Source organism: Ictalurus furcatus, chromosome 5 (genome assembly GCF_023375685.1).
Source record: "Ictalurus furcatus strain D&B chromosome 5, Billie_1.0, whole genome shotgun sequence".
Taxonomy (NCBI): Eukaryota; Metazoa; Chordata; class Actinopteri; order Siluriformes; family Ictaluridae; genus Ictalurus; species Ictalurus furcatus.
Window position 1 is genome coordinate 8,441,824 of NC_071259.1, and position 142,540 is coordinate 8,584,363.

General features: G+C 39.2%; 3 protein-coding genes and 8 non-coding genes across 13 annotated transcripts; all 11 read right to left on the reverse strand.

Moving 5' to 3' along the window:
• Positions 1-12,239: 12,239 nt before the first annotated feature.
• Positions 12,240-45,035, reverse strand: brpf1 (bromodomain and PHD finger containing, 1). Of its 2 annotated transcripts, none has more exons than XM_053624617.1 (16): positions 44,763-45,035; positions 36,387-37,138; positions 33,446-33,635; positions 30,476-30,763; positions 29,287-29,774; positions 27,890-28,064; positions 25,725-25,856; positions 25,501-25,629; positions 22,899-23,298; positions 22,504-22,794; positions 22,017-22,295; positions 20,452-20,599; positions 20,003-20,136; positions 19,813-19,928; positions 17,759-17,913; positions 12,240-14,140 (listed from the first exon to the last, which is right to left on the reverse strand). In XM_053624617.1, exons 2-16 carry the CDS (start codon positions 37,106-37,108, stop codon positions 13,957-13,959), a joined length of 3,831 nt encoding a protein of 1,276 aa, XP_053480592.1. In that variant the 5' UTR covers positions 37,109-37,138; positions 44,763-45,035; the 3' UTR covers positions 12,240-13,956. The 2 variants fall into 2 exon arrangements, with proteins under 2 accessions (XP_053480592.1, XP_053480593.1); XM_053624618.1 differs by having other exon boundaries at positions 44,498-45,035.
• A 4,351-nt stretch (positions 45,036-49,386) lies between these two features.
• LOC128607556 (serine/threonine-protein kinase WNK2-like) lies at positions 49,387-106,145 on the reverse strand. The gene is made up of 30 exons (XM_053624507.1): positions 104,479-106,145; positions 89,836-90,008; positions 88,672-88,892; positions 87,840-87,997; positions 86,454-86,542; positions 84,370-84,589; positions 80,987-81,251; positions 80,762-80,868; positions 79,646-80,422; positions 78,194-79,018; positions 74,989-75,087; positions 74,295-74,666; positions 73,523-73,924; positions 73,276-73,319; positions 72,720-72,879; positions 69,239-69,355; positions 68,048-68,215; positions 64,376-64,427; positions 63,926-64,009; positions 62,022-62,659; positions 61,435-61,492; positions 61,187-61,260; positions 60,390-60,596; positions 59,596-59,990; positions 57,849-58,066; positions 57,528-57,731; positions 56,783-56,881; positions 54,166-54,204; positions 53,339-53,616; positions 49,387-50,306 (listed from the first exon to the last, which is right to left on the reverse strand). The coding sequence occupies exons 1-30, from the start codon at positions 105,136-105,138 to the stop codon at positions 49,947-49,949; spliced, it is 7,563 nt and encodes a 2,520-aa protein (XP_053480482.1). The 5' UTR covers positions 105,139-106,145; the 3' UTR covers positions 49,387-49,946.
• An 8,102-nt stretch (positions 106,146-114,247) lies between these two features.
• trnaa-cgc (transfer RNA alanine (anticodon CGC)) lies at positions 114,248-114,319 on the reverse strand. The gene has a single exon. It is a non-coding gene; the product is annotated as a tRNA-Ala (tRNA).
• Positions 114,320-116,689: 2,370 nt separating this feature from the next.
• Positions 116,690-116,761, reverse strand: trnaa-ugc (transfer RNA alanine (anticodon UGC)). The gene has a single exon. It is a non-coding gene; the product is annotated as a tRNA-Ala (tRNA).
• Positions 116,762-119,626: 2,865 nt separating this feature from the next.
• trnaa-ugc (transfer RNA alanine (anticodon UGC)) lies at positions 119,627-119,698 on the reverse strand. The gene has a single exon. It is a non-coding gene; the product is annotated as a tRNA-Ala (tRNA).
• Positions 119,699-120,199: 501 nt separating this feature from the next.
• On the reverse strand, positions 120,200-120,271 carry trnaa-cgc (transfer RNA alanine (anticodon CGC)). Its single transcript has one exon. It is a non-coding gene; the product is annotated as a tRNA-Ala (tRNA).
• Positions 120,272-122,292: 2,021 nt separating this feature from the next.
• Positions 122,293-122,364, reverse strand: trnaa-ugc (transfer RNA alanine (anticodon UGC)). The gene has a single exon. It is a non-coding gene; the product is annotated as a tRNA-Ala (tRNA).
• Positions 122,365-122,872: 508 nt separating this feature from the next.
• Positions 122,873-122,944, reverse strand: trnaa-cgc (transfer RNA alanine (anticodon CGC)). The gene has a single exon. It is a non-coding gene; the product is annotated as a tRNA-Ala (tRNA).
• Positions 122,945-125,606: 2,662 nt separating this feature from the next.
• trnaa-ugc (transfer RNA alanine (anticodon UGC)) lies at positions 125,607-125,678 on the reverse strand. The gene has a single exon. It is a non-coding gene; the product is annotated as a tRNA-Ala (tRNA).
• A 500-nt stretch (positions 125,679-126,178) lies between these two features.
• On the reverse strand, positions 126,179-126,250 carry trnaa-cgc (transfer RNA alanine (anticodon CGC)). Its single transcript has one exon. It is a non-coding gene; the product is annotated as a tRNA-Ala (tRNA).
• Positions 126,251-129,091: 2,841 nt separating this feature from the next.
• LOC128607618 (sushi domain-containing protein 3) lies at positions 129,092-142,421 on the reverse strand. 2 transcript variants are annotated; one of them, XM_053624621.1, is made up of 6 exons: positions 142,287-142,421; positions 141,866-142,039; positions 136,989-137,177; positions 133,201-133,345; positions 131,641-131,784; positions 129,092-131,452 (listed from the first exon to the last, which is right to left on the reverse strand). In XM_053624621.1, exons 2-6 carry the CDS (start codon positions 141,903-141,905, stop codon positions 131,395-131,397), a joined length of 576 nt encoding a protein of 191 aa, XP_053480596.1. In that variant the 5' UTR covers positions 141,906-142,039; positions 142,287-142,421; the 3' UTR covers positions 129,092-131,394. The 2 variants fall into 2 exon arrangements, with proteins under 2 accessions (XP_053480596.1, XP_053480594.1); XM_053624619.1 differs by lacking the exon at positions 142,287-142,421 and having other exon boundaries at positions 141,866-142,270.
• Between the last annotated feature and the right edge of the window lie 119 nt (positions 142,422-142,540).

Here is a 142,540-nt window from a genome sequence, read left to right on the forward strand (position 1 = left end):
TTTTTAAGTTTGCTTATGAATTTGGAAAATATTGATAATTTTCTAATCCTGTTATTACTGTTATGGAAAACACAGCAGACTGTGTTTGTGGATGTGATATTTTCAACCCACACTTCAAGAATACAAAGACATCTACACGGAGGCAGAAAATTAAAGATGACTTACCTCCAGATGTCCCACTTACTGACACCAGGAAACTGTTAAGATTTTGCTGATACCCGCCTCAGAATTAAATTCTTGGCCCCACACTGCTGTTACTTTCTCAGTACTGAGCTCGGGAAGAAGTCACATAGACACAGAGTTCAGTGAAAGGTTCTTAGTTTAATGATGAAATTGTCAGTATATATACAGAGAAGGATGAAGGACGAGGGTGGAGGTCTGACAGTTAGATCATTGCTTGACTTAACTAGGAACAGTTTTTTTTGTGTCAGAACAGGGACAGGGACTTCTGTGTACTCACATAAGAACATGTACAGGCTATCAGAGGAGAGAGAGAGAGAGAGAGAGATCGAATGGAGAGAGCAGAGAGATCAGACATGCCTAAGTTATGTGGAACTTATCACTGTAAGAAATGAAGTCTACTTAATCTTCTCCGTTCTGTATTAGAAAATGTTCTTGATGTATTTAGAGAAGTCTGTTGTATTTATTGAAACTGACCCAAATTACCAAACATGCTATCCCAAATTACCAGTCATTAAAAAATTGTTTTCAGTCTGTCTTGACAAAAAGGGTAAGCCTTGCTACTTTCTTCGCATATGTATAGTCAACACCTTGAGGATTTCAGAAATGTATCATGTATTGGGGTATTTGTTATATTAATGGCAAGAAAGCTTAGACAATTTGAAAATCAAAAACCTGTCTCAATACGTCTGAATTTGCAACATTGAATGTTTTGTATACAGTAGATGTAAAAGACTTAATAAAGGCTGTTCATATCTACCAATATTCATATGAATTGTGCATATCTGCAAGGTGCAATATTTGAACAATATACATGTACAGCAGACTGAGAACTGTAGTTCAAAGGTTTTAGGTTACAAGTGTCCACAGTGTATAGTTGCAAATGCATGAGAGATATTAGTGGTATATGGTAGTGCACACTTACATTGCATATGAAGTTATAACGTTACCGGTATTTATTATTTATGATGATAGTTTCTGGGTTGTTTCTGGAAGTCCAGTTCAGAAATGTAATGCCCCAGGAGAGGAAACTGGTCTTCACTTATGCCTGTTGATAGCAGCAGGACAAACAAATGGTGACAGGAATGAATGGGGTTCTTGCAGATGCTTAAAGTTTCCAAATACTTTTTGTTTTATGAATACTTGTGTACATAACCAAAAAAAAAAGCCATATTAGTGTAATATGTGGAAAATGAGAGAGAAATGTTCAGTAAAAGACCATATACAAATTTGTCAGTGTATGGGTATAAAATCCAGTGCTTCTGAAGATCCTCTGGTTGCTATGTTCGAAATTGCCACAACAAAAAAAAAGTGGTGTAAAGGGATGTATGGATCAATTTGGGCTTGGATAACATTATGGTAACTACATACTGGCAGTGTTTATCACAACCATTATACCATAATGTTATAGTGACTGCCTACTGTATGCTAGATAGTTTGTTCTTAGCACTAAGAGCAATACAGTTCTATCGGCAGATATTTCCTTAAAGAAGTTGGACGACAGCATTGACAAGCCTTTTCCTCCCTCCTTACCACTCCAACTCCTGGGTTAAAACAAATGCCTTGTGATTAGCCTTTTGGGAAAAAGGGGAAGCTCTGAGCACAGAGCAGTGGCTAGTGGGAGAGGTCATTTCTGGGCTGGGAAAATGTAAACAATAACCTAAACATACAACAAAAATGGACATTTTAAAGTTACAAACTGCATCTTTAAATACGAGTCTCAAACACTTGGTGCAACCATTCACTGTGCAATTGCTGCCGGTCCACCCAAAATGAGCACGTCTAGTTAATGATTATGTTTCTACTAGTTAATAAAAGATCAGATATAACTAACTTATTATAGACCCTAACAGCCTTATTCTTCAGATTTTACATTAAAATTCCTGTGACAGGACGTGATCTTTAAAAAAAATATTTGTATCTAAAGCAGACAGGGTTAACAAACATATCTTCATGTGCCAAAATGTCACTGTGAAAAACGTGACTGGAAACATACCCACCTACACAGGTACCACATACATTAAAGACATGTTCAGGAATGTGTACTCTCAAAGCAAAGGGCATAAAAAAGGGTAATGCTTTCTTAGTGAATTCATAGAACCTGTTGTGCATAGCAGTTCAAGAAACGTGATTTCCTGCTCTGATAGGTGAGCACACACACACACACACACACACACACACACACATGTTCTTTCATGGTTCTTAATGTCTCAGAAGGGCACCACAAAAATAGCAAGAAATAGGTCAGGGTGGTCATCACCACAAAATAAACTCTCACTGGGTCACTGGATCTGATGAAAATCCCAGAAAGGATTTATTTTGAGATAATCAGCTACATTAGCTCACTTACACAGCTAGGCAACCTTAGAAATTAAGTATCATTAAACTGCCTCCCATAAGAAAAACAGTCCATAATAACTTCCCCAAAAAAAAATCAACCGACAGAACTTCACAGCAAAACAAACACTAGCGGACTAACCTATTCAGTACTACATTAGAAACAAATATCAAGAAACTGTGTAAGGCGTGAATAAAGTAGCGCTAGGCAGTCTATGTCACCTTTTAAACATCTAACTATTAATGGCTAATTCAGTATCACAATATTACACTCAACATTTCCATTTTGAGAATATCAATATGAAAGGGCAATGTTGAGTGACAGTGAGTTATAAAAATTCACAACTGGGCAATGCTAGAGGGCAAGCTTTTTAACTTAGTTCACTTGTTATTCTTGTGTCCATTGATCAGTAGCATCGGATCAGACTACATATAAACAAATTACTTTTATTTTCGTGTTGGAAACAGGGGAGTTTCTGAAAGTTTGCATATTTAGAAGATAACGAGGCCTACCTCAGAGGGCCTACCCCGACAACAGTGACGCTTAATCCTTTAGCAAAGATTAAGGACATTGATTCCCAGACACATTTTCAGGTTGTTATTGACAGACCTGGGGTCCCAAGCAATAGCTTATCCCAAAGCCAATATCCCTTGTATTGATATTTTGGCCAAAATTTACAGTCAGCCTTGACTTGTCAAGACAGTGTTCTACTTGCATGGCAGTATGATTCATTTTTGTCTCCAGTCAAATTCAACTAGGAGACAGCAATGTCCTGATAATGCAGTGGCAGTGTAGTCTACTATGTGGCTAAACTTGCACGTCAAGATCCAAGCAGCAGCTGTGAAGGAAACTTTTTGTTTGCATTATGTTTAACTCTGACGAGACGCTAAGCTTCCAGACTTTAACTTCTTGTTGAGAGACCTGCAGCACCCATTACGATAATAGTCATGACATGTGAGTTTATGCTAGAATGCAGGATATCAGTGTGAGTGTTTGTAAAATGCCACCAATTAGTTAAAAACTACTTGTAATGTTGCTAAGCAAGACAGCTTACAAGTTGCATCATGTTAACTGATGTACCCAGTGTTGGCATTTTTAATGTATGCTTTTTCAGTAATCAGGGAGTAGAAGCAAGAAAGAAAAGGAGGACTAGCACATGCACAGATAACATAGGGTTTAGAACAGAGTTTCGAATTTCAAGTTCAGCATTGTGGTTTATTAAATATGAAGTGCATCACATTTGTGCACATTTTATCATGGTTACAACACTGTCTACATGGTGCATATGGTTATATACCATGTGTTAGCATTTAAACTGGAATTATTATCTGTGGAATTATTATCACAAAAAAGGAAGTCCTATACGGTACCATACAGACAAAGTAAATTGCTTTATTACAAATAGTAAAACAAGTCGAGAGAACTGACTCACTAATATCTGTTATAATGGCCATAGCTAGTGTCTGAGACAACGGCCTCAAGGAAGCATTTGAACTTTATGCTAAATATCATGAAGGCGTTATACTAAAAACTCAGAAAAAGTTGTTTTATGCAGCTAATATTTTCACACCTACACCCATTTCTTTTTTGTTTACGTTTGCAACATGTACAGCAAGCTTGCTGTGAAACTTTGCAAATTCAGTGACATCAAAGTTTATAACTAGAACAAACAACAGCAAAACAAGAGCGCATGAGCCGTGCACTGATCTTATCGCACAACATATGTCTTTGAACTTCTTCGCCACTGTCCCACAGCGGTACCATACTTCGTCAGCTGTGATCTACTTCTATACCTAGAAAAACGCTTTTTTACATATTGCTTTTACATATACTTTTAATAAGGGAAGTTTGTTGGTTATGGCACTGTAAGACCAGAAGAGTTCAAGAGTTCAAACCTCAGGACAGCCAACAAGCCACTCTTTACCTCTGACTCCTTAACGAAATTCTTGGATTGTATCTGGTCTCATTTTTAAGTGTCTTTAGATAAAAGTATGTGGATTCTTTCATGGTAGATAGCTATAAATATGCCACTAAGACACTGGTTTTCTTTTTGGATCAAACTACTTTTTTTTTATGGCTGAAAGAAAATTTCCTTTGAAAATGTCGATCTGTAAAAGAGATTGCATTTCAGACCTGCCTTGTTAAATACATGGCCTGATGTATGGTGATGTGGTTAGAGTGATTCTACCAAATTTGTAGCTTTGTACATTGCATTTGACTTACTTCTGTTTTAATATATTTATGTAGTTGTGTTTACAGAGTAATGTTGCATCATGGTCCTAGAAGCATAATATCTCTTCCCACATCATACATGTGTATGGATGGTATGAGAACAAAAATGCACTTGACTTAATTAGGCTATACATAACTGGCTTATTTAGGACTTAGCTAATAGTAATCAATCAGTCACTGGTGATGTGTCTCTAAAGGCCCAATCATTCTTACACATGCAGATTAATTATTTGAGTTCGAGCTCAAAATGTCATGCATCACTTGTGTTATACTTTTTATATATTATATAAAAAATATAACAGATATTAGAATTATTGTTGGGTGCCAATAATTCTGGAGAGGACTCTAGTTGATTTTCACTTCATAATGAATTTCTGATCGACCTTTGTATCCTAGCATCAAAGAAACCTCTCAGATATGGAATCAACGGCTTCATCCTGCCACAAAATTGTGATTGCTGTAACAAATATTGTTTTTGCTAAACCACTAGATACTATCAATGAAATAGTGCAGTTATCTCAGAGTACATTCTCCTTAACCACATAAATTACAATGACTGTTGTTTCTGTAGATTTACATTTGACACATTATTAGAATTATTAGGTAGAGCCCAACTGAAACATTTTGTTATTAAAGAACCAACAGTGATCATTTCCACCAGAAGTGTATGTTTACAGTATATCTGATCGATTTTCCCTTTTCTCAGCTTCAAAATGGTTTCTCTTCTCCCATAGACAGTGAGAGACAGTGGGACTCCCAATAACAAATGCAGTCTTCACAGGTCTGACCAATTCAATCTTTTGAATGTAATATTCTTGGCAGTAGAATATTATATATATATACATCGTCAATACTGCTTATCCTACACAGTGGACTCAGGGCAGAAGGTGGGGGACACCTTGGACTGGGTGCCAATCCATCGCAGGGCACAATAACACACACATTCACACACTACAGAAAATTTGGAAATGGCAATCAGCCTACATTACATGTCTTTGGAGTGGGAGAGGAAACCGGAGTACCCAGAGGAAACCCCAAAGCATGGCGAGAACATGCAAAATCCATGCACACAGGGCGGAGGCAGGAATCAAACCCCCAACCACGGAGGTGCGAGGCAAACGTGTAAAACCTGCTAAACACTAAGCCAACGTGCTTTGTGGCAGTTATGATGAGCCTATGCACACAAGACTGAAACTCTGTGTATGTGTATATTCAAACATTTTTAGAGGGGAACCTGTCTTATTTATTCCCCTCTCATATCTAATGTCTGGTGTTCCCTTTGCTATTGAGGTGTGTGGTGTCATCATGCCAAGATCTAAAGAGAACTTCAGAAAAAAAGTTGTGGATGCCTATGAGTCTATCAAGGGATTTAAATTTTTTAAAAATTTTTTAATTTCAAATTTTTTTTTTATTAACACATCATTCCACTGTAAGAAAAATCATCTACAAATGGCACAGATTTCAAGGACTGGCTGTCCCAGCAAATTCAGCCCAAGACCAGACCATCTGAGGCAAAATGAAGTCTCCAAGAACCACAAAATTTCATCACAGGTGCTGCTAGTAAGTCTTGCAACTCTGCATGCTTCTACAATCAGAAAGAGATTGCACAAATATGACCTGCATGGGAGGCGTGCCAAGAAAAAGCATTTGCAAGACTATAGTTTGCTAATGAGCATTTAGGCAAAGACCAGGCCTTTTGGAATAATGTGCACTGGATAGACGAATCAAAGACAGAGTTGTTTGGCCACAGTAACAGCAGACATGTTTGGTGCAGACCAAAGACAGCTTTTCTCAAGAAGCACCTTATACCAACTGTGAAGCACGGTGGTGGAAATGTTATAATTCCCTGGCTCAGGGAAAAGTCAGCTTGCATTTATTGATTCAACTATGAATTCTGCATCATATCACAGAGTGCTTGAAGATAATGTGATGCCATCTGTCCAAAAGTTGAAGTTGAAACGAAAGTGGACCTTTCCAAAAGATAATGATCCTAAGCACACTAACAAATCCACCAAGGCTCAAAAAGAAGAAATGGAGGGTTATGGAATGGCATACTCAAAGCCCGGATTTGAATCCCATTGAAATGTTGTAGAGGGATTTGAAACGGGCAGTACATGCAAGAAAACCCTCAAACTGAAACTGAAAGAATAAATGTATGGAACAGTAGTCAAAAATTCCAGCAAGCCTGCTGGACAATTATGCAAAACGCCTACAAGAAGTTATTTCTGCAAAAGGGGGCAATACTAGCTTCTGAGGCCAAGGGTGTACTTACTTTTTCTACAGAGGAATGGCACATTTATTGATATTTCTGTTGAATAATTCATTGAAAAAGTTAATTTTCCTTGTGGTTTAGATCAAGTATATCAACTTCAGTAATAGGCACTGTTTCAAAGATGATCAAATGTTTGCTTGGATTCGCTTATTATTGCATATTGTGGACTGTATATAAACATCTGTTATGTGAAATAGTTTATTCAGGACAGTACTAAATAAAAAACAAGATGCAAAAACAAAATTTTTATGATCCCTAATTAAAAAAAAAAAACTATCAACATTTTGCAGATTCTGCAAGGCATATGTAAACTTATTACCTCAACTGAAAATGCTTTTAAAGATAATTCTGTAGCATAGCAGTTGCATCTTCAACATTACAAGCAAACTGTAATGGAAAATGGATTTTTTTTACTTTGCTAGTCAGACGTTGTAACTCAAAGGTCTTCATAAGAAGTAACGTTAATGAAACTAGTCTAAAATCGTTTACATATGAGATGACTAGATCACTATCTCAACTATCCTTTAAGATCTTTTTACTGTAACTGAAAATCCAAAACATTCTTCATTTTTATCTTCGAAAAATCAACATCATATTGTGTCCTTAAAGAAAATATTGAGAAAATAGAAAATTTGTGTCTGCTGGCAATAGTTTTTCAGTTCAGACAGGACAGCACTGAATAATAATATGTACTGCAATAAGCAAACAGATGTTGTAAATAGTCTCAACTTATATAGTGCTTTTTAACCTTAGTAGTTCTACAAAGCGGTTTACACTGTGTCTCATTCACCCATTCACACACACACACACACACACACACACACACACACCAATGACAGCAGAGCTGCCATGCAAGGCGCTAGCTTGCCATCGGGAACAACTTGGGGTTTAGTGTCTTGCCCAAGGACACTTCGGAATGTGGAGACAAGTGGGCCAGAAATCGAACCGCCAACCCTGCATTATTACAACCCTGATTAGTGGACAACCCACTCTATTATGCATACTCACACTCCTACAGATTTGTTCCAAAATCTAATATGGAAATAGAGAATGTGTCATTGCTGACACATGACCACGGAGAATGGTCTATCACCCAAACAACATTTGGTCAACAGTCTAATAGTGAGCCCTTCATGTGGTTGTGAATGTGAATAATACAAACATCAGAATATGGAGACATGTGATCTTAGTGACTTTGATAGTTCATGGTTGTCATGGGTGCCAGATGGGCTGGGTTTGAGTGTTTGAGAAACCGCTGATCTGATCGGATTTTCACACAAGAATATAAACAACATAGATCGAAAAACAAAAACATCAAGTGAGCGGCAGTTCTGTGGGTGGAGATACTGTACCTTGTTTAAGAAAGAGATCAGAGGCGTATATCAACTGGTTCAAGCAGACAGGACAGCTACGATCACTCAAATAAGCACTTTTTTACATTCGTGATGAGCAGAAAAGCATCTTAGAATTCAAGTCAAACCTCTAGGTAGTGTTCTTAATATAGTGGCCAGAGTGTATAGTGTGGTGGCATGTTACTTTATTAAAGTGAGTATATAATATTCCTGACTAATATTCTAGATATATCTACTATAATAGATTATATAGTATTATATAGATAAATCTTGTACTATTTATGTGTAGTATTACTCAGTGTCAGTAAAGCACCATACATAACCCAAAGGCTGCTTTGCCTACTATTCCTTTACACACATTTCTCAACTTGCAATTTCCTCTTGTGAGATTTGTTGGGGTTTTTCTTAAAATCCTAAAGCGCAATTTGCTAGGCGACTCCTTGAAGAGCTGAAGAATACCATCGATACTACAGACTCCAAGAGGAGAACATTACCAGTAGAAAGCACTGCAATCTGCTGAAATATTCTTTTTTAAAACACTGAATGAATACATATGGTGCTACTTCTCTGGATATAAAGCATACACAAAAATACATTAGAACAGTGTTGAGTTGGCATGTGTGGGTGAGGCAAACATAATCTGTATCGTTTTGTATCAGCCGTAACCTGGTGAAGAAAAACATACAGGAGTGGCAAAAACAGTCTGGTTTATGAGAAAGGGGGCAATACTTTTAAATCTTTGGTTTAAACCAGAATAAATGTCTTGAGTCTTGTGTTAAGATGATGTCTCAAGAGGTAGTAATGAAAGTGTAATTTTGGGACAAATTCATTTCAACAATACTGACAGCATTTATAGCACAAAACAGAGCACTCAGTGTTTAAAAATGACTGTCTACAATACAAAGTGGGTATCGTGTAGCCATCTATGTCATTTATATCTGTCATTATATCAAAACTGCACGGTCCTGTAGGTTTATTCTGTATAACGTCAAAAAATCAGACTGTATCTCACTGACCACGCCACACAGCTACTAATCCAGGCGCTTGTAATCGCAAAACTGGACTACTGCAACGCGCTGCTCTTGGGCCTCACAGCCAGCTCAATCAAAACCCTTCAGATGATTCAGAATGCAGTAGCATACCTTGTTTTCAACCAGCCCCAAAGGACCCACATTACACCCCTCCTCATCTCCCTCCACTGCCTTCCTGTAGCCACCCACATCAAATTAAAGGCCTTGATGCTCACGTACAAGACCTTGTCTGGAACAGCACACACCTACCTCAACACTCTCCTTAAGTTTATGTTCCCTCCAGCAACCTGCGATCTGTTAACAACTGATGCCTGATAGTGCCTACACTCGACGAGGCACGAGGTCCCTTTCCACAACCTTCAAACTGATTGCCCCTCAGTGGTGGAACAAACTTCCAACCTCAATCCAGACACCAGAATCAGTCACTGTCTTCAAAAAATGGCTAAAGACCCACCTCTCTGCTTGATATATCACTTTACACTTGGATACACTTGGACATCTGCTAAGTGAATAAAATGTAAATGTCACAGTCATGGTGGCTTAGCGGTTAGCACATAGCCTCACAACTCCAGGGCTGGGGGTTCGACTCCTGCCTCTGCCCTTTGTGCATGTTCTCCTTGTGCTTTGAGGGTTTCCTCCCCCAGTCCAAAGACATACACTGTAGGCTGATTGGCATCTCAAAATTGTCCGTAGTGCGTGAATGTGCCTTGCGATGGGTGTGCAGAAGGTCCAGGATGTCCCCCACCTTGTGCCCCGAGTTCCCTGGGATAGGCTCCAGGCTCCCTGTGACCCTGTGTAGGATGAGTGGTACAGAAAATGGATGGATGTAAATGTAAAAATATCTAACTAATTAGCCAACCAGTACTATATCACACTAGCTAGCCAGTAAAAGTTTATATTACTGAAAAGAAATAAACTGTATCAAATCCAAAATCTACTAGCCATGGAATCCTCCTCTTGTGCTGAAGTAGTAAAAGCTGATGGCAGTCATGTGACCATGTTAAAATAGTATTGCGACACAGAGTACATTTTGTCCAATCCTTATAAAAGCTCATTTCTCCCTCAGGCTGAATGAGAGATCGGGGTAATAAATGTGTTTGCACAATTCTGATAGTGTGTATGTCAGTGTCAGGGCTGTCAGAGAACCTGCTACACAGGTTTGTGCTGTAGCATTCAATATATAGTTGCAATTAAAATAATTCAACTCTCATTACAAATCAGGTTTATTTTCAAAATTTACAGACTTTCAGCTGTTTGCGATGAACAACTCAAACAAAAGCAATTGAAATAGTTCAACACAACGAATGCTTCAAGTGGTTTCCCCGAATTCAACTGAAAATGCAACTTATAATGACTTCTCCAGTTTCAAAATGATTCAACCCTCTGACTAGAATCCCTCACAACAGCACAAATATGCAAAACAAATGTTGTTTCAAGCACACCTGATGCAATGAAGACTTCATTAGTCGCACCAGGTGTGTTTGAGCTGGAACACATGAAATACCTGAAATGGCTAGGGGCAGAAAATTTATGAAATACCTGGACGGGGCAGAAAAAGAAAGCTATCAACAGCTGCAACCAGATTTCTGAGAAGGCAGGTTGTGAAAAACCTTCGAGTGACTACAAAAGACCTGCAGCAAGACTTGGTTGCAACAGGTACTGAGGTTTCAGTGAGCACAGTATGGTGCGTACAGATGGTTTATATGCCAAAACTCCAAGACGTACAACACTACTGACCCAAAAGCACAAGAAAAGTCAGCTCAAAATCATATAAATAAGCCACAGAAGTTTTGGGATTCGGCTCTGTGGAACAATGAAATGAAACTTTTCAGCACGATGGATCAGCGGTATGTCTGGAGGAAGCAGAATGAAGAAAGAACACTCTGTCCACAGTCAAGCATGGTGGTGGCTCGGTGATGCTCTGGGGCTGCTTTGCATCCTCTGGCCCTGGAAACCTGCAGCGTGTAGAAGGCAAAATGGATTCATTGAAGTATCAGGAAATCCTAGGAGAAAACGTCATGCCGTCTGTGAGGAAGCTGAAGCTTGGCCGTCAAACAGCTGAAAGTCTGTAAATTTTGACAATAACCCTGATTTGCAATGGGGATTGAATAATTTTGATTGCAACTGTATGCAAGGATTTTTGGATGTCAGCGCTTTGTGATGGTCAAGAAGTTTTCCACTATGGGAAAATCTTTGGGACAGAGGTGTTTACACTTTTGGGTTTCTCTGTAACATGACTACAAGCTGTATTTTTTTTTGTCTCATTAAATTCAACAGGGAGAATGAGAGAGAGGCTGCAGAGAGAACAACTGTTTAAAGCTATTATGATATATGGGATAACAAACAGTTTAAAAAAGTATGATGTGTTGATCATTAATAAATTAAAAATTGTAAGAAGAAAAAACCTTTACAGTGGTAACAGTACCTCCACTTTGCGTCAGGGCAAATCCTACCACCCCCATCCATCCATTTTCCATACTGCTTATCCTACACAGGATTGCGGGGGAGCCTGGAGCCTATCCCGGGGAGCTTGGGGCACAAGGTGGGGGACATCCTAGACAGGAAGCCAGGCATTCACGCACACATTTTCACACAATTTAGCCTATAACGCATGTCTTTAGGCTGGGGGAGGATACCAGAGTACCCAGAGGAAACCCCTGAATCAAGGGGAGAAAGTACAAACTCGATTCAAACCCCTAACCCCAGCGGCACTAGGCAAACATGCTAACCACTAAGCCACTGTGCACTCTAACTCACACCACCATCTAGTAGATTATTTTATTTTATAACATTATATCATTGTTCTATAAAAAAATTAAAATAATTTTTCGTACTGTATTAGGTGTCAGAGTATTGTGCAACTGGCCAGAAGATCCAGAATTTAAAACCTAGGACGGTCAGGATGCCACTATTCAGGGCTTACTTTCCCACAGGCATCACATCACAGCTATTATCTCTAATTAACTGGTAGAGAGAACACTGCATTGAACAGTCTCTTTATCAGTTAAGATACTCATAAAACGATGCTTTTGAAAAGCTAGGCCCTGATCTGTGAAATGAACGAGTGCAAAATGAATCAAGTTCCTTTCAGGTATTCGAGTGAATTGACATGGTTGACGCAGTCAAACTGTAACATAAATAACGTAGCCTGTGACACGGCTTCACACCACATTCTGTGTCACCTTACCCAATGATAAACCCTTGTACACCTCCTGCATTAAAGAACAAAACAAAACAAAAAGCCACACACATACCCCATATTGTAAGATAAGATTTCACTTTCACCCAAGATCATGCCCAAAAGAAAAAAGAAAGAAAGAAAGAAAAAAAATCATTACAGACGGTTGTACAAAACTCAATTTTTTTATTAAATTCTATCTTAAGTTTTCTTTTAATATATAAAAGTTCTACAGTGACAGGATTGGCATATAACCAGAAAAGTGAATACACCATTTAGTCCTTCTCAATACATAATACCAAGAGCACGAGAAAAGTACAAAACAGAATGAACAACAACAACAGGTACACTGTGACACAAGACATGTGTGAGTGTATTTGTGTTGTAGTGTGCGCGAGTGCACATAAGGATGGGGGGTTGCTTGTGTGATCAAATAAATAAACAATGATTCTTCAGTCTGGAATTAGTTGCATCCTCTGTTTAAAGTGAGGACAGCACATTGTGCATTAACTTACATCTCAATTTTATCCACAACCATTCACTCACACTTCGTGTCTCGCACTCACCTTTCACACATGCACACACACACACCCTCAACCTCTCTCTTACACACACAACTGCAGATAGTATTTCTATCTTACAATTTGCAACATAAGCCTGCATATGTGGACATTCACATGCACGCGCACACACACACTCACTCTCTTTCTCCCTCTTCACAGACACAGTTCCCACATATAGCTCATATTTATCTGTATTGGCTGGTTTCACTTGAACTACTTTCTGTTGTGTACTGTGTTGATCAGCTTCTTTCAAAGGTGTGACCATGAAAGTTGTGCTATGTTTGTAGGTTCTGTTGGAGTCGGGTTGGTGATTGTTGATACAAACTCACATGACTCATGAGCTCGATAACTCTTATTTCCATCATTAAACTGTCCATTTCCAGACATGTTCACCAATTTCCATTGAACAATGTAGTGTGAGGTGAGGTGTGTGACTGCGAGTGTGTTTCCGTTCGCTTTTATTTCCGGCATGGAGAAGAGACTCTACACAATCTACCAGTTTATATATTTAAACACATACAGACTAGAGACTTGACAAAACACAATACACACCGAACACCATGCCCAAAGATATTTAGCACCAGAGAGATGGATTACTGTGTTGGAATTTGTGTGTGTGTGTGTGTGTGTCTATGACATCCATCAATGTAAACCTAGGTACACATACCATCTTTGTTTGTGAATCAGTGATGCATGTCACATCTGTGTGAATAGTTAATCATATCAGGTGTTCATGCATGCTTTCTCAGCATTATTTATGTATGCTTGTGTGTGTGTGTGTGTGTGTGTGTGTGTGTGTGTGTGTGTGTTTCAGTCACTATCGCTCGTGTCGCTGCTGGGATCACCCTGCACTTTGTTACGATGCTGCATGGCGCGGTGATACGCCACCTGCACCGACTTCCTGATGTTGGATTTCCTGCCTTCCAGCATCTTCTCCTTATCCAGCTCCTGATCCACACCCAGAGGTACGAGCTTTGAGCGCGGCAACCATTGCCTTCACACAAAAGGATAAAACAGTTAAAACACACACACACACACACACAATTTCTCAACACTTGCACAGTTTATGACAGTTTAGGCACGTTTTCAAACCACACTGTTCCATTTCATTTGATACTTTTCAGCACTTTGTGTCACACTTGTTTCCTCTGCCCTATTTACTGCTCTTTTTTTTGACTACTTCACATCCTGTGTCAAAGAACCATGTCTTACAAAAGTTGAAATGGCGGCAACACCTAAAAGACTTCGTAAATCATGAAAAACAAACAAAACAGATGAAAAAATACTTTATGTCACTCAAAGAATTAGTCATGCAAGCAACAGTGGAAATTACTATTTACTTCCCTATTATCTCTGGGTATGATCCGTCGGTTTTGTTAGCGTTTATTTATGGACTTCTCGGTTATTTAAGTATTAGTTAAATTTACACCTGTACTCCGAGTTCTGTGCTTGAAAATGCATAAACTTGCGAGTAATCATTTCCTGTAATCAGTATTCTGTTATATAACAATAAGACAATTCAACAAGTATATATGATGAAAATACAGTAAATGGACAGTTAGTTTGTTCTGATTCTGGTTACAGTTAACCGAGATACTGTGGTATGAGGGTAAAACCAATTAACCACTGATTTAAAAAATAAAAAAAAATAAAAAATAATAATAATAAAAAAAAGCAGTCATGAAGACCAAACAAGGTCAGGGGCTTATCAAAGAAAGTGAATTCTCAGAATTTAGAAAACATGTCCCTTTGGCGTCATGTGTAGGCAATCCTAGTCATAAACGGTACAACACTACAGATGATTCAAAGGCAGTCATTTGGAAAATACTGCATTAAGCTTCCTGGAAACACGATCAAGAAACCACAATAAAAAGTGAAGTGGAGGGCAAGGGGGGGAAGAGATTGGGGGGTAGTTGGAGCTGAGATTACATAACATTTTTTGGAAACTCAAAATAACGTCAGCATGACTGTGAATTTGATTTCTGTGGTTCTTTTTCAGCAATATTATTATTATTTATTATTAATAAGTGGTCAAATATACTGAGTTAATCACTAATCAGAGTTGAAAGGATAGAAAGTTTGGCTCCTACGTCATGTTGTAGAGCTTGATCAGCATTTCCCTTCTGGCTTGCTGAAGAGCAAGCTGGTTAGTTTGACATTTTAAAATACCAGGATTTAAGAATTCTTATGCTTTAACCCACTGTGTTATTCCATATTTGTTTACTTAGTAGTCACTATTACAGTTGAGTTAAACTGATATCAAATGTGCAAAACAGATGCAAATTTTTTAACATTTTTTTGGTACATTTGTTATAGTCAATCATTCCCCAGCACTGTTGAATTCTTGATTCTGATTGGTCAGATGTTGATTCATTTTATATAAAAACAGTTCTGAAGGTTGTTCTGTTGGCTGTAATTCAAATCCCAGGTTTATATTAATGCGCTCATTCTAATACAATACTGTATCTATAATAACAACTCACACAGGAACAGTACGAAGGACATGCCACATAATTTAAGGCTAATAATAAATTGACTGTTGACATCCGTTGCTTTGAAGCATTTTTGCAAGGAGATGTTTATTTAACATTTGTGGCAGGAGTTTTGTGACAGTCAGAGGTAAAGCAGGGTGGAAGGAAATCTTCAAGGCAGAGGTCTTATGTTACTGAGAAACCACAAAGCACAACAAGCATTTTTGTCTTAGAAATGTTGAGAGAGAGAGAGAGAGAGTGAAAGAGAAAATAGAGGCCAGAAACAACTGCCTACATGTGTCAATGCAGAGCACCACAACACCCAATCATTCGTTATTTTTCTTACAATGGGATTTTTCCCCTCTGCTCCTTCTGAAATGATTCTGCAGGAATGAAATAATAAAATTATTAAGATGTCCTCAGAATCATTTAAAAATTAAAAATCTGCTCGAGTCAGGGGTGCCCAATCATGTCCAGAAAGGGCCAATGAGGAAGCAGAAGCCACACGTGATAGTCTTTTGAAAGCCAAGAGCAACTAATTAAACAGGTCGAATCAGGTGTGGCTCCTGCCTGACTGGATCGAAATCCTGCACCCACAACGGCCCTTTGTGGATACGCCCCTGCCTTAAGTGAGAAGCTGATAAGCAATTGTCAGAGAAGTGTGTTAGACACCAGCTACAACAATGAAGGGGTTTACAGAGCTCACTGGCTGTAATAGGTGAACCTGTGCAAGATTAGAACAATATCATCAGCTCTTCAAAGATCTGGCGTCTATGGGAGTGTAGCCAAGAAGCTACTTCTGAGATAGACTAACGTAAAGGCATGCCTGGAGTTTGCTATAAGGCATGTGACAAAATCTGACTTCGATTTTTTTTTACCAGCATCAGTTCTGATCACAATTATCAAACATTCATTCATTTTCAGATTTCAACCTTTTAAATGCCGGTTTCTTTACATAATGCAAAAATATTCAAAGCGCAGTAACCTTTGACTCATATACATGGGGTGGGATTTGTGATTTCCAGAACAACGTAATCTCTTTCTGTAAACTGTTCACACACACACACATCATTTTCAGTACACACATACAAACCACAACTCTGATATTCATACAAACATACCCACACAATTATAGCTGCATCATTTATTCAGTTGGTCTGCAGTGCTCTATAATACAGCAGAATCAGAAAAAAGGAAAAGCATGGATTTTCCCCCGAGGCTAAACCTGAGAAAATACTACACAATTCAGATTCTTTTTCAAAATTCAATGTTTTGAAACCTTTTCAACAAAATAAAAGCCTATTAACACAGAATGCATGATGTTATGCATAAACGTCACGGGGATTAAATATTGCAGTTTGAATGGGTTTCAGTGGGGACATTTTTGTCCTTCAGGTCCTGAGCTTAACTATTTTGTTATTTGTTATTTACCTAGTTTAAAATAGTTTTATAAAAGCAAATGAGGGTGAAATATTAAAATTCCAATAAAAATACACACCTTTTGCAAAAGTTATGCTGTTTGCATTAACACAGACAAAATGATAAAAAAATAAATGAAGAAAAAAAACCTGAAAAAGACAAAAATGTCCATAAGGATGCCAAGGATTAAATAATTTTGAGGACATCTAAATCCATCCATCCATTTTCCATACCACTTATTCTACACAAGTTCATGGGGGGCACAAAACAGGGGAACACACTGGACAGGGTGCCAACCCACCGCAGGGTACAATCACACAAAACCACACACACACTACAGACAATTTGGAAATGCCAATCAGCCTACAAAGTATGTCTTTGGACTGGGAGGAGGAAACCGGAGTACCCAGAGGAAACCTCCGAAGCACATGGCAGTGGTGGGTTTCAATCCCCCAACCCCAACGGTGCAAGGCAAATGCATATATAATTTTATTTCTTTAGAGAGTCACTTCAAAAGGAACAGAAAAAGATCACATTTTTAAATTGGATGTTGCAATACTGCAAAAAGAGAAATAATCATTAGGGGGGTGAATACTTTCTGGAGGGACTGTAGTTGTTCTGTTTATGGTGTATGCTTATGTTGTATTGGTTGCTCTAGTGAGCAACTGTGAAAGATCACATACACACACACAGTGTTAAAATATGACTATGATTTAACTCACCAAGTCCTCTTGTTGTCAAAGAACAGCACTAGGAATAGATGCTCCCGTGCTTCCTGGGTCATCTGCTCCCCCAGCTTGAGCACCTCCAGAGGGGGAACAGGGATCGGCACACCTCTATGGAACATGCCCTCCCGCGGCATTTTGGGATCAATAATCTGAGAGATAGAGGAGATTGACAGACATGTTTTTAAATCTTCAACTGCATCTTAAATATAGTAATCAACCCAACTGTAATTAATCTTGTGGTTGGACTTCTTTCGTTTTACATAGTTCGGCTGTGATTGTTTGATGCATCTGAGCTGACATACGTGTACAAATTTCCTGCCATTTCCTGACACAGCACTGATTCTGACTTACTGTTAGAGAAGTGTCAGGGTGAGTCAGAACAGCTCTTAGAAACTTGAGATTATAGCAATGTATTTTTTCGTATGACTCAAGTGATTTTTTTTTTCCATTAATTTTTTTAAAAAAAACTATTGGAACTGCAGAGCCAGTTCATTTGTTTGTGCTATACAAAAAAGACATTTGGGTTGGAGATCAAAAGATACAAGATGTAGGATTTCAGGTTCTGGTATTTTCTTGTATTTACATCTAGATGTGTTAAACATCAGAAAACATAGAACCTTTTGTACCAGGCCACCCAATTTTTAGATTAGCAAAAATAAAGTAACAAGTCCTGAAGTAAATGAAAGTAAATAACACTTAATTTTTTGTTTCTTATCCCTTGCTTGCAATAACTACAACAAAGCTTGTGTCTCACTGAACTATGTTCACAGACAATGAGTTCTGGAGGTGTTTCTGCGCCCATGCAGTGATCATGCCTGTTTTTAATGCAGTGGCGAATGAGGGCTCGGAGATCATGGGCATGCGATATTGATTTTCACCCTTGTCCCTTGCGCACAGATTTCTCCAAATTCTCTGAATCTTTTAATGATATTATGTACTGTAGATGATGAGATATTCGTAGTCTTCGCAATTTTATGTTGAGGAATGTTATTCTGAAATTGTTCCACAAATTGTAGATGCAGTTTTTTGCAGATTGGTGAACCTCTGCCAATCTTTACTTCTGAAAGACTCTGTCTCTCTAAGATACTCTTTTTACACCCAATTATCTTACTGACCCGTCGCCAATTAACCTCCAGCTGTTTCTTTTTAGTAACACTTACTTTTCCAGCATTTTATTGAATTTAGTGTTGCGGCCATCAAATTCAAAATTACCTTATTTGTTTATGTTCTATTGTGAATAACATATGGGTTTATGATATTTGCAAATCTTTGCGTTCTGTTTTTATTTACATTTTACATAGTGTCCCAACTCTTTTGGAATTGGGGTTGTAATTATTGTTTAAATAATCAATCTAACAGGACACACCTGGGTAACCAGAAACACTGGTCAGTCACATGTTCCAATATTTTTGCTCACCTAAAAAGTGGGTGGTCTCTGTGTTTTATGCTGTTTAACACATCTAGATGTAAATACCAGGAAATAAAAGCTGAAATACTAAACTTTCATCCCATATTCTTCTTTTGATATCAAACTCAAATGTCTTCAATCTACAGCAAAAAAAAAAAGAAGGAGAAGAAGAAGAAAAAAGACGGCCTTGCCGTTCCAACAGTTTTAGAGGGGACTATATTGTAGCTTTAGGGCATTTTGATATTTAATGTATACTAGTCTACTGGAGTGTGTGTCTGTTCAAATTGGTGTAACTGATTGTTAGGTCACAGACAAACTGCAACCCATGTCCAAACCTGATGTTACAGCGACACTCAGTGGCTTAGAGGTGATTTTGAATATCTGAACACATCTCAATATCCTGATCACACATGACTTGTTTATTTATTTATGCTTGTTTATTTTTCTGTGGACTTCTGAATTCATTCTGCTGCTACCGTCATTAGGTACATCATCAATAAATATTAGTCTGTTCCAGAAGCAGACAAGCCTGCCCAAGCCATGACAATGAACAATGAGCTTGTATATTTTGGATCATGAGCAGATCCTTTCTTTCCATTACGCGAGTCAGTAAGTCTATGTGCTTATGTGTGAGACATACCAGAGCAGGATAAGAGGGGTATCCTCGACACTTGGCCCATACGAGATCGAGGGCATCTAGGGTGGTGTAGTCCGTTGGGCCCATCCAGCAACCTGACCTACTCCGGCTTCGCACCACTGAAGACGCAAACACATATTAATGAGCACAGTTCTGTGACCATCAGTGTGTGTGGGCGTGTAGCTATACTCACAGTGTGAAACTCCTCTGGTCCCTCCCACTGAATAGGAGTCATTCTCTGTTCCAGAGGTTTCCTCACTGCTGTCCTCCTGAAAGGTCGAGCGCGAGAATGCAGTCTTCCCACGGCCCTGCTTTGAAGGAGTGGTACTAATGTGGGGAGACAGACAGAGATAGAGAGAAGGCTCAGAATTAGATATATCTATTAGCAGAGACTATGCTTTTCCCCCCCATCAATACAAATATATGTTGACAGTATTTTGGGCTCTACAACTCTTCATCACATGACTAGCCAATACGCTGAAGAATACATTGTTTAATCCAGTAAAATGTTTAATACCAGTATAACAGTATGGATAAAATCCATACCTTAAGAAGGATTACAACCAGTACACCAGATCAACTGTCAAACCTCCCACTACAAGGTTATAGATTATATACACACTAGCTGTGGTGTGTGTATACCTTGTTCTGTCAGAGGCGGCACTGCTGCTACTGCTGGTTGTAGACTCTGAGTCAGAGCTGGAGCGGGGATAACGTGGCTCATTCCTATACACCAGGAAACTCTCAGTCACAGGCTTACTGCCACCATCGAAACCATTGCTAGGCAGACCTGAGAGATAATGTGAAGATAACCTTGTCAAACCACTTCTACAGAGATTATTCACAACTGTGTCTATGTGGCTTTCCTCTGGGTTCTCCAATTTCCTCTCCCAAAAACATGAAGGTAGACAGATTGGATTGCTAAATTGCCCCTAAATCTGAATGAGCATGTGAATATGTGTGCATGCTGCCCACTCAAATTAGTAAAGGATAATGTGATCACCAGGTGAGCATTAGCATAAAATAAACCTTGACATATTGATCAGGGACCAATGCAGTACTGTGTAGTAAGATTAATTATGCTGGCCAAATTTAAATATACCGTCACATATTTCGGGTAAACAATTATTTTTTTACAAAAAAGAAAAGAAATATTATATCATTAGCCATGACAGGAATTATGTAGCATTGAAAAAAGATTAGACAGTATTGGGGAGCAAAGCTTAACAAAATCATTTTAAATCATTACAAAGCTTACAATTAGTAGCAAGACATAAGAGTGCTATAATGAAATGAATACATTTTGTCCAAGAATGCATCCACATTAGCCACTACCGGTCAAAAGTTTGGAGACCCTTGACTGAAATGTTTCTCATGATTTTAAAAACCTTTTGATCTCAAGGTGTATGATTAAATGTAAATCGGTGATGTAGACAAAAATATATATTGTGCCTACATATTCATTTCTTTCATTAGAAAACTATTTACAAAAAAAAATGTTTTTTAATTATTTTTTTTAAAAGGATGACTTGGAGCGAAATATTCCAAAAAGCAGCTGGTAAGTGTCCCGCGTAGGTGGGAACTCCTTTAATACTGTTTAAAAAGCATCTCAGTGGGATTCCTCAAGAAATCGGTTGAGAAAATGCCAAAAATACATTTCTGGAAAGTCTAGGCAAAAATTCAGTTTACTTTGAAGATGCTAAAATATTAAATTATTTTGGATTTTTTAATCACAACATAATTCCCATAGTTCCATTTGTGTTATTCCACAGTTCTGATGACTTTAGTATTATTCTACATTGTGTGTGTGTTTATTATTTATAAAATAAAGAATGAGTGTGTCTAAACTTTTGACTGGTAATGTAGATGACATCAAACTTTCAATATCTTATGCTTAATTTAAAACTATGTGATTTCATATATACATACCATTAAAACTGAACCTAATGAGAAACCATCAAACACTTCACCCTTAAAGAGTTAAATTGTAACATATGGACATTTCTGTTTAATTTAAAATCTAAAGAACATGTGCATTTTGCTTTAATCTGACAGGAACATTTAATAAAGCAATGTTTCCCAAGTTTTATGAAAACTGGAAAAAGCCTCTTTTTTTTTTAGAAAAATAAAAAAGTTAGGATTTAGGGACTTCACAGACGCAGTAACAATGACAGTTTGTTGTATTAGTTTTGTATGTGCGTGCATACCGAGGCCCACATGATCATTGTCACTCTCACTCTCGGAGCTGGAACTGGAGCGAGGGCTTCGTGGTCTCTTGCGCTGACGTGCTGTGGTCATCAGAGGGAGCTGTGGAGGTCCTACAGGACTGGAGCCCATTGCGCCAGAGTTGTGTATTGCATCACGTCTTTTAGGGGGGCGGCCCGGACGCTTCGGAGGTCCTGTGGCTTTTGGGTTCTTTTTGGAGAAGAGGATCGAGGTTCGGCGGCCCACTTCAGATGCCAGTGTAGAGGCAGCAGCTGTGATATCTAGTGTGAGCGAAAGTCATAAAGGGAGACAGAGAAGAGTAGTTTTAAAACTTTTAGCATGCATTTCCCAAAATGGGGTAAAAAATTTTGTTCACAGACTATTAACTTAAGTGCATGTCAAAAATTACAGAGTCGAGAAAGGAATCAGTCAAACGGAACACTTATAAAACTGCATACTGCTATACTGTGTGCACAGATTTGGTCCCACCTTTTCCACTAATCTCCTGGCTGCTGCTCTCTCCTCCCTCGTCATGACATGTGGCTCCTGAAGCATGGTGTGCAAGGTTAGAGCCACGCTCTCCGGATGCTCCTGATTCTCGGTTGCCCCCACTGGACCCACCATCTCGCTGATGCGCTAGCTTGCGCTTAATGACTGTCATCTCCTTCCTCAGGGCTTTGGCTCGACGCGAGCGGCCGATGCTGTGCTTCCCCGAGCTGACATCATCGAAACGTGCCTGCAAGACCCGTAACTGTTCCTCCAGCGGCAAACGCCGCAGGTCTGAGATACAGGGAGACAGAAGAAACAGTAGATCATCAGTCAGAATCTAAAAAAATACTACTAAAAATTGTACGTTTCCAAGATCACCATAAGGCACAACTTACCATCTTCATTAACAGAAGGGGACCTCTCTCTTTCCCTGTCCTGCTCTCTTTCTCTCTCCTTCTCCCGCTGCCTTTCTCTTTCTCTCTCCCTCTCTCTCTCTCGCTCACGTGGAGATTCGGGGCTGGGCTCTCGGGGCAGGTGCATGCCTGTGTCAAAGTCATAGCCAACTCGCTCGGCCTGTCTCCGAGCCTGTCGCAGGATGCCACTGCCTGCCTCCCGCAGCCTCAATGCTGCCCGGTAGAACACAGTGTCCTTGGCATTGTATTTGAGGCAGTTGTTGACGATAAGCAGGAAGTCAGCCTCGAACGTATCGAAGCTAAGATAGTGATGAGACTCCAGACTTGTCCACATGGTCTGGAAATCCATGGGCCGCTCAATATGATCCAGGTAGTCAGGGACCTGAGACACACACACATTTGTATACATGTGAATTTATGTGTCAGATACACAACATGCGCAATTAAAAAGGTGGAACATTACAAATAACTGTACATCCATTTTCACTGTTTTGTTCTATCATGGTATCTGCGTACAACTTTTTGCTTTTAGCAGCTATTCACTTATTTGCTGAGAGGAAAATGCTAGAATATGTTTTTTAAATGGACTTGTTGTGAACCTGTTGTTCTAAAAAATACTGGTAAATGATAAAACTCCTATTGCATACACTCAGAATTAAGGCATTGAATTTAGTAAGCTGCAGGCAGACTTTATCATTACCCATAAAACCACATTCTTTCTGTCTATTGAAAGTCTATATTCTAAATATATGGTGGACACAGTCATTAGAATATTTGAGGCACCAGTATTTGATAATTGAAATTATTATCCTGGTATTAGTTATACTCTACATCCAAATAAAATCAGTAAAAAAAAAATAAAATAAAATAAAATAAAATATATATATATATATATATATATATATATATATATATATATATATATATATATATATATATATATATATATACACACACATATAAGTACACCCAATGGAAACTGTTCATTGCTTTTTTGACATATTTGGACAAGCAAACATTTGATCATGTTTGAAACAGTGCCTATTAATGAGGTTGATATACTTGAACAAAACCACAAGGAGCATTTTCAATCATTTATTCATCAGAAATATCAATGAATGTGACATTCCTCTGTGGAAAAAGTAAGTACACTCTTGGCCTCAGAAGCTAGTATTGTCCCCTTTAGCAGAAATAACTTCTTTTAGGCGTTTTGCATAATTGTCCACCAGGCTTGCTGGAATTTTTGACCACTCTTCCATGCATTTATTCTTTCAGTTTCAGTTTGAGGGTTTTCTTGCATGTACTGCCCGTTTCAAATCCCTCTACAACATTTCAATGGGATTCAAATCCGGGCTTTGACTACGCCATTCCATAACCCTCCATTTCTTCTTTTTGAGCCATTCCTTGGTGGATTTGCTAGTGTGCTTAGGATCATTATCCTTTGGAAAGGTCCACTTTCGGTTCAACTTCAACTTTTGGACAGATGACCTCACATTATGTTCAAGCACTCTTTGAAATTCGTAGTTGAATCAGTGAATGTAAGCTGTCCAGTCCCTGAGGAAGTGAAGCAACCCCAAACTATAACATTTGCACCACCGTGCTTCACAGTTGGTATGAGGTGCTTCTCCTGAAAAGCTGTCTTTGGTCTGGACCAAACATGTCTGCTGTTACTGTGGCCAAGCAACTCTATTTTTGATTTGTCTGTCCAGAGCACATTATTCCAAAAGGCCTGGTCTTTGCCTATATGCTCATTAGCAAACTGTAGTCTTGCAAAGGCTTTTTCCTGGTACGCCTCCCATGCAGGTCAAATTTGTGCAATCTATTTCTGATTGTAGAAGCATGCACTTTAACACCAACAGTTGCAAGACTTACTAGTAGATCCTGTGATGAAGTTTTGGGGTTCTTGGAGACTTCATTTTGCCTCAGACGGTCTGCTCTTTGGCTGAACTTGCTGGAACGGCCAGTCCTGGACAAATTGTTGTTTGAAATCTGCGCCATTTGTAGATTATTTTCCTTACAGTGGAATGATGTATTTCAAATAATTTGGTGGTCTTTTTAAATCCCTTGCCAGACTCATAGGCATCCACAACTTTTTTTCTGAAGTCTTTACAGAACTCTTTAGATCTTGGCATGATGACATCACACACCTCAATTACAAAGGGACACCAGACACTAGATATGAGAGGGGTATAAATAAGACTGGTTCCACTTGCACTCCCTAAGCAGGTTCTAATTACTGGCACCCAATCTTGAGCACCTGATTCTAATTTTATGGAATTAGTTCATTTAAATTGTGAAAATTACTACAAAATGTTGTGTTGTTTGATATAGTGTATCATTTATTAATAGGCACTGTTTCAAAGAGGATCAAATGTTTGCTAGTCCAAATATGTAATAAAAAATAAATTCCATGGGGTGTACTTAATATTTTTTTCTTATTTTTTCAAGACCGTATACACTCCCTACTGGCAGGATGTCTGGCCTTATGATGGTGAATAATAAAATCCTTTATGTCTATTCCTAAAGATGAAACAGTATAAATAATCAAGTTAAGCTGACTAGTAATATTTTTGTATGTGTGTACCTCATTCAGTGGCACAGGCTCAGTGAAGAAATTGCTGGTGTCTCGCTCTTGCAGCTGTTCCAGTGTGCTCCTCAACAATGCCAGGAATGGAGTAAGTTGCATCTCCAAGGCTAACTGCTGAATCTTCAGCTACAAAAAGTACAAAACGGTGGGGTTTTTTTTTTTACATACAAAAATTCAGAATCACAAAAGCTAACTGCAGGATTTTAGAAACGGTCTCTCACCGCCTCCCTCTTGAGTTTTTCTCGCTTGCGGATGAGCTCCACCAGAAGTCTGGCTCTTTCCAGGTCATGCCTGAGTCTCTGCCATGCTTTCAGCTGTTCTTTCAGCGCTGTATGCTTCTCCTCGCCATCTTTCTGCACCACATGCAGGTTTCAACACAACACACAAGTAAACATTCAGTTGATTCATACTTCTTTTAAAGTAAAGGTTTTCGTGACTTATCACTGCAGTGACTTAAATAGAGCTTATGTTTGCTTACAGTTTACATTTACTGCATTTAGCATGCATCCTTATCCAGTACATTGTCTTCTCATTTTAAAAAAAACAACACAAAAACCCCTTATCTTCATGTTAGAAGAAATAGGTCAGCATCTAACAATACCATTAAAGGAGTCATATGATGATTTTTAATGTTTTCCTTTTCTTTGGGTGTGTAAGGTATCGGTTTGTGCATGAATAAGATCTGCAAAGTCACAAAGCTCAGTCTCCCATAAAGGGATTTATTTTCCAGATATTACTTCCGTAACACGTCTACGTCACAGCATGCACTATTAGCATAATCGTGGAGACGCTGTGTGTTTCGCGGAGGTGCTGTGTGTTTCAGTGCGAAAGCAAAACCCCGTCGTTTAGCCTGCCGAAAACGGACGAAATTAGCAATCAGTGGTTACTGTTTATTTATAACTCTGTTCCTGAGCAGTACAACCCATATGTTTACTTGTGCACAGCACATTTTACAGAGGACAGCTTCTTGAACCTGGGAGAACATAGGCTACACATAAAGTCTACTCTTGAAAAGTGCGGCAATTCCCACTTTGCTCGGACAATCTTGTGCTTCTGATTCAGAACATGTAAACATGAAGTATCTGCTACTGACTGTTCAAATGCAGAGTTTTTGTTGTGGCTCAGTTGTAGACCTCTGCTAACGTGCTAGCTAAAGTTTGCCAAGTTGCCTCAGTATTGTAAATGTTTGTTTGTATGTCGGTGGTCTGACAGAGATGTTGATTGTAGCTACTGTTGTGATTGTATCTTGAAATGGTTTATATAATTTGAATCACAAGAATCTTAGCTTTCCTAAGATATATCACATGAAGATATATCACAGAAGCTGTGTACACAGCATACTTAGGCCTGACGGTGGGGCGTCGGAATTTACATCGTATCTGAAAGGTGAGAGTTACAAAAGTATTATTTTTTTTAAACACTTACCACTGTGAAACTTTCTGATCAAGTCGTGTTTGTAAAGTTGGTTCCGCTTGATCATCCGCATTTTCTGAATCTGACTCGGGCTCGAACTGATAAGGTAAACCGACGACATGTTGCTTAGGAGCTTAGAATTGCTTTAGAAGCCATGGAGGCTGAAGCTAACCCAAGTGGCGTTACATTTCCGACTCGCGCTTGAGGTTTTTGGCCAATCACAACGCAACGGGTCAGCTGGCCAATCAGAGCACTCTGGGTTTTTCGGAAGGAGGGGCTTTGGAGAAATCGGTGCATTTCAGGCAGCCTGGGAATAGAGGTACTGCAATAATGTACAGTATGTGACAAACGATGCGTTTTTTAAACATGCTAATCTATTCTATTTCCCCCAATAAACAAAATAATGAACGTTTAAAAATCATATTATGACCCCTTTAAGTTAAAACCATGCTAAAGAGGAATTTGGGTTAAAGGTTCCCTCCCTAAATTTAGTACTCGTTTGAGTGTTTATTGAAGAAGTAGTTGTTCAGTCTTTGTCCTCAGCTGATTGTACAGCCTGGGGAAGCTACATTAGACCGCCTGGGTGCCAGGATAGAAAAGCTTGCTTGATGCATGACTTCCTTGTGTCTTGAGGGATGGCTCATTAAATCGAGCCAGCGGTTGGCACCGAACGTGGTTTGATAACGGTCTTCAGCTAGACAGGGACTGTTTTTGGCTTTGCAAGCATGCATCAGTGTTGTAAACAAGATACAGGAAACCAGTGGAGCGAAATGCAGCAATGAACAAACTGACAGCAGTGAGTTGCTGTAGTCCAACCTCAAACTATCAACGGACTGAACAGGTAGCTTGGAAATAGCACAGCTCGTCGGAATGAAAAGACCTGCAAATGTAGGGCATGCTTTTGCATTTCTCTACTGACTATTATCACAGTACAAACAGTTTTAGGCTTGTATAAGTGTGTGTGTTTACAAACCGTGGTTATAGAAGGAACAGGCTCGACATTGCGTTGGGACTGTAGGTGTGTCTGGAGGCGCCGCAGCAGAGGGACACCGTTGCGACTCTGTCTCTTTAGGGTCCAATAGGCATGCAGCCTCTGCATGAACTGACTCTTCCTCGGTACTGTCAGATTGGACGTGATCTTGCTTAGCCTACAGAGATGGAATGAGGGAGAGAGTCGGGGATGAGGAGAGATAAAGAACAATGCAGAGGAACAAAAAAATGGGACTTTGGAAAATCAGCAACAGGTGAATTAGTCATGCAGTGACGACAAAAATGCTTCCTAGAAGTGACCGTATATAAAAGCGGTTAATAATTTCCAACAAGCTTTCATTAGAGACAGTCTTTTCTGTGCATTTTCTATTATTTTATCCCATATTTAGTGTTCCTATTAAATAGGAAGCTATTTGAGGTTTGGCCTAACTCTGTGTTTCAAAAGACTTTAAAAAAAAACCCAAAAAAAAATCCCCACAACTACTAAATACCTACATGAACCCAAGCTAAAGCTAAGTTGTTTTTTTTTTAGTTGTTTTTTTTTTGTAGGTCTTGAATCTTGTAAGAAATGCTGAACTGAGGTAATGGTAACAAAAAATAAATATGAATCTTAAACATTAAAGTTTATGATTATAATTTACTTTTTTGTTTGTTACAAAGCAAACATTCCACCCTACTTGGTTTATCTGATAGAAATACATAAGTAGCACTACTGAAAATGCTCTGCCTGCGGTATACTAAATCAGAGGTCGGCCGATTGATCTGTTTTGCCGATTAATTGGCACTGAAAACCGTTTGCTGGAACATAAGTTATCGGCAGAAATCCACACGGATAACTTTTCCCGGTTGCGTCCGTTGTCCGCCGTCATTATACAGTACGAGAGCGGTCTCTAGAGGCAAAATAAAAACTACCTCTGACAAATTTTGCTGTGCTATTTGTTTAAGCGTTTTTTGATTCATTTTGGATGGCTTTATTTTTATTTGGAGTGTTACTTTTTGGTTCAGTTTGGATGTATATCTTATTTTTTTAAATATTTATTAATAGATAATATATATTTCATTTAAAAAATAACAGTACATTTTCATGGTGCAGTCAGTACTGTTTATTTTTGTAATAAAGTTCAGCAATATTTCATTTTGCGTGTTATGTTTTCATTCCATATCGATTTTAAAAGCTATCTGTTGATTAATCGGTTGTCGGCAGATACTGCCCAGCTTTTTCTTTTTTTTTTTTTACCAATATTGGTAAAATCCACTATCGGTCAACCTCTATACCTCTTCAAGAAAAAAGTGGAATGCCATTTTTGAAGCAATGACAGCACATTGTACATTGTATATACATACATTGTATATAGTGAATCACACAAACATTAAGCACACCTGTGTGGTGGTATGCATGGCACAGACACCACAGGCGCAGCCGCCCTCTTCTCTGCTAGGATCTTCCTTGCCCTCTTTAGCTTCCGCCTCGATTTGGCCTTTGCCCTTTTGGCCCGCTCCTCTCCGACTCCACCACCGTCCTCCTCGTCTTCGTCCTCTGCCTCACTGAGAGAGGAGCCACTCCCGGTTCCACCCCCCAGCGGACGGGCCGTGCCGGGTGGAGTGTGAACGTCACAGTAAGCCGTCTTGCGCACACTGAACGAGGTGCCGTTGGCGCCAGTCTCGCGCACAGGCTCCATCTTCATGTAGAGCCCGGCTTGCTGTGCACACGTCACATGGAAAGCTGTGTAACAGTTGGCCTTGTGACACTGGATACATGCGCCAGCGCCTCGCTGCTTACATATGTAGCATGTCAGCTTCCAGCGCGCCGCCGGGATGTGTTCAATGCTGTCGATTGGCTCCAGGAAGACCGTGTTGGCAAAGCACACCTGCAGTAAAAGAAGAACAGACAGATGGGAAATGGTTCAAATTTGCCAAAACAGAGATGTCTGACTGTCACTACAACAGGATAACTGTGCTTCTTCATCTTACTGTAATTGCAAAAAATATTGCATACTATAAAACACCCAGCTTTTTTGTTGTGCTGGCTTGGCATGCAAAATATCATGCAACAGGCCATAATGTATATAAGAATGGCAGATAAGTAAACCCATTATTCTGTATGGGTAATTGTTTTTAATGAATTTACCAAACAAAATATTTAAGCAATACTGTGAACTATGCTGTCTTGAGTGTGACAGTCATCTTGAAAAGGCCAACTGCTTCTAAGCAGTCTGGTCAAACTTTGTATTAATCTTTGTAAATGAAAATATTTCCTGACCACCAGTAAAGTGAATTTATATTCAAAGACAAAAATGGTAATCATTGCACAGCATGTTCATGCAAGACAGGAAGTGGGGGTATAATGCATTCAATTCATCATATATCTTAGCTGCCAGCTTCCTCAGACTCACACATTTTGCACACCGACAAACTGTGCACTGCTGCATGCTTTTAGACAGCGTTACAAAGTAGGAGTAAGCGATGCAACAAAAATGTGTCAGTCCGACGTTTTCATAATCAAAAGTGCATCATTATTCCACTTAGCTAAACACATGAGCCAGAGTATGCCTACACACCACACACTCACCTCGGGTATCCACAATGCACACACGACGTGTGCCCAGCGAGCATCATCAGTCTGCTTGAAGGCTCCACCCTTGTTAGGGCATAGAGCACAGTCGACGGCACGTGAGGGTGACTGCAGGCAGCGACGGCAAAGCCACTGGCCCTCTGGGATGTAAGGCACGCCGTAGCACTCCTGGTGCACGGCCAGGTTACACATGTCGCAGAACAGGATAACGTTGCTGTTCTGGCATTCGCCGTCATTGCAAATGCAGCACACAGCGTCCTCGTCAATCAGTGCATTCGGCTCGCCCTGATCCGGTGATAGGAGAGAGCAGAGAGAGACAGAGACAGAGAGAGAGAGAGAGAGCGAGAGAGCGAGAGAGAGAGAGAGAGAGAGAGAGAGAGAGAGAGAGAGCGAGAGAGAGAGAGAGAGAGAGAGACAGAGAGAGAGGGACTGAAAGGTTAAGAAATTGTACTTACACTATGATTATTTTCCAATAACAGCACATTGTTATTCCACTTATACCACATCAATTTGCCAACAGTAACAAATTTCCATTTATTAAAGAATGATTAGTCAATTATAGTGGATTTACATGGTTTCGTGGAATGTTGCGAACTGTTAATTCCAGTCATTGCCCTCGTTCTAGCATCTATAAACTGTCATTCCCTCAACAGGCTCTCAAAGTTAATAAGACAAATAAAAGGCACCTTCAGTCCTGTGTCCTGAAGACCGTCCTGTTTGGGTTAAACTTAAACAGTTACAGCTTTACCTCTGATTGTCACAAAGAGCTGACACTGGAGAATCTTTCCAAAAATGCTAAATAAATAAATAAATAGATAGATAGATAGATAGACAGACAGACTTCACACATAACATAACCATATAAATTACACACCATAAACAATTACGCAACTATATGTATACACAAAATCCTTTCATTTTGAGCATCTACCCAAGTCACCGTGTAAATCGAAATGACAAAGCGTTGGAATTAGAGATGCACCGATGTATTGGCCAATAACGTAAAAAACTGCCTTTATTGACCAATACATCAGTGCATCTCTAATTCCAATGCTTTGTCATTTCGATTTAAAAAATTTAAAAACATCCCATGATCAGGGCTGATTATATCCTGCCAATCAAATGAGGGCGGGAAAACACATCGATTTTGTGCTGTGTGTAAAGAAGGTGTCTCTTGTCTGGAATGACGACAAAACTGCAGTTTGTAATCTCTGTAAGCTCTGCACCGCCAAAATTTTACACCGGACGCTGCAGCAGTGAAGCAGGAGTTTCAGCGTCGAGTCTAATTTTGATTTTTTTACCGCGCTACTCGCGCCGAATTAAAGCGCCAGTACACCAGTGAAAAATTTAAATGAAAATGAGTGGACAAAAAAGTATATTTTGCACAGAAAAACATATTTGTACAGTAGTATATTTCATATCAAGTTAATATTAATGAGTTAATATATTTAAAAAGTTGATATTATATATTACCAGATTGAAGTTCAGTGATGAAGTAGAAATGCTTTTGTTTGTGGTGAGTGAATGTGAGTCTAACAGGAGGTTTTTTAGAATTTAGTCAATTAATTTTGTTAATATGAATTAATAACATTCAATAAGTTAAGAAATCTTACTTTAATCTTCAGAATTGAGTTCATGTGTTAATGTTAATTTGAGTAATGTGTTTTCTGTTTATGAGACCAGTTACTGTGAAACAACTTGTTGAAATGGAGAGAATAAAGTTTTCATTAGCATTTTTTTCAGAATTGTGGAATTAATTATGATTAATTTAAAAGAAGGCATAAAAGGCAGAACTAAAACGAAACCTAAATGAAAGCAAATAACACTTAATATTTGGTTGCATATCCCTTGTGCAATAACTGCATCAAGTTGGTGAACCACTGACATTACCAAACGGTTGCAATCTTCTTTTGTGTTCCTTTTCCAGACTTATACCATAGCTTCTTTCAGTTGTTATTTGTTTTGGGGTGTTTTCCCCATCAGTCTTCAGGGGGTGAAATGCATGCTCTATTGAGTTAAGGTCTGGTGATTGACTTGGCCAGTCTAAAACCTTCCACTTTTCCCCCTGATAAAGACCTTTGTTGAGTTGGCAGAGTGTTTTGGGTCACTGCCTTGCTGTATGAAGTTCCTCCCAATTAGCTTGGATGCGCATCTCTGTAAATTGGCAGACAGAAGGTTCCTGTAAACTTCTGAATTAATTCTGCTGCTACCTTCACGAGTTACATCATCAATAAAGATTAGTGAACCTGTTCCAGAAGCAGCCATGCAAGCCCAAGCCATGACACTACCTCCACCATGTTTCACAGATGAGCTCATATGTTTTGGATCATGAACGGATCCTCTTTGTTCTCTATACTTTGGCAGAGGTTAAACTTCATTCCAGAACTTTTGTGCCTCATCTCTGTATTTCTTTCCGATTCATACAGATGAGTGGTTTGCGTGTTGTGGTATGGTCTCTATGTATCTGCTCTTGAAATTTTCTTGAACAGTGGATTGTGATACCATCACCCCTGCCCTGTGAGGTTGTTGGTGATTGTTTTGGAGGTTGGTTTGGGGCTTTTCTTCTTAACTCTCACAATGTTTGTGCAATGGCTCTGATTGATTTTCCCTTTTTCTCCCATAGATAGCTCTCTGATCTTCATCTTGGTTTATCTTTTTGAACAAAAAATGTAGTCTTTACAGGTGAAACCCAGGGCTCAGACCAAGAGCAGACAGTCAGAGCTATTAATTGTTAAAGCAATCAGGAAGAATTGGCTCTCGGAGTCAGTGCTACAAAATTAACCCTTATGTTCTGTTCAGGTCTAAATGTCCAATCAGACATTTTCAAAGTAGAAAATGTGTTTTCCAAAATGTAGGCCTAACTTAATTTCCTTGGCTCACATCAAATATATTGGTGGCTTCAGTTGCCATCACTTATCTTCCTGTGTGTACATATGGCAAAACAATCATACAATAAGGTTGTCAAACCTTGTTGTGGCTCTCAAAGTAGGACTCCTTTTCTAACCGATCCATCAGGTATTCAAACACCTCCTGAGGGATCGGCGTCACTCCATCACTACGCCGTTTGTCATTCATAATGTCCAACCAGATGTAGTCTTCCTCATCAATGTCATACTCCACCTCCTCGTCCAGCTCCTCCACAGATTTATCTATGTACCTGTGAGAGGGTGAAAAGCCACCACAACATGACTCGACCATTTACAACCTAATAAAAAAAGGAGGGTTTTAAAAATTTTAATACAATATCATATAATACAATCATTAATTAATATGATTGATCTATGGATGAAACAGTTGCTTTATCAGGAATTGTAACTAAATAAATAGCTGCTGTAGTGTTAATAACAACTAAATTTCCTGGCAGCCAAAACACATTTAGGACAATTATATTATTGCCCCAAAAAATACTGTTTCTGGCTGGCTGGCAGGTGTGCATTATATCAGGATATATAATTAGAAGTACATACAGTGCTATAAAAAAGTATTTGCCCCATCTTGATTTCTTCTGTTTTTGTGTATATCTCATACTAAATAGTTTTAGAGCTTCAAACAAAACACAACATAAAACAAAGGCAAACACACAATACGGTTTTGCTTTAGTTATCCAACACCCATGGGAAAAACTAATTGCTCCCTCAAACTTAAAATCTGGTTATGCCAACTTTAGAAGCAATAACTGTAACCAAACACTTCTGAGAGACTGGAGATCGTTCTCTCGCTTACTTCTAGGACTAGGATTTACTCCTATGCTTTGGATCATTGTGTTGCTGCATAATCCAGTTGGGCTTGCATTCAACTTATGGACTGAAGACTGGACATTCGCATTTAGGATTTTCTGCTGAAGAGCAGAATTTGTGTTTCCCTCAATGATTGCAAGTTGACCAGGCCCTGAAGCAGCAAAGCATCACACTGCCACCACCATGCTTCACCGTAGGTATGATGATCTTTTTGTGGAATTCTGTGTTTGGTTTACACCAGATGTAACGGGACCGCTGTCTTCCAAACAGTTCCATTTTTGACTCATCAGCCCACAGAACACTCTCCCAGAAGGTTTGCGGATCATCAAGGTGTGTTTGCCCAGTGTCTTTCTGATAGTGGAGTCATGAACAGTGACCTTTACTGATGCAAGAGAAGCCTGTGTGTCCTTTAAAGTTGTCTTTGGCTCTTTTGTGCCTTGCTGGATGAGTAGTTGCGGAGCTCTTGGAGGAATTGTGGAATGTCGGCCACTTCTGGGAAGGTTCACTACTTGCCAAATTTTTCTATTTGGAGATAATGGCTCTTGCTGTGATCCTTTGGAGTCCCAGAGCCTTTGAAATAGCTTGTAACTCTTCATAGTGTGTTACTGGGTAAGACCTTTTAACCAACTTCATTCTGTTGAAAAAGTCCTATTTAAGTGTTGATTTGATTGAACAGGGTTTGCAGTAATCAGGCCAGGTTGTGTCTAGTCCAGCTAAACCCCATTATTCATGCAGTTTCATAGATTTGGGGAATTATGGGGAACTACGGGGGCAAATACATTTTCACACAGGCCCGGTTGGTATTGGATAACATTTTTGTTTCAATAAATAAAATTATCATTTAAAAACTGTATTTTCTCAGACTGCCTTTGTTTGATCTTAGATTTTGTTTTAATTTCTGAAATTTTTTTTGCATGAGAAATACACAAAAACAGAAGAAATCAGGATGGAGGAAAATACTTTTTCACAGCATTGTATAAGAATATACAAGTGCTTATATCAGAACTTCTAAAGCAGCTTCTGGCAAAAACGTAATCAATAGAAATCAAAGTATAAACCAGTGCTCCTTAACAGTTTAAGCTAGATTGCTTTTGCTCCCCGTGTGGAAAATAAGACAAAAGATTGACAAGGATTTTAACATCACTGTTAATCGTTAGATTACCAAATGTGTGAGCGATGGGAAGCAGCAGGAATCCAGTCATCCACACCACATCAGACCTGATCTGCAATGACACTCCTTTCTCTGTCCTGATGCTGACATCGCCGACTTGCTTGCCAACATAAAAACATGCCTTGTCTATTTCACTATCAAATTTCAACCTCAGTGGAAATGCTGAATGCAGATATCATTCATTCATCGCAGTGGATCCGGAGCCTATCCCAGGAACATTGTGCGCTAGGCAGGAGCCATGAATGGGATGACACTGCACAAGGCCCCATGCACACAGACAGTGACACACTTTTTCACATGTAAGGGCAAATTTAATGTTGCCAATTCACCTACCTGCATTTTGGGAGGTGGCAGGAACCTGGAGCAAAATAACATTGACAAAGGGAGAACATGCAAAATTCTACACAGGTAGTAACCTGAGACGGCAACCCTGGAGCTGTGAGGCACTATGTGCTATACCACCAAGCTGCTCAATGTTTTGCTGAAAGAATGACTTTTAGGTTGAAAGGGCATGAAAGTAACTTTATAGTCTTCCCTCTCACAACATAGCGTAATTAGTATAATTTCTGTTAAGATGAAGCAATGAGTTCACCGTTTCTTTATGTGCATTTCCCCCCAACTTTCTCCCCAATTTTGTCAATTTGACAATTCCCACCCACCAGCCAGCTCTTCCTGATCATAAAACATGTACAAAATGTTGAGGCTGAGGGCTAGCACTGATATCAGCCAACTTTGTGTGTCAAGCACAGTTACATGGCCATGATATAGGCCAGAAGACTTTGAATTCAGAAGTCTACAGAAACACAGGCCTACTGCTTTGTGTCATGATTTTCATTAACTCTGCTTCATCCATTGTTTTCTTATATCTGGGCAATTTGATACATTTAGCTCTTGAATCAATACAAGCACATGTACTGATGTTAACATATTAAAGATGTTAACTGGCTCTCTGAAACAGCATCATCTTTGTGACAGTGGAAACAAGATTGCACAAGTTTACCTGTAATAAGATGTCGGTCTTGGTGGTGCATCAGGCCTATCTTGATCCAGCTCTCGAAACACAGCCTCAGGCAACTTGACAGCTGGCCCTGGTGGATTTCCATGATGATGCATGCCATCCTTCTTCTTTTCTTTACTCTTGTGCTTACCCGCTTTGGGTGTTGCCCCCGCTCCTTTACCCCCATTGGCTGCAGCAGGGGTGTCGGGTCTGTCCTTTCCATTGGTCCCACCTTCACTGACACCATTCTCACCATTGCATGTTGTGGACCCGCCTACTCCATCATCAGCCTCACTGTCCTCCTCAGACACCACATCGAGGTCCTCAAAGATGCTGAGTCGGTGCACTTTGCCGTGGATCTCCAGCTCCACCATGCGCTGAGCCTGAGCGTAGGTCATCGTATCTCTCCCAGGGGAATGTGAGTGGTCAGAGTTATCTGCTGGGCTACCTGGCATTCCACCATGCCCAGGCATAGTGTGGGCGTTACCAAGTTCAGAGCCATCTCCAGAGGTGGGCAGCGAGGAACGAGCTGGGCGACCTTTGCGCTTCTTCTGTGGCGTTCCTTGAGCAGAAGGTGGGTTGTCGTGGTCATAGTGGTACAGGTGGTACTCGATACCACTGTAGCTCTTATAGACCTTACGGCAGGTCTCAACCGGGCATTCGTACGGTGGCTTGGTGGCACGCAAGTTGTGGCAGAATGTTTTCACATCAAAGTCCAGCCCCATGCTGTTGGCGCACGTTATTTCAGCTTACATCTAAAAGATGAATAAAAGGAAGAATGTTTTGTTCCAGGCTGATTCTCATTAAAATGAAACCATCATCGATAGCTAAAAACTGACCGCTACATAACAGTCCTGTTTACAGATGAAAGAAGAGAAAGACAAAAGGTGGGAGACAATACTAATCTCGTTCCGGTCTTCTTCTCATTAAATAAAAAATAATAATTTATATCAATAACTAACCATTATAAGTAGGGATGCATCAATGCCATTTTTTTTTTGCAGACCATGTACATGTTTGTGGTACTCGTCAATACTGATATCAAAATGAGTAACTGACTTAATCAATAAGTACTAAGTACTACAATAAGGAGGTGTCATGAAAGTTTAGCTATGCTTACTTTCTTTGCTGCCATGTACTGCTAGCAATGAACTCCACATGTTGAGTTTTACGTTTAAGATGTTATGTCATTTAAACTCTACGTTTAATAGAGAGAACAAGGGTGGCAAAATTGACCGAACAGAGCAGTATCACAGCGAAGGTAGATCATTAAAAATGTGTGCAAGGCACCTTGACATGCAAGCGATGTATGTGTCTCAGTGCTTGCAACATTGAAGTGCTCTTACACAAAACACTTTGGCACGTATGCTCACTTCACTGCTCCATGCTTCAGAAATATCTTTCCCTCACTGATACTGCTTTGTGTGCTCAGATGTGCACCTTCATGCTCCATATTAAAGATACTGCTTGAATGGCATAAGATATTTTATCAGGTTATATGCATTACAGCAAGATGCTGTAGACGTGCTGTGATATTTTCACAAAGCACAATTTGCAGTCTGCTTTGCTTTTATTGCCATCATTAATTGTGAAATACATCCAGATGTGTCATTTTGTGTCGTCTGTTCATTAGCATGACAACATACTCTAGGCTTACTCCACACACACTATAGGGCCAAAAGTATGTACAGTACTGTGCAAAAGTTTTAGGCAAACTATTTTTTTTTTTTAGTGCAAAGTTTGTTATAGAATTCTTTTATTTTATGACTTCTACATTATCATCAAGTCAGTACAAAAAACATTATAGATTCCCAAACATTACTTTTCTAGCACAAAATTAAATGTTACAGAAAAATGTTTGTATGCCAGTAAAGAAAGAGCATATTACATAAGAGACCACTTTTCAGATAAAAAAAAAACACAACGAAGATGCTCAATGATGCTCGATGCTGCAAGATGCGCAATAAAACTTACCAGCTAATTTCCGCATAAAACTGCACAAATTGTACCGGAGACTACTATTTTTATATCACACCAAATACTGACTTTGTTTCATTTACTACTGTTTACTGCTCTTAACTGTATTTTGTTAAAAAGTAGAAACATTCAATTTCATTATTTTGAAGGCATCTTTGCTCTACAGCATTTCTTTGCATGTGCCTAAAACTTTTGCACAGTATTGGATATGTGTGGGCCATATATAATATGTGGGCCTTCCCTAAACTTTTGCCACAAAGTTGGAGGCACATGACTGTCAAGAATGCCTTCGTATGCTGTAGCATTATAATTTCCTTTCACTGGAACTAAGGGGCCCAAACCTGTTCCAGCATGACTATGCCCTTGTGTACAAAGCAAGGACCATAAAGATGCTGGGTTGGAAGCACTGAAGTGGCCTGCACAGAACCCCGACCTTGAACACTGAACACCTTTTGGGATAAAGTAGGACACCGTATGTACCCGGTCTCCTCCCCGGACATCAGTGCCTGACCTCGTTAATGCTCTAGTGACTGAATGAGCAGAAATCCCACTGCCACATTAAAAAATCTAGTGTAAAGCCTTCCCAGAGAAGTGGATGCATATTAATGCCATGCCTTTGGAATAGAATGCTTAACAAGCACATCTGGATATCATGTAGTGTGACCATACATCCCGCTTTTTGTTGTAATTCACAGAATTTTAGTCCATTGTCCCGCACCTTGAGATGATGTTTTGATTGGAAATAAAGAGTTAACTCAAATTCAAACAGACTAACTGTGGAAGCGTGGGCGTGCTCGAGCACCGGTTTGTGAATGGAGGGCAGAGCCGGAGAAGGAGAGTGGTAAGGACTGAACAAAGGCGAGGAATTATACTAATTAATATTCTGTGTTGCAGTGAGCCAAGGTGAGAATTAAACTGCTGAAAAGTGAAAGATAAACAATATAGCTCCTTTTGAGTTGTTCCAAGCTTCCTCATTCCCTACCCGAATCTGGGAAAGTGTTACACTAAGGTTTTAGTCATTCTTTTCTCATGTTTCTATAATAATATTTCAGTAAGTTATAAACTGAAATAGATGGAAACGTCTGGGTTACGCATGTAACCCTGTTCCCTGAGAGCTTCACGCTGTGGGAAGCGCCCTCTCGCACGACCGGTATCTGAAGTCTGTGTAAAATCAGGCCTATTTATAGACCTGCCGTGGTCAGGTGATGTGGCATTTCGGGTGTTGCGTGACTATAAAACACCACCTGTAAACCACGTCATCAACTTCTTTTTGTCTGAAGAGCAGATGCAATTTACAGGCATACCCCAATATGACAAAGCTACCCAATGTCTCGTTCCCTTTCTCAATTATCAGGGTTACATGCCTTCATAGGGAACTCAGCGTTACGTTGGGAATGAGTATACCCACTCCGTCATGCTGAGGGTATGGCCTGCCACAGAGGCTCCATCAATAGGGGCGTGGCTGGCCAAAATGGAGGCAACCTTGCTGAGAAACGTTCCTGTAAGAACTCCAGGACTGTAGCCATTGCGCAGTTTAGCGTCTATCAACCTCGGTTGAGAGACCGAAATCTATGAGCTGGTGCCCCTCAGGGGCCAGACTCACAATTTCCATAGTTCCGGCCGAGGGTAATAATTTAAACCCTCTGGCTTGAGACAATAGATCCCTGCGAACAGGAATCCCCCAGGGAGTGCCGTCCATTAGAGATGATATCTCCGAGAACCAAATTCAAGCTGGCCAATCCAGTGTTACTAGCAGCAGATGTAGCATGATCTTGGTGAATTCTCACTACAGCCTGTGGGAGCAGAGTAATCAGGAGAAAGGTGTACAGACATGGCCTCGGCCACGTATGTACCATGGCAACCAGCCCTGGCCTTTTTTTTCTTTGGTGCGGGAGGAGTGAGGGCGAACCACAGCAGGCAGCGTCTTTTCTCCTCGGAGGCGAACACGTCCACTTCTGCTTGGCCGAACCTCTGCCATATGGACTCACCCACTTGTGGATGGAGCCTCCAATCCCCAAGCCTCAGCCCCTGCCTCAACAGGATGTCTTCCCCCACATTCCCGTTATTCCAGAATGTACATTGCACTCACTAAAAAAACTTCCCCTGTGTCAGAGGAGAAGTACTTGAGCCTGCCTGAACAAGGGGTGCAAACGTAATCCTCCCTGGTGGTTGATATATGAGACCACCACTGTATTTTCTAACATAACTAACACATGGTGAGCTCTCAGCTGAGGAAAAGAATTTCATTGCAAGGAGTATGACCCTCATTTCTAGGTGATTTATATACCACACTAGATGAGGGCTAGAAACCAGGGACACCTCCAAGTTCTCAGAGCATGTAGGCATCACCGCATGACACTGATTACTCTCAGTGGTTTTGTCTGAGGACAAAACCCCCGACTTTCAGACACCACTGAACAGTCTCATGTGCAATGATCTCAATGGTATGACGTTGGCTGCTGCTGCCATAAGCTCCAACAATCTCTGTAGAGACTGGAGGAGATGCCCAGACCTAAGTTTATCTTGCTCAATGCTGATAGGATTGCCCTAGGCCTGTTAGGAATAGACACGCCCTCATCGTATTTGAATCCAATACAACCCCTAGATAACAACCTGAGCCCCAAGTTCCTCACGTGGGTCGAGAACAACATCTTGATGTTGAACTGCCAAGTTCCTGGACCGTGCTAGAATTAACCAGTCGTCCAGGCAGTTTAGCACACGGATGCTCTGGAGTCGCAAACGAGTCAGTGCAGCACCCATGCAATTCATGAAGTTGCAAGGGGATACAGCTAGCGAAAGGAATAACCGATATTGATACGCGATGCGTCCAAACCTGAACCTCAGGAACTTCCTGTGACTGGACAATGGAATATGCGGCTTCTTTTAGGTCTATCGTCAGAAACCAATCCTCAAACTGAGTATGTGGAATGATAAGTTTGAGCGTCAACATCTTGAACCTGTATGTCCTGTGAAGGAAATTACTAATTTTTACTTTGTAATAATTTTGTTCTTGCTCTGTTCATGTTCATCTGAGGATAACGCCTAAGAAGGCCATGTCATTTCACTGAGATCAGTACAGAATGTTTATCTGCTTACAGAGACACAAACATGTTCTTCTGTTCAAGGTTCGTCTGCACATCTTCTAAGACCCTAAAACAAAGCCTGTCTGAACTGCCTTAAACTGCTTCTTATCGGTACACAGAAGTGTGTCATGCTCTGCGTTTCATATATATAGTAGTGGTTCAGCACAAGCACTTTAGAGCGCTCTCATTATTCTATCCTGCTTTATTCTATTCTGTATTAACCATCTTTCTGTAATAAACCTTTTTTTTTTTTTTACCTTCAGAGGACGAGTCTGCAAGTGTTGTCTAATTTCCACGACAGTCCGAAGAGTAAGGACAACATACTCAGATGACACAGATCTAAAATTGGCCGCATACCCAGTCTTTTCTGTGAACCAGGAAATAACGGCTGCAAAACCTCTCGCCTTCAGAGAAACGGTACATGTTCTATATCCCCTTTGTCAAAGAGACATCATTGACATTCATGCAATGGCTGTGAAGAAAGTATTGCAGCCTGTCATCAGCTTTCACTCAAACTGGGCACATGTGACATCAAGCCATAGAAATCCTTTTTTTTGCCCCTCTTCACTTTATTTTTTTATGGAGTAATGTTTCTCTTTGTTGCATTGTTTGATACAAAAGATAAAAATATAAATGGGCTGAGTGTACATGTTTCTTATTCATTTAGATAAATATCAAAATGGTTGGCCTTTGGGTGTCAGAAATATGTCCCGCATTGTCCCACAAAATCTTACTACTTGTCCCACATTTGGTCTGTTTGCACCCAAGTGTCATGGTCAGGTTTCCACATACTTTCAGCCATACAGTGTAGTAGGGCTGCAACTAAAGTTTATTTTCATAATCGATTAGTTGGCCGATTATTATTTCGATTAATCGGATGGGCCGGGGCAAACGTTCAGTACCTTTTTTTTGTTTATTTAAAATAAAATCCACAAACTGAGTGTTACAAATATAAACTTCAGACTAAAACTTAACACAACGGTTTGTCCAAAACAGAAAAGAACCCAATACACACACACACACACACACACAGGAATATATATTATTGATTTAAGACTGTAGTTTAATTCGGTGCTTTATGTGAATCCATAAAAAAAAGCATAAGTACGTATATATATATATATATATATATATATATATATATATATATATATATATATAATATAAACTAAATAAATAAGATTATATACACACATACATACATTATATATATATATATATATATATATATATATATATATATATATATATATATATATATATATATATACACACACACACACACACACACACACACATACATTTTATATATATATATATATATATATATAAAAAGTATTTATGCATTATTTTTATGGATGCACAAAAAGCACAGAATTAAACTACAGTCCTAAATTAATCATAAAAACTCACTTTCACTGCAACTTGTGGTTTCTGTTACTCGCTATCTTTAGGAATATTATTTTACTTGTGTTTACTGTTGATCATAATATTTTAATTAGACATTACAGATCTTACTCGCGCTACACTATCACCGCGGCCTCGTTACTAACACATCACTTCCATTATAATAAACGACAAGTTACACTGCAAGCGTGCAAATACAGCATATAATGACAATAAACTGAAATTAAACTAAACCTTTTAAGCAACTCGCAACCACATCACTGTCATGCTCGTGCTACACAAACACCGCTTTATAAAGTTTGATCTTCTCTGCGGTGTTTAATATAAAATGCTCCCCTGCCTTACAAGACTTAGAGGTCGCACACTTTCTTCCTCAGTCACGTGACGATTTCCCCTCCGTCTTTTGGAGACTGAGGTCATGTTGGGAATAAAATATCCACACACTAGACGGTACGCTGTGCATAGTGTAAGTGTACAGTACTTCATTTGAGACACAACTTTAGTATTTACTCTCCGAAGTGTGTTTTCGGAACCGAAGTAACGTAGCGAGTAAATCTCCCTGGTGCTGCACGCAGACCATCTAATCGATAAATAGATTCGTTGACAACGATTTTCATAATCGATTTTATCAATTAGTTGTTGCAGCTCTACAGTGCATCACGTGGTATTTGAGCTTCTTTTATTTATTTATTTTTACAAATATTAGCAAATAACCACTATATACGTCTGATACCAATATCAGGACTGACAAATCCCTATGTACAAGTGTGCTAGTGGAGTCAATTATTGTTTGTTGTCAATAATAAATAATTCATGGGACTGGATCCAGAGGGGTGAAAGTGACATTTTAAGGAAACAAAAAGGCATAAAAGGTTTTAATGAGATCCAGCAATATGCATTACCAAAACAAATATGAAATGATCAGTGAGTTTTAAATAAATGATCAAATCTTAAAACCAAAGTCTTCCTAACTAAGGAAAATTTCCTTTGTCCTCTCTGGTTCAACAACAAATACCGAAGTGTCTAGCAAGCTACTAGGGAAGTAATAAAACACGGATGAACAAATTAACTTGACTGAAATTATTTTCTAGAAATAATCCCTTATACATTTTTACCTCAGACTGAAGCAACCATGGGATACCATTCAGGGAAGAAAGCTAAACGTACTCGAATAACGTTACTCCAACAGACATTTCGAAACGTCAAAAACAATTCAGACATAAATACAAAAGATATCACGGGGGTGAAAGAGGCCTCTTATAGGGTTCAAATGTTCGGAAAGGATTTCCGAGGCGGTTTTAGTGGGACCCTAACCCTGACACTATTCCTTCAGTTGAATGAAGTTAAACAGGTGATCTGTCTGGCGTGCCACGAGCTCCATGTAAACAAACAGTAAGCCAAGTTTTGAAAATCACTCGGTTAATTTTTTCAGCTTGTGTACACTTCTAGCATAAAAATGAAAACAGTTCGCGCTTAAACAGAATGGTAACCATCAACATAGTAATTAATCTAACAGTATACTGTAACTACAAGTGACTACAAAGCAGCAGACCGACATCTCGTAATAATGTTGCCCCTCGGCTGCTGCTTGAATTAGCGCGCGCGTGCGTGAGTGAGTGAGTGAGTGAAATGCTTTAGTATCCTAACCTGGAATTTTCCCACAATATTGTCCTGGAAACAGACTGCAACTCCAAACATGCTTTTGCTGCATCAACCCGCATTACTATATAGAGTGGCTAACAGTCAGGCTAACTGCTTTCCTTCGCGGCAAAATCTACCATTTGCATTTGATGCCCGTGCGTCCCACATACACCGAGGTTAAACTGCGCATGCATAATGGTTACATTAAATATTTGCTCTTTAACCGAATAATTCTCCCAACAGATACAGGTATGAACGGAACAACACTCACTACTCCAGGCGCTTGTCACCGAGCGCAGCGCGAGCTCCAGTCGCCACTTCCGATCAAGGATAATCACAAAGAAATTTACATTCAGGTCGCTTCCGTGTATATCTATGAATCTGGTCAAGGGTGGCTGAAATAACTGTTATTTAAATTAAAAAAAGGATAAAGTAAAATAAAACAACGCGTTTGATTTAACTGTAAAGAAAATAATACAGGAACTGGCTATGACGAACAAAAGGGGGTATAGGAGCCATGAGCGCGTGTTGACACATTCGCCATTACAACACGATGGCCTCTGGCGAATTAGCGAGAAAACTCTCTCTAATGATATTCAATTCACTGTTTTTTTTTAGTATAGAAAGATAATATTTATAAAGGATGAAACGCTGTAACGTAAATTTGGGTGGATATCGGTTCATGTATTTCGCAATAAAATGGATATAGTTAAAATAAAACAATTTCGTCGTGCCTACCTAGTTCCTTTTATTTATGAACATGGCAAACGAATCTGCCAACGCGGATCAGTAGATTGTACAGATGCCTTGCGTTACATATTTAACACCAGGACATTTCGAGCCGGGCCGCAAGGGGGCGTGGTTTATATAATACAAGCCACCAAAATACAGTATAATATAATGCACAAAAGAATTAAGTCAAATTGATGTAGCTTTAAAGCTTATTTTGGCATTGTGGTAACATTTGATAAATGGATCTACGGCTGTCAATGCACATTATCATTTTATACTAATGGGTCAAATAAAGAGTAATGCATGTTTAACATTGCATTAAGATGGGAAAATATCACTGCTTTTAAAGTATGCAATCGAGTTACACAGAGTCTATTATCATTACTTTTATACACATCCCTACATCATCCACACTTACCACCACAATGTGTTACATGCTTAAGGACTCCATTCAGCAGCAAAATTAATTGTGCTTCATTAGTCTATAGTATTAAGTATGTGTTCTGTATATAGTTATGTAATACTGTTCACTCAAGTCTGTACATTTAGTAGTTTTTGTAAAAATAAATAAATAAATAAATAAATAAATAAAACCCCAAAAAACTGCTAAACCAAACCATCAATATATTCTCATCTTTTGTAACAATGTATATTAAGTAATAAGTAATCTTGGTCAGTAAACCTACTTAATATTTTAAATGTGCTGGTTTTGCTGCTTGAAGGCTCATCAAAAATATACAGTCAACTTCAGAATTATGGGGACCTTTCATGAAAATGAGAATCTAAATATTAATAAATTAATTTAAAAAAAAACAACATTCAGAAACTTTGTTTATTTGGGTAACTTTATTTAAGTTTTCTTAAGTAGTACTTTTTTTTTCTGCAGAATGCTGGTTGCAAAAGCATCAGCAGCTGCAATAATATTTGGTGAAGCTTTCCTAGAAAGAATAGGCTCTTCCCAGGGGTTGTCAAGCACTTGTAGGTGGATTGCCTTCATCTAGATCTCTTTATATTCTTAGGTTTCTTTAGAACTTCCCTTTTCCATTCAGACCACAGGTTTTATATATATTCGGTCAGATGCAGGTTTGGTCTTTATGCTATTGAAAACTCCATCTATGGCCAAGTCCTAGCCCAAATACTTGTTGCCTCTGCCAGGAGGGTAAAATATCCTGGTACTTGGTGAAATTCATCCATCCGTCTTCTGTATGGCTTATCCTACACAGGGTCAAGGGGAGCCAGGAGCCTATCCCAGGGAACTTGGGGCACAATCGTACACATCCATTCACACCCTTAAAATTTAGAGCAGTGGTTCTCAAACTGGGTGCTGTGGCCCGCAGGGGGTCTGCCAGATGGTACCAGGAAGGCCACACAGAAATCCTACAACATTTTTTAAAAATAAATTTAACCTGTATGTAAGTCAGGATTGTGAACCTATACACTATGATGTACATAAAAATGAGATAATGATTAACACATGAAATCAATTATACACAGCACACTAAGACACACCAAACAGAGACAGCTGTTGATATACTAGTGTACAGTACTGTTAACCACACACTGATAAAACCTAAGACTATGTAAAACAGAATTTTTAGATAGAGGACAGTCTCTTATCTGAGAAAGTTCATACAGAAGAGCCTAGTGTTAATAAAAAAATAAAATAAAATAAAAAATTTTAAAAAACTGCAAAAATGTGAAGACTCTAGGGGGTCACAAAGGGATGCACCCTACTCAAGGGGGGCCTCCTGCTGAAAAAGTCTGAGAACCACTGATTTAGAGATGCCAATTGTGTTGACTACAGTTCAACCGATCTAGCATTATGCAGGGCTAAACTAAATTACTAAGGTAAGACTTAGCACACGCATAAGAAATGCTATTATCAAGCACAAAATAATGTTTATTTATTTCTTTCATTAAACATATACAGTCTTTGTGATCAGAGTGCAGCTTTTTTTAGGCTGGGTTAAAGAAAGTAATGAACTGCATGGACAATTCGAAGCAGAAGCAATGAAACATGGCTTTCATGTAGAAAATGGTAACAACAAATAATCCAGTTCCACATCTGCTAAATACTTATACAGACATGGCAACTGGATCAAAAATACAAGTAACAGAGGACAGAAATCTCGTTCTATAAAAAGTATTTCATCCACAGCAGAATATTCTGCATAACAGCCGACATAAAAAAAAAAAATTCCAATTCACACAGAATTGATGGAAGAATAACATGTTAGGGAAAAAAAAAGAATACAAAGCAAAATAACTGTACATACATTAATTACAAGCATCCTGTATAATTCACAGCTTGACAGAACCACGGCTCACAACCTCTTCGAATGCAGGGTAAAAAATGTGGCTCGATTTTGAAGGGTGTAGTGTAGAGCCTAAACATGCTGGTCCAAGTGACGAACTTGAAATTACAAAAGAGGGCAAGTGCAAAAGTTCCAGTGTAGCAAAGAGTCTAGGCCATCCCTATCACAATTCGATATTCTAATTTAAAATACTTGAAAAAACAAAAAAATTCTGACTACTGAGTGTCACAAATGGATGCACTTGTGTGGTTTAATTCCTCATACCCCAGCATAACGATAAAGTGGCATCACAGTATCAAGATTGCGGGCTTGGAGTAGGGTTGGATTTTATACCTTTGGGTAGTTTGCTGGATTTCGACTAAGTGTATTGCTGTTTAAATGCAGTGTAGAAAAAAAAAAGTGACTCCATCTAGGACGTGTGCAGGGCCAAAGCCAATTATGCTGGTCCGAAAACAAATCAGATTAAGGAAGAGGGAAGTGCAAGAACAGGAAAGTCACCAGTATGCTTGGCCAAATCCCTCAAAAATGTGAACCCCTTATTGAAAATTAACATTAGCTAAACAAGAAAACCCAGACAAACACCTTAATGAGTAATTTAATGTCTAATACTCAATAATATATCACTCTCATCCAGCAGCAGAGAATATAGTTTTTTGTTTTTTTATAGATTTTGATTGGGGCTGAATTTTGTACCTTGGGTGGTTGGTACAGTCAGTGCTGCTCACCTTAGTTTTTCATATACTGGACCACCTGTGTCATTCTGGCAGCATTAAAAAAAAAAAAAAAAAAAAAAAAAAAAAAAAAAAAGAGGAAAAAGCGCTAAAAAATTATATTAACAAGTGTAAACTAAATATTGCACCACCCTCCTACCTCAAAATATACAATACATACAATTCATACACCATTAAAAGAACTCACAATGGGGAAAAATGAAAATAACTTAACAAAACTCACTCTTAATAGTGTATGGCTCGCTACAGAGTTCTGTGGCATGCTAAAGTCACCACAGGTCCTCCTCTTTCACCTGGTTAGTGTATAAGGCTCATGACAAGGCTATCCTCAGCCCCTTCCTTTTCTTGGGATTTAGAGTTAAATTGCACTCAAGTACGTGAAGCCAAACTCCCCGTCCCATCTTACATATTCACTGCTACTTTGAGTAGTGTGTTCCTCTGTGAGCGCCGCTTTTCAACCCCCCCCCCCCTTTTACAAACAAAGCTAAACCTGGCCTGAATTTTGTAAACTTTACAGTGACCATGCAAAAAGTTTACTTGCCCTCCTATGGACAACATTCTCAAGCACTGCATCAAATGAAATTTTGCAGTAACAGAGCCTTGTCCAATATTAAGATATCAAAGACATGCAAGTGGCCAGTGTTTGAGGTCACAGTTGTGGAATAAAGATCTGTGAATACTTGTACTGTGCTTGTAATGAGAGGACTGTAACACCAAAAGAGCTTTTCAGACATTTTTTGGCGACTATGAGTCTTGTGTTGTACTTTGTCTGAAAAGCCTTAAATTGTAAACAAAAAAAAAAAAATGAAAAAAGGTTGAAACAAAAATAGTTATTACAATAAACAACAGTTTTCTACTGACTCAAAAGGATGCACCATCTTGATTGAAGGCTAACTTGCAGATTTTCATGGGGAAATTGTTAAACTCTCAAGGCACTACATTCCCCTTAATGCTTTTTCTTTTTCTGTGTCTTCAGTGTGGTCTGACACAGCACTCAGTGTATGCGTGCAAACAATTTCATCAGCCGACAGTTAAAAAGTAGAACTGTAACTACCAGTCATAGATTTGTCATTTCAAGTACGGATTATTTCCTATTACAAATAGGCACGTAATCAAATTTCATTTTATTTCTGATTTGCTCTTTGAAGTGTGTGTCATTTTTGTGCATGTACACTCTTGCAGCCATTGGTAAATGTGTTTCTGTCCATCTTAACCTTAGCAAACGGTGATTGCTGAGATGTGAAAAAGACTGACAGATAGAGACCATAAAATTATGACTCACTATGGCTGTAGAATTCATAAAGGCCAGACAAATGCAGACTTACTTGCACTTGTTCAAGCACACACACACACACAAACATACACACTATTTACAAGCTCTGAGGCTATGTACTGATGTGTCTGCTGTCAAATTCAGACTGTTGCTGACATCAATAACACTGGACCAATGCAACAGGACTATGGGTACTGCAGTTTCAGAGTGAGGCCTGGGGAACCTGCACACCATAGCATGTCTATGACAGACACTGATCATTTACCAGCCAACAAAACCAGCTAAGAAGGAAGTTACTGATATAACCAGGGAGTCACTGAATGATCGGCATAGTTCTAACTTATATAGCATAGTAGAAAGCTTTGCATTACAGAGGAACACCAGTTATGGTAACGATGGTATGGTTATACAGTTCTGGCACTGCCTCTGCATGTGGGGTTTTGCGAGCCATTCAATGCCATGGGAAAGGTTTGCACTGCAGGGTTAACCAAAGGAGGGAGGGGTGCACCAATACCCGATGCACCAATCATGTTCACTGGCCCCATTGTGCCAACTGGACAGGGGACCTGAGGCCACTGGGTTTGGTACCCAGAAGCTGGCATCGCCCCTCCAAAAGGGCCAGTGGGGAGCATATATGATGGACGGAGAATGGGTGAGGGGGTTTTACTGAGGGTAGGGGGCACGCTGGGACCTGGAGCAGCTGAGAGAGGGCACGGGAGAGGCAGCTGGAATGGCAGCAAATTTGGGGGCACAGAAGCCCTCATCTGAATGCACAGAAATGAGAAAGATGAGAGGGAGAGAAATAAAGGTACAGTTAATATAAGGCTTATATAATAAGAGAGAGAAAAAAAAAAGTAAAAAGCTACAGATATCTTTTTAGCACATATAAATTAGGAAAGCATACACGGTGATATTCTGAAATAGTTCTACCATTAACATTATATACTATATGGCCAAAAGGATGTGAGCACTTGACCATCAAATTCATATGTACTGTGAACATCCTACTCCAGATTTAGTCTCCCTTTTGCTGTTATAATAACCCCCACTCTTCTGGGAAGGCTATCCAGTAGATTTGAGTGTGGCTGTGGGAATTTGCCCATTCAGCCACAAGAGCATTAGGGAGGTCAGGCACTGATACTGGACATAGAGGTCTGGGATGCAGTCCGCATTCATCCTGAAGATGTTCAGTGGGGATGAGGGCTCGATGCAGGCCACTCAAATTCTTCAATGACAAACTTGGAAAACCATGTCTTTATGGTGCTCACTTTGTGCGCAGGGGCATTGTCATGCCAGAATACGTTCAGGCCCCTTAAGTCCAGTGAAAAGAAATTGTAAAGCTACAATATTCAAAGACATTCTATACAACTGTGTGCTTCCAACTTTGTGGGAGACCTACATATGGGTGTGATGGTCAGGTGTTCACAAACCTTTGGCAATATAGTGTACCAATAGAGATAAGGTGACCACTAATTTCCTATAAATTTGAGTGATGAGAAACTTTAATCGTGGCAAAAGTATCAAGCCCGTTAAAACACGTGACATTTAGTGTTTTAAAATGGTCAGCGATTATACACCAAAGTAAGAAGCAAGTAAGCAATTTCTTATCAAGACTCAGGTTTTTAGAGTAGAAACTATGACTTCTCAAACCTAGACCTACTTAAAGTGAGGTATAGGGCTGACATTCATGATTGAAATTTGTTATAATAAAGAGTCATGCGTTAATGTCACACTTAGACATACAGTATAATACTTGTGCCATTTATTTAATGTATGCACACCTGAATAAGAATCTTTGAAACATCCTGTTTCTCTTGAATACATACAACCCCAATTCCAAAAAAAGTTGGGACATTATTGCAAATGCAAAAAAAAAAAAAAAAGTCATTTGAAAATTCAATTCACCCTGTACTACAATGAAAACACATTATTAACACATTATTTGATGTTTTACTTTGTGAATTAAATTATTTTTTTGTTGTAAATATACACATTTAAAATCTGATCACTGCAACACACTCCAAAAAAAGTTAGGACAGTCGACTGTTTACGACTGTGTAATAAGTGTAAACAAGTGTAAAGAAGTGTAAATATGTGCTTTAATAACACTTAAGCATTTGGGCACTGAAGATACCAGTTGGTTAAGTTTAGCAAGTGGAATTTTCCCCCATTCATCCATTTCCCGCATTCCATTATGCATTTCTTCAGCTGCACAACTGTACGGGGCCTTCGTTGCCTTATTTCACACTTCATAATGCACCACACAATGGGAGACAAGTCAGGACTGCAGGCAGGCCATGTTAGCACCCACACTCTCTGCTTACGCAACCATGCGCATGTAATCCATGCAGAATGTGGTTTGGCGTTGTCCTGCTCTGGATGGCAGAATTTGTTGCTCCAAAATGTGTACATATCTTTCTGCATTAATGGTGCCCTCACAGATGTGCAAGTTACCCATGCCATGGGCACTGACACAACCCCATACCATGACAGACGCTGGCTTTTGGACCTGACGCTGATATCAGCTTGGATGGTCCTTTTCCTCTTTGGCCCGGGGAACACGACGGCTGTTTAGTCCAAAAACTATTTGAAATGTTGCCTCGTCGGACCACAAAACACGGTTCCACTGTGCTACTGTCCATCTCAGATGACACCAAGCCCAGAGAAGTCGACGCCGCTTCTGGACAGTGTTGATGTACGGCTTCTGCTTTGCACAGTAAAGCCTTAACTTGCATCTGTGGATGCAGCAGCGAATGGTGTCAACTAACAAAGATTTACCAAAGCATTCCCGAGCCCATGTCAGGATATCCATTACAGACTCATGACGGATCACACGCATTCAGAAGTGGTTTCGGCCTTGCCCAATACGCACCGAGATTTGACCAGATTCCTTGAATCTTTTAATTATATTGTGCACTGTAGAAGGTGAAATGCCCAAAATCCTACCGATTTGTCTTTGATAACAACATTCCCTAAAGTGTTGGATTATTCACTGATGCATCTGTTGGCAGATTGGTGAGCCCCGACCCATCCTTGCTCCTGAGGGACTAGGCCTTTTTTGGAGGCTCCTTATATACTATGATTAGACGATTGCCTCACCTGTTTCACATCGCCTTCTTATTTCAACTTGTCACATCGCTATTAGTCCTAAACTGCCTAAACTGACCTAAACTTTTTTGGAACGTATTGCATGCATCAATTTCAGAATAAACATTTATTTTCAAAAAAACTATGCAGTTGATTATGTAAAACATCAAAGACCTTGTCTTTATGTAGTTTTTTTTTTGTTTAAATACAAAGTATCTTTACAAATCACTCCTCTTTATTTTTATTAGCATTCTACATACTGTCCCAACTTCTTCACAATTGCAAGTCAAACACAAGATGACAACTATAACGCCCTCTTTTGCGAAGTTAAGTGCCCTTTGTTTATAAATCATCTCACAGCTTTTCATTTCTTTTAAGAGTAAGGACCAAAATTGTGTCATACTTTTGTAATTCTTGAAAATCTGTCATGTGCCTAGCAGTGGTAAATTAAAACTAACATGTATTTTTAAAAATCCCTCAATGCAACTGCTATAGTACGAGTAATGCATAATATAATAAACTTGCCCAATTAACACTGCAGCTTTTTTTTTTATAAACACATTAGCTCTTTTTTTTTTTTTTTCCTTTTTCTTTAATCTATTTATGGTAAGATTTTACTGTTTGATAATAAAAATATCTAAATCTGAAAAGAACACTGATTTTGGACCATCAAAGGACCACCATTCAGGAGAAAAATTGCAGGATGTACCTGAACTGTGGCTCCACTCATATGCGTAGGCATGCCCTTCAAGTCCTGATGCCGTTGCTGCTGCTTGATTTGGTTAAGGGAAGGGCGGGACTGATGGCCAGCAGCGAGCGTCTCTTTTGCCCAATCATCAACCAGCTTGTGCAAGTCTTCAGTGAATGTTCGCTTTTTGTTATTGCTGTTGTTAGTCTGAGCCTGAGCTAGTGTTGTAAACGGCTGAGGATCAGGTACAGGCATGGCCACAGGAGAGAGGGCTGATTGTTGATAGGATGCTGAGCTTGCTGAAGTTGTGCCACTGCAATGCGATGACCCTATAAAAAAAGAGAGAGAGAGAGAGAGAGAGAAAGAAACAGGACACCTTAAACATGAAGAAAACACAAAGAAAAGGATATGACTTATGAGTAATCGGTTGGCTGCTTATTGATGTGAATCTGTCCATCTTTCTACTAGTGCACACATGCCTGTTATTGTCACTTTACCTAGCTATTTAGTTTTTCCCCAGACAACAAGCAGCCAAAAGATTAAACTCCCCCATATAACTGCTGATTCACAACCTATAATCAAACATGCAGACAAAAATAACAGAAGCAGCACTTCATTGGAAGTGACACCATCCATTGCCATGCACTAGGGGGGGGGGGGGTTAAATCAATGAAGTGACAACACACTTCATTGTTGCATTTTTACACTCTTCTGCAAACAAAGGAAGAGGACAACGCTCACTCTTGTGATCATGCCAAGAGACAACAAAAAAAAAGGGATAAAAGGGATAACTAACGAAAAGGAAGGAGGAGCTACAGAGTAAGAGTAAATGGGATAGTTACTACTACAGCGCTCTTTGCCTAGACATAGTCGTTTCAGAGTAGACCCTATAAAGAGGCAGAACAATACAGACACAGGGTTAGGGGCAAGGAGGGAGACGCTGCACACCTTTGCTCACTGGACAAACTGGTGGACAGCCACAGGCAGCAACCAATCAGTTAATAAATACAGGATCAGAAGGCGGTGAGGGGAAATTTATTTAGGCTGTATGCTTGGGAGCATGTGAATTATTGGTGAAAAGGATGGGCCCAAAATTATTTCAAACTGGAATGTAAAATGGATAACAGAAAATGGAAAACAGAAAAATCATTAACCAATTTCCTTTTAAAAATTTTTTACTTAAAATGTTTTTTTTTTACTTAAATGTTTTTTTTTTTAACTTAAAATTTATTTATTTATTTATTTATTATTATACAGAACACTGGTAAACGCAATACTGGAAACAATGTGTGTTTACTTTCTGCATTTTTCTGCTTTACTATGCACTCTGGAAGATATTTTATCCAAATGGGCATCTAGCGAATACAGGGAAACACCCCTTCTAAAACTGCACATCCAGGATAAGTGTAGCAAAATTTATTAATTAAATTCCTTCTATGTTTTTAAGACAGAATTACGTCAAAACTCAAAGTGCCCTGTCTAGACATTGTGACAATGCCCAGTGTTAAAATCACTATAAAAATAAAACAATTGAATTGAACGTGTATTTCAACACATTTGTTTACTCACACCTGATGAAGGAGCTTTGACCTCTACAATTCAAGAGAAACAGGACAAAGAAAAAATGCATCAACTCCAACTCCCTACCACAGACTAGATTTTCAGAAAGGTATGAGCAGGGGTATGCAATCTCTTAGAAGTTGCTCACGGATTTTTATTTTTGTAAGAGTCAGATCAAAATTGTGTCTCACACAATTACTCTGAGAGGCTTTATAAATACTGTCCCTGATCTGTATCATAAGAAAAACCAGCTTAATTAATGCTCAATATTATATTGAGCACACGATTCTCTTACAACAGAATGGTGTTTTTTTTTGTTTTTGTTTTTTTGTTCTTACAACAATTTGTGCCTTTGATATCGTTGTGTTATATGCTTCCACCTTATGAGGCCCAGCACCACTTACACTCACTTAATTTCCTGATTTCCATTTTCGAAAAAAGAAACATATCACATCACACTGTATTTTCGATTTCTGTTTCTCTATTGCGACTCAGCAAATTATGTTGAAAACATACTTTTAGCCATTTATTTAGGAACTAAATTTATTTATTTATGGCTGTCCATGTTTAGTAGCATCCAGGGCACAGTTTTAGCAGAAAATCACACTAAAATGTTGTTCTCCAAGACCAGGACTGGGATTGGTAACTTTAAAGAGGGACCCACGCGTTTTTATAATTAAATCAATGAAAAAAAAATTAAGAAAAATTTAACATGTCCATTAGACATCGTTTATATATATATATATATATATATATATATATATATATATATATATATATATATATATATATATATATATATTTTTTTTTTAAGATTATATATAATCGTTAAGATTATATATAAAAATAAAAACAAAAAAGGGGGGGAGAAAAGAAAAGAATGAATTTTTTCCCTTAAACAGGTCAAAACAGGACAGAGGTTGCATTTTTGCAATGCATCTAAACCTCTTTCCTCTAGTGGGAACATGACTTCTGTATAATACTAGGCCAATCACTTAACTAAGCGTTACAATACAACTAAGAATGAACACAACTTGAATATGCCAAGGGCATGGGAGTGTAAAGATATATTTATATATTCTCCACATTGAATACACTTGTGTATACTCGTGGGACTGCACGTCAGTCATCATAGCTGGAGGTGTTCAAGAAAAACAAATAGAGAAACAGTTTAAATTAAGTTCTACTTAAAACCACATTAAAGCACAAACTGTTTGGGAGGGAAAAACTGTCCTACAAGAGTAGCAGAGGCAGCTTTTAATTTAAAAAAAAATATATATATATATTATATATATAAAGTCATGCAGTGTAGAGCCAAAGATGAGGAAGTAAGGTAAGAATTTGAAATACGGCCCTGACGGTCTCCAAAGTGAGCCTGGCTTGTGCCTCTGGCATGCACGTCTTCCGATTCCAAACATGAGACAGCGTGCCCATCGTCCTCTTATGCCGGTATGGGGCTTTTTACATACGTGAGGACAATCAGTGAAAAGAAAGAAACTACATGTACAGAAGATACAAAGGCTTTGGCAAGACACACATATTTAATTGTTCTTTCGTGTTCTCAAAAGATTCAAGGTTTTGGAAAGCCCATGTTTGGGGGAAGACACAGTTAATGTTATTTGATACGCAGAAGCAGCGCAAAGCGTTTGTATGAATGAAGTGATTGAAAAAAATAGGTGCAGGAATGACCAAGGAAACATGATGGACAAATGAGAATGGATGAAAATCTCTGCAATGAAAAAGCTGGTTTGTGTACAGGGGAAAAATTAAGACAAGTTACACATTGGGAAAGAAATAGAAAGAGAGAGAGAGCGAGCGAGAGAGAGAGAAAAAGAGAGAAACAAAAAGGGACTGTAAAGACAGATGGGATGAGTGAAGTAAAGTAGGAAAAAAACAAATACAAACAGATGGACAGAGACACAGGTCCACTGAGGAATCTAGTGCGTGGTTTGCTACTAGATTTATAGGTGACTCTCTCGGATGTTTGGTGGTAAACGGTCCAGCCTGTGAAGAACGAATATAAGAGGTAGAGAAAAAAGAAAGGAAAAAAAGAGAGAGAGAGAGAGAGAGGGAGAGTGGTGTAACAGCGAATACATCAGATTTTAGAGACCCGCATCATCTCAGCATAGACAGTAAGGCACAGCCAAATATTATAGGAATAATGGTCATGTTCATGGTGTGTCTTGGTTTGCGTGTTTGGGGCTGTTGCTCACCACGTGGCAACACTGAACTTCTTAAGCTGGCCAACAGCACCTCCTTGTTCTTAAATTATACATAACTGTCAGCAGAATTATAATACTTGTATGCAAGTTATGAAAATTGCCGTGTGTTGTGTGACCGCGTTCGTGTAATATAGATGCAGTAACTGATAATGCATCTAAACTCCTAATGCATCTAATACATTGCAGCCTTCTTACAGGGCTGTGTGAATGTACATGTGTGTTTAAGATGTGTGTGACACACAGATGAAGGGAGCCCTTAAGAATGCTGCGTAATATGTGATCATGCAAATTCATGTATTAAGCACTTTGACAAAGACTTGTATATGAGCATGTGTGTGAGTGAGTATGAGACACACAAATGTAGATTATACACAGACACAGCAAGGGCCTATATATGGGCAGAGTATGTGTACGCATGTGTATGTTACCTTGCCCTTGGAGCGCATGTGGGGCTGAGTCATAGATGTTATCAGAGGACAGTGAGACTTTGAGCGAGCATGGCTGCTGTGTTTGGACTGGTTGCAGAGGTTCAGACACTGGACTCTGCAGTGCGGCCATGCTGGAAGCCACAGAGCTGTTACCTAGAACTGAGCTTTTAGCTGGAGATCCTGATATGCTGGAACAGGTCTCTGCTAGAGAGAGAGAGAGAGAGAGAGAGAGAGGGAGAGAGGGAGAGAGAGAGCAAGAGATTTAGCTTTAGAAAAATAAAATGAACAATACAGTCTACATAAGCATGCACTTAGACTTGCCTGGGCTGCAGGCATGGTTAGATTTGAGCTGTTGCACGGTTGGATTAAGAAGTTTGCACGCTTTCAGCTTGTGTTTGGAGGTTCGGCGGCGGCGGCCAGTGGGAGGTACTGCATGCAGGAATCCCACACTAGGAGGTACGGGTCGTCCAAGCCGTGAATAAAGCTGCTCGAGCTCACTTCTCTGATGGGCTTGCAGCTCAGAGATTTCCTTCATATGCCTGAGGAAGAGAAGAAGATATGGACCCATGTTTCTATCATGAAGTGTATAGGGTTTTAAGTTTAATTGCCATTGTAGAGTGCGCACTGATCAGGAACAATGTGGCTTAAATGATTAACAGAACCACATAAGTTCGTTTGAAAATATCGCAGGTACAAGTAGAACTTATAATTGCAGGAGCAAGAGGGATTTCGTCAAACTTTTTATGAGAGTAGGATGTTCTGGAGGAGCAAGTGGGATTGGTCAGAATTCCTTCAGGAGTGAAACTCAAACAGTCCCACACACACCTCTACAGTGCACCCTGTAGCCCAAATTACATACAGACACATGTACATAACTACCTGGTTAACGAATGTTATACTAGCTGTCAGACTGTAATTTTTTAATGCTCAAAAAGTAAACGTCGTCCAATTGATCAGTTTTGCCGATTAATTGACACCAATAACCGATTGCTAAAAATATTGGTTATTGGCAAAAATTCACATCGGGTGCGTCTCTTGCGAGAGCGGTTCAAAAGGGTTTGCTGTCATGATACGATACGAGAGTGGCGTCTAGAGGCCACTGAAAAATTTTCGTGTTATTTGAAGTGTTTTTTATTGTTGTTTTTGTAAAATTCATTTTGGATGTCTATGTTTATTTGTTATTTGGAGTGTTAAGGTTAAGTTGGTTAAGTTTGGATGGATATCTGTTAATTACTTTAATGTTTACTAATATATATTTATTTCATTTAAGAAAATTACAGTACATTTTCATGGTACAGTCAGTACTGTTTATTTTTGTAACAAAGTTGAACAATATTTTACTTCGAGTGTTATGTTCTTGTTCAGTATCAATTTTCAGTTAATTAAATCGGTTATCAGAAGGTACTGCCCAGCTTGGTTATTGGTATCGTTAAAATCCGGTATCGGTTGACAGTTATTTATTCCATTTTGCCCTGAAGATAATGTGTTTCTTGTCTGAAGAACGTGCCTCGCTTTTAATATGGCCTGCAACTAATTTTTAGGCACTGGCAGCCAAATATAATTGTACAATGTCAGCAATTAGGTAATCATACTTGATGATGCCATCTGTCACTATGCTTTATGTCTAGTGCTTTTAATAAACACTTTAAAGGGGCTAACAGCTGGCATTACAGCTGGCTCCACTGACAACATATTTTGCACTGCAGGCTCACTAAGCACAAACCTTTATTAAGGGTTTCCTTGTTTGCATTATCATCAGTGGAAAATTACAAATTATGACAGCATTATAACATGATGCTCTGCTGAACATAATTTACTTGACTGGAGGTGTTTAGGCATATTGGCACATTTCAAACTGAAATAAATCAATTTTAGAAATCAAACTCTTTTTAGACATTCAAGTATCTGTTTGAACAACGTGCATTCTCTGTGTTCAGAAAAAAAGCATAATGGCAATAAATGCATCTGAGATTTTTAAATTATGTAAACAAGTACAAGTTGGAGGTTGTGCCTATCAATTTCTGAGCTGGTGAAGAAACAGGAGCATGTATATTAACGCTTTATTTACTTTTCTCGGAGTTTCTGCAGCTCCTTTTTCATGTCGGCGTCCTCAAACTCAGAATCGTTATCACTGCTGACATATGCAGAGTGAGCATGGCTTGAAACACGTGGAGCATGGCCATTAAGAACTGGTGGACGACTGGGCGAATCAGAGCTCTGCACGCTGCTGCTGCGGCCAGAGCGTCGAAAGAAAGCCACGGCACGCTTTACAAGATCACTTCCACTGTGCTCTGATTGGCTGGTAATGGCCTGGGCAGGTTTATGGGGCAGGTTGTCCTCTTCACCCGAATCTGTGGAGAAGTGGAGGCCATGCTGTGCTGCTGCATCCATAGACAGGGAGGTCTGAGCATGAGGCATTGAGGTCAAGGCCTCCACGCTGGAAGGACACGCTCCACGCATGTCCTACCAAGGAAAAAAGAAGCAATAATTGAACTACAGAAGTGAAAGCCTATGTTATATACAAAAAACAAAAAAAGAGAACAGAAGTGCCACCCAGAGGACAAATGTTCAAACCAGGAATATAATGGTATGCTGGTTATATTTAGAATAGGATCATATACGTCGGGCATATCTAGAACAGGATTATTTACACCGGACATATCTAGAATAGGATTATATGGACTGGTTCTATCTAGAATAGGATTATTTACACTGGTCATATCTAGAATAAGACTATATAGTTTAGAGTCCAAGGAAACGCATCAATTTGAAAACCTCAGCATTCAGCAGAAACACTTTCCCCAACCGACGCAATAAGAACACAGTGAAGCGTATGTTTCATTAGAAAACTCTCATTCACACCTGATAGAGGTTTGGAGGAGCTGAATAACGATTTCTATGGCACATTTGCATGGTTCGGCCTCCATTCTCATTTACAGTGGAAACTCCAACATTTGTGGTCACTGCAGCCTCTTCTTCTGTGTGGCCAGGTGCTGCAGAACTGCAGGAAGTTCTGCTCTTTCTGCCACACTCCAAACTCTGGACAATATCCGGTGCCGTTGGAACAACCTAGAGATAATGACTCCAGTAAATGCAAATGCAATAGATTAGAGGTCAACAGATTTATCGGCAAAAATTCACACCAACTTTTTCCCGGTTGCGTTAGTTGTGGGAGCGGTTGAGAAGGCTCCACAGTAATTATACAGGACGAGAGCGGCCTCTAGAGGCGAAATAAAAACAATCACTGACAAATTTTGTTGTGTTATTTGAAGTGTTTTTGATTCATTTTGGATGTCTCTATTGTGTTATTTTGAGTATTACTTTTCTTATTCATTTTGGATGGATATCTTTTATTTACTTTAATATTGATCAATAGTTAATATATATATACACATTAACCATCAATATATTAATTTTTTATATATTTATTTCATTTTAAAAAGTACAGTACATTTTCATGGTACAGTCAGTACTGTTTACTTTTGTAATAAAGTTCAGCAATATTTTACTTGAGTGTAAGGTTTTCATTCAGTATCAATTTTAATAATCGGTTGATTAATGGGTCACCGGCAGGTACTGCCCAGCTTAGTTATCGGCCACTATCGGTTGACCTCTACAATAGATAGCAAAAAAAATTTAAACTTCATAAGTCCTCCTACCTGGAAACGGCTTTTCGAGGTACGGTGTCCATCAGAGTTGCCCTCTAAATCAGTTGTCAACTGCCTATTTAAGGCTAATGAACAAATACGAGTTTGTTCATAAATCAGTCATTTACTGATTACTCACATTCAGTTCATTCAGACTAATTATTTCCTTTAACATGGAATAAAGTAAACCTGGTTTGAAATAATCCTAAAGAAATTTCTCCATAGACTAATACAAAAACATACACAGACACACCACTTACGGGCAACAGCAGAGTCACTCAAGGTACCGAGACTATCACCCCTCTCTGGAATCTGAGGCTGAAGAAAGGGAACAAAAGGGGAAAATCAAACACAGGAACTGAGGCAGAAAATTAGGATAAGTACCACAACAGATCAACCAAATAAACTGTTATTTGATCATTGCATTTCAGCAGGTTTGTCTTCACTGGCAATTCACCACAGGACAAAATGTTCTGGCTTTTCTTTAACAAATTAATTTTTTGTGCCATTGCAAAGATTATGTTTTGTTTACATCAAAGTATTTGAATTCTATGAAGTAATGAAATGGCATCCTTGCTAATTAGCTTGTGGAAACATGGATTTCAGATGTATTCTCTGCTTATTAATCACTGAAAACTATTTTGGCATGTATAGAAGCAGAAACTAAACTACCAATCAAATGTTTAGGCACATGTGATAAAAGTGTTTTGTCAATTTACTCTTAGAATAACAACAACTACTAAAAAGAAATACATCATTCTGTAATTAGTGTCATTGCACTGAATGGCTAATGCTGATAACTAAATGCTTAGAGGTATTTTTTTTTCTTTTTTTTTTTTTTTTTTACCAGGACCTCCCCTCTTCTCAGTGGTCCATCGTTGCTTTGGCTGTCTGATACTGGAGGTGAGCCAGGAGGATCTGAGGTGGAGCTTGTACATTGTGAGGGATTATGCTCCTGGTACAGAAGATTTCTGAGCTTCTCATCAAGTGTCTTTATCGTCCTATCGGTGAACTCTAGTCTAGGAGGCCCTTCCCCATCAGACTCCGCTGGTCCACTCCCTGGCTGTGTGTGAGAAGTGGTAGGCCCTGACGTAGTAGGAGGACCTTGTTGTGTTTGATGGGCAGGGCTCGGAGGCTGTGACTGCGTAGGAGGTGGAACAGGTGTGGAAAATGGCTGCTGAAGCACTACTGGTTGAACCTGGCTCAAAGATGTGTCTGAGACAGGGTTGGGGTCATGACTGGCTGGCTGGGAAGGGGGTACATTTTTAACGATATCAGCCTGGGAAGTGGGAGGGGCAATAGGACAGCATGGTATGTCAGCAACCATGGACATTCCTGCTGAATGAGTACTTTGAGGATCATCCACTGTTTGGGTGTGTTCAGGGACACTGAGGGCGGCGTTAGACAGTAGTGGTTTGTTCTGGAGAGGTCTGGCTTCGCCTATGCTAATGTCTTGCATTTGAGCTGCAGGTGTGCCCCCTGGGTCTGAGAGAAGGAAAAAAATTAAGATTAACCTAGATAAACCAAATTTACAAGAAGTACTGACTCAGCAAGCTGCATTTATTCAAGAACACCACAAGCTAACCCTTGTGTGAGCATATTAAGTGTGGAACAGCATGATAAACTCACAATATAATGACCTTACAACTTGCACTGCATGCATATATACTTGAGTTGCTAGCCCAGAAACACTATAAAATACAACATTCATGCTATATTCTGCAGCACACAAGCTATTCAGCCTGTAACGCACACACTCAGTCACTGATTATTATTGCCATAAAGCAGATGTGAAAATCTTAGTGGATTAACAAACTTCAGATCATATACAATAGTAATGCCTGTTTTTGATGATTATCTGACACTTGTACATAGATTAGTGCAAGAAAGCAAAGAAGTTTATGCTCTAATCCCCTACATACCTTATGCACGAGCTTGGTGTGATGCCCAAAAAAAAAACAAAAAAAAAAAAACCATAACCAAAAAAACCCCACCACAGGGCGGTTCTCTGGAAACGAGCTTTAATCTCAATTGTCTCTCTATGCATGGAATCCACTCAAAACTTTGTTCAAAGTTGATTATTTTTCTCTTTAATTTTTTAAAAATAATAACAGTTACTTACTATTATTTGTTAATCACTATTATCCTCAGTAATTTATGCAGAAATACAGGTAAATTAAAAAAATACAGACAGGCAAACTGGTGACTGTTATGCTATGGAGGCATTTGTTTTGCTGCCACTTTGGGGTCCACGTGTCAGGATTACAATAAATTAATACATTTAGTCTGACTTATCAACTTTAACATATGATGAATCATTTCTCTTTTGATAGGTGTGGTCTCTTCAAGGATGACAAACTCAGCACAAGGGCTCACTGAATGGTTTAATTAGAATGAAAATAATGTAAAATATGCCATCTCCTGACCCACATGAACACCTACGGGAGCTTTTGGACCAATGCATTTACACAGCACTCTCTACCACCATCATTAGAGCATCAACTGAGGGAATATCTGTTGGAAGTATGGTCTTTACCCCTCCAGTACAGTTCCACAGAATCTATCCTAAGGGGCACTCAAGTTGTTCTGGTGGCCCACAACTTACTAAGACTCGATGTTGGTTTATTCTTGGTCATACGTCTACAGTTTACGGTTTTATTCCACTGTTCTGAAAATATGCTACCTGGTTACAGTCATTGTACTAGCACACGAGTATAGATATGTACCTTTGACGTGAGTATAGATTTATACCTTTGGCTGTGACATTGTCTTCACCGTTATTTGTGGTCTCCGCCACAGGGCAGATGATGAACCAACGTTTTCCAGTGTGAAGTACTAAGAGAGATGAACACACACATCCATTACAACACAAACAGCTCCACACATGCATTCCTGGTCAAAATCAATCTCAGAAACTGAGAACATTTGACATCTGTGACATGTCACACAGTACATTACTCTCTCTTTCCATTATCATATTGTCCAGAGCATATGTACCCTTTCTAGTAAAACACCAGACTGTACTATATAATTTGTGCAGTGTCCCCATTCGCTACACAATGTTTATTTATTTATTTATAAAGCCAGTGGCCACGTGTAACCAGAAGCATGGCTCTTCTAAAATGTGTTTACATCAGTTACATAACCATATACATACATAAACAAGGATATACTGTACATGAATGCTTAGAACAGTCTTACCATTTTGCTGGTATACCAGTTGATTAGACTGAGTTTGCTGGGGATTTGCTCCCTAGAACAACCAACATGAAAAGCAATTACTTCAGTTAAACATTACATACATGTTCAGGTATTTATATATCCAATATACCGTATATACACTATCATTTTAGTGCTCAAATTATTTATATCAGTCTATAGCTGAACAGGTTTTTATTTATTTATTTATATGTTAACTCTACCACTATGGTTTGGAAACACTGAAAAATCAGGACTGCAAGTAAAAGCCAGTTTTGATTTATAATTAACAATAAATTAAATTTGCAGAACAGAACTTTATTCAACCCCTGAATCGGTCACCCTGTGGAGCTTTCTGATAAACTTGTTCAACATATTCTATATAATGTGACCCATGAGTAATTATAGTATGCTTCAAAACCATGAGGTCTTTCCCAAAAAATCTGTTATTCAAGCTACAGTTAACAGTCATCTAATAATATTGTACCAGATTTACTTCAGTTTTTGGATTGGTTACAGTCCAGAAATTAAAAAAAGTTTGACATTTTTCTTTTGAAATAGATGAAAAACAATCATTTAATTACAATTCATTTATTAATTCAAATGAATAAAATGATTATTCTTGGAGCACCAGCAGAGATTTGCAACCCTGTGCACGATGTGTGGTCTGGGTTAGCTGAAAGCATATTTCTTTTGTTTTGTACAAAAATATGGTAGAAATATGACTTTATTTAGGAGCTCAGGAGGCAGGATTTAGGTTGTGTTTAGTGCTGGCTTAGTGTAATTCAAATCTCAGGCATACTTTAATGTGTTCGTAAATTGTTTCTATAGTAACAATTCAAAGGGATTATATATATTACAATATACATATTGTTGCTATTTAATAAATTAAAGACTTTGTAACAGTCAGTGGTAAAGTTGTTTAAGCAGGGTTGGGAATGTTACTTTAAAAATGTATTCCGTTAATTAGAAATTACTTCATAAAAAAAAAAAATTAATCCAAGTTTCGCATTATGTAATGTAATCTGATTATTTTTGGATTACTTCAAGATCACATGTAAAAGTCAAGAGAAAAGCAATATGATCTAAAATACCTTTATTTAGAGCTTAAAAACATATTCGGTGTTTGGATTTGTTTTAATAAAATAAATACATTGGTTGCTCATGTGAGTCACGACCTGAACCAGAACTATAATCGAGCAGCTGTCTATAGTGTGTTATGTCAAAAGATTAATTTCTTTGGTTTTAAATGAAGAAAAAAAAAAAAAAAAATTGTAATCCTGATAGTATTCCCTTTTTTTTTCTTTTTACAAAATATACCTGTAATCTGATTACATTTGACGTAACTAATGGATTACAGTTACCAGGTTTTTGTATCCTGATTATGTAATGCCGTTACGTATATTCCGTTACTCCCCAAGCCTGTTTTTAAGTTCACAACCATACAGTTTACAGCCTAACCATACAGCCTAATTACCATCAAAAGAAAAAAAAAAAAGACCACAGTAAAACAACAATTGTTTAACTATAAACTGAAAAAAAGTTCATTTTTGTCAACTGATGTGGTACAAGAGGAATAAAAAACATTTGGGGTGATAACAGGATGAGCCTGTTTATTATTCCTCACTTACATCACAGCATTCATTTATGCCTTCAGCATTAGTTTTTTTATGGCAAAAGAATCTCCAAAGAGCATTAAAGTTTATTGTTAAGCATGGGGAGGACATTTGCATTTCATTCCTCTCTGCACATTTTGCCTGTCAGCATTATTTTCCTTACCATAGGAAAAGTGCACACTGGGGGAAGCTTAATAACTATGCATCAAAAGAGGTTGACTCTTAAATCTTTAATGGACGAAGGAAACAGTGAGTACTGGCTGTCACGCATTAAGTGATGAATCTTACACAAAGACAGATGGCACCCTCTAGGCACTGGGAGGATATTTAACAGCACAGCGTATAAGAAAACTGATCAGGTCCCACTTCCTGAAAGTCCTAATAACTAGAGGTCAACTGATTGACCGGGTTTTCCGATAAATTGGCACTGATAACCGATTGCTGGAACTACTAGTTATCCACACTGAGTTTTTCCTTGTGCCAGTTGCGGGAGCGGCTGAGAAGTATGCGCCGTCATTATGAAATACGAGAGCGGCCTCTAGAGGTGAAATAAAAAACCATCACTGAAACTTTGTTGAGTTATTTGTTTTTTTGAATAATTTTGGATGTCTCGATTTTTATTATTTGGAGTGTTACTTTTTGGTTCCGTTTGTATGGATCGGTTATTTACTTATTAACAGTTAATGTGTTAAAATTTATTTCTTGGTACAGTCAGTACTGTTTACTTTTGTAATAAAGTTCAGCAATATTTTACTTTGAGTGTTGTGTTTTCAGTCAGTATCAATTTTAAAAACTATCGGTTTATTAATCGGTTATCAGCAGGTACCGCCCAGCTTAGTTAACGGTATTGGTAAAATCCACAACAGGTCCACCTCTACTGATAACCCCACAGATATTTTGAGTAAATAGCTGTACAACTATACACGTTATTGAATTTATTAGGGATGCTCCGATCAGGATTTTTGCAGCAGATATGATTACCGATTTCTTGTCATCATGATTGGCCGATACTGTTGCCGAGGGTTCAAGCTTTATACAAGTGATATGTAAGCTTTTTGTTGACAGTCACTGTTAAACCCCCCCCGATAAAGTAATACCACAGATGTTGCCTTGGTTATATTATTTACAGTAATGTTGTAGACTGATGTTTTAATTGGGAATGAAATAAATAAGCGCAACAAATATGAACATTTTAATAGACCTTTAAAAAAATACATGGCAAATGTTGAATTTTTCAATGATTCTTGAGACCTCGTAATAATTCCACACTGGTGATGACATATCTGCAGCGCTAAAGTTTATCATGTGTTTTACGTCCTCATGTTTTATGTCATCAAAATTGTGACTGGTTTGTGAGATCAGCCAAATCCAGAGACTACAGATCGAATCATAGAATGTGATCGGCCGATACCGATTGGCGGCCGGTTGATCGGAGCATCCCTAGAATTTATGAGCAGATATACAGCTGCGATCAAAATTATTCAACCCCCATTGCAACCAAGGCTTGGTTGCACAAGAAGTCCTGGAAGATTCTACAGGGCCATCACAGTCAACTGACTTGAACCCCATAAAAAAAATCTTTGGTGAGATTTGAAGGCGGCGGTTGCAGCACACAAACCCAAGAATATTACTGAACTGGAGGCCATTGCTCATGAGGAATTCCTCAGGATTGCTGCCAGAAGCTATGCAACTCATTTGCAGCAGGTCATAACAGCAAAAGGGTGTCTACTAAGTACTAAAGATGCTTGCTATGAAGGGGTTGAATAATTTTGAAACTGGAGAAATCAAGTTGCATTTTCAGTTGAATTTGGGGAAGCCACTTGAAGCATTCATCGTGTTTCAATTGTTTTTATTTGATTTGTTCATTGCAAACAGCTGAAAGTCTGTAAACTCTGACAATAAATCTGATTTGCAATGGGGGTTTAATAATTTTGATTGCAACTGTAATTGTGTTAAATTCTGCAAACTGGAATAATTTCCCTAAAATTAATTAGAATTGTGACTCAAATGCCTTTACATTTACTGAACAGACGAAACGTCTTAGTGTTTCCAGGCTCACCTCAAAACCCGAACCCCCTTTGAGGTTCTGATGAGGCTGTGACAGCTGTCCTGAGCTCTTCGCTCCCTCAGCATCTTCACTCAGGATGTCCTCAGCCTTCTCCACTATATCCTTCAGCTGCTCAATGAACATCTCCTTCTCAAGCAGCAAGATAAAGTCATTCTCAACCTAGGGGAGAAATATGCACCAATTTAAAGAAAATACAAAGAACATTAGGTCTGTCCTTAAACATACCAGACAACAGTTTGACAGTTAACTTTTGGAACAGCTGTCAACGGAAGGAGTAAATGGCAAATCTCTTCCCCAGTTTTGTGGCAGTCAGGAACAGCAAGCGATATTTTGCGGTGTGGAGGGACAGACACTACCACAATAAAAAAAAATAATATCTATAGATGTTTAAAGGGATTTCGATGCAAATCTGAATAACCGTAAAGCTGTGTGACAATGTCTATTGTTAAAAGCACTATACAAAAAGAAATCAAACTGAAGAGGTGAATAATTCATCAAGAAACAAAGAAAAATAGGTATAAAATAAATCACAAGATGTGTGTTGCCAAGAGTGGTACTGTAAGGGGAATATCTTTTTATCACCAATAAAAAACTAAACAAAAAGATCATTTTAAACACAAATATACATTTAAAATATTGTTACAGCATAGGGACATGCAGGATCAGTGTACTACAAGACCAGGGGTGGGAACTTGTGATCTAAAGTAAGAAGACTATTATATAATGCTACACCGTCATACTATTATACAGCTGAAGGTCTTGAATTATAGAAGTGCTGGGTTAAGAAAGAGAACTGATGACAAATTAATATTTAAATGCATCTCTCATAAGACAAAGAGTGGAGGAAATAGGACCAGATACAAATGCAAAGCAGAGATGACAGATGGGCAGTTTTATCAAAGCAAGAAGGGAAAACTAACAGGATAAAGCACACAGAGCAAAAGAAAGGTTAACACAACCTCTGAAAACTGGCCAGTGTATTCATCTAACAGATTTACTTTTTACAATGATGGTTGTGTGTAGATCTATACAAAAAAAAAAGTTAAAAAAAAAAAAAACCCCACACGACATACAACTTAATGATGCATAAGAAGATAAAAATCAATGTGTATAAAAAGAACAAGGAAAACATGTAAATGGGGGGAAATAAAGCAGGCTGATTAATGATGGCAATAAACTTACCATGTATGTGGCAATCTCCTCTGGAGCATCTCCATCAAGGTCAAACTTAAAGGTGACCATCTTGTGGTTGTGAGTCTCCAGCTGGCATTCCACCATCTTGTCACCCGTGTTACACACCTACAGCACGCCAAAGAAATTCAGTATTTTACACGTCACCATGACTGGTTCAATTAATCTTCAATTAATATTTACAGACTCAAAAATAAATTAAGGTCTTTGCATCAGTGCCACTACCCAATATACAGTTGGGGTAAATATCTGCAATGAGTATGAAAACTCCAACTATTACTAACTAGGCACATTTTAAACAGTGATTATGGCTTGTTTTCTGGTACAGATTTCAGATTTTTGTGGGAATTCCCATTTACATGTATTACGAAGAATGTTGTTAGAATTCAAATAAGTTCTTCTCAGTGAAATAAAATGTAAATAAAATCTTTCCACTATGGTACAGTGAATCCTGCTGTGAACAGCAATGTGTGAAAGAGCGCTTTCAAAGAAGCAGGTTGCATTTGTGAATGCTACTGTACAGTCGCGCCAGGTTTTCGCTATTTTGTGATAACAAATGAACGCAAAATCAAGCAAACTCCGGAGCAGCTTGCAATTAAAATAAATAAATAAATAAATAAATAAATAAATAAATAATTTAATGTAGATTTTCCTCAAATTTGGGCCAAGATGCGTCACGTGAGGTTATCACAACGCATGCTCAGCCAAAGCATATCATAGCAATTTTGCTAATTCTAGTAGTTTTCTGCTAAAAAAAGCACAAAAAAAAAATTTGAATTTTGAAGAAAGCCACAGCAAAATCAAGCAGTTTTGGCCACAACAATAAAAAAAAAACAACAACTGTGAAATCCTGCACAATCTGACTGAGGCTGGAGTTGAACATTCTCCATTCATCATTAAGCTAGAAGGAGCTTCCACTCACACTGCACTCTCAGGTTCATAATCATAATGTAAAAATTTGCACATTTATTCCATCAATTTACTTAGTTTTTTTGTTAATAGTGTAGCCCAAAACAGCCTAAAAATACCAATGTCCTGAAACAGTTTTTACTTTAACTATGGAGGGAGACAAAAAACAAAACACACAAAAAAAAAAAAAACCTATTTTTTTAAAAATTAGTCACTGAATAATAAAAATTTGTCCTCTAGTCTATTGTAGCTTAACACTTTGCTTCATTTGTTACAGCTTAGATAGTTCAGTTCCTGCCTATTCAATTCAACAACCACCAGTCAAATTACGGCTGCACGATTATGGCGAAAACGATAATCACGATTATTTTGATCAATACTGAGATCCCGATTATTCATTGATTTTGGGGACAACATATTTACTGCACTTTCACATTTAAATAAACAGACCGCTGCTTTCACCTCCATGTTGTGTTACATTCCTACTAATGTACAAATCTTTGCATCAAATTAGACTGGTCCTTTTAGTGCATCATCTAGTAGAAGCAAATTATAAATAAAATTGTACCCAAAATATAGGATAAATATAAATAAAAAGGTCAACCAAATGAAAATTTGAAATCAAATATAACAATATGCAACTAAATGAAAACAATTCAGGCGTATGCAGAAAAGGCAATAACAGTGTTTACAGGAGGAGAGATGCAGCCAAATCACCCAATAGAGAGGTGCAGGGATGACATCATTTTGTACCGGAACCCAGAAGTTAGCATCACACCGGTTCCCTCGACAAAAACCCAATAGGATTTTCACACAGACTTTTGGATTCTTGCAAAAATATAATCTCTGTGATCAACAAAAGTTTACAATACTAACAAGTTTTGTCCATCAAGATAATTTTCACAAATAAACACAACTTCTATGAAGTTTGAAGCCTAAATACAATCGCCAGAAATAAACAGCTAACCGTATGCTCGTATACCGTATGAATCTTCAGCCACGTTTTTTTGGGAATGTTGCACAGCATACCTGAACCAGTTTATCTGTAATGTTTTTTCCTGTTCATGATGATGTCATTTAATGTCCCCGACAACGTCTGTAGTCCCATTTAGCAACTTGTTAGTGTCATGATTTCCCCTCGCACAAAGCTCTGGAGCACACAGCACGCTCTGAAACCTGAAGTGAAGCTCACCGCGCGAGCGCTAAAATGCTAACTCGTTTCCGGGTTTTGCTGTTACAAAATGACGTCACCCCTGTGCCGCTCTATGTGATTGGCTGTAAGTTTAGGAAGCACTTGACTTGATCTGCAGTGGAGTTTTCTACGAGCAGAGGACAAACTTTAAATGTCAATATCACACTCGATCATGATCATGTACTCGCGGGCAGTCAAAATCATAATCGAGATCAATATTCGATTAATTGTGTAGCCCTAGTCCAAATGTCTCATTTACCCATATACTGTACAATGTACAAAAAAATTATTCTACTGAGCATTTTTAAACTTACAAAATAAGACAAAATTATAGCCAAGTACATTACCATTAAAAAAAAAAAAAAAAAGATGGGGCACATTCTTTGTTTTAAAGACATTTTGATAAATATTAAACGTAACATAAATAATGAAATTAACACCTATGTGCAAATTTATTTCTGAATCAAACTGTATATTTAAGAACTCATTTTTACTTAAATTTACATTGGTTATCCAAACAATTAGTTTCATTTAGAATATAAGAGTAGCAGTGAGAAGCTTGGTCTATTTGGGAGTTTTAACAAAGACTCCTGGGTGAAGCTCCTTCATTAAGTTAGTGCAGAAGATGCCAGAAGAGTGTCCAGAGCTTCATCAGGGTTTTAAAACATAACCGTTATGATTTAACATATTTCTTGGTCATTACATAATTCCATGTGTGTCATGTCATCATGTTATGTTTATTATTATTCAAAAAAAAAATGAAAAAAAAAGAAAAACCTTTGTATGAAGCAGGTGTGTCTTAATTTTTAACTTTATTTTTCATTTAACATACCACTTAATAGGGTATTACTAAACTCAGCTGGGAAATTCTCTCTTTGTTCTACAAGCTTCAGGCCCATTTGCCTACTCCCACCTATAAAAGAGTAAAAACATCCCAATCCAGTGACTTACGCTTGTTCATGTGAGATCCCCGTCCTGATACATGACTATTTCACACCTCTTGTTTTTAACTAGTCAGGACTTGCAAATACCATGGCGGCATGTTACCTCGCTGTTCTCATAGCTGATAAGCGCTTCTATGAGGTTAACTAGATTTGGTTATGACGGGGAGGAAAAAAAAAAAAAAACCCTTTCCCTTCATAAAGCATAACAGGCTATACACTATGGCAAAAGCACTCATTTGCATACAGGTAAGCGTCATTTAACTTTTGGTGCCACTTAGTTAGCCAGATCCTGCTAGAGTACAACCATCAGATCATCATGCAACATACAGCTGCAACACAGCAGCATATGAAAATTAATATTATGCATCAAGTTGAGCTTGCAAATGGGCATGATTTGTTTAAGTTTGGACTGTTGGTGCAGACTCACGTTGAGCATGCTCAGTTTTGGCTTGCCAGTCTTCTCCTGCCGGGAGCGTGTGCGGGAGGATTTGCGATGATGTTTGCGGACCCTCGACTCGCTCCTTCCACCATGCGTTCCCTCATTCCCATCACTCATCTCTTTTCCTGAGGTGGCATCCGAGTTCACACTGTGACAGGAAAGACGGCTGGATTTCAGATATTTGTTTCAAGTTGTCACAGTGTCAAACTTGCAGCCTGTGGGCTGAAACCAACCTGATAAAGGTTTTAATCCAGCCCCCCAAACGAATTTAGAATCAGTGTTCTAAATAAAGTCATCTTATAGACTGTAATTGACTTGAAAGATTAAGGAAAAGAGCTATTCTCTTATTGAACTGGGGGGGAATCAGGGTTAAGTAAACTTGGCTACTGGTAAAGTGTGTTAATATCATGCAATTCTTTATTATCACTTATGCAATTCTAATCAAGTCCATTTCATTTTCAGGTTGTAAAACTTCAAGGTGGGGGATAGTAATGCAAGGCACTATAATCAACTTTACCTATACCTATAGTAGGAGTTTCTGTACCTGTCATATGCAGCCACTGTTGTCTGCTTATCTAGAGCACACTCCTACATACAAATGAGAGAGAGAGAGAGAGAAGGCAGAAATGAGAATAAGCGAATGAACAAATGAAAAGGAGACGAAAAGCATGAGAGAGACAGCAAGGACAGCAATATTTATCCAAACACATGGAAGAAGGGCAAGCAGTATTTTTATTATGAGATCACAGACAAATAATTACTTTTTGAAGCAAACTACTGCTTTGTCTAACCTCCGCAAATACTTCAGTGGCTGGCTGGCTTGCTCCTCTTCCACCCTCACTGCACTGCTGAACGTGAGGAGTCGTGATGTTACTGCTGGGCTGTGTTTGCTGAGTCATTTTAGTGGTGACTGCAGAGGCCTGAAGTTCCTGGTTCGTATCCAGAGACTCCCCAGTGCTCAAAGGATCTGGTGCAATGCCTTTCGGCACAGAAGTTGTCAGCTGGGCAGCAGGGGCAGTTTGTGCATAGTGGCCAGGGACAGCAGTAGCATGGGGAGCCACTGTGACAGCTGTCTGAGAAGAATGAACTGGAACAGCAATGGTCAGAGTGGTATGGACTGGAGCAGAGCTCTGGCATGAGCTCACCAGGGCTGGAAGCCCAATTTGGGACTGGTTATTGTTGCTGGGAGCTCCCTAAAGGGGAAAACAAACAAGAAAAGCCAAAAAGCATGATCCAAAAGCCAACCTGCAAATGGTAAATTCCAAAGATTCAAAAATATATTTTTTTTCCTTGATCATTTCCACCATACGCTTAATTGCACAAGTTCACAAAAAGCCTAGACTGCAGAGAGGAGTCATGATACTGCAGTTGTTGACATGGATTTATTGATTAGCCTAGCATTTCTAACTCTGCGTGTCTGAATTCTAAATTGAGCACATTTTGCCAAGATAAACAGTCTGAAGTCAAATTAGCAGACAGTGCAGCCATCTCTATTCTCAGATCCTTGCAGTTTTAAATCCCATAAGGGACATCCACGCACGCACACACGCACGCACGCACTACCTGAGTAGCCTGAAAGATGGGAGGAGCTCCTGCAGACACAGAAGCAGTGCTCGGTGAAGTAAGATGGGAAGGGTAAACTGGGGAAGTGGTCTGCATGAGGGGGTGCAAACAAGGTGTGGCCATGGAGATTGTATTTTGTTGGGGAGCCATACTGTAGCTCTGTTGGGAGTATTGTAGTGTGGATATTATACTTGTGAACATAGGAGGTGCACAGGCTTGTTGGGAACAGTGTGATGGTGCAGAGGAAGCAGCGGGTAGGAGTGGGTGGGGTGTTGGCACAGTGCCATCCATCCGCAAGTCGGGCCCCGGTGAAACAGAGGGAGGGGCAGGCACAGGTTGGCCAGTGGAGAGATAGAGCGGAGGGAAGGATGACTGCACAGAAAAAGGAAAGGATGAGCAAAAGGAATCATGTCCATGAAGAGGAACCCTGACACAATGGGCAAGGTTCAATGAGGAAAACTGGGGGAGACAACAACAGTCCTACCAACTGAATGTACACAAAATAAATAAATAAATAAAAATAAGAAGGTCATTGTCGCACAAGTTGCTTGTGTTAACTCAAATTAAAAAGCAAAACAAAACTCTAGTCAATTAGGCAGAATTAATTTCAGAATATTATTTCATGTACCTGGTACATTAACTGCATAACTGATGGACTATTGAATTAAAATTGTGTGACATAGGTGAAGGTTACCTGTGTGAGATGAGTTTGCTTCTGAGACGAGGAAGTCTGATGTATTTGCACTTGTTGAGCAGCAAAACTTTGTACTAAAGGCTGTTGAGAAGTTGGGGCCTGCGTAGGTAATGTCGATGATTTGAGAGACCATGTAGCATTTTTCCATTAAGAAGTGACAAGAAAGAACGTCAAAATTAAAAAAGACAAAAAAATTAAAGTGAGAGAAATTTTGAGTAAATTCATAGGAGAAAAACAAAAAGCCAATTGCAGCTTATTGCAACACTGACATTTTTCGTTTTGACCTACATCCTCTGGCTTTCTGCTTTCCTGCCACTGTGTCCACCAATACAAGGCAAATTTATGTCAGAATCTAGACTATCCTATGTACAAATATTTGCTGTACACCAAACATTTGACAATTTCCAACAACAGTGCTTGTTGGTATAAATTCATGTTTGATACATGTTAACAAACCAGCAAAGCAAAAATAATATTCTATTTAAAGCAAATTCGTACAAATTATAGTCTGTAAAGATCCATAGTGTTTGTCCAGCAGATGCTGTGGCCTTGCGCCAAAAGGCCTAGACTACATGCTATTTATTTTTAGTAATTTAATATTACTAATAATAGGAATTAAACACTTCAAGCAGGTTGCTATATGCACTAACCCGATATATTGACTACACATAATGAGCTACAACTGCACAATACTGTGCAGTGGATATAAAAGTCTACACATCCCTTGTTAAAATGGTAGGTGTTTGTGGAAAAAAAAAATTCAACCAAGATAAAGCATGTCAATCTTTTCTACCTTTATTGTGAAATTTTAACCTATTAAAGTGAAAAATAATAATTATTTTAGGGAAACAAAAAATGTACAATAACCTGGTTGCAAAGTGTGCATACCCTTAAACTAATACTTAATTGAAGCACCTTTAGATTTTATCACAGCATTCAATCTTTTTGAGTAAAGAGTCAGTCAGTCCGGCACATCTTGACTTACAATATTCAGCCATTCTTACTTGCAAAAGCATTCTAACTCTGACAAATTGGCTGGGCATCTCCTGTGCACAGCCCTCTTCAAGTTTTTTTTTTTTATTGGATTTAGGTCCCTGGCTGAGTCATTCCAAAACCCTGAACTTGTTTTGGTGAAGCCATTCCTTTGTTGATCTGGAGGTTTGGTTTGAGCTCGTTATCATGCTTAAAAGGTGAAATTCCTCTTTATCTTAAGTGTTTTAAAAGAAGCCTTCACGTTTTGCACAAAAATTAATTGGTATTTGTAGATATTCATTATTCCCTCCACCCTGATTAAAGCCCCGGTTCTGGATGAAGAAAAACAGCTCCAAAGTATAATGCTGCCATCACCATGCTTCCCCATGGGAATGGTGTTCTATTGGTGGTGTTGTGGGGGGGTTTTTGTGCTAGACATAGCTTTTAGTATTATGAGCAAAAAGTTCAACACACAGTTTTGGGAGACTGGATTTTTTATTTTATTTTTTGGTTAAAAAAGGCTTCCGTCTTGCCACCATACCCCATAGAAGAATTCAGTAGATTGTTGTCACATGTAAGGAGCAACCAGTACTTGCTGCAATTATTTTAATGTTGCTGTAGGTCTCGGCAGCCTCACTGACCAGTTTTCTCCTGATCTCCTCATCACTTCTAGAGGTATTTCCTGTTCTTAGTAGTGTCACTGGTGTGACATGCTTTCTCCACTTATTGATTACATTTACAGCATCTGGCAGACGACCTTATCCAGAGCGACTTAGAGGAGTGCTTTGAAGTTTCTATCAATAAATACAACCCGATACTGGTTCACTAGGTCACGGACTAAGAATGTCAATCAGTCTAAAAACTCTGTTGGGAGGTAATATAGTAAGAAAAACACACAGACAACACATTTTTATGAAAAGTGCTAATTTAAGAACTTTAGGAAGAGGTAGGTCTTTAGATGTCGTGTGAAGACTGTCAGTGGTTCAGCTGTTCAGACATCTAGGGAAAGTTCGTTTGACCACCTCAATGCCAGAACAGAGAAGAGTCTTGATGCATGTCTTCCTTGTACCCTGAGAGATGGTGGCACCAGTCTATTAGTGCTAGAGAATCGGAGGAAGCGTGGTGCAGGCCAGGGTATGATAAGTGATTTGAGGTAAGTGGGTGCTGGTCCATTTTTGGCTTTGTAGGCAAGCATCAGTGTTCTGATGCGGGCAGCTACAGGAAGCCAGTGGAGGGGGCGTATCAATGGGATGGTGTTGGAGAACATAGGAAGGTTGAAAAATCAAGCAGCTGCATTCTGGATCAATTGCAGAGGCCGAATGGTGCTCTGAGGCAGACCTGCCAGGAGCGAGTTGCAGTAGTCCAGTCTCAAAATGACTAGACTGAACCAGCTCCTGAGTGGCCTGTATGGATAGAAATGGACGATTCCTTTTGATGTTGTAAAGAAGAAATGGACATGACTACATCAGATTAGCAATGTGAGAGGAAAAGGACAGTTGATTGTTCATGGTTATCCCAAGGTTGCGTGCAGTAGTCATAGGTGGGATCAGAGAGTTGTCCAGTTGTTCGGGGAAAAGATGTGGAAATACTTTACTTGGGGGTGGTCAGTCTTTTTAATTGATAACGTGTATACTAATTAGTATTTAACATGAGTTTGAATGTGATTGAATGCGAGATCATTCCCAGTTATAAAAGAGTGTGCACACTTATGCAAACTGGGTATTGGAAGTTTTTTTTAGTTTTGTTTTTAAAAAAACAACCCATGGCTGTGTCTTTCTTAAATAATTAAAAACCTGTTAGCATAGAAGCATTCTGTAATAGGAAAATAATTAATGACTAGGTGGGGTTATTCTAACCATTGGAGCCACTTTCATGGTGGCAAGTCAATCAATCATGAGTGATCAAAAACAATTTTTGGTGTAGTAACAGTTAAATTTGTCACACTGAGGGTAGCAATAAGGTTTTAAAACATTCTAAGACTTTTTTGCAATATCAAATGCAGCAAATCACTATGGAAATTGTTGAAAACTTAGGTTACATTTAGTATAAAATTTGTGCTAGTAATAATTTACATACATTAAAAACAGTCCTTAGACACGTATGACGAGCCCCATAATAAACTAAATTTCATTTTCAGCTATTATATTGGCTGGGATGGTGGCTCAGATAGTGGTCATAATGCAGATGTGCAGTTAAAAAAAAACTATGAATCTTGGAGAAATGTTTAACTTACCAGTTGGGCTGGAACTTCAATCTTGTGACTTGTTTGTGAAGGTGCAGTTAGAATAGCAGATTCTTTGAAGTCTGATTTTCCGGCAGCTATCATGCCAGCTGCATGAAGACCTTTCTGTTTTGTTGCTTGCCCAGACAGAAGAGAATCGTCTTGGCCCATCGTTGTGGCTCCAGACAAGCCATGCTGAAGGCTGGGAGCTCCCCTCTGAGATGCTTGCATGCTTAGCTTCAGTGCTGCAGCTTCCTGGAAACTCTGCACAGTGGAGGCATGCTGTACTGCTATGTAGCCTGAAATGGGCTGCACACTGCACTGCGAGGGTGGGAGATTCTGGACATTCGTCAAATGTTGCACAGTTGAACCGGCAGACTGTTGATCAGGCAGTACATTTTGGGTGGCTTGCTGCAATGATGGCAATGTCTGGCCAGCTTCAGCTTGCTGCAAGGGTGGTAAAATGTGCATACTTGCAAGTTGCTGAACACCAGGAGTGTAGCTCTGTGGGACTGTGGCATTTGCCTGAGCAAATGGTTGCCCAGACAGTCTTGTAAGAGGGCAGCTCTGTACATTCACCATCTGGGGTATAGTTGACACACTCTGTGCCGGTGTAGACTGAACTGATTGGATGATTGTTGCTTGCTGTTGTGCTGTGGAGGGCAGTGAAGAGAAAGTCTGTGGCTGCACAGGCTGGCATGCTGGCACATAGCTAGGTTGCAAAGGTACAGTGTTTGGAACAGCTTGCACATAACTTTGTGAGGGCTGGAGCAGATGACCAGGCACCTGTAGAGACGCAGCTGATGCTGGCTGGCTCTGAAGACCCAGTGTGCCGGACTGCAAAACAGAAGAGCATAAACAGAAAAATTCTCTCCCTCACATATACTTTAAAAAAATTAAATATCACATATACTATTAAAAAAATAAAACATTACACAATAACACCAAATATTTACTTATTCATTTCTTACCCAAATTATTAAATGACCAGTGGCAAGTAAGGCCCAGTCTCACATACAGTTCACAACAGTGATAAATGACAGATGTACCAATGTTAGGAGCCAAGCATCGACCAGCAATAGTACAATTATAGGGAAGAGATACTTTGAAAACTTGGGATTAGCATTTTAAGAGGAACTGGGATTGGCTGGTTATTTTCCATTAGAAAGCAGCTGAAAGTTAGGAATGTTACACTAAGCAGAATGCATGTATATGCACTGGCTAAACATGGCAAAATCCTTGGAAAGAAGCAGAAATAAGGTATGGATTTGGACTGGAGTTCAAGAGATTCGGGGTAAAAGCTTATATGCAATCAGCACCAAGAAGCAACAGATAAGGAGAAAAATGGGGGGATTGGAGGAATGCAAAAACCCTCTAAAAGCCCCAGGTGCAGGGTTTCCTTCTTCAGCAGCACAGTGCCCACTTTAACCACAGAGAGTTAAGTATGCCTACTGTCCAACCTACCGGATACGTGACAGTACGGTCACCCATGCACACACTTGCTCTGCGGTGCATTGCCATCTTTGACATTTGCTCAGAACTCAGAGACTCTGTCAACTCATTCTCGTCACCGTGACTGCGCACAGAGCGTGATGGCCCTGTTTCGATTTCCATTGATGGGACTCTTAGTAAGGCAGGATTTGGGACATGTTTGTTGCCTGTGATGTTTTCCAGGGATTTGTTAAGCTCTGACAGGGAAGAGTCCTCACTGAGAGAACCTCTGTGCCCACCTACTCCAAGTAGAAGTCCAGTTCGAGAAACAAGTTGGCCACCACATATACATGGAGTGGGGACTATCGCACATGGGCTGGAGCTTTTTCTTGTCCTAGATAAGAAAAGCAATCGGCAGGATGGGCACAAGGGATGTGGTGTCAAAGGGGCATGATTTAGACAATATCGACACCCCGGTGATTTCGATACAACGTCGTCCGACTCACTCTCAGGTGAAAGCAGCACTGATGAGTCACTATGGCGTCGAGTATCAGATGGTAATGGAGAAAGCAACAACTTCGCCGTAAAAGAATCATTCCCCTTCATCTCCTTCAACTCCAACTGCGGTAATGGGTTGGAGTCTGGACTTACTGGCTGGAGAACTGCCTGGATATATGAATGGTCTCTGAGAGTGTCAATCACAGTGGTGCTTTGGCGACGGAAACCTGTTTTAGACCCAGTTCCATGGGAGCAAGAGCACACTTCAAAATCAGGGTCATGAGATGTCAAAAAACGGCCAGTCACATGGCACTGTCACCACATAGCATGAAAGACACAAAACACATGTAAGGGAGGCAAATAAATACATACATACTCAGTTTATATACTTTGGTGTGTGTTTGAATTGTAACAAAATCTACTAAATATATCGAAATTTCAACATATGGAGAGAGTCAAATTATGTACTAGAGAAGGAGTGTGCATCATAATACATTTCCATGCAAATTTTAAGAAATATAAGTAAAGAATTAATTGGCAGATAGCCTATATTTTTGGAATTTCATTCAAGTTTTTATAAGCAGGTTTTAATAACACTCCCGTTTTAAATTAACTGGCTAACAGTGTTCTTGCAAAAGCAATGATACAAACCTGCTGCACTGCTGTGGAAACAGGTTCCTGCAGTGACGGGTAAATGACACTGTGCAAGCTGCTGCTGTGGGAGTCAGAGTATATGATCGAACCAATACCACTGTCAGCTAGAGAAAAGCAGCAAGAGGGACAGAGGCATTAAATGAATAAATTTAAATTTAAACACATTTCATGTCCTGCAAGAAGATGAAACTGTGAAACACATACCCAAACAAACAAACTCACATGTAGCAGAGGTAGTGCTGCTGCTCAGTTGGGCCAGTTGGGCATGCTGGTCTGCCTCGGTTTCCTCAGGCTCTAACATGCCAATAGGTTCACACACAGTCGGCACGGAGCCAAGGGGTACCTGGACTTGCATTGTCTGAGCCACGCCACTCTGCATGGCTGAGGTTACTGTCCGTTCTCTTCGCCACTTTATCAATGCCACTCTGTCCCGGATAGACTTACCCACTATCTTTGCATCACTCTCATGAAATAAACCTGATTCCACCTGACAGAGTGAGTGTAAAAGAGCAAAAATAACATAAGTACACACTTATGCGGTGTGGGTGATTCTGGTAATAAAAGGACAGATGCTTAGAACTGAAGTAAACATTTTTCAAAGCGTATGGAGAGAAGATTGCATCCGAGTGTGACAAAAGTAGAGATGCTGAAAATAGAATCATGCTGCACTCAGCTTGAACACACACACCAAACAGACTTTGTTTTAAAAAAAACTGCATCAGACCGAGTTGCAATCATTTAAGGTATTACATGCCAATTATTGCTGAAATGATAGCTCATAAGAAGCTATAGATGGATAAATAGTGCCTAACAAAGCCTAAACCTTTAAATATAAAACATCCTGATGCAGAATGATTTACACTACTCCCTAATGTCTTTACAGTGGTTCCTGAATCAACAGGGAAGTAGCCACTCAGATAAAACAAAGAGGAGCAAGGAGAAATAACATCAAAACCTAGGAGATGACTATCACCCCTATGTGGGTAAAGCATGTGAGGTCTAGTTTAGGCAGTCTGTTTTTCCAAATCTTCTATGGAAAAAAATGACTTTCGCACATACCTGAAACATTAGCCACTGCCAACCTTTTCCCAAATGGAGCATTTTAGGTCAGAAAAGTGTGTGTGTACGAGCATGTCTTCAGATTTTCAGGTAATGCTCTTTTTATGAAGTCTGAATTTGCAGCAGTGTTTACAGGGAAATAAACAAACAAACTTCCTTGAAACTTTATGCAAGTATACACAGAAAGGAATGTGCCACGTTTCTCAGGAATTGTTTTTCAGCAAGCTAAGATAAGATAGGCTCAGCTTACAACCTGCATTTGGTCTTTACACCCAGTTGCATTGTCTGTAGAGAGTCTTCTAATTTTATTTCAGTAGATGAACATAACAGCATAAATTAATGAGACCGAAGGAACAGAATAGAACCTGATGAACATGGTAAAGGTTATACTTCCCTGTTAATTCTATGACATTGGGACCTAGCTAGTAAATTCAAACTGTAAAACATCTTAAAAACTGTGCTGCTATAGCAGAGTACATGGCCATGGGCAAACAACAAACATTTCTGACAATCCCCCAGATTATAGCAAATGTTGTTTATAAAGTCACAAACACGTTATTAACCACTGTATTAAACCAAACAGTTGCTAGGATTTAACTATTGAGAGCATAACACATCCTGTTTCTTATTCAAACTAATTAATTACTACATTTATTCATTTAGCAGATGCTTTTATCCAAAGCGACTTACAAATGAGGAAATACAAGCAAAGCGATATATATCATGCGGAGAACAAGTAGTGTTACCATGCAAGATTTATAATCGAGTTCTAGAGAAGTGCGCAGAGTAGAGGTGTAAGAGCCACAGTACTTTTTTTTTTCTTATTTTTTAATAATGTGGGTGTTGGCATTTTAGGAGTTAGTTAAGTGCTCACGGAAGAGGTGGGCCTTTAACTATTTTTTTTTTTTTTTTTAATATTAATAATTAATCTTTGTCAATAATATACTTTGAAAGCTCTACTCATAAACTATGGCAGCACAGAGCACACGCCACCATCACCTTTTAAATTTAAAACCAAATTCACCTTCCTCCAAAAAAAGAACTTGCTCCAAAGTATCCCTGCTCCACAAGTCCACAACATATGATTGACAGGTCTACGTCATGAACAGTTAAAATGCACATACATATGGGGCTGCAATGACACTTTTTTATTCTGCCAAGTTATAGGGTGAGTATGAGAATTTGCAGATGCAAATGGATGGATTACTATTATGTTTTTAATATGGCACAACCATACCAGTTAAAAAAATCTAAAAGGAAATAATTAGATTTAATTAGACAATAATTTTACCATTTCATTTCACTAGCCATCATATGTTGCTGTGCCCAAATTATGCATGCTACCTTGTGCACTAAACCGAACATAATGCATAATGCATAATGGCTTCTATACCCTAGAAGCTTCTCAACACTTTCATCATATCAAGTTAACAGGCTAGTTATGAAGCTTGGCTGAAGAAACCAAGGCATAAAGTGCCTGTTACGAGGACTTTCATATCACCGTCTGAAAACCGATCAGACAGCAATTCTGTAGCTATCTGTATGATAGACCCATGAGGTGACATCCTTAAAAATAAATAAATAAAAATAAAAAAATAATAAATTTATAAAAAGAAGAAAGAAAGAAAGGAGTTGGTATACAGGGTGACCCAAAAGTCTCCATACTTCGGGGAAATTAACACTTTGATTTAAAGACGTTGTTCTTTTGTCAAAGGTATTCATTCTCATGGCTGGATTGGGGAGCTGTCGCAAGGTTGTTACTTTAACAGGAAACATGGCAAGCACATCACACAAGACATTGTTGCCAAACTTAACAAATTCAAAAAGACTGAAAGTGTTGCAGACCAACTGAGAAGCAGACATCCACAAACAACCACTGATGAAAGTACAACTTACATGGTGCTGGCAAACAAACATAGTCCTCTATGTATGGCGACGTTTGGGACACCCTGTACATTTGGAGTATTGTTTCTATCAATGCAGGAGAGCCCTGGTTTCTGACTGTGCTTGCATATATTTAGAATTTTTATAGATTAAAATTATGGTTGGAAATCTGTATGATTCAGGTTTACACCCATATGCTAGAAAGGAAGCTCTGCACCTGCTTTGCATCTACTGTATTTGATAGATTGGCCTTACTAAAAATAGAACCAGAAAGAATATTTGAAGCAATCTGGATCAATCATGCCCAGGGAACATAGAGAACCTGGAACACTGAATTAACACAAACTGAATAAACTACAAAATGAAATGTCGATATTAGTTTGATTTTAAATTACAATTGCAGTTAACCATGCGAGGAAATGCAGATAAAGTGGTAATGTCAGTTCCAGGAGCCAATCAGACAGACAGACAGCATGACAGAGCCGAGAGCGTGCGGGTGAGACCCCAGCAGAATCAAGCTGATGCAGGTAATAAAATGAGAACGTAATGAGCTTGTTGCTCATAAAACCAGTCAAACTGGCACAAATCAGAAAAATATGATGCAGTTTTATAGTAATTTAACTGTTACAATTAAAAAAAAAAAAAAACATAACATTGCTCACCATCTCTTGAGCCACGCCCTCGGGCACCTCCTTCTCAAGATCAAAGGTAAACTCTATGGCACCGCTGTCCTTGTACTTGCCCTTCAACTTGCGAGAGTCCTCCACCCACAGCTTGAGTGCAATGGAGGCCTTTCTTCCATCATCCTCCTCAGCCAGTTCCACTCGCACGCCTGTGTCCTCCGCAAAAAATGCATGATTCAGAAGGTCCTTAATGGAGTAACTGAAGAGAAGAGTCACAGGGTCATAAATATTGGCATTATGGTGAGCTACAGTCAAGTTACAACTAAGCTTTTCTGTTAAAATCCATTTATTATTAGCCTTAGATTAGCCAGAGGATCCACTATACAAGTCACTCTGAATGAGTTACTACAGAAACGATAACATGTTGGAATGAGCACATTAATATAAAGCTATCATTTGAATTACAGCCAGAACTACTGTCAGAGCCATGCTTTTACAGAAAAGCAATCCTCTGACCAATCAGCTTTGAGGATTCAACAGTGCTGTGGTTTAAAATTTAATAAGCTACAATATAATTAAGCAATATCACACGAGCAACACGAGTGAGGTTATACTGAATTGAGTCATTTAGCCATAGGTAATCACGGCAGTGCCAATATTTAGTATAACTGCAATGCGATATTTATTTTATACAACATGTTCTATAAACAAGAAATTAATATCAAGTGACATTTTGGACAAAATTTGACCAAATGTTCCGTAAATGTTTGCTCCACCAGCAGAAACGGATGCAAAAAAAAAGCCTCTCACTTTATAGCACGTCTATGGATGGCCAGCTCACTCACATTTATCTGTACATTCCCGTAAAAGGTGTTTCCGATAAAATTGCCATCCCTTTTTCATCTGATGAGTTTTTATATTTTAACTCAAAAGTTATATTTCTGTATAACTTTTGTATATATGGAGACTTTGGGGGTGTGTGTTTGGGGGATTGTGTGAGTAAACAAAACATGCCAATGCTTTGAAGGATGTGAATTGGAACAGAGTAATGTTTGTCAATTGCGAATCTGTTTTTAGAGGATTTAAACCCAACATGGTGAACAAATTATATTATAGAATTCAGGCAAATTTATTTGGGTTATCTCATACAGTGTGGCAAGTAATAACCTGGAAAGACCTAATATCACAGTCTAAAACTGGATTTAAATGAATCATATGACAATGAATAAATAAATTACACGGAAAAGTTATATTTCTGAAAAGTATAATTTGCCATGTCCACTGATGTCACCATTACTACTGTAGGAACCATTTCGAAATAGGAAGTGGAATTTTATGTGCCGAAAAATGGATGAGTGGAGTGATGCACACAGTGAAACGTCCCAGTGCGGGTATAGCAAATATAAGCACTCTTGGAATGCCACTCGACCAATCAAATTAGTGGATCAGAAAGAACTTAAATATATTAATACTAACTAAACTTTAACAAGTGAACTTTGTGCCACTAAATTAATCAGTGCAATGGGATGCTGGCAAAGCAGGCATTTATACATTACTTTATGCAAAAGTGAAGTTAAAGAAAATTGGAGTTAAAGAGATTCAGTTGTACCTGAATAGCATAGAATTTTTGGTTGCATCTGAATAGCACATATTGCTATGGATGTAGATATAGTTTACTCTGTAGTAGCGCTTTCACCAGACTACTGTTAAATAAAGCGACTGTACTGAACAATACAATAGTACAAATACACAAGCGATTAAATACAATAAATAAATATAATAAGTACCACCTACTTCTGAAATGCATTCTATGCAAGTTCATCAGGCACAAGGACACACATGCAATCAAAATTAGGGCTCACCACTCCCCTCACCACCCCTACCCTTCCTTTACTGAAGTGTTACATAAGCAGTAGTTTCTGTTCTTGGCTAGTGTGGAGATAATGAAATTGGATGGTGTGGAAAAGTGCCCATCTGTTACAGGCCAGCAGAATGGAATTGGTGGATATATAGAGGGCTACATTGGGCAGTGGGAAGAGCAAGCCAGCCAACATCATTCACTACTCTTTCTCCCTTCCTGTCCTCCTTACTTACCAACTTACTCATGCACACACTTCACTCACCGCTCTTCTTTATTCTGGCAAATACACTCGCCAATGATCTCCTTGACCTCAGGGTCCTTGACTTTGTTATAGCTTGCAGGCTTCACACCCTAAGAAGAAAAACAAATGACAGATTAAGTTGCAAAGAAAGAGGGGGGGGCAAGATGTTAAAGTTGTGATAACTTTTTTTCCACTGCTTGTTTAAACAGGACTCGATACTAAACAGAGTAGTGAAAATCTTCCTGATTAAATTCCTGGTAGATCACTGGCAATGTGAAGCAGTAGATCATAAAAATTTTTTTTTTTCATATAACTTAATGAAACCTATTCTAATAAAAGGGGGATAGCACTGGTAATGAAAAAGTAATGAGAAGAGAAAAATAATCTGCTGGTCCCACCAAAGTTACACCGTAAAAAATAGGAGACTCTCCCATTATGTTATCTCTAACTTATTATACGTCTGTCAGCAAAACAACTGGAAGCTGTCTGCAACTTAAAGTGTGCCGAAATTACAAATAAGGAGACACATGACAGACAAAATGGACAAACAAATCCATTTGAAAGTGCAGTGTCCTAACTAGTCCCTAAGCAGAATGCTAGAGATTAAAATAGCAACATGCAAGAAGCACACTACAGGGGGTCCCATAAGTCTCCAGACACTGGGGAAATCAGCAATTTTTGTGGTCTTCTCACTTATGTTTTCTTTTATTGTCTACCAAAATTTTCATACTTTGTTTATATTACACACACATACACACACACACACACACACACGTGTGTTTGTGTATAATATATATATATATATATATATATATATATATACATACACACACATATATACACACACACACACACACACACACATACATACACACACAAACACACATATATAAATAAACACTTCAGTAAAATGTAAAGTTCCTATATATATGGAGACTTTGGAACACCGTGCATAATACTCCTAAATGAGAAAGAGAGAACAACGAGAACGAAAATGCATGGATGAAAGAAGAAAGTATCCAGAACAGATAATGCAGTTGTTAATAGAGCACTTCCACCAAAATCAAATCAATAGCTAAGCCATCTTGCACCTGCAGTATTCAAACACCATGTGGTGACTTTAAAAAAAATGAATAAATAAATAAATAAATAAATAATAAAAAAATACACCCCATTGCATGTCTGGATATAGGTGGTATAATATTTGGATTGAAAATTATACTGCCCAGCAACTCAAAAGAGCTGCCTGGAGGCGACATGTCACGTAAATGGTGGCCCTACCTATTCACTGTGACATTCCTAGCATTAGCACATACATCAATGCATACATTAGTATATAGTTCATAAATGATGATGAAGAGCCTCACAGGTTAGACCTGGTGTCAGCAATGGAAAGGTAGGACTCACGCTGGTGACTTTTCTGTAGATCTGGGCAGCATTCTGGCACTCTGAGTAGGGATATTCTGATGTGGCCATCTCCAGCATACACATGCCAAAGGCATACACATCCACTGACTCGTCATAGTGCTCCTCATACATCTCCGGGGCCATGAACTCTGGAGTGCCTGAAAGCAAGGGGAAAAAAAGGTAAAACATAAGGATGAACCAAACCCACCAAGTTAACATGGAAAAGCAGGCTCCAGCAACAGTTCAGGATCTGACATTATTGCTTTAACACTGAATTAAATGTTTCATGCAGAAAAATTACAGCATTTTACAGCCAATGAGATGTCCATATTCGTGGTTATGTTTATGGTGCTAGATTGGCTTTGATATTTGCTATAATACTTTTTTTTATTATTTACCTTGTGTGGTCCAATAAATTTTTATTCAATGCATAAATAAAATGCTACAAAAGAGTATGAATATTTATGCATTGGTACCCAAAAAAAGCAAAGAACACAGCTCTGTCCTACAGGATACATACTGTAATATCCCTAACTATGAATATGAAAGCTTTTCCAATTTGAATGTAATTTGGCATGAATTTGCAAAACATGTCTTAAGGCTGCAATGACTTAAGCATTGTTCTGTTTACTGTTCAGACTTCACTTGAGAAACTGATTTTTGCAGTCACTCCTGGACTGCAATAAATGTCACAGCATAGCACAGAAGATAGCATAGCAATATTCTCCACCTCTGCCGGTGAAATTGAACTTGGTATGGTAGTAATACCTACTAGTTCTATGCGGATTGTTCATCCTCACAAATCATACTTGTATTGCACTGGTATCCTCACCAATGACGCTCTTCGCAAAAGAGGCTCTCTTAAGTGTTGCCAGGCCCAGGTCTCCGATTTTCACACTGCCTGTTGGACCGGTGATGAAGATGTTGTCACACTTCAGGTCCCGGTGGATGATGGGAGGGGCACGTGTGTGTAGAAAGTGAAGGCCTTTCAGGATCTGCCTACACCAGCTGCGTAACACTTTGGGCTTCATCACTTTGAAGCGCTTCAGATAGCTGCAGAGCAAAACAGAATAATCACAAAATCTCCCCTCCCCTCCATGTTAAAGGAAAAAATACAGAGGAATCACTGTATTCATGACCAAATTACATGGTCTCCATTAAAGCCAGTGATCATTACTGCATCCCTTTGAAACCAAGCAAAAGACAGACTCATGACTCATCACCCTGTTCATTACTTTAATTAGATTCAGTTACATTTCCCAAATAATTTGAAGTCACTTGTCCTAGACGTCATCAATATTCTTTGGTTATCTCCAATCTTCAAACAATGAAACACTTCAGATAATCACATTACTACAAGTTTCACAAACAGGCTGAATACAGGATGTGTGCTGTACAGTGGGTCCAGTCACTCTACTTATATGGAATAGCCTTGCTGTTATCCTTGAACAAATACCAACCTATTCTTTGTACATCTGCAGTCAACATAATTGATCTTATATCATCTCCAAATGGACATGATTAAATAAGCTGTTATTGAGAACAATCATTCATATGGAAGCTCCAAAAATAAACTTCTTGTGGACCTTTATTACATCAGTGCACAACAGTGGTTCTCTTGGGTATCTTGACTAACCAGACCAGACATATAGGTATTGCTATGGTCTGCAAAGCCTAACTGGGCTATGCAGCAGATGTCAATGGAATCATCATCAACTACTTTGTGACTGTACTCTTAAAATACCAAACATTATGTAAATTATTATTATTGTTATTAGATCAAATCAGCGTTAAAAGGTTTCACATTGAAATGCACAGCCACTGATAAGGACTAAGAGCAGCTGTTAAACGCTCTCTCTCATATATATAAAATATATATAAGAAATTTAAAACAAAAAACAAAACACCTATGGCATACTTTCATTCAGTTCAGGTCTTGACACGTAAGCAATCAATATGTCCCAAGCCAAATCCTACATCTGCAGATCCGACTCACGTTTTTAATGTCCCTGAGGTCATGAGTTCTGTCACCAGAACGATGCATTTTTTCCCTTTGAGCAGAGATTCCCAGAAGTCGTAGAACCGTACAATGTTTGGATGTTGCAGACCCTTCAACATCTCAGCCTCCTCTTTAAAGCGTTGTCTCTCCACTTTCGACAGCTTCCGGTCCTAGCAAAGTGGTGAAAAAGAAAATGTATCTCAACTCTAGAGTGGCAAAACTGTTCTTTTGCCACGGAGACTCTTTTCAAAGCTTGTGTTCTTCAAAGTACTAAGTAGTGCCTCATTCCCTCTTTAAGCTACAGCTTTTACAGCCCAACATGTTTTGGGGTATCATGCTACAAGCTTGGCACACCTAGATTTATCTAGGATCTTTCCCCATTTCTCATTACAGAACATCTCAAGCTCAACTGGATGGAGAATGTCACTGTACCACTATTTCTGGGTTTCCAGAGTATGGGTGCAATCTCAAATGGTTAAAGTATGTCTGAATACTTTAAGCATTTGAGGAATCAGTATTCGAATACTGAAAATCACTATTCTGTGTTTATTTTGCACTATGTCCACAGAAAGTCAGTGAGAATATATGAAATAGAAAACCCATGTCTGCAAATATTTTGAGGCTGAAAGCAGCATTGACCATGCTATGCAAGTGCATTAGGACTAATCTGTTAACCTTTCCCTTAGGCATGGCATCTGTTATCGACTTAGCGTACAATATATAGACATGACCTTGATATTGCATATTGTGTTTACACACGTTTGATTACATAAGAATGAATGTCACCATGTCATGTTCAGTGAGTAGCGACAGATGCAAATGCAGTTTAAGCGTTTTATTTCAGAGGCAAGCAGATAAATCCAAATCATGAACCAAAAATAAAATCAGTAGACAGAACACACATATGAGATTATATTATATATATATATATATATATATATATATAAAAACACACACGTGTGTAAATATTAGGTTTAATTTTTGCATTTTCTTTTTAACTAAAATGCCCTTGACTAATATTCAATGCCATTTTAGTCAGTAAATTTGACTAATTAATAAATGACATTACGAAATACTGACTAAATTTAAAAAGATATTTTCATCAGAAGACAAAATCTACGCTATTATCATTATATCAGTGGCATAAAATGGTCTTAATGACAATAATATTGTTTATCACAATTATTTCTAAGACAATATCGCACAAATAAATATAGTTATCGTGATGGGTCTACTTTCCCTTGAAACTGACGAGATCTTCCTACTGAACATGATCTTGCCAGTGGCCTTTACTGTAGGAATAGAATTGGCCAGGTGACCAGGTTTCTACCAGATGTAATGCTTGGCATTTAAAACCAATCAGACCATAGAATATTTACGTCTCTTTTGTCAAACACCAAATGAATTATTCATGCAAATTTTACTTTCATCTGGCTAATCTACCAGAAAGACCTTAATGGATTGCTGCAGAGATTTAATGGTTGAATTTGTGGCTGGAAATCAGTTGTAAGAATTGTAGTAGTCTCTGTGGTTGTATCTCACTGATGATCAATGAAAATGGGATGAGCTGGGCTCAATCTTGAGGGTCATATGGAAAGATCTGAATATTCATGGGAAAAAACAAAAATTCTTAGGGTTGCTATGGGTTGTCCATGTGTTGAGTGCAAGTGTATGGTTATGCTCAAATAGCGGTTGATCCTGAAACTCATAAATTATGCAATGCTGCAGAAAGCCTATTGCACACAGTTGAGCTGATGTGCCCAAGCTGTCCCCATATGCTCCATATGTATCCTGGCACCTCTTCTTGCCTCCCTCCCCTCCTTCTTTCTCTGCAATTCTTCCATCCTCCTCCTCCTCCCCTCTCCCTACGCGGGCTTCTCAGTGGACCCGTGGGGATCGCTGCATTATTTAGTAGTTTCTAACAGGACAAAGATCATAAACCTCTCACGGAAAGAAGCACAAATTTCAATGAGACTATTGCAGCAGCTGCATTTCAAGACTACCTTTTTTGAAAACGGGTTTATTTAAAAAAAAAAAAAAAAAACACACAAACCTGCTTTGCCGGTACCAAACCCTTTTCCCAGGTCAAGAAATTAATTTATATAGGTGACAATTTCTATATGTGATGGAAAATCTCAGTCAACCTTTTTTTATGTATTAAGCATAAGATTGTTGCAATAGTTTAGAGATTTTAAAACCCACTACCTTTAGGATAGTACTATTGAGCAAGGCTTACCATGCACACTGAACCCAGCTTTCTTCAAATCTGGGACACGCAAACAAAAATATTTCACTGTACATTAGATTTGTGTATTTGTATAGTGGCAAAGGTTATATTTTCTTTCATTCTAGTTTACCAGCCTAATACAAACCTAACACTGGAACCTTTTCTGATAAAGTTTTTAAATTCCACAAAAATATTAATATTTTAGCACAATAACATCCTGTACAGTGGCACACTGTTTACCTATGTGTAATGGCACAGTGTCGCAAGGTGTATACATTTCTAAAGTCAAGCCTATAAATAAAAACTGTCAAAATGAAGGGGATGGAGGGGAAGGATGACAAAATAAGGTGTTGGGGGAGAACAAAATTCAGTGACATTGTATTCATGCTTAAGGCAAGTCAACTTTTGTATGGATTGGTGAGCTGTGTAGAGCTGGCTTTGCATCTGGCTCTCAGGCATCCTAAACTCGTATAAAGCAGTTTATATGACTATGAAAGCGTTTTATTTAGAGGTTGATGGGTTTTACTGTAGGAATATGTAGGACTTGTTTTTATTGCAGTCAAAAATATAATTTTTTATAGCCTATTTATGATATAATATTGGTTTTCATATCAAGTCTATAGCTATTAAATATTATTAATACAATAATATTATAGTACACAACCACACTTCCCCTGTAACTAGGTTTAGCCAGTAATGTTTGTTTTTTCATATGGTCGGTCACAAAAACAGAATCTATACCGAGTTCCACTCAGTCAGCCTCAAGCAAGATTGCGGGCTTAACCTCAATTATAATAGCCAGTGACTGCGCATATGGGCACATACATGCATCTTTTTGGATAAAAATGCTTTACAAACCACATTTTAAAATGATCATGATTAAAATATTGATGTTTGTTTAATACAAGAACACCACAACATCAAAATACAAAATTGTGTGATTTAATAATGCAGCCCCAACAGCTGGCTTTAGCCAATAAGAATTGCTAGCACACCTTTTAAATCAGCTATACAAAAGTGTGCCAGGTGATTAAGAATCAATACTTAACTATATGCCATAAGCAGCAGTAAACAGACTCTTCTGTATGTTTCCATTCTCCTTCTTAATGTTTTCCATCTGGCAGCTAGGCAAATTGGTATGTGGAAACCAAAAGGAAATAATTTTTTGTGTGCGTGTTATTTTTGTAGAGAAAATGTGGGTTTATTTGTAGAGATCACCACAATCTTCATTTGACCCACTGACTGGGATGACCAACTGTAAAACAGGCAAGAATGCCAAGCTCAGGACTATACATGATATACATGAGACAGAATAGAGCCTGAAACAACCACACAAATGAGAAGACAAGCTGACCATGTGACTCACATTATGAATACTATATAATCCATTGCATTAACGGCATGTTCTGGGCTTTCTGACCAAGTCATCTGCTCACCCAATTGGAACATTCTTGAATAAAGCACACACACTGATTTTTCTCCCCATTCCATAATCAGTATATGGACAAACAGTGAACATACTAGACCGAACTTAAAAATCTAGGTGGGGGGGTGTCTTCGATGGATCTTAATAGATCTTCAACTCATGTCAACAACCCATGCTGCATTTATTAATGCAAAGATAACATGCCATCTGGACATTATGCATGTCAGTCATAACCACAAAATAAAGCACCATGTGACCACCCCCTTCAGTGGGTTTTGAGTTATGTAAAACGTATAATGTTGCTGCAATCCAGAATAGTTTAAATCTGGCTAGCCCAGGTGAAGTGGTTAATTAAATGTTAAAGTTGTTGTTTATTGTATGTAAATAGAGTCATTGACCAGGCTGGGAAGAAATTCAAAGTTTCCAGAAGTCACTTACCACATTTACATGGACAGCAGTAATCTAATTATTGACCTTATTCGGAGTAGAACAAAATTGTGATTAATGTGTTTACATGAGTTGCATTTAGAATACTCCTTTCATGTTCCTGTTTTCCGTGTTATAGAACATAGAGCTATTAACAGCACACGGCATTACGTCACTGTCACGCCATCCGACGTTCCCTCCAGAATTTCACGTATCGACACGGTACCGTATCTTTATGGTACCGTATACAATTTTGGGTGTTTTTATTTTAAATTTTTACGGAAGCTTCAAGTGCGGTTAATTATTTGTCATGCTGTACGCGCAAATAGACGACTGCTTGAAGCTGTGGGCTGCATCCAAAACCGCGTACTTACTTACTATATAGTAGCTGAAATACATGCATCTCGCCTACTATATAGCAGGTAGGTACGCGGTTTCGGACCCAGCCGTGATCTCGTTTGCCGTAAAACGGTTGAGCACTGCCGTGTGTGTGAACGTGTCCTGTCACAAAATGCGGTGAAAACTCCCGCACGATGTTAATAGTGTGAATAAGGTGTGTACATGTCTGTAATACACATCGATAATGCGACTAAAACAGAAGTACTCCAAACGTCTTAATTCGATTTGTGTTTACTTCGAGTATGACCTTAATCGGATTAAGGTCATCAATAATCGCTGTTTGCATGTTAGTTTACATGCTAGAGTATTGTCTTAATCGGGTTAATGTTGGATTATTGTTGTCCATGTAAACATACTGACTAAAGCTGTGGCAACTGTACATATAAAAACCCCCCATCTTATTACGTTTCTCACAGTGAATAAACACATTGACCTGGCATGAGGAACATCTTGACTAACAGAATTTTAGTCACCATTTTCTCCCAGGGAAGTTTGATGACTTAAATAATGAGAGGTGGTTAAATATCCTTTCGAGGTTGAAACCCCAGAATCAATAGCATCACTAAACCTAATCCTTAGGGAGGAATCAAAAATGTTGCAGCTCACTAGTGACAGCATGCTGAAAACTCTCCACAAAAATGAGAAACTGTCCAAATTTTGGATTGGTCTCTCTGGTGACTACCCAATGCTGAGTATAGCATGTGATTTATTGCTTCTGCTCTTTACAACTACAGATATATGCGAAGTGGGATTCTCTGCTCTACAGTAACTCAGACAAAGGAACGATAAGAAGCCGACAATGCTGTAGCCCTCCATTTTTGCAAACCGCAGTGGAACCGGATAGTACAGAGGAGATAGCCCCACTTTCTCATTAAGAATGTGTATTTCCTTTTGTGTTTTAGTAATTTGTCAGTTAGATGCCTTGTTTATGTTGCACAGGTCACTATATGCAAAAAAAAAAAAAAATGTTCTAATATAATCACAACAAAAATATCGTTATGATATTTTTCTGTTGTAATCACTTTTGTGTCACTGAAAATCAAATGCCCTATTAAAACTGAGCAGGACTTCAGTCTTTCAGTAAAAAGACTAAAGTCTCTTTCAATGAAAACCTCATTCTTCTGATTACTGAATAAACTAAGCTAAATGTGTGTTGGATATGTTGCTAAAAAAAAAAATCAAAGCAAAAGTACCCAGTGGAAGCAATCAAGTTCAAGTCAACACTGAGGCCAACAAGAGTACAACACAAGTCAAGGTCAAAGCCCACCCTGCCTCATCACCCCTCACACAAAATCTTTGTTTCATCAAATGACCACTAAAGACAGCAGTGCTCACAGAATACCCTGTACTGTGCTAAAGCTAAATTACAAGCGAGAGCAATGGTTCTAAACGGGCCACTCCTAAAAATGCAGCATGCAAAAAATATGGGGAAATGTTGGGGGGGGGATAACAGTTTGCGTTAAAATACCCTGGAAGGTGGAGAAGACGTGTAGCAGCCAGCAGGTGCCAATTTGTGTCCTGACTAAGAATAACAGAGAGTTATTATATCTGATGCCTCCTGAGAAGGTTTTTTTGTTATGAATGTTTCAGTAGCCTTACACAACTCTAGTTTTATGTAATTAAAAGTTAGGTACAACAGTAAAAGGTAATTCAGTTATTTTCAGTTCAATCAATAAAAAGTTCATTGTGAGTCGTTTTTTTCCTGTGTGATTCAACTAAGTGTTAAATGTGTTAACTAACAGTTCAGTACTCATACATGTCTCTATACAAGTATGCCTATTTGTATCAATTTGTCAGTGATCCTTTCAATGGGATACATGGGCCTGTTCTTCTCTTAAGATCTTTGACATTCTTAGTGGCAGGGAAGCTACAGTTATCGGACTATTTTCAATGCAAAGTCTGTTTTTTTTTTTTTTTTTTTTAAATCATTGCTGAGAATGAAGTTTCACAGAGGTAGGTACAGACAAATAGTAGTAGGTGTTCCAAAGCCTTTTTCCCTAGCTCAGGGTGCGCTCTCCTCACACACACCCAAATCTCTGTCAGGGAACAGTTTTCGAAAGTAGTCTGCAACCCACGGTCTGTGGATAAATCCAATAGATCCTCCCTCAGATGAACAGGTAGTGTGATGCAGTTGTTTTGTGAACGTGTAAATGGATTTCTAACAAAATCCAGTTGCTCAGACTTCTCTCCAACATCAGGGAAGTATGATTTGAAACTATAAAATCACGTTAGCCAAGTGTCCATCCAAAGAGGTTTTTAACTTTGTCTCTAACTATATTCTCACTGATGAGGAAGCATCAGACTGCGGAAAACAGCTAAAAAATTAATTAATTAAAAAAATAATTTAAAAATAAAATAAAAATAAATAAATAAATAAAATTCACCCTCTACACACACTCTTCCACAGCTCCACTTTCTTGAGAAAACCACTGACACGGTCATAAAGTTTCACAATTGTAGCCTCATTGCCTTGCAGACTGAGATTCAACTCATTCCATTTAGTAAAAATGTCTGCTAGATATGCTAGTTTGGTAATCATATTATTGTCCTTAAACAAAGCATATTGTCTGACAAAAAACACAATACCTCATTTCGCAGCTCAAACAGCCTGTTCAGTACTTTGCCCCTCGAAAGCCAGTGGTCTCAACTTTAAGTTTATTACCTTGAGAGCGTCATTCAAAAACGGAATTAAGCTCTGGGCTCATCATCTTTGATGCCAGGGCTTCTCTGTGTATATTGCAGTGTGTCCACAGAACTTCAGGATTCTCCTCTCTTATGTGCGCCATGAGGCCTTTCATACGAGTCATTATTGATGCTGCGTCGGAATGCACACTGGTACAGGATTTCCAGCGGATTCCATGTTCAGAGAAAAACGAACTAACAAGTTGAAAGTATCCCGTCCAGTTCTTCTCCCCTCCAGAGTTTTGCAAAAAAAAGTATGTGTTCACAAATGTCACTAGTCTCCACATATCTTGCAAAAGCAATCAGTTGCACTGGTCCATTGATATCAACCGATTCATCCAATTTATGGGAAAATGACTCACCAGCCCTGAGGTTATCCACCAATTTCTCAACAATATTAATCTCCTTCTTGTCAATTCTAGGTGAAATGGTGTCATTTGACAGCGATACAGTTTTGATCTTGTCTGCTGCCGTTTTATCCACCATGGTTTCAGTGAGAACAGCTGCAGCAGGAATGATCAGTTCCTCAGCTAGGCTAAATAGCTTTTTAGCTTTCGCTAAAAGTAAAGAAACAGCATACAATGCTTCGAGTTCTTTTGCTGATGTACTTGTGGCTTTTTTCATGTTCTCTTGACACGATGGGAATGTATGAGTTTTCTTCTGAAAAACCCCATTGAGTTCCTGACCTGAAGTGGATGTTTATTCCGGAGACGCCACTGAAGAGGAGATGGCTTCATGGCGCGGTTAGCTGGCAGCTCACCGCATGAAAAGCACTGTGCTGAGGGAGGGTCATGTGAAGTAGATGTAAATCCCATCCCTATGTATTCATCACAAAACTGGCGGTATTTTTGAGGCTCTAGTTTGGTTTTCTTTTTAGTATGTTTGTCTTCTATCTGAGGAAATTGTCCTCTTTTAAGAAGCCACCTGTCCATTTTGTCCCAATCTCTCCTACAATACTGCTGCACAGATGCTGCTCCTGATGCCATATATCCGGTGCTCAATAAATAACTAATAAATTGAAACACATTTTCAACTGATGAATTCATTTTCAGTGTATATTAGTTTAGTCCTAATTTTATATTTAAAAACCTACAAATGCCTATTTTCATGATATATTCCTAAATGTCAGTTTCTACTTTCTCACATACACCCTGCAGTAACCCCAAGTACCCCTGGCCAATACGCAAGCCTATACGCTCTCAAAAATAAATATGAAGACCATCCAATAAGTACTCTATGGACAAGAAGCCAAATTACATCCAATCAATCAATAATAAACTCTGCCAAGTGTAGCACTACTATAATCATGTTATAAGGATCGGCCTTAAGATTTAGCAATAAAGCAAAACGAAACATGATAATCTATCCTAGTGGGACTCAGGGAGGGTTTTTTTTTGTGCATTTATTTATTTATTTTTTAAAAGATGGGGTGAAGCAAATAAATGTCAAAAGTCCAAACCATGCCCAAACATAAGGGTCAAATATAACATATGGGATGGGGAAATACTTGAGAATCCATGCAATCTGAAGATCTTATTTTAAACGTTAAAATAGTTTTGTGTGATAAATTTTTAATGTGTTCTAAAACAGGTTTCTTATATTCTTATTGCAGTCCATGTATTGCTGTTTGCATTTAACAGGTTGAATTGGATTCTACTAAGAAACAGCTGCCAAATAAAGAAGATAAAATGTTTAAAAATACTACTTACATTTCTGCATCATGTCTATGTGAGCTACAGTTTAATCACAAAATTGTAAAATGGTCCTTAGCCAGGCTTTAACAATATGACCTATCGCTAGTAGGCAAAAGCAACAATGAGAACATTTCTCTGAATTCCGCTATAAATTCTTCTTTTCCACATGCCAAGAGTTTAATCTTAACAGGTCATTCAAACTCTGTACTGAGATAACAGAAGTGGGTATTAACAAGAGAAGAATATGAATGAGATGACAACCATATGGAAGCTGAATGTGAGTGAAAGTGGAAAGCCATCTTCATACTGAGTGCATGCTAGTATTCACAGAGAGAGACAACTACAATTCAACAGACCAAACAAGTCACAGATAACAGCCCTCCAATACACCTTCATAAGGAATGCCTTAGCAGTGATGTATGCATACTTTTGTATGACAAGAAACTTATTTGCTATGGTGCACTGCTGTGGGACAGCATGTTGCTACAATTACTTTAAATGACCTTTTAAAATTAAAATTAGGACAATATCGAACACTTCCATCGGAAATTATTATTAAGAGATACATTTTCTTTAAAAAGTTAGGAATTTCCTAGTGTTTACAACATATCCTAAGCTATACGTTAGTTTACATCCACATGTTCAACCTGTTTGCACCAATATCAGTATCAGCAGCATTCCACTGTGCAGCATTTCTCTGGACAGTACTTTATGAGCATAATTCACAGTCCACTACAACATACTACATAATAAAAAGCATGAGAAACGAGCAACAGAGGTTTAAGAACTCACAAGTCATGGACAAAGCCACAGGCAAGAAATACAGAAAGATGATAAAAGGTTTTATGACTTGAGCAAAAGTTGCTTTCCTATAACCAAAAATATAGGAACATGGATTAGACCATTGTGGTGATTTTCTTGTACAAATTCCAAGCCTGCCATTTCAAATATCATCTCCTGGAGTGCTCTTATAACTCTCAAACTAGCAATTCAATCAGGACCAAAATGAATCTATGAAGAAAATCTTGCAAGACCCCAACTGCGTTTCTCCAAGGCTAATAGAATTTACCAATTGCTTTATATTATAAAGCAGTCTGGCAACTTGGCAGATAAAGTGCAAGAGATCAGTCATAGTGATAGGAATTAAGAGAAAGAAAGCATGAGACATTTACACACAAATAAGCATAGCTTAAACAAATCCATCAGTATGCAAGACTAACTCACATTCTCAGCTGTTTATTTTTTTGTATTTTAAATGGTCAAGATATTGCTGTTATGGCCACTAGATTCAGTCATTCCACAGGCCATCAATCATTTGATATCTGGTTACTGCTGCATAATCCATTAAGGATACATGCAGGTGGATCTCAAGAGGCACAACAGAAAAGCATTGGCCCCATTGTCAAAAAAGCATTGGCCCAATTGTCAGGAGATTGTGAACCGCCTACAACGCCACGGTCATCAGTGGTCAGGAAGGCAGCAAAATTGTCCATACTTTTGTTTGGGAAGAATGGCATGCTCTCTCTCCACTGTCAAAGCAACACTAGATAACCATGGGTATCTGTGAGCACATGTATGCAGAGTGTACAGATCAAAATGTGCAGGATGCTCTGACACTTTACAAAATGTATAAAGGCAGATATTCAACGTCCACTGAAGGCCATCCCCAAGGTGAATGGGCCCAGACATACATAAAGGTGGCTTTCAAAACTCTTTATGGACTTGATGGAAGGAACAAGGGTTGGGCCAGACTGCTACAACAATAATGTTTTGGCATGGAATAATTGATTGATAAGTGTTCCTGGAAGTATAAAATTGACTACAAGATGCTTACACTGAATTTCCAACAACAAATAAAATCCATGCACCATGGAAAAAAGTAAGCCACTAGCACTGAAACCAAAAAAAAAAAGGTGTTTTTTTTGGTGCTTGAAATTGGCTATCTGATGGTGTGACCAGCATTTTAACCCAATCCGAATCTCATTAAGAACCTATGGAGCATCATCAAGCAAAGAAATTATGCCTCTTGATATTAATTTTCTTCAAATGATGAACTGTGGTATGCCATTTCATCAGCAAGAAGAATTCCACCATCAGAAATTCAGAATCTAACCAAGTCAATGGATCAAGGGTCATATCCAACCATGGCAATTACACCTGTAAATAAGCTCTTTATCTTGGAAGACAACACTTCCAAGGAAAGGACACTTTTTTGGTAAATTGTGAATCTTTCTTCAAATATTGCATGAAATGCCTCAACGCTGTGCACAAGGTGCGAGAATTCACCCTGGATCGGATGCCGTTCCATCACGTCACCATGCGCACACACAGTCACAACTATGAGCAATTTAGCGTGGCCAAGCCCCCTATCAGTATGTATTTGGGAGGTAGGAGGAAATTGAACCCAGGGGTTTGTTACTGATTCACTCACTGTCCCTTGATGCCATCTCATGCCCATCATTGTGCAGTGGAACTTTTTCATGGCTAAAGTAGGAGGTCATTTGACGTGTCTGAGCTGGTTTTTGGTGTATGTGTACAAATTTCTAGCCAAATCCAACACAACACCCCTGACACAGAGCTGACTGTGAATTACTATTACAAAGATTGTCAGGGTGACTCAGAGGCATTCGATCATGCATAGAAATAAAATTAAGTATTTTGGCCCCTGAATAAACAATAATATTTTTAGTTCATTTTGAACAAAGAAACTACTCAAATCTTACGCACTATAAATGGAAATATTGCACAAGTTGTTTCTCTCCCGTTAAAAAAAATGTGAAGATTTAATCGACCATTCTAAATACCTTGGCATTATGATCATCAAGATACGGTGTGCAAATTTCCTGACAAGCATTTGGACATGAATCAACAATGTTGTTTACCACAAGCCAAATGGTGATCACCAGACTCATGTATTCAGGCAATATACATGTTTTAGACCAGAGAGCTATAACCCAGATTATCAAATTGCAGAAAGTGTGAGTGTGTATGTGTGTGTGTTCATAATTAAAGTTTGGCCTAAACTGAAAGGAGGATTTTGAAATTGAATTGGCTTATGGAGTAGGCATATAAAATTCTTGTTTGGTGTATTAACAAAAACATGCACCACACAGGCCTTCAGTCTATTTGCATCATCTTAATATACCTGTTAGATGTATGGCTTTGAGGCTTGGTCAAAAAACGTGGATATTATGAAGGCAGGGGAAAAGTCCATTAGCATTCCAAGTATATGGATTTATAAGCTCCCCATACTATAAAATTAGTCCCATCTCCTAATAACAGCTCTTAGGTAACAAATGTAGGCTACAAAAATCTGTGTATGATCTCACCGAACATGATGAGAAAACTTTGGGACATTTTGACTAGGCTTTCAAAATCACAGAACCTCAATCCCATTTAAAAAAAATTTAAAAAAACAAAAAAATAAATAAATAAAAAACTTATGGGAGGTGACACCAAAATGTACTGATTTCTGCACTCAGCTCTCTGGCCAAAAGTTCTATCAGGTAAGGATTAATACATTCATAAATTAATGCTGGAGGCTTATATATAGATTTAAAACCAATGACTAAAAATCACGTCAGAAGTGTTTTCGGTCGAAGCTAACATCTCTAGGACATGGGCAGCTTCATATTTAGTGTTTGAATAGTATTATGATGAAAGAATACTGCATGTGTAAATCTCTTTACAATACAATTAATAATGTGAACCTGTTCCTTATTGTTTACAGTTACTATATGTTAGGCACTGCCCTCTTTTTTCTTCCCAGCACTTTACAAAACATTTTTAAATGTAATTTTTTTTTACGAGATTGGACATTTGCAAATTCATTCTCATCACTATAGCAACAATAGTAAACAATTAGCTGTACATTTGTCTCAACCTGTTCTCAACAGCTGATAAATTGATTTCCTGCCAACTGTCCATTCTACCCCTTTCTCCAGCAATGTACTGGCTGCAGTTTCAGCTGTTAAGAGCCAGAATTAACATTCTCCACTCTACTGCATGGGTTGGGTGATATGACAAAAATATCACATCAAGATTCTCAGAAATTTCTGCGATACACTATATGTATTACAATATAAGGCTGCTAACAAAAAGTGTTGCATTTTTTAATTATGCTTTATTAATTTCTACAAAAATATTTATTTATAAAATACATTTTCAAATTCGCACTATATGGCCAAAAGTTTGTGGACAACTTACCATCAAACTCATATGTGCTTTTTGAACATCCCATTACAGATCCAGTCTCCTCTGTTATGTTATAATAACCTACACTCTTCTGGGAAGGCTTTCCACTAGATTTTGGAGTGTGGCTGCAGGGATTTACACATTCAACTACAAGAGCATTAGTGAGGTCAGGCACTGACGTCAGGTGCGGAGGCCTGGGGTGCAGTCAGCATTCCAGTCTATCCCAAAAGTGTTCAGTAGGGTTGTTGGGTGTGATGGTCTTATGTTCACATACTGTACTTTTGGCCATATAGTGTATTAAATGGTGAAAAAGCAAGGGGGGGGGGGGGGATCCACAATTTGCATTTTAAAGATTAAGTACAAAATTAACATCAGATCAGCAGCTTCCAGTCTTTATTAATCCCAATATGTACATTATCTCAGAAAAGTTATTGTGATAGTTTGTCACAATAGCAATATTACATATCAGTCTCATCCAGCCCTACTGTAGCCTATTGTATTTAATACATCCCCGCTGAAAAAAAAAAAAAACTATAGAAACCATCACAGAAATTCTAATGGTTTGTAATGGTATTTGTAATGGAAACCATCAGCTAACCATTACTGATCCTTAATGGTATCCACTAGACATAACATGCCACCAATAGAAGGCAACAAATTACAAGTAGAGACCCACAGGGACCATTACAGTTTCAATTATAACCAGTGCAAATTCTATGAGTGTTCCTAATTGTTTTTTTCAGCAGGGATGCTAATCGTACCATTGTTGGAATGATTTTTTTTTTTAAAAGTATTACCACACCATGAATGCATCAATGATTATGGAAATATTACCAAATAATTTCCCCTTCCTGACTGCTTCACAGCATATTACAATGCCAGATCAACAGTTTTCACTTATGAATGCATGCATATTGGTTAAACAAATTCTGGAAATTAGGAACAGGTGTGTCTAACACTTTGTGTATTTATCTACTGATTTTGTGCTAACCCAATTCCTTCTGGTGGCACTAAATGGTGACTGGTTTGAGAACAGTTGCTATACAATACATCATAAGATCATAATGAAAATGGTCCAGAATGGAAACTGTGTCTTTTACATGGCATTTTGCTTCGCACATTTCTGCCGTCTCCCCTCTGCACCCACAGGTCTTTCAGCATTGAAGTGCAAGCAAAAGCAATAAAAGTTAGTTACCTTTTTTGGTCCTGACCATGGACTGCTAATGAGCTGTTGGCTGAGCCCCAGAACAAATCCTTGCTGTGAAGTTCTTTTTACTACTACTGAGATTATGCATTGTCTGACAAATGCAGGGTTTGGCAGTGTTTGTGGATAAAATTATCATGGCATATTTTCTACACTGTAGCTGGATAAATTTTTTAATCCTGATTGCTTTTTTGCAACAGGTAGATCATGACCAATGCAAGCATATTTCGTTTCTAGGCAGAAACCAGCTGCCTGCCTGAAACATAATGATTTATGATTAATGATTTATCCTCTAAGAAAACATTTAAATAGCTAAATAAATGTTGCAACCGTCAAATGCAATGGGTTTGTATACATTTTATTGCCATCAAATCCACCTTTTACCTACCTGGAGTTCGCACCACGCCACTTCCACCCAGGTCTCCGTGTCTAAGCCCTTGTAGACGGTTTTGAAAGAGCCTCTACCGAGCTCGATATCGAATTTGAGAAAACGGCCACTGGGAGAGGTGGCGACGGCCTTCATCTCGGCCTCTTCTTCGTTCTCTTCGCTCGCGGTCTTCATGCTGCTTTTTCCGCCGTTTGGTGCACCTGTGATCACACCAGAACCGGCCCTGTCCTTATCCTCGTCTGCGCTCGTGCTTTCCGTGGCGCTGTCCTTTTGTCCAGCCTGACTCTCAGTGCTCGAGCCTTCCTGCAAGCTTGACCAAGCGCCCCTGGTCCGGTCCACGATTGTTCGCAGACATACGGTGGCCATGTCACTCCGCACGTCGTATTCCGGAGCCTCGTGCGCCTGCTCGTCGTCCGCAAACCACAAACTCCTCCGGATGAAGCGCTGGCGACCGGAGACTCGCAGGTAGCTCGAGAGCGGCGGATAAGCGCTCGGGTCGCTTCCACCGCGCACCGCGCCCGAGCCGTCCATCATATTGACGTTGCCCTCGCTGATGGACTCATAAATGTTCCCGTTGAGCTCGCACTGCGAATTGGGAACGGAGGGACACTTGGAGATCGAGGGGCCGTCAGCGGGTTTGGGTCCGCTGCCGGGCTCCATGCTAATTGAGCTTCTCCGAAGCGTGTTTCTAACAGCGTTTCCAGTTCACGTGAAGCGGCGTCGTTTCCACCATGGAGGCGCAGCGGCCGAGTTCATGCGGCGTGCGCGCTCTGGCGCAGTGCAACATGGGACGATTTCGCACTTTCCCAAGGAACAATATCTAGGCTTAACAACTTGAATTGATCTGGAAATGTACTCAATAAGCACGGAACGCCTTGCTGTATATACACGCACGCAGCTATCGTTTCGCTTGCGCTGCCTGCGCAAAAATAAATGAGTGATAATTTGGCGCAATTACAGCTAGCTTAATTTAGGCAGGTGCGTACATGCACGCGCACAGTCTACCTCTAATGCCCAGTCAGCACCGGCAAACGTTCAAGCTGCCAGCCTAAGCTAATGAAATGAAAATGACGGCCAGAATCTGTAGCCTTTTCAGTTCGCCGACTTCAATGAAATGGCTTGTAATTACATCCGCAGCTAGTCTGCTACTAATAACCATAAATCAAATGCCACTTTCCATCTGATGTCATCTGAAGTTAACACCGTTGCTCTTTTCCCTGGAAAGCCATCTCGACAGATCAGTAGACCACCATTTGCCTCGATTTGTCTCCTGGCGTCCTTAAAGAATAAATAACGCTTTGCGTTGTCTTTTTGTGAGAGACCTCATTTGTCCGAACCCGCGGCTGAACATGAATTTTTGCGTGTTCATTCCGTGTGTATGCAATAAAATAGCCTACAATTTCTGTTTCGCTGTGCTTCGAGACCCCTCGAATTTTCTTACGCAAAACCTTCTTTATTTCTAGCCAAGCAAGGGGTTTCTAGGGCTCTATCGCTTCCACGCCCATAATAACGATGTGGCGAAATAATCCAATAGGAAGGCACGCTAGACTTGCGACTCGGTGACAACAGCAGAGGTGAGGCGGGAGATGAGGAAAAATTAACCTGTGAATGACTAGGGAGAAATTTGCGTTTAAAAAAATTAACCTAAAAATTTCTACTAAGACAATTTAAACTAATCCCATTCATTTTAAACGCATGTATGCCTACAAAAACAATTTTGACATTTCATTTCCAGTTTTAATGTCTCTGAAATAAAATTAATTATATAATTAATGAATTAATTAACACAATATATTTTGCATTACATTAAGCAGGGTGCACTTATACTATTAAATTTCACTTATACATCAAACAGTACAGCTACATGTTACAATATAATTTCAATAATGAAATACAACATGTAACATTTCACACTAAAAATCAACTCTAGACCCTTTATCTGCTTGTTTGTATAAGAAATAATGCAGGAATAACATACACCTGGCATATGGGACAGCTGTGCAGTCAGTTTTCCAATATATCCACACAGTCCTCTCCAAAAGTATTGAAACAGCAAAGACAATTCTTATGTTTTTGTTATACACTGAGGACATTTGGGTTTGAGATCAAAACTTGAATATAAGATGACAGATGAGAATTTCAGCTTTCATTTCCTGTTATTTACATCTAGATGTGTTAAACAACTTTGAACATGGCACCTTTGGTTGCAGACCACCCAATTTTTAGGTGAGCAAAAGTATTGGAACAGATTGTGTTAAGGTAAATAACAAATTTTGTTGCATATCTCTTGCTTTCAATAACTGTGTCAAGCCAGCGACTCACTGACATTAACAAACTGTCTTTTGTGATGCTTTTCCAGGCTTTTACCACAGCTTCTTTTAGTTGTTGTTTGTTTTGGAGGATCAGCCCAAGTGGTAAAATAATTGTAAAGCTGGATGCTTGACCTTTTTGTAATTTTTAAAAGTTTTGAGTGATTACCTTTATCGGCAATGCAAAACATTACATGGTACATAGACATGTATAAACATTTAACACATTCTTGTTCTTTAGACTGAGAACTAAAGTGTAAATGTAATGCTGAAGATTGCTCTCAGTTCCACTTTTAATGTCAATTTATAATGGGAAGGGTTTGAGTTTCAGTCTTCCGTTTTTTTAGGGGGTACCTAGGTAAGTGTAGTGTGCATGCACAACATTTCAGATTTGAGACTTCTCTCTTTTTTATGGAGGTGAGAGTGCATTGAAAAAAAAAATCCCTTCACTTCCGGGTTGAATATCTCTGGTGGGGGACAAAATACAAGCTTGAAATTTTGACAGAAACGAGTCCTCTATAGTACCATTCTGCTGTAAAATAAAAATAAAAAAATTACATACAGAGCTTTACAGAGGTTACAGAGCTAGAGTTGGTAGAAATCTGGGGAAAAGCCTACTTTATTCATACATTTTGAGAAATTAACAGATATAATATAATATAACAAATAATAAAAATGAATAGTATTTTGCAGTAATTATGCTCCCTTTCATCATCTCATCTTTGAGATCCACCTATGGGAAGAGGATACCTGACCTCTGCAGAAGGATCCAATTGCACCAAGTCTGAAAATTACAGACAGGTAAGTTTGGAGTTCGGAGCTAATCTCTGATTAGAAAAACCCTGTGATAGATCAGGCTTCACTGTTGCAATCAAATGTAGTAATATTTTAGACCTCATTGACAAGTATAAGCTATTGTATGTCAATCATAAACAATAAGTTTGTTTTGCTAGCCAGGTTAGCTGTGTCACTCGCTGCACGCCACCCATGCTCACACTGCTTGTTAGGCTACCCACCTCCTCCTTTTTTCCCCCTGTCCCACGGCTGCCCACCTTACGGACCCAAATGAGCTCTGTGCTTCGCCACCATGGTGCACACTAAACTGGCTTCGGCTCCCACCAAGGATAACCAGTCGTGCGCCTGACCCCACCCACCACCACCACCATTGAGCGCTCCATCGGCAGATACCGTAACCCCTCCCAAGACAGCCTGCTCCGCATACCCAAAGCCCATTCTCCCCAGCAAAATGGACAGTTTTTCCACATCCATCCACCAGGCCTCTGATAAGGCCTCGGCCTTGGCTGTCAGGGCCCTCAATGTTTCCTCGCTTCTATCAGCTTACCAGGCTGAGCTACTGGTTGACATGGGGCAGCAACTAGAGAATGGTTGTCCCTCGCCCTCGCTCTAGAAGGAGATTGTCACCATTAATGACCTCGTCCTCTGCAATGCATTCCAAGAAGGCCAGGTAAGCGGGTGTTGCATGGCCCTCTCGGTGATTGGCAAGCATGCGCTCTGGCTTAACTTATCGGCTCTCCTCGATAGCGAGAAGCGGCGCATTGCAGGAGTGCCGGTGGAGCACGGCTGGCCCTCTTTTGTCCCACCGTCACTTTGATGCAACAACGCTGTGATGACAAAAATAAGGAGGACGAAGCTCTCAAGCTGTGTCTGCTGAGGAAATCCGTACTGTGCCAGGCCTCCTTGTGCAGCTACCTAATCCCTCCGCGGGAAACCATTTCCAGAATGCCGGCAGGCCGAAACCTGGTAACAAGCCACCAGATTAGCAGGGTAATCCCCCTTCTGCCAGGCCTTGGGGGAGAATGTCTTTCACCACAGCTGCATCCAATAAACCCCCTAGCCCTGCTCTTGACTCGAGTTTTGCCCTCCTATCCCACCCGTCCAAGAAAAGGAGGCTTTCTGTCAGTGGGGTCAGCCCCCATAAGTGGGGGCCCATTCAGTGTTCTTAGTGGCCTCACCATTCCCAGTGTTGCCCAGTCTGATTTTCCCCTCCCAGTTAATGGTGGAGGGAGTCCCTGCATCGGCTGGGCATCCAGGGAGATGTGCACAAGCAGTGTGACCACACAGTTCCCACACACAGCTTCCCACACACAGCTTCCCACACACAGCTTCCATGCATTTAATAACGACTTCGGCCCCAGTGTTCTCCAAAACAAAACAAAAAAACAAACAAACAAAAAAAATCAAACAAATCAGACGGATTCATTTCCGGGAGACGGCAGCCCCAGATGTCGCTCCCAAGCTGTCCGCTAGATGGTGCCATTATATCACAAATGGTCGAACTGGGCGCATGCGCAATTCTGAGCGATTCTCTGGCTTAGGTGGCAACACTCTTGAGTCATATAACAGCTTGGCAGTGTGTGCCAGGCCCCAAGTGAGTGATTTGAACTGTAACCAAAGGTTACAGACTTCAGTTTGCAAATAAACCCCCACATTTCAGTGGAGCTATCTCTTCTGAAACAGAGGAGAGCACCACTCACATTCTGAAAGACAAAATCTCCTCCGTCCTCGAGAAAGGGGCGATTTGAGTGAGTCCCCTACGTCATCAGGGGTTCTACTCTCGTTATTTCCTGGTTCCAAAAAAAGACGGCTCACCTCGTCTTATTCTGGATCTCAGAGTATTAAACAAACATTTAAGGAAATATACGGAGCCCCCCTAGTGTCAGGTAAGAGAGAAAAAAAAGAAAAAACAGCCGTGTGTAATCCGTGCCCTCGGTTTTGCAGTCCGTACCCTCAGTTTTGTAAACCGCGCGCACCGCGTTAAAGTTGGGTTGGGTTTATATTGGACATTCGCTGTACATTCGAGCTTCTCTCTTCTATTTCTCAAGAAATAAACACACAAAAAGGATATAATGTGTATTGAGTGGACATATAAAGGTATAACATTAATAATATATTCTATAAAAAATTCTTTATCCATACTGTATCCTAACACTGCAATAAGTTAGATATCCTGTTAAGTAGACGACTATAAACTTAGTAAAATCTTATACAGTTGCCCAGGTCATGCACTTTTTAGACGGTCCCTTACTGACTGCATTACTATAAGGCGCTGATGACCTGCGTTTCCCGCTTCCGCGGGCTTTAACGGGAGAAAATTTAAAAATATATTCAGTTGTATTGGTTCTATGTCCACTCAATACACATTGTGTCCTTTTTGTGTGATTATTTCTTAATAAATAGAAGAGAGAAGCTCGAATGTACAGCGAATGTCCAATATAAACCCAACTTTAACGCAGTGCGCGCGGTTTACAAAACTGAGGGTACAAATTGCAAAACCGAGGGTACGGTTTACAAAACCTAGGGTACGGATTGCAAAACCGAGGGTACGGTTTACCAAACCTAGGGTACGGCTTGCAAAACTAAGGGTACGGGTTGCAAAACCGAGGGCACGGATTACACACGGCTGTTTTTTTTTCTCACCTGACACTAGGGGTGCTCCATAGAAAGATGCTTTTTCTACATAAGCATTTATCACCTGCACAGGAAATTCCTTTGTTTTGCCTACCAAGGCATACATTACAAATTCACAGTTCTTCCTTTCGGTCTGACTTTAAGTCCGAGAGTGTTTTGTCTGTGTGCGGGGGTGGGTTTAGCCCTGCTGAGAATGATGGGTCTAAGGATTCAAACTTATATAGACAATTGGCTTATCATAGCCGATTCCAGAGAGAAAGTGGTGCAAGACACTCATCATGTGCCCGTGCACATCACATCGCTCAATTTCAGAGTGAATGTGAGCAAAAGCAATTTCACGCTGCTCAGAATGTTATATTCCTGGGTTTGGAGCTGAATTCCATAACCATGCGCACACGTCTATCATGAGCGAGCATTCGCTCCCTAATGAATTGTATTTCACAGTTCAGGGAGGGGGCGAGGGTGCATTATCGCACGTCTGAGACTACAGGGCCTTATGGCATCAGCCATTCAGGTTTTGCCTTTGGGCCTTCTGAGAATGAGGGCATTCATGAAATGGGTTTTATCCCTTCACTTCAGCCCTCTACGCGACCTCAGCTACTCCATCACAGTGTCATGCTCAGAACCCCTGCGCCACTGGAGGAACGCTGGGTTTTACGCTCATGGCACTACCCTTGGGGCATTCATATTCATTCCGCTTTTCATCCTCCTCCCTTCTCTGTGGAGGATCAGAGGTTGAATGCTCTGTGTCTAGCCTTTTCAGTAGGAGTGACCAGCTATTCCTTTCCTGCCCCCCCTCCCCCTGCAGACGGGGAACTCCATTTCTAAGCAATGCCTATCCCATTGGCTTGTGGAAGCTATCACTTTGTCATATGAATCGAAGGGAGTGCAGCCTCCAGAGGGCCTCAGAGCACAGTTTACTAGGAGTGTGACTGCCTCGTTGGGTCTGTTTCATTGAGTCTCATTGCAGGACATCTGTTCTGCTGTGAGCTGGGCCTCTCCCCCTATATTTGTCCTATACTAGCAGCTCGATGTCACTAAGACCCCAGTAGCTCACTCTGTCCTAGGAGTGGGCTTCTTGTAGTGTTCCTCCCTTAAACCCTCTTCTCCATCTTGAAGTGTCAGGTTTTGCTTATTCATGTTACTAGCATGTCCTCCATATCACTATCACCACACTCTGGCTGACCAGTATTTGGCCAAAACTTGAAATTGCAGATGCAGGGGATTGAACCCTGGACTTCATACATGCAAAGCAAGTGCTCTACCACTGAGCTACAGCCCCTACACCAGCAAGCCAAGCAAGTGCTAATAAGGATGACAGAGGTTACCTGAGCCTTACCTTCAGGTTCATGACCCCCTTTCCAACACAACGGATTTAATTGAGGCAGTTGGTTGAAAAAGTACAAGCGATAGCACACCATAATACAGCAAAACAATTTTCACAATCCATACAGATGGGGTGATGTAAATCCAAACAATAATCAGTATGTTTGAAATGAACTGCACATGATGGGGTGTCAATGAAACTTGTAGTCATAAGGCAGCTGACACGCTTTGCCTACTGGGTTTCCATAGATGTTTAGCAACAGAAAGCAAGAAAAAGCCTTGCAGCACCCTTATGTTTTGCACCTTGGAACACAGCTTTTGCCCTGTCATGGAACTTAGACAATACTTCCAGACTCGAACTCTGAAGGTAAAAAGGTTTATTACAGAAAGATGGTTAATACAGGATAGAATAAAGCAGGATAGAATAATGAGAGCGCTCTAAAGTGCTTGTGCTGAACCAGTACTATATATATGAAATGCAGAGCATGACACACTTCTGTGTACCGATAAGAAGCAGTTTGAAGCAGTTCAAACAGGCTTTGTTATAGGGTCTTAGAAGATGTGCAGACGAACCTTGAACAGAATAACATGTTTGTGTCTGTGTAAGCATATAAACATTCTGTACTGATCTCATTGACATGACATGGCCTTCTTAGGCGTTATCCTTAGATGAACATGAACAGAACAAGAACTAAATTATTATAAAGTAAAAATGAGTAATATCCCTCACAGCCCTATTGGTTTTAAACTGAAGAGGGCCACATGCAACAAGAGCAGGACAAAAGTACTTTGTCAGTAGCACCAGACTCTTGCTGGATACCTATGAAAGTTGGGATGCCTGACCACTGTTTGGCCAAACTCACAACTAGAGATGCAGGGAATTGAACGCTAGACTTCATACATGCAAAGCAAGCGCTCTACCACTGAGCACCATCCCGTAGCCAAGCAGCTCAAGCAAGTGTTAACAAGGATTACAGAGGTCACCTGAGCCTTACCTGCTGGTTCACGACCCCCTGTCCGACACAACAGACTTAATTGAGCCAATTGGTTTAAAACGTACTAGCACACCATAGTACAGCAAAACAATTTTCACAATCCATACAGATGCGGTGATATAAAACCAAACAATTATCAGAATGTTTGAAATGAACTGCACACAATGGGGTGTCAATGAAACTTGTAGTCATAAGGCAGCTGACATGCCTTGCCTACTGAGTTTCCATAGACGTTCATCAACAGAAAACCAGAAAAAGCTTTGCAGCACCCTTACGTTGTGCACCTTGGAAGACAGCTTTTGCCCTATTGTTTTTAAAATGAAGAGGCCCACATGCAACAACAGCAGGACAAAAATATTTGCTCAGTAGCACCACACTCTGGCTGAGCAGTATTTGGCCAAATCAAGCAACTGGAGATATAGGAGACTGAACCCTGGCCCTCATACATGCAGAGCATGTGCTCTACCACTGAGCAACATCCCATAGCCAAGCAGCTCAAGCAAGTGCTAACAAGAAGGACAGAGGTCACCTGGGCCTTAACTCTGGGTTCATGATGCACTGTCTGACACAAAGGACTTAATTGAGCCAATTGGTTCAAAACGTACCGGCTCTAGCACATCATAGTACATCAAAACAGTTTTCACAATCCATACAGATGCGATGAGATAAAACCAAACAATAATCAGTATTCTTAGAAGGAACAGTACACGATGGGGTGTCAATGAATCTTGTACTCATAAGGCAGCTGAGACCAGTTGCAGCACCCTTCTGTTGTGCACCTTGGAACACAGCTTTTGCCCTATTGGTTTTAAACTGAAGGAGGCCACATGCAACAAGGGCAAGACAAAAGTGTTTGTTCAGTAGCACCACACTCTGGCTGACCAATATTAGGCCAAAACAAGCAAGTGGAGACTGAACCCTGAACCTCATACATGCAAAGGATGTGCTCTACCACTGAGCAACATCCACTACAAAAAATTCAAGCAAATGCTAAGAAGGATGACACAGGTCAACTGTGCCTTAACTTTGGGTTCATGATGCGCTGCCTGACACAATGGACTTAATTGAGCCATCTGGTTCAAAATGTCCCAGCACTAGCACATCATAGTACAGCAAAACAATTTTCACAATCCATACAGATGCTGTGATATAAAACCAAACAATATTCAGTATGTTTGATATTAACTGCACACAATGGGGTGTCGATGAAACTTGTAATCATAAGGCAGCTGACATGCCTTGCCTACTGAGTTTCCATAGACGTTCATCAACAGAAAACAAGAAAAAGCCTTGCAGCACCCTTACGTTGTGCACTTTGGAAGACAGCTTTTGTCCTATTGGTTTTAAATTGAAGAGGGCCACATGTAACAAGGGCAGGACAGAAGTGTTTGTTCAGTAGCGCCACACTTGGGCTGACCAGTATTTGGCCAAAACTTGCAACTGGAGATGCAAGGGATTGAACCCTGGACTTCATACACGAAAAACAAGCACTCTACCACTGAGCTTGAGCCTGATGCTCCCTGGGATAGGCTCTAGGTTTCCCCTTGACCCTGAAGGAAGGATAAGCCGTATAGAAGATGGATGGTTTTATATTGAAGGGGGCCAAATGCAATAAGGGTAGGACAAAAGTACTTCTTCAGTAATAACAGCCTCTTGCTGGATACCTATAAATGTTGGGATGCCTCACCACTGTTTGGCCAAACTCACAAGTGGAGATGCAGGGGATTGAACCCTGGACTTCTTACATGCGAAGCAAGCGCTCTACCACTGAGCTACATCCCCTACATCAACAAGCCAAGCAAGTGCTAATAAGGATGACAGAAGTTACCTGAGCCTTACCTTCTGTTTCATGACCCCCGTTTGTCGAGGAAAATCAATCCTTCCAGTCTAACTCAAAAAACTTCAGAGACAGAGGGTTTGTAGATGTCAAAAAGTAAATGAACTTTATTGAAACAATCAAGTGAGGCAGTCTGCAGAGGGTCTGACTTATACATACACATACATGTCTTTTTATACCTCTCTGAAGCAGTAAAATTATCCCTAGGTGGGGCATTCACCTTTTCTTTCTGGAAACAAACCAATGTCCATCGCCTTAACTAATTATTCACACCCATATGATACCTTTATTTGTGGCGCATGTGTAGTCAGTTGTATTTTCTTTCAAAGTTTTACCAGACCTGGGTTTTTTACTGTGTCACATAGTTCACCCTATAGCCTCATCTGGTTCTTTCCTCCTGGAATTCTTATCTCTTCTTTTGACACTGATTTGCAAGCTTAGGGGGCTTTGTTTAGAAACCCAGTTTTTGGTATGTGTCTAATTGCTCTTTTATTACCACAAAGTGAAGCTGTTTTAGACAAACATAAGGTTCTTAATTTACTGCCATAGAGTGAATCTGCTTTAGACAAACACAAAGCACTTAATGTACACATTTCGAATACCACTTGTTAGAAGTGTTTTATAGTTTTAGACTATGCTTGCTGTACAGAGGTATGGATTGACACAGAAAACAATTAGGCCTACTGTTAGTAAGACACAGAATTCTTCTAACTCAATACACACTTATAACTTGATCAACAAGTGTACTATGAGTTTATATAATGCTTCCCACAAGTAATTCTTAACTGTTGGGTATACATTGGGTATACATACCAGATTATACCTGATGAACATATCCAAACATTAGTAAACTCTGTAGTTACACGCATTGATTACACTTTATATGCTATACGTTCCGACACAACAGACTTAATTGAGGCAGGTGGTACAAAAGGTACCGGCTCTAGCACATCATAGTACAACAAAACAGTTTTCACAATCCATCCAGATGCAATGAGATAAAACCAAGCAATAATCATTATGCGTAGAAGGAACAGTCCACAATGGGTTGTCAATGAAACTTGTGCTCATAAGGCAGCTGAGACCAGCTGCAGCACCCTTCTGTTGTGCACCTTGGAACACAGCCTTTGCCCTATGCTTTTTAAATTGAAGGAGGCCACATGCAACAAGGGCAAGACAAAAGTGTTTGTTCAGTAGCACCACACTCTGGCTGACCAGTATTAGGCCAAAACAAGCAAGTGGAGATACAGGAGACTGAACCCTGGACCTCATACATGCAAAGCATGTACTCTACCACTGAGCAACATCCCGTAGCCAAGCAACTCAAGCAAGTGTTAACAAGGATTACAGAGGTCACCTGAGCCTTACCTGCTGGTTCATGACCCCCTTTCCGACACAACAGACTTAATTGAGCCAATTGGTTTAAAACGTACTAGCACACCATAGTACAGCAAAACAATTTTCACAATCCATACAAATGCGGTGATATAAAACCAAACAATTATCAGAATGTTTGAAATGAACTGCATACGATGGGGTGTCAATGAAACTTTTAATTATAAGGCAGCTGACATGCCTTGCCTACTGAGTTTCCATAGATGTTCATCAACAGAAAACAAGAAAATGCCTTACAGTACCCTCACATTGTGCACCTTGGAACACAGCTTTTACCCTATTGGTTTTAAATTGAAGAGGCCCACATGCAACAACAGCAGGACAAAAGTGTTTGTTCAGTAGCACCACACTCTGGCAGAGCAGTATTTGGCCAAATTTTGCAATTGGAGATACAGGGGATTGAACGCTGGACTTCATACATGCACAGCAAGCACTCTACCACTGAGCTACATCCCCTATACTAATAAACCAAGCAAGTGCTAATAAGGATGACAGAGGTTATCTGAGCCTTTATTTCTGATTCATGACCCCCATTCTGACACAATGGACTTAATTGAGCCACCTGGTTCAAAATGTCCCAGCACTAGCACATCATAGTACAGCAAAACAGTTTTCACAGTCCATACAGATGCGGTGATATAAAACCAAACAATATTGAGTACGTTTGATATTAACTGCACATGATGGGGTGTCGATGAAACTTGTAGTCATAAGGCAGCTAACACGCCTTGCCTACTGAGTTTCCATATATGTTCATCAACAGAAAACCAGAAAAAGCCTTGCATCACCCTTAGGTTTTGCACCTTTGAACACAGCTTTTGCCCTATTGGTTTTAAATTGATTGCAACAAGGGCAGAACAAAACTGTTTGTTCATTAGTGCCACACTCTGGCTGACCAGTATTTGGCCAAAACTTGCAAGTGGAGATGCAGGGGATTGAACCCTGGACTTCATACATGCAAAGCAAGCGCTCTACCACTGAGCTACATCCCCTACACCTATAGGCCAAGAAAACGCTAATAAGGATGACAGAGGTTACCTGAGCCTTACCTTCTGATTCATGACCCCCGTTCTGACACAACGGAGTTAATTGAGGCAGTTGGTACAAAAGGTCCTGTGACCCTGACGGAAGGATAAGCGGTATAGAAGATGGATGGATGGTACAAAAGGTACTGGCTCTAGCATATCATAGTACATCAAAACAATTTTCACAATCCATACAGATGAGATAAAACCAAACAATCAGTATGCTTAGAAAGAACAGTACACAATGGGGTGTCAATGAAACTTGCACTCATAAGGCAGCTGAGACCAGTTGTAGGATACTTCTGTTGTGTACCTTGGAACACAGCTTTTGCCCTATTGGTTTTAAACTGAAGGAGGCCACATGCAACAAGGGCAAGACAAAAGTGTTTGTTCAGTAGCACCACACTCTGGTTGACCAATATTAGGCCAAAACAAGCAAGTGGAGACACAGGAGACTGAACCCTGAACCTCATACATGCAAAGGATGTGCTCTACCACTGAGCAACATCCACTACAAAAAAAAAAAATTCAAGCAAATGCTAAGAAGGATGACACAGGTCAACTGTGCCTTAACTTTGGGTTCATGATGCGCTGCCTGACACAATGGACTTAATTGAGCCATCTGGTTCAAAATGTCCCAGCACTAGCACATCATAGTACAGCAAAACAATTTTCACAATCCATACAGATGCTGTGATATAAAACCAAACAATATTCAGTATGTTTGATATTAACTGCACACAATGGGGTGTCGATGAAACTTGTAATCATAAGGCAGCTGACACGCCTTGCCTACTGAGTTTCCAAAGACGTTCATCAACAGAAAACAAGAAAAAGCCTTACAGCACCCTTACGTTGTGCACTTTGGAAGAGAGCTTTTGTCCTATTGGTTTTAAATTGAAGAGGGACACATGCAACAAGAGCAGGACAAAAGTACTTCACCACTAGCACCAGACTCTGACTGGATACCTATGAAAGTTGGGATGCCTCACCACTGTTTGGCCAATCCCACAAGTGGAGCTGCAGGGAATTTAACCCTGGGCTTCATACCCGCAAAGCAAGCGCTCTACCACTGAGCTACATCCCCTACGCAAACAATTCAAGCAAGTGCTAAGAAGGATGACACAGGTCACCTGTGCCTTATCTTTGGGTTTGTGACCCCTGTTCGACACAACGGAGTTAAATGAGACAGTTGGTACAAAAGTTACCGGCTCTAGCACATCATAGTACATCAAAACAATTTTCACAATCCATACAGATGCGATGAGATAAAACCAAACATTAATCAGTATTCTTAGAAGGAACAGTACACGATGGGGTGTCAATGAACTTGTACTCATGAGGCAGCTGAGACCAGCTGTAGCACCCTTCTGTTGTGCACCTTGGAACACAGCCTTTTCCCTATGGGTTTTAAATTGAAAGAGGCCACATGCAACAAGGGCAAACATAAGCTTCTTAATTTACTGCCATAGAGTGAAGCTGCTTTAGACAAACACAAAGCACTTAATGTACAAATTTTGAATACCACTTGTTAGAAGTGTTTTATAGTTTCAGACTATGCTTGCTGTACAGAGGTATGGATTGACACAGAAAACAATTAGGCCTACTGTTTAGTAAGACAAATTCTTCTAACTCAATACACACTTATAACTTGATCAACAAGTGTACTATGAGTTTATATAATGCTTCCCACAAGTAATTCTTAACTGTTGGGTATACATTGGGTATATATACTAGATTATACCTGATGAACATATCCAAACATTAGTAAACTTTGTTTATGATGGGATGTCAATGAATCTTGTACTCATAAGGCAGCTGAGATCAGCTGCAGCACCCTTCTGTTGTGCGCCTTGGAACACAGATTTTTCCCTATTGGTTTTATATTGGTCGGGGGTTCGATTCCCACCATGGCCCTGTGTGTGCGGAGTTTGCATGTTCTATCCATGCTGTGGGGGTTTCCTCCCCCAGTCCAAAGACATGCATGGTAGGCCGATTGGCATGTCCAAAGTGTCCGTAGTGTATGAATGAGTGTGTGAATGTGCCCTAGGATGGATTGGCACCCTGTCCAGGGTGTACCGCGCCTTGTGCCCGATGCTCCCTGGGATAGGCTTAAGGTTTCCCCTTGACCCTGAAGTTAGGATAAGCGGTATTGAAGATGGATGGATGGATGGTTTTATATTGAAGGGGCCACGTGCAATAAGGGTAGGACAAAAGTACTTCTTGAGTAATACCAGACTCTTGCTGGAAACCCATGAACATTGGGATGCTTGACCACTGTTTGGCCAAACTGGCAAGTGGAAACAAAGGGGATTGAACCATGGACTTCAGGCATGCAAAGCAAACACACTACCACTGAGCTACATCCCCTACACAAACAATTCAAGCAAGTGTTAAGAAGGATGACACAGGTCACCTGGGCCTTAACTTTAGGTTCATGACATGCTGTCTGACACAATGGATTAATTGAGCCACCTGGTTGAAAATGTCCCAGCACTAGCATATCATAGTACAGCAAAACAATTTTCACAATCCATACAGATGCTGTGATATAAAACCAAACAATAATCAGAATGTTTGAAATGAACTGCACACGATGGGGTGTCAATGAAACTTGTGGTCATAAGGCAACTAACATGCCTTGCCTACTGAGTTTCCATATACGTTGATCAACAGAAAACCAGAAAAAGCCTTGCATCACCCTTACGTTTTGCACCTTTGAACACAGCTTTTCCCTATTGGTTTTAAATTGATTGCAACAAGGGCAGAACAAAACTGTTTGTTCATTAGTGCCACACTCTGGCTGACCAGTATTTGGCCAAAACTTGCAATTGGAGATGCAGGGGATTGAACCCTGGACTTCATACATGCAAAGCAAGCGCTCTACCACTGAGCTACATCCCCTACACTGATATACCAAGAAAACGCTAATAAGGATGACAGAGGTTACCTGAGCCTTACCTTCTGTTTCATGACCCCCGTTCTGACACAACGGAGTTAATTGAGGCAGTTGGTACAAAAGGTCCTGTGACCCTGACGGAAGGATAAGCGGTATAGAAGATGGATGGATGGTACAAAAGGTACTGGCTCTAGCATGTCATAGTACATCAAAACAATTTTCACAATCCACACAGATGAGATAAAACCAAACAATAATCAGTATGCTTAGAAAGAACAGTACACAATGGGGTGTCAATGAAACTTGTACTCATAAGGCAGCTGAGACCAGCTGTAGGATACTTCTGTTGTGTACCTTGGAACACAGCTTTTGCCCTATGGGTTTTAAATTGAAGGAGGCCACATGCAATAAGGGTAGGACAAAAGTACTTCTTCAGTAATAACAGCCTCTTGCTGGATACCTATGAAAGTTGGGATGCCTCACCACTGTTTGGCCAAACTCACAAGTGGAGATGCAGGGGATTGAACCCTGGACTTCTTACATGCGAAGCAAGCGCTCTACCACTGAGCTACATCCCCTACAGCAGCAAGCCAAGCAAGTGCTAATAAGGATGACAGAAGTTACCTGAGCCTTACCTTCTGTTTCATGACCCCCGTTTGTCGAGGAAAATCAATCCTTCCAGTCTAACTCAAAAAACTTCAGAGACAGAGGGTTTGTAGATGTCAAAAAGTAAATGAACTTTATTGAAACAATAAAGTGAGACAGTCTGCAGAGGGTCTGACTTATACATACACATACATGTCTTTTTATACCTCTCTGAAGCAGTAAAATTATCCCTAGGTGGGGCATTCACCTTTTCTTTCTGGAAACAAACCAATGTCCATCGCCTTAACTAATTATTCACACCCATATGATACCTTTATTTGTGGCGCATGTGTAGTCAGTTGTATTTTCTTTCAAAGTTTTACCAGACCTGGGTTTTTTACTGCGTCACATAATTCACCCTATAGCCTCATCTGGTTCTTTCCTCCGGGAATTCTTATCTCTTCTTTTGACACTGATTTGCAAGCTTAGGGGGCTTTGTTTAGAAAGTTTGTTTGTTTGGAACACAGCCTTTTCCCTATGGGTTTTAAATTGAAAGAGGCCACATGCAACAAGGGCAAACATAAGCTTCTTAATTTACTGCCATAGAGTGAAGCTGCTTTAGACAAACACAAAGCACTTAATGTACACATTTCGAATACCACTTGTTAGAAGTGTTTTGTAGTTTTAGACTATGCTTGCTGTACAGAGGTATGGATTGACACAGAAAACAATTAGGCCTACTGTTTAGTAAGACATAAGTCTTCTAACTCAATACACACTTATAACTTGATCAACAAGTGTACTTTGAGTTTATATAATGCTTCCCACAAGTAATTCTTAACTGTTGGGTATACATTGGGTATACATACCAGATTATACCTGATGAACATATCCAAACATTAGTAAACTCTGTAGTTACACGCATTGATTACACTTTATATCCTATACGTTCCGACACAACAGACTTAATTGAGGCAGTTGGTACAAAAGGTACCGGCTCTAGCACATCATAGTACATCAAAACAATTTTTGTCTACTGAGTTTCCACAGATGTTCATCAACAGTAAACAAGAAAAAGCCTTGCAGCACCCGTAAATTTTGCACCTTGGAACCCATGACCCCCTTTCCGACGCAACGGAATTAATTGATGCAGTTGGTTCAAAAGGTACCGGCTCTAGCACATCATAGTACATCAAAACAGTTTTCACAATCCATATAGATGCGATGAGATAAAACAAAACAATAATCAGTATTCTTAGAAGGAACAGTACACGATGGGGTGTCAATGAATCTTGTACTCATAAGGCAGGTGAGAACACCTGCAGCACCCTTCTGTTGTGCACCTTGGAACACAGATTTTGCCCTATTGGTTTTAAATTGAAGATGGCCACATGCAACAAGGGCAGAAGAGAAGAACTTCATCACTAACACCAGACTCTTGCTGGATACCTATGAAAGCTGGGATGCCTGACCACTGTTTGGCCAGACTCACAATTGGAGATGAGGAAATTGAACCCGGGATTTCTCACATGAAGCGCAAGCACTCTACCACTGAGCTACATCCCCTACATCAGCATGCCAAGCAAGTGCTAATAAGGATGACAGATGTTACCTGAGCTTTACCTTCTGGTTCATGTCCCCAAGTTAATTGAGGCAGTTGGTACAAAAGGTACCGGCTCTACCACATCATAGTGCATCAAAACAATTTTCACAATCCATACAGATGCTGTGATATAAAACCAAACAATAATCAGAATGTTTGAAATGAACTGCACACGATGGGGTGTCAATGAAACTTGTGGTCAAATGGCAACTAACATGCCATGCCTACTGAGTTTCCATATACGTTGATCAACAGAAAACCAGAAAAAGCCTTGCATCACCCTTACGTTTTGCACCTTTGAACACAGCTTTTCCCTATTGGTTTTAAATTGATTGCAACAAGGGCAGAACAAAACTGTTTGTTCATTAGTGCCACACTCTGGCTGACCAGTATTTGGCCAAAACTTGCAACTGGAGATGCAGGGGATTGAACCCTCGACTTCATACATGCAAAGCAAGCGCTCTACCACTGAGCTACATCCCCTACACCGATATTCTGATATACCAAGAAAACGCTAATAAGGATGACAGAGGTTACCTGAGCCTTACCTTCTGATTCATGACCCCCGTTCTGACACAACTGAGTTAATTGAGCAGTTGGTACAAAAGGTCCTGTGACCCTGACGGAAGGATAAGCGGTATAGAAGATGGATGGATGGTACAAAAGGTACTGGCTCTAGCATATCATAGTACATCAAAACAATTTTCACAATCCATACAGATGAGATAAAACCAAACAATAATCAGTATGCTTAGAAAGAACAGTACACAATGGGGTGTCAATGAAACTTGCACTCATAAGGCAGCTGAGACCAGCTGTAGGATACTTCTGTTGTGTACCTTGGAACACAGCTTTTGCCCTATGGGTTTTAAATTGAAGGAGGCCACATGCAATAAGGGTAGGACAAAAGTACTTCTTCAGTAATAACAGCCTCTTGCTGGATACCTATGAAAGATGGGATGCCTCACCACTGTTTGGCCAAACTCACAAGTGGAGATGCAGGGGATTGAACCCTGGACTTCTTACATGCGAAGCAAGCGCTCTACCACTGAGCTACATCCCCTACGTCAACAAGCCAAGCAAGTGCTAATAAGGATGACAGAAGTTACCTGAGCCTTACCTTCTGTTTCATGACCCCCGTTTGTCGAGGAAAATCAATCCTCATAAGGCAGCTGAGACCAGTTGCAGCACCCTTCTGTTGTGCACCTTGGAACACAGCTTTTGCCCTATTGGTTTTAAACTGAAGGAGGCCACATGCAACAAGGGCAAGACAAAAGTGTTTGTTCAGTAGCACCACACTCTGGCTGACCAATATTAGGCCAAAACAAGCAAGTGGAGACACAGGAAACTGAACCCTGAACCTCATACATGCAAAGGATGTGCTCTACCACTGAGCAACATCCACTGCAATAAAAAAAAATTCAAGCAAATGCTAAGAAGGATGACACAGGTCAACTGTGCCTTAACTTTGGGTTCATGATGCGCTGCCTGACACAATGGACTTAATTGAGCCATCTGGTTCAAAATGTCCCAGCACTAGCACATCATAGTACAGCAAAACAATTTTCACAATCCATACAGATGCTGTGATATAAAACCAAACAATATTCAGTATGTTTGATATTAACTGCACACAATGGGGTGTCGATGAAACTTTTAATCATAAGGCAGCTGACACGCCTTGCCTACTGAGTTTCCATAGACGTTCATCAACAGAAAACAAGAAAAAGCCTTACAGCACCCTTACGTTGTGTACTTTGGAAGACAGCTTTTGTCCTATTGGTTTTAAATTGAAGAGGGACACATGCAACAAGAGCAGGACAAAAGTACTTCACCACTAGCACCAGACTCTGACTGGATACCTATGAAAGTTGGGATGTCTCACCACTGTTTGGCCAAACTCACAAGTGGAGCTGCAGGGAATTTACCCTGGGCTTCATACCCGCAAAGCAAGCGCTCTACCACTGAGCTACATCCCCTACGCAAACAATTCAAGCAAGTGCTAAGAAGGATGACACAGGTCACCTGTGCCTTATCTTTGGGTTTGTGACCCCTGTTCGACACAACGGAGTTAACTGAGGCAGTTGGTACAAAAGTTACCGGCTCTAGCACATCATAGTACATCAAAACAATTTTCACAATCCATACAGATGCGATGAGATAAAACCAAACATTAATCAGTATTCTTAGAAGGAACAGTACACGATGGGGTGTCAATGAACTTGTACTCATGAGGCAGCTGAGACCAGCTGTAGCACCCTTCTGTTGTGCACCTTGGAACACAGCCTTTTCCCTATGGGTTTTAAATTGAAAGAGGCCACATGCAACAAGGGCAAACATAAGCTTCTTAATTTACTGCCATAGAGTGAAGCTGCTTTAGACAAACACAAAGCACTTAATGTACAAATTTTGAATACCACTTGTTAGAAGTGTTTTATAGTTTCAGACTATGCTTGCTGTACAGAGGTATGGATTGACACAGAAAACAATTAGGCCTACTGTTTAGTAAGACAAATTCTTCTAACTCAATACACACTTATAACTTGATCAACAAGTGTACTATGAGTTTATATAATGCTTCCCACAAGTAATTCTTAACTGTTGGGTATACATTGGGTATATATACTAGATTATACCTGATGAACATATCCAAACATTAGTAAACTTTGTTTATGATGGGATGTCAATGAATCTTGTACTCATAAGGCAGCTGAGATCAGCTGCAGCACCCTTCTGTTGTGCGCCTTGGAACACAGATTTTTCCCTATTGGTTTTATATTGGTCGGGGGTTCGATTCCCACCATGGCCCTGTGTGTGCGGAGTTTGCATGTTCTATCCATGCTGTGGGGGTTTCCTCCCCCAGTCCAAAGACATGCATGGTAGGCCGATTGGCATGTCCAAAGTGTCCGTAGTGTATGAATGAGTGTGTGAATGTGCCCTAGGATGGATTGGCACCCTATCCAGGGTGTACCGCGCCTTGTGCCCGATGCTCCCTGGGATAGGCTTAAGGTTTCCCCTTGACCCTGAAGTTAGGATAAGCGGTATTGAAGATGGATGGATGGGTGGTTTTATATTGAAGGGGGCCACATGCAATAAGGGTAGGACAAAAGCACTTCTTCAGTAATACCAGACTCTTGCTGGAAACCCATGAACATTGGGATGCTTGACCACTGTTTGGCCAAACTGGCAAGTGGAAATAAAGGGGATTGAACCATGGACTTCAGGCATGCAAAGCAAACACACTACCACTGAGCTACATCCCCTACACAAACAATTCAAGCAAGTGTTAAGAAGGATGACACAGGTCACCTGGGCCTTAACTTTAGGTTCATGACATGCTGTCTGACACAATGGATTAATTGAGCCACCTGGTTGAAAATGTCCCAGCACTAGCATATCATAGTACAGCAAAACAATTTTCACAATCCATACAGATGCTGTGATATAAAACCAAACAATAATCAGAATGTTTGAAATGAACTGCACACGATGGGGTGTCAATGAAACTTGTGGTCAAATGGCAACTAACACGCCTTGCCTACTGAGTTTCCATATACGTTGATCAACAGAAAACCAGAAAAAGCCTTGCATCACCCTTACGTTTTGCACCTTTGAACACAGCTTTTCCCTACTGGTTTTAAATTGATTGCAACAAGGGCAGAACAAAACTGTTTGTTCATTAGTGCCACACTCTGGCTGACCAGTATTTGGCCAAAACTTGCAATTGGAGATGCAGGGGATTGAACCCTGGACTTCATACATGCAAAGCAAGCGCTCTACCACTGAGCTACATCCCCTACACCGATATGTCAAGAAAACGCTAATAAGGATGACAGAGGTTACCTGAGCCTTACCTTCTGATTCATGACCCCCGTTCTGACACAACGGAGTTAATTGAGCAGTTGGTACAAAAGGTCCTGTGACCCTGACGGAAGGATAAGCGGTATAGAAGATGGATGGATGGTACAAAAGGTACTGGCTCTAGCATATCATAGTACATCAAAACAATTTTCACAATCCATACAGATGAGATAAAACCAAACAACAATCAGTATGCTTAGAAAGAACAGTACACAACGGGGAGTCAATGAAACTTGCACTCATAAGGCAGCTGAGACCAGCTGTAGGATACTTCTGTTGTGTACCTTGGAACACAGCTTTTGCCCTATGGGTTTTAAATTGAAGGAGGCCGCATGCAATAAGGGTAGGACAAAAGTACTTCTTCAGTAATAACAGCCTCTTGCTGGATACCTATGAAAGATGGGATGCCTCACCACTGTTTGGCCAAACTCACAAGTGGAGATGCAGGGGATTGAACCCTGGACTTCTTACATGCGAAGCAAGCGCTCTACCACTGAGCTACATCCCCTACGTCAACAAGCCAAGCAAGTGCTAATAAGGATGACAGAAGTTACCTGAGCCTTACCTTCTGTTTCATGACCCCCGTTTGTTGAGGAAAATCAATCCTTCCAGTCTAACTCAAAAAACTTCAGAGACAGAGGGTTTGTAGATGTCAAAAAGTAAATGAACTTTATTGAAACAATAAAGTGAGACAGTCTGCAGAGGGTCTGACTTATACATACACATACATGTCTTTTTATACCTCTCTGAAGCAGTAAAATTATCCCTAGGTGGGGCATTCACCTTTTCTTTCTGGAAACAAACCAATGTCCATCGCCTTAACTAATTATTCACACCCATATGATACCTTTATTTGTGGCGCATGTGTAGTCAGTTGTATTTTCTTTCAAAGTTTTACCAGACCTGGGTTTTTTACTGCGTCACATAATTCACCCTATAGCCTCATCTGGTTCTTTCTCCGGGAATTCTTATCTCTTCTTTTGACACTGATTTGCAAGCTTAGGGGGCTTTGTTTAGAAAGTTTGTTTGTTTGGAACACAGCCTTTTCCCTATGGGTTTTAAATTGAAAGAGGCCACATGCAACAAGGGCAAACATAAACTTCTTAATTTACTGCCATAGAGTGAAGCTGCTTTAGACAAACACAAAGCACTTAATGTACACATTTCGAATACCACTTGTTAGAAGTGTTTTATAGTTTCAGACTATGCTTGCTGTACAGAGGTATGGATTGACACAGAAAACAATTAGGCCTACTGTTTAGTAAGACATAAGTCTTCTAACTCAATACACACTTATAACTTGATCAACAAGTGTACTTTGAGTTTATATAATGCTTCCCACAAGTAATTCTTAACTGTTGGGTATACATTGGGTATACATACCAGATTATACCTGATGAACATATCCAAACATTAGTAAACTCTGTAGTTACACGCATTGATTACACTTTATATCCTATACGTTCCGACACAACAGACTTAATTGAGGCAGTTGGTACAAAAGGTACCGGCTCTAGCACATCATAGTACATCAAAACAATTTTTGTCTACTGAGTTTCCATAGATGTTCATCAACAGTAAACAAGAAAAAGCCTTGCAGCACCCTTAAATTTTGCACCTTGGAACCCATGACCCCCTTTCCGACGCAACGGAATTAATTGATGCAGTTGGTTCAAAAGGTACCGGCTCTAGCACATCATAGTACATCAAAACAGTTTTCACAATCCATATAGATACGATGAGATAAAACAAAACAATAATCAGTATTCTTAGAAGGAACAGTATACGATGGGGTGTCAATGAATCTTGTACTCATAAGGCAGGTGAGAACACCTGCAGCACCCTTCTGTTGTGCACCTTGGAACACAGATCTTGCCCTATTGGTTTTAAATTGAAGATGGCCACATGCAACAAGGGCAGAAGAGAAGAACTTCATCACTAACACCAGACTCTTGCTGGATACCTATGAAAGCTGGGATGCCTGACCACCGTTTGGCCATACTCACAATTGGAGATGAGGGGATTGAACCCTAGACTGCTTACATGAAGCACAAGCGAGTGCTTGTTGAATTGTCACTGAATTGGAGACTACCACTGAGCTACATCCCCTACATCAGCATGCCAAGCAAGTGCTAATAAGGATGACAGATGTTACCTGAGCTTTACCTTCTGGTTCATGTCCCCAAGTTAATTGAGGCAGTTGTTACACAAGGTACTGGCTCTACCACATCATAGTGCATCAAAATATTTTCACAATCCATACAGATGCTGTGATATAAAACCAAACAATAATCAGAATGTTTGAAATGAACTGCACACGATGGGGTGTCAATGAAACTTGTGGTCATAAGGCAACTAACATGCCTTGCCTACTGAGTTTCCATAGATGTTCATCAACAGTAAACAAGAAAAAGCCTTGCAGCACCCTTACCTTGGAACACAGATTTTACCCTATTGGTTTTAAATTGAAGATGGCCACATGCAACAAGGGCAGAAGAGAAGTACTTCATCACTAGCACCAGACTCTTGCTGGATACCTATGAAAGCTGGGATGCTTGACCAAACTCACAATTAGAGATGAAGAGAATTGAACCTTGGACTTCTTACATGACAAGCAAGCACTCTACCACTGAACTACATCCACTACAGCAGTAGGCCAAGCAAGTGCTAATAAGGATGACAGAGGTTACCTGCGCCTTTGCCCTACGGGTTTTAAATTGAAGGAGGCCACATGCAATAAGGGCAAGACAAAAGTGTTTGTTCAGTAGCACCACACTCTGGCTGACCAGTAGTAGGCCAAAACATGCAAGTGGAGATACAGGGGACTGAACCCTTGGCCTCATATACCCAAAGCATGCACTGTTCCACTAAGCTACATCCCCTATGCAAGTAATTTGATCAAGTCTGCAAATATCACATTGCCTTATTTACTGCGTGGAAAAGTAACCACAAAAAGCTATTTGCTTATTCTGTTTATGAGACTGATTAATTGCAACTTGGTCATCATGCCTCAGTAGAGCCCCAAATGAGCCTAACTTCCTGATTCATGATTCCCTGTAGTGAATGAGGGCAAAATGAACCACAAAACTTTTTGCTTTTCCCACTCTTTAATCTGAAAGGTGAAGATTTGAACCGGAGTAATGTACACGTATTGTACATTATGCCCAAAAAAGTATAAATTAATCTGTAGTCTTCTTGCTGCAGCTGACATTTTCACTGTTTTCTTTCTTCCTGTCTAAAATTTATGTTGTATAAATGAATTATTATTAAGACCTCATATGTATCAGGATACTGCACCTTTGCATTGATAGTATTACACTACGTTTCCCCTTATTTCATTTTGGTGATTGATGACTTTCAAAAAGTAAAATGCAAAACTACACTACAAGTATATGTCCACATACTAAAAGTATGTGGACACCTGACAATGACCCCTACAGCATATGTGAGCATTCCCCAAACTCTTTCCACAAAGCTGGAGGCACCTGATTGTCTAGAATGTCAATGCATGCTGTAGAATTATGATTTTCTTTCACCAGAACCAAACATGTTCATGCATGAGAATGCGCCTCAGCACAAAGTGAGGTCCATAAAGACATTGTTTGCCAAGGTTCATTTAGAAGCACTCAAGTTGCCTGCATAGTCCTGACCTTAACCCTTGTACGTCAATTTAAAAAGTTACACATAGATCCATAGAGGACAAAAATGTACATGTCCAAAAACTGTCATAAAAATATTAATATTTTTTTTCCACTTTCACTGACGTAGATTTTATTAATCCTGGTTTGTTCACATGATACAAAAATCATCAAAGAGCGGTAACCTTTGACTCATGTACATGTGGTGGGATTTGTGATTTCCAGTACAATATAATTTCTTTCTTTCAAACTGTTCAAATATCTACACACATACAAATCACAACTCTGATATCCATACAAACACACCCACACAATTATAGCTGCATCATTTATTCAGTTGGTCTGCAGTGCTCTATAATACAGCAGAATCAGAAAAAAGGAAAAGCATGTATTTTCCCCATAGGCAAAACCTGAGAAAATAGTAAACATTTCAGAAATTTCTTAAAAATTCAATGTTTTGAAACCTTGTCAACAAAATAAAAGCCTATTAATACAAAATGCATGATTTTATGTGTACCAGGTATGGAAATTATTCTATACATTAAATATATAGAATTACACAAAAAAATGTATACCTGAAGTGACTGTCTGTATGTGTGTGTGCATCTTCCCCTTTAATTTTCTGACTGCAGAAATTTTTGCATGGGAGAGAAATGTTGATGGCGAATGAGACACACTGTATGTTATCTCTTTGTCAGACAGTAAATGGAGAGTCAACCCAGTTGCCGTCCACCTATTTATTTGGTTAAAAGAAAACACAACGCAGACAACAACCAGTTACATATGCTTAAATATCACAGGGATTAAATATTGCAGTTTGAATGGGTTTCAATGAGGACATTTTAGTCCTCGAGTGTAACTATTTTGTGTACGTACTTTAAAATAGATTTATGAAAGCAAATGAGGGTGAAATATTAAAATTCCAGTATAAAAACCACCTTTTGCAAAAGTTGTGCTGTTTGCATTAACACAGAAAAAAATAATGAAAAAAAACAAAAATGAAAGAGATAAAAATGTCCATTAGGACACACAAGGGTTAACCTCACTGAACACCTTTGGGATCAAGTGGAACACTGACTCCACACCAGGGCTTCTTGCCGGTCATCAGTGCCCAACCTCACTAATGCTCTTGTGGGTTAATGGGCACAAATCCCCAAACAACATTCTAAAATCTAGTGGAAAGCCTTCCCAGAAGAGTAAAGGGTTTTTATAGTGGCAAATAGGGTCCCAAGTCCATATTAATTGGAACTGGGTGTTCAGCAAGCACATATGGGCCATATAGTGTAATTTCAAAAGCTTCTCAAAACAGCTTTGTTTCTCACTGGAATTTTGGAACAATAACACTGCAACATGGTACAACAATTATAAAGTAAAGGACTGAAAGGTCACTGTAACAACATAGCAATGTCGATTCATGTCATAACTGTACAGAACTTTGTACAGAAAAGTGTAGTTTAAGAATAGGGAACTTTTAAATGATTCTCAAAATAAAATAATTAGGAACAAAAATACATAAGTAAAATCGTAATTATAGCAGTTGAATATTTCTTCAGATTGGGGCAAGCAACACATAATATGGAAATTTGTTCAGATTTTTGGAGGTTTTTTCAGGTTGTCCAACTTCCTTAGGCTACAAGAACATCATGTAACAACTGTGTTAATGCACATTTCATTCTTGGTCAAGTTCAAGCTGTCTGCTGGCTCATAGCTATAAGTTGGTTTTTTTTTTTAGAATCTCATTAACTATATTAATGGTTCATCTATAATTGCTGAAGAACAGATACAGCCCAGATTTGTGGGGCATGCGGATGTTTCCCTTTTCAAAGTTTCTCTGCCCAGTCTCAGCAGAGACCTGACCCGCCTGTGTGCTGATGGTATGGCTCAGTTCCATGGTGATTGTCCAAAGTTAGAGTCATATCCCACCATAGAAAATGGGTGGAAAGTGTGATATATGAGGTTGTATGGTACAGCTAATATATCTGGTTATACACAGGGCAGTTGGGGGGGCTTTTTTTCAGGCTAGGCTGCAAGTGGTGGATGGTTCAGGATCAGGGTAGTTTTTCTGACAACACCTATGAAACAGAGAGATACACTTAATGAGAGCTGGTCTGACTGTTATAGAATTGTTAGCAAAATTATTGTTGGCGTTGTGTCTACTAGGGTTTGTGTGTTTTAATGGATAGTGCCATACCTGCATGCAGCTCACAGAACCCTAAATGTGAAAAGCCAAATGCTAGGTACAGACTGAGTTAAACAGTACCTTTGATGTTGCTCCTGTCTATTGCTGCTGCTGCTGTTGTTGTTGTTGTTGTTGTTGATTCTGCCATTCTGATTATAGAAAGATTCTCTCTGTTCCTCTTCATTTAATTGGTGCCAAAGTCTGGCCGCTTCCCTATTCCTTTCCCTATAAACACGCACACCCAGTCACATACAGTAGATATAAAAAGTCAACAAACCACTATTAAAATTGCAAGAAACAAAGATAAGTCAATCACCTTTAATGTGATATGGCAACCAACAAAATTCAAGTGGAAAAATAAATGCAAACGTTTTATGGAGAAAAAAAAGTAAAAGAAAAAAACGTACAATAATCTTGTTGTATAAGTGTGAAGACTTTTTTATAACTGGGTATGTGACTGTGCCAGAATTAACCAATCACATTCAAAGTCATGTTCAGAAGTAATTATCATACACTTGTCGTCAATTAAGTGATTCCGCTTAAGCCCAAATAAAGTTTCTCTAGGATTTTATTGACATAATCTTGGCCAGAAGGAAGAAAAAAACAAACAAACAAAAAGAAAACATCCCAGCTTAAATCACCCCAAACCGTGTGGCAAATGTGTTATGTTCTGATGAGACCAATGTAGAACTTTTTGGGTATAATTCTAAATGATATGTTTGGTGCAAAATCAGGACAGCTTATCACCCAAACACCACCATACGCCTGTGAAGCATGGTGCTGGCAGCATAATGTTAAGGTGCTGCTTCTCTTCAGGACTGGGGTTCTAATCAAGGTAGAGGGAATAATGGATAGCTCCAAATACCAATCTATTTGTGTAGATTGACAGTTGACAGTTGAAGAAGAAGAAACATTTCACCTTCCAGCAGGATAACGACCCAAACCACAAATCCATTTCTTGGCTTCAAAAGAAGATGAAAATTTTTTTTCTAAAATGTCTCTATTTGTTTTTTTACTTGAATTTTGTTGGTTGTTATATTACATTAAAGGTGGAAGAAGATCTGACATGATTTCTCTTAGGTTAATTTTTTTACAAAAACATGTTTAAAACAATTTTAATAGTTGAAAGCGTATAGTATAAGAGTATAGTAAAGAGAATAGTTAAAAGAACATGTTTGTTTTTTTACATGCACCTTAATATTCCATTAATAATCCCACTGATAGCTCAATAGCTCAAGAATAGAAAATGTCCATGTGTACACCTAAACTAGAATAGAACAAAGCAATTGAGGCCAGGGAAATTTCTATCTGATTGAATGAGGTAGGTTAATGTACTTTCAATAAGGCGTTTAATAAAAGCCATTATTTAAAAGCAGCCATTATGTCCAATTACTTTTACTATCAGAACTATATGTGCGTAGAAGTTTGTGCGTTCTACTGCGTTTTTGCAGTGAGGGCAAATTTAGCACGAGATTTTACCCATATGTATGAGAATAAATTGTGCATATGTACAAAATGTGTTTTGTACAAGTTATATGAATTCTGGGAATGATCTTTTAATCAAATATGTATAAATTAGGGCTGTGACCAGACTGGTCTCCCCCCTCATTTCCCCACTCATGTTCTGTTCCCTAATCTCACCTTTCTAGTTGTCTCATATGGTCTCTCTTCACATGCTTCAGCAAACACGGAACGATGAAGATTATGCTCATAAACAGTATGATGGCTATGCTTACAGTAGACAAAAGCAGAGCCAGGCGTAAGTTCTTTTCATCATATTGGAGTGCTAATAGAAGATATTTAGGAGAACATAAAAATAAGAGAAGGGAAGAGGGAAAATTTGTGAAATAAATAAAGAACCAATGAGAAGTGTCATTCATAAAAAAATACCATTGTTAATAACAATTAAATATTTTTGCCCTTTGTAAAGAAAACATATGTGGTGATTTTCTCATTTTCAGTGATAATATAAAATTCCATATAACAATAATTTTCATACTATTATGAAAGGCTGTTAATTCAAATATCTATTGTACTCTATTGTACTATATAGCTTGTAAATTGGCTTTAATTTCCATGTTACAAAACAAAAATTAATTAATTTAGTTCCATCCATTTTCTGTACCGCTTAGTTGAAGGCTGGAAAAAGGTCAGGTGATTTTTTTTCTAATATTCAACTGTCCTGTTTGGGTAAGACTGTGCCTGTAAGGGATAGACTCAGATTCTTGCTCTTGCCTGACAGGAGTGCAACCTGATGTGGTCTTCTGTTGTTGTAGCCCATCCACCGCAAGGTTCAATGTTTTGTGCATGCCGAGTTGCTTTTCTGCTCACCACAGTTGTAAAGAGTGCTTATATGAGTCCTTCCTGGCAGCTCATACCAATCTGGCCATTTTTCTCTGACCTCTCTTATGTGTTCCCATCCACAGAACTGTCACTCACTCAATGGTTTTTGTTTTTTTTCACACCTTCTGTGTAAACTCTTGAGAATGTTGTGTGTGGAAAATGCCAGCAGATCAGCAGCTTATGAAATATTCAACCCAGGCCAACTGGTATCAACATCCATGATCAAAGTCACAGAGATCACTTTTTTCTTCATTCTGATGTTGGATGTGAACGTTAACTGAAGATCTTGACCTATATTTGCATGATTTTTTGCATTGCACTGCTGCCACATGATTGGCTGATTAGATAACTGCATGAATGTGCAGATGTTCCTAATAAAATGAATAGTAAGTGTATATCTGGTCTTACAGGCTAGACCATTGCTAAGCCACTGACAGGGTGCTAAGCTATAATTATCTTCTGGAGTCACACCATTTGAAAGGGTTAGTTCAGCCCAATAGCACTCACTGTCTTTTAGTGGTAATCTATAATAATACGTGGATAACATTTTATCAAATGTAAATCTGATTTTTAAATAAAATTCTTGATAGAGTGTAGCATCAGGTTGCTAGGCTACTCGATTCTTTTTGCAACCAGGTTTTGCACATCTCTTCTTGTTTACAACTACCATATATCTGTCTATATCTGCTCTATATCCATCCATCCATCTATGTATCTATCTATGACTTCTACATTATCGAGTTAGTACAAAAAAAAAACATTTTAGATTTCAAAAAATTGTCAGTAAAGAAAGCAGCATATTACGTAAAAGGCCACTTTTCAGACAAAAAAAAAACATAAGGAAGGCTGTTGCGTTTTGCATCAGTGTATTTTACTCAAAGGTGAATTCACACCAATATACAGTGCTGTGAAAAGGTATTTTCCCCATCCAGATTTCTTCTGTTTTTGTGTCTCATACTAAATACAACATAAAACAAAGGCAACCTGAGTAAACACACAATACAGTTTTCATTTATTTATTTTTATTTAAGCAAAAAAAAAAGTTATCCAACACCTATCACCCATGTGAAAAGCTAATTTCCCCCTTAGACTTAAAATCTGTTTGTGCCACCTTTAGCAGCAATAACTGAAAGCAAATGCTTCCAATAACTGCAGATCAGTTTTTCACTTACTTCTAGGGCTAAGGACATAATACTATGGTTTGGATCATTATCTTGCTGCATAATCCAGTTATGCTTGAGTTTCAACTTACAGACTGAAGACCAGACATTCTCCTTTAAGATTTTCTGGTAGAGAGCAGAATTCATGCTTCCCTCAATTATTGCCCAGGCCCTGGAGCAGCAAAGCATCCCCACACCATCACACTTCCACCACCATGCTTGACTGTAGGTACGATGATCATTTTGTGGAATTCAGTATTAGGTTTACACCAGATGTAACGGGGCCCCTGTCTTCAAAACAATTCCACTTTTGACTCATCAATCCACAGAACATTCTCCCAAAAGGTTTGAGGATCATCAAGGGGTGTTTTGGCAAAATTCAGACGAGCCTTAATGTCCTTAATCTTCCATGGATACCATTTTGTCATCACTGTCATGAACAGTGACCTTTATTAATACAAGAGAGGCTTATAGGTCCTTTGATGTTGTCATTGGCTCTTTTGTGATTTCCTGGATGAGTCATTGCTGTGCTCTCAGAGGAATTCTGGAAGGTCGGCCACTTCTGGTAAGGTTCACTACTGTGCAGTTTTCTCATTTCTAGATAATGGCTCTCACTGTGGTTCTTTGGAGTCCCAGAGCCTTTGAAATAGCCTTGTAACACTTCCCAGACTGATATATTCAATCACCTTCTTCCTCATCATTTGTGGAATTTCTTTCAATTGTGGCATAGTGTGTTACCTTTTAACCAACTTCATGACTTCATGCTTCATGACTTCATGCTTCATTCTATTTAAGTGTTGATTTGATTGAACAGTGTTTGCAGTAATCAGGCCTGGTTGTGTCTAGACCAGCTCAACCCCATTAGGAATGCAGTTTCATAGATTTGGGGAATTAGTAACTACAAGGGCAAATACATTTTCACACAGGCCCAGTTGTTATTGGATAACCTTTTTTGCTTCAATAAATAGCATTATCATTTAGAAACCGTATTTTGTGTTTACTCGGGTTGCCTTTGTTTTATCTTAAATTTTGTTTTAATTTCTGAACCAGAAGAAATCAGGATGGGGGCAAATACTTTTTCACAGCACTGTATATAAAAAGTGAGGCATTTCCTACATTGTTCACCTGATTTGGATGTAAATACCCCTCTGCACTTTGAGCTCATAATCATTATTTAATTTCAACTCCAATATACTGTGATAAACCAAATATTTATGCACCAGTCTGTATTTATATATTATGGTGACTGTTTGAAGGGTGTGAAAGGCAAATCATTTCGTCAAACGAAATCAACATTCTGTATATGCACAGTCTCCTAAGACCCACAGGAAGTGAGAGGAAGTAAACAGTTCTAGATTTTTGGCACAGACATTCAACCTGAAATACAATGGAGTAGTAAAAACATGCACAAGCTATTTTTTTTTTTTGTCATTGATGATGGGGCCCGTGTTGTGGTTTAAAGCCTTTACTTGCAGAGTATAATGAGATTTTTTTAATGGCCCCAAAATGTCTGTCAAGAAATGTTAGAGTAGCAATAGGTGTAAAATTGTTTTTGACAAAATGAAGCTATTTGGTCAAGTTGGCACATAATAGATCTGTCTCTTCCTAGTTTATATGTAAATGCTACAGGCACAGATCAAGCAACTATACTGAACTCAAGCAGTGCTGTGTCCTCTTTCTTAGACAAGTAGCAGGTCCTAAATATGTTATTTAAATACACAGACTTGCCTTTGTTTTATCTTAGATTTTGTTTTAATTTCTGAAATAATTTAGTATGAGATATACACAAAAACAGAAGAAATGAGCACTGTAGTTAACACTCGTCATAATTATCATATCATAGCTGCATAATTACCAATAGCTGTTGTCTCATGAATATCTAAGGTAAATTAGAGAACTGTGTCATGGCTTCAGTGTGTGTCTTACGTTTACACTCAGGGATACTCCCAATCCATTGTGCGCCGCTATTTCCCTGCTCACAGGAAATCAAGCCACCACTGACAGCACGGTACAGAAAAGGGCACTGTAAAGTCATCACTGTACCCACAGTTATTCCATCTCCAGCCTCTATTTTAAATGTCCCCAAAGGTGGAGAAGGCATAGGAGTGCACAGACCTAGAAAATGACACACAGATCAAAACAAATGAAACAATGAACAGTGCTGTAGATTAGAGTTTCTTGAAAAACATTAACTGCATTTAAAACTCTTACATCACTGTAGTTCTGGAGAGACATGATAGTAAAGCATTTTAGAGGAATATACAATGTTCAAAGATGTCAGCTTGCAGGCAGCTTAAACATTTTCGGATGAAATCATGTCAAATCACCTGCTGACATCAAGAATTATAGAATAAACAATAAATCCTTAGATACAATCACAAGAGTGGATTAAATTTGAAGTAATTGTGACCATATATTTTGATTCATTCTAGGAAAGTTTTTTTTTTAGGTGATCAGTGATCGACAAATAAACAAAACTAGTTTCTTAAACAATGAGAAATAAAAACTGTAATGTAATATTTAATAATAATATCCAAATAATTTATCCAAAATTCTACTATCTAATCATTTATCCAAAATTTTATCTTTGATCTAGTCTAAAGTTTAGATCAAGAACAATTAAACAAATTATTTGTTCATTGCTTGCAGCTATCCTTTATTTTCATGGAACCAGTTTAAGCTTTGTGACATGGCACATTATCATGCAGGAAGTAACCATTATAAGATGAGTGAATTGTGGCCGTAAAGAGATGCACATAGTGAGCAACAATACTTAGATAGTCTGTGGCATTCCAACATTGCAAGAGTACCTTAGCCTTCCTGTCAGCGCAAATCAGTCTGGTCATACTGCTCTTCTCTACTCTATCCAATCAGCCACATGAATGGCATTTGCAGACTGGATAACTGCATGAATGAATGAACAGGTATATAGATGTTCCCAATACAGTGACTGGTTAGCATAAAAGATTTTCTTTATGCACAACTATAATGATTTCCTTTCAGTGAAATATCACCACTTCCATGTGGGACAGAGTATTTGACGTTACTTGAAACAAATAGAGAAAATCTTAACATTTTATTGGACTAAAGATTTCGCAAAGCTAAAAACAAGGGAGTTAAGCCATTCAGAGGTACTCTGATATGCAAGTCAAAAAACGGTTTCCTTTCCCACATCTCATTGCCACCTCACATCCTCTTTAAAATGGTTGCCCACAGGAAGTAGCAAAAGCAGATGCCATACACTATCATCAACCGTGGGAAACACAGAATACAGAGCCATATATTGAAACCGACACTGAAACAAATCATATAATGAAAAGATTGATACATTATGTAATTATTTCATATACATAACAGAATAGCAAATAACAGAATAATAAATACAGTACTGTGCAAAAGTCTTAGGCACCCTATGTTTTTTAGTACAAACTTTGTTGTAGATTTTTATTTTATGACTCCTACATTACCGAGTCAATACAAAAAAAATATATTTTAGATTTCCAAACAGTAGTTTTCCAGCACAAAATTAAATGTTACAAACATTTTCTCTATGTCAGTAAAGAAAGCAGCATATTACAGAAGAGACCACTTTTCAGACAAAAACACAATGAAGGCTGCTGCGTTTTGCTGCAGAAATAAGAAGCAAGTGTGTCAAAGAAGCAGTCAAAGTCTCCAGAAGAACTGTGGCTGGTTCTGGAAAATGCTCAATAAAACTTACAGCTCATTTCCTTATAAAACTGCACTAATTCTACCTGAGATTACTATTTTTATTTTTAATTTTTAAAGCAAATGGTCATCACAGCAAATATTGATTTTGTTTCATTTATTACTGTTTACTGCTCTTTATAGTACTTCTTTTAATGTAGAAACATTTATTTTCATTATTTTTGAAGGCATCTTTGCTCACAGCATTTCTTTGTATGTACCAAAGACTTCTGCACAGTACTGTATATGGTTACTAAATTACACACTATCCAACCAAACCCTAAAAGGCCTCATGTCTTATCAGAGTCCTGTGCAGAACTGTTGTTGCTTGATTGACCATGCCTACATTTTCTTTCCTTGTGTTAAGTATACACACGAGAAATCTGAAATATATATATATATATTTTAAAGGAGGCTAGCCTATTCATAAAGATCAAACATACCATGAAAATTTGTGTGTTACGTCACCAAATCATTCAATATTTTGGCTGAAAACAATGTTATATGCCATTTAATCTCTTTGAAAATGTTGGAAGCAGGAAGCTGAAAGCAAGTGATAACAAAAGCTGAATTTTCAGTTGTGTCCCAAAGATAAGACTGCAGCTGAGCTACATTTCTTGGCCATTTTGAAAGATCCTTCAAATATAGCTAAGAAATTTAGCGATTTCAGGAGTTGAGGATGCAACTATTGGCCTTACTGGCCAAATCCCAATGATCTAACCTTTTTCTTCATTAACAAAGAAAAATACAGGGAAATATGGTTGTCCTTCCTAAATTTGGCAGACTGTTTTTTTTAATACACACAAGCAAACTTAGCCAGCTTCTTCTTCTTTTTTTTTTTTACCGAACACACTTACCGAATACCATGGCTCATGCTCTCAGCAAAGACATGTGTCTGTAAAAATAGAGTTTTTATTGTTTCCATCATTTGAAATAAATATAGGATTGGCTGACTCCACTGACACTAATTATTTTGTTGGTTAGGCTGGGCTTCCGTATAGATTCTGAAGTCTTACCAAACTGTTGAACTACAAGTCTCCATATATAGAGGAAATTAACACTTTTTTAAGCAAAATGTCTTCTAAAATTTTTCCTACTTAGTTTATATTATATACTTTTTTTCAAATAGCCTTTAAGAATGGCTTTGACAAAAAAAAAAATAACATACTGAAATCATTGTCATGTCTGGATCAGGAATCTGTCACAAGGTTACAATGGACTTTAAGAGAAAACATGGCAAACACATCCAGGGGCGCCGCTAGAGTTTCTGGGCCCCCTGGCTAATTTGTACTCCCAAGCCCCCAACCTCCAATTATTTTTTCTTATTGCTACGTGTAAAAACAATCATTATCAATAAGCATAACAATTATTGCATATTCAATAAGAGACTATAAAGAACTAAATTTGAACATTTTATTAAAATAACTGAAATTATGCATTTATAACTATATACAGTACAAGTAATTAACACCATTATACTCTCTCTCTCTCATACACAGACACTATAGAAACTCTGTCTGGATGTCTTTATAAGCTGTCGACTTGTAATTTCTTATACCCCAAGTACCAAGAACAATGAACTTTACTACTACTACAACTACTACTACTACTACTACTAATATTATTATTATTCATTGAGTGAATAATAAGTTTCACACACCAGCAGCTCCAGAAAGAAATGTGGAAATTAGCTAAAACAGTGACGGGATCATTGAATCAGTAAGTTGAACTTGAGAATCAAATCAGTTCTATTCGTGAATGAATCATTCAGACTGGTTTTATCAACTGGTTTAATTGAACCGACTCAAACAAACGATTCACTCACTCTCATAAACTCACTCGGGACAATCCAACCAGATTTATATGATTACATTAAATTTCGATTCCTCACAGAAAGCTGTTGCAAGGCTTCGGAAAGCTTGAATATATATACACAACACTGGACTAGTTTTATGGTCGCTTGGTGCTTTTCTGTCCTTTTTGAACGTCTTTTTTCTATTTGATGTTAATTTTAACACCTTTATATGGGCTAGCTTCAGAATCATAGCACAAAACAGGGAACATAAATCACCTTATTTTTTGGAAAAACTGGGTGACTGGCTGTCTTCCCCGTATTGCTCTCTCCTATTTTTCATGTTTTTCTTTCCTCTTTTGATATCCATCAAGAAGTTGACCCCCCATTTTATTTTATTTTATTTTTTTTCCTCAATAAAAATGAACAAAAAACTTGCATACATAAATCCTGTTACTTGGTTAAACAATGTGTTGATGCATTTTACTTTCTGTTCCCTGAAAATAAGCCATGTTCATAATCACCATAAAAGTTTACAGTTGGACAGTATTTTAGAAAATATTTCGAATCTGAATTTTATATACATTTTCAAGTTCCACTTTTGTAGAATGACCTAAGGGATAGTTGTATAGATCATAAGTTATGTGTATGTGTAAGTTATGTGTTTGTTAGTTTTTTGCCCATATTCATCTTGTAACACTAAACATTTATTTTAATAAAACAAAAAAACAAAAACTATAATAACTGGAAACCACTGGGTCTCACGTATGCAACTGAGTGGCTGCTGTATGAAGGCGCCCAGCTACAATACTGAAATCTGTCTAAAGTCATTGAAACTAACTGTGTAGGTGACAGATCATTTGCAAACTCAGTTCTGCGTCTGCAGTTTTTAATTCGACCTACTTTAAATACAATAGGTTAATGGTGTGTGCCACATATAAATATACAGATGCACGACACCATGCTGCTGGGGGAAAAAAAGAAACCCTCATAGAATTTGTAATGGTTTTAATGATTATAATGTGAATTGTATTGGTTTTAATGGAAAACGCAATGGTCTCTCTGTGGGTCTCTACTGATCATTTGTTGCCACATCATTTGTGGCATGTTATGTCTAGTGGATACCAATAAGGACCAATAATCGTAATGTTTGACTGGGGGTTCGTAATGGTATTTGTCGTGGAAACCATTAGTATTACCAATATGTTTCAAGTGATCACATACTGTAGGTAGCCATTAAAAATAGAGAGAGAGAGAGAGAGAGAGAGAGAGAGAAAGAGAGAGAGTGTGTGTGTGTTTGGGTTACCTGCTGGGCCCCCAGTCTGACTTCTGTTTTGCGCCTCCATGTATCTCCTGATCTGATGAAACCGGCAGAATGACACTCACAGAGCCCGAAGATGTTGAGCAGTCCACCTTAAACCCAGCGAGTTGTTTTGCCTTGAAGACTAGGGAGTGATAGCGTTAGCGCCTACAGAGCTGTCTGTTAGAAGGACGACACAAGGATGTGTAGACAAGTTTCTTTCTCTCACACACACACTCTTTTTTTGGTACACGTATTAGCAGAAGTGTAAGTGTAACGAGCGTGTCGGCATTTACATGTCAAACAACCAAACTCTCTGAGACAGGAAGTGTGAGCATCCCTCCTCTTCTCTCCTCTAATCTAGGCTAACATGGCATAGTTATTAGCCCCTGGTAAAATGTTTAGAATATGTGATAAAAAGACTGACCACAAGCTAAACACGAGTCACTAGAGGACCTTAGTCATGCTGGAACTTCTTCAATCAGGGTCAGAGTTGGCCAAACTTGCAAGAAATAAGTTGTGGAATATCTAGTACAGGACAAACACATGTGTACACGGGCGCGCGCGCGCGCGTGCACACGCACACAAAAACGAAATATCGGAACTTACACTGTGTATAGTTTCACTTCCTAGAAGTGAAGCAACTAAATAAAATTACACAACAGAAGCTTCTGACTTGCG

Excerpts from the sequence above, each read along its gene's own strand:
- LOC128607618 (XM_053624621.1), bottom strand. The coding sequence starts at position 141,905 with ATGGAGGCGCAAAACAGAAGTCAGACTGGGGGCCCAGCAG. Across the intron at positions 133,346-136,988 it reads GAGTATCCCTGAGTGTAAAC|CACTCCAATATGATGAAAAG; the intron begins GTAAGACACACA and ends ATCTTCTATTAG. Across the intron at positions 131,785-133,200 it reads CATATGAGACAACTAGAAAG|GGAAAGGAATAGGGAAGCGG; the intron begins GTGAGATTAGGG and ends GCGTGTTTATAG.
- brpf1 (XM_053624617.1), bottom strand. The coding sequence starts at position 37,108 with ATGGGGCTGGACTTTGATGTGAAAACATTCTGCCACAACTTGCGTGCC. Across the intron at positions 28,065-29,286 it reads CCATGCATACCACCACACAG|GCTAAGCAAGATCACGTCCA; the intron begins GTGTGCTTAATG and ends CCATCTCTGTAG. Across the intron at positions 17,914-19,812 it reads ACCCCTCTTATCCTGCTCTG|ATTATTGATCCCAAAATGCC; the intron begins GTATGTCTCACA and ends TCTATCTCTCAG.
- LOC128607556 (XM_053624507.1), bottom strand. The coding sequence starts at position 105,138 with ATGGAGCCCGGCAGCGGACCCAAACCCGCTGACGGCCCCTCGATCTCC. Across the intron at positions 68,216-69,238 it reads AGGAGATTGCCACATACATG|GTTGAGAATGACTTTATCTT; the intron begins GTAAGTTTATTG and ends TTTCTCCCCTAG. Across the intron at positions 61,261-61,434 it reads GAGTGACTCTGCTGTTGCCC|CCTTAAATAGGCAGTTGACA; the intron begins GTAAGTGGTGTG and ends TTTGTTCATTAG.